This window comes from Pongo abelii, chromosome 12 (assembly GCF_028885655.2).
Source record: "Pongo abelii isolate AG06213 chromosome 12, NHGRI_mPonAbe1-v2.0_pri, whole genome shotgun sequence".
NCBI lineage: Eukaryota > Metazoa > Chordata > Mammalia > Primates > Hominidae > Pongo > Pongo abelii.
Window position 1 is genome coordinate 67,932,684 of NC_071997.2, and position 144,179 is coordinate 68,076,862.

The 144,179-nt window shown below is 43.6% G+C and overlaps 1 protein-coding gene, 1 long non-coding RNA gene and 1 pseudogene across 3 annotated transcripts; 2 read left to right on the forward strand and 1 right to left on the reverse strand.

Moving 5' to 3' along the window:
- Positions 1-7,017: 7,017 nt before the first annotated feature.
- On the reverse strand, positions 7,018-14,393 carry LGALSL (galectin like; the record flags this gene model as incomplete). The annotated part of the gene is given in 5 exon segments (NM_001133273.1): positions 7,018-10,180; positions 12,416-12,593; positions 13,240-13,328; positions 13,509-13,580; positions 14,333-14,393. Coding segments are annotated over 5 exon segments (519 nt in total). The 3' UTR covers positions 7,018-10,036.
- Positions 14,394-14,881: 488 nt separating this feature from the next.
- On the forward strand, positions 14,882-75,733 carry LOC129057688 (uncharacterized). Of its 2 annotated transcripts, XR_008522399.1 has the most exons (4): positions 14,882-15,218; positions 49,671-49,743; positions 72,315-72,413; positions 75,150-75,733. It is a non-coding gene; the product is annotated as an uncharacterized LOC129057688 (long non-coding RNA). The 2 variants fall into 2 exon arrangements; XR_008522398.1 differs by lacking the exon at positions 72,315-72,413.
- Positions 75,734-122,442: 46,709 nt separating this feature from the next.
- LOC100454862 (large ribosomal subunit protein uL23-like) lies at positions 122,443-122,912 on the forward strand (annotated as a pseudogene).
- Positions 122,913-144,179: the final 21,267 nt, after the last annotated feature.

A 144,179-nucleotide genomic window follows, 5' to 3' on the forward strand; every position in this document is an offset into this window, starting at 1 on the left:
GGAGGTGCCTAGCCTTTTTCCTTCTCACCTGTCTTGGTGTTTTCACTTTTTGCTGCCTTGAGTTCCTCTGGACTTGAGGCCGGGTGTTAAAGAAACTAACAAATGAAATGATAGAGAAATCCTACTTTTCTTAGGGGCAAATCTCCCCTATGGTGGAAAATGGCCCATGCAGGATGAATGCTTTAAAAAGCCCCCAGGAGAGCTTGTAGTGGCCAAATAGCTCTGCATACGGAAGGGAGCCAGGGGATATTTAGAAGCTGCCTAAAAGACGGTCCTGAGAGGGAATAGAAGCTAAGAGAAACTTGGAAGAGAAAAAAAAGTCTAACAGGGATTTTTATGCCCTAGTTTTTTGGGTGGTATGTGATAAAATGCACTTCTTCCCACAAAACAGTAAAATTCCTTGCTCCCTATCGCTTTCTGGAGTAGGTTTGCTTCTTGAGGATTCAGCAAAGCGCCACATCCTTCTTCTGGGTTGGCTTCAGGTGAACCCAAGGCTTGTTCATAGGAGACCAGCCACCTATGGTTTGGACATAAAAATGGAAATAAATGCTCCTGATCATCACTAGAATTCCAAAATAGACAGCTATACTCCTGATGCTCGATGATGGCATCGCTGTCACTGCTGACAGCTGCACAGAGGTTGTTAAAAGCAGGCCTGAGTAGGTACTGCTGCAGCTGCCAACACCACTGCCCAGCACCATGCCGAGCATTTACACACTGCTTGGGAAATGCAGGCTGGCTGCAAGACTGAATGAGGAAAGCTGCCCATCTGCCACTACCTTCCCCTTTCGTGCTCCAGGGAGCGGGGTTCATGAGGAAGCAGGGAGTTTATGGCCACGTCCTTGTTCTAGCACTCAAGTGTGGCTCCACTGAGCAGGGCCTGGGACCACAGAGTTGCCACTTCCTTCTCAACTTGCCTGTCTTCCTGCATCGAACCGCCTGAGCACTTCTTCCCTTAGGATGACTTCTTTACCAGGAGCACCTGTGTGTTGTATACGACTAGGCCTCCACTAGCCTTTAGAAAGCACCTAGCCTTTCCTGAACTTGAGGGCGAACACGACTTGGGTTTAAATAAGGAACTTCTGCAGCCCCTGGTATTCTCTGAGTGTCCAGACCAAACATAAGCCCAGCAGCTCCTGATGTTCCACACCCACACTTCCAGTGCAGTAGATGCTAGCCCCATGTGGCCACTTATAGTTAAACTGATTAAAATGACATACAATGGAAAATTCAGTTCCTTAGTCACTCTAATGCTCAATCAAATATGGCTAGTAGCCATTGTACTGGACAGTGGAGACTATAGTACATTTCCAACACCACAGAAAGTTTTAGTGGATAATGCTGTGTCTAGAGCCAGAGCTCATAGAATGAATTCTGCTATCAAGGAGCTGACTACCATGATTAAACAAGAAAACCATCCACTCAGGAGAAACAGTGGAAGCCTGTCTCACCCACGGGCTAGATACAAAAGTCAACAGATCTTTGTTTCCTTGGCTGAGGAAACATTTGACTTGTGGTTAGTGGCCATGCATAAGAAATACTGATGATATCTTTGTACGCTGGTGTAACACTGCAGGGAGCTAGAAGGCTTAACTATGAGAGACCCAGGAAGCAGAACCAACTGAAGGCACATTTGAATCACATCCCCATTCTTGGGCTCCTTTTTCTTTCAATGGGACGACAGGTGGAATTGTCCCTGTGGTATTTATTTATTTATTTATTTGAGACAGAGTCTTGCTCTGTCACCCAGGCTGGAGTACAGGAATACTATCAGCTCACTGCAGCCTCAAACTCCTGCGCTCAATCAATTCTCCTGTCTCAGCTTCCCAGGTAGCTGGGATCACAGGCATGTGCCACCATATCTAGATAATTTAATTTATTATTATTATTATTTTAAAGACAGGGTCCTGCTATGTTGCCCAGGCTGGTCTCCAATTCCTGGCCTCAAGTGATCCTCCTGCCTTGGCCTCCCAAAGTTCTGGGATTAAAGCGTGAGCCATGGCACCCATGTATAGTGTTTAAACAGTTTTTTGCTTTGTTCTATATTTTGGTGATAAATGCATGGAGCTGAAGTTTGAGTACATTCAATGCACGTATGATGTGATTCCTTGTAGATAGTCCACAAAGCAGGCCTTTCTTTGTTCCAGGCTTCGTTTAAGGAAGGGTCTGCTCTCTACCAGAGACCCATGTGTTTTGTAATTAAAGAACATAAATTTCCTCCCTGAAATCTTTTCTTGTGAGGCTAGAATTTCAACGACATCACTGAGCATTAAGAAACACAACCCTGGCCCCATAGATCAAACCCGAAGTTAGTATATACTGATGAGTTTTGTGCCTGTAAACATGCAAAGGGGATTTAGGTCCTTAGAAACATGGCTAAAGTCCTTTAGACCAGGGGTCCCCAACCCCCAGCCATGGACCGGTACTAGTTGGTGGCCTGATGGGAACCAGGCCACACAGTAGGAGGTGAATGGTGAACGAATGAGTGAAGCTTCATCTGTATTTACAGCTGCTCCCCACTGCTCGCATTACCACCTGAGATACCTCCAGTCAGATCAGCAGTGGCAATAGATTCTCATGGGAGCGTGTACCCTATTGTGAACTGCTCATGTGAGGGATCTAGGTTGTATACTCCATATGAGAATCTAATGCCTAGTGATCTTTCACTGTCTCCCGTCACCCCCAGATGGGACTGTCTGGTTGCAGGAAAACAAGTGCAGGGCTCCCACTGATTCTACATTATGTTGAGTTGTATAATTATTTCATAATATATTACAACGTAATAATAATAGAAATAAAGTGCACAATAAATGTGATGTGCTTGAATCATCCCAAAACAACCCCCCTTCTCCCTGTCTGTGGAAAAATTTCTTCCACAAAATCAGTCTCTGGTGCCAAAAAGGTTGGAGAACATTGCTTTAGACCCTCCCCACCTACCCCCATCACCCAAGACATGGCAAGCTCTGTCCTCCCCAACCTTCTGTAGCTTGCTATGTTCTGCCTACTCAGGCTGACTCTAATTATCTATTGACATTCATGTTTACATGTATTTTGTATGTACACATCTTGTCTTTCCAGCTAAATTATAAATTCTTTAAGAGTAAATGGTAGGTATCTTTTCCCTGTTTGGTACCCCACAGTGTCTAATATGTCTTCAGATACAGTGCTTCTTTCACATCTAGCTGCATTGGCACCAGTTATGAGTGATTCTCTCATAGGAGAGGGAAACGATGGCTACGAATTAACCAGACAGATATGTTTTTAAAGCACAACCTATATAAAAAGGCCAGTATTTGCCCTTTCAAGTTAGGGGGTTGAATTTTTTTTAAATTATGTACTTAATTCTGAAGGATTGAAGGGGACTCTCAAGTCAAGGATTTACATCATTTACAAAACCAAAAAGAAAGTTAGTTGCCTTAAAGCAAACCAACCTGTGAAGTGACCTCAGTGTTGACTTTAATCAGAGCCTTATGAGAGCAGATCTATTTCCAACCTCTTCTAATAAAAGACTGTGGTCTTGTGCTCCATAGTGTGTACGATTTTTTAAATCTGAGGATTTAAAAAATGTGTGATACATGGTTAATTAGAATCTTAGAGTAACAGACCACACTACTCCATGAAGATTCTCATTTAAATAAATGTTTTCAGCAGTTTCTCATCATTTGGGGCATCTCTTCCTTATTCACTTTTTATTATAACACTAAACATCATTTTTATGCTGAGCTAAAGGTCATTGTTATTGCATTAGGAGAAATCTGTGCTCTCTAATATTGGAACAGCTGCAATAATTTAGAGTAAAAAAATCCCTAAGTATATTTTACAAATGCTATTCTAAATATTGCCTAATACACTGCTAATTTTGGCTAGATTTTAAATAAAATGAAAATTCAGTGAAATTATATGTAAGGCACATTCTGGTGAATTAGAGCATAGTCTTAAGGATTAGCAGTTTTTACACTGTTTCTTTATAAAACTGTGGAAGATTATTATAGAAATTGGTGTCATGATTATTTTAAACTCTGGCTTTATTAGCTGTAAGAAATGCTTTACTCCTGCATGACCTGCTGTCACCTCTGGCTCTCCAAGCTCACCATAACAAGTGGCATTGCAGTCCTTATTTCCCACAGGAGGTCAGTTTAGGCTGGAGGTTTAAAGCATCAACCTGAGCACACATCACAAATCCAGGAGGCATGGGTGCCCCATTCCAACTCCTCGTTGTCACCAGAGACTCACCACTTTGCTTCCTCCTGTTCCCATCCCAACTGTTTAGGTAAGCTTTGATAATTTGCATCTGTCTTTTTAGAATTAATAATGGAATACTGACAGAAAGGGATGTGTTGGGGTTATTAGCAAACATTTGTTATTGTTCTGACTCATGAAAGCTTGGAAGGCCCCCAAAACCCCACATCATCCCCAAGGCCTGTGGTTGGCTTGCAGCTTCCCAGGGCCTATTATTTAGGGACTGCCTGTGTTGTCCTATCAAACAATGATGCCTCCTTACCCTGTGTTTGCTCATCCAGTCACCATCTTTCCCTGGGAGATGGAAGGGCGTATCAAAGCAAGAGAGTCAGTGGCTATTTCTTCCTCTGCCCTCTAGGTTGGGTATTGTTTCTGTACCTTAGATACACCCATTTTAATTAATTATGAAGTCTATGTTTTGCAAGGCAGGTCTCTGCCTTATGCAGAAGATTTTTTTTTTTTTTTTTTTTTTTAGTGAAAAATCATTGTGAAATTAACCTGGTGATTTGGAAGCAAGTGGCTCGAGGCAACCATGCAGCATTATGTACACACTCAGTTGCATTTTCCCGTGAAAGGAAGCCTTTAAATTCATTTCTATAGTGCCATGAAAGCTCACTTGGGCCACTGCTACTTGCCCTTTGCCTCTTTACAAGCTGTAAGCCACCATGTGGATTTGCATCAGAGAAAACCGAGTTCCACCTTGACAATTCTTCAGTGAATAACTAATTGAAATGCTTACCAAGAAGGAAGACAGGCCTCCCCCAGAACTTTAATCTTTCTAGGAGCAATCGCTATTTAAAATAGGTGTCAGAGTGTCACCTAGGTCCCAAACCAACCCAAAGAAGGAGGATTTTTACAAGACTCAGTTGAAAGGCAAACTTTCTTTTACTACAGTGTTTTATTTTTGAGGTAGAGGCAGAAGTGAGCAAATGAAATGATAGAGAAATCCTAGAGAAGAGAAAGTTAAGTCAGGGACAATGACACATAGTTGTAATGTTGTAATGATAGTTGCAGGATCTTGGCAGAGAAGGATGTGCCTGTGTTGAGATGCAGTTTTCACAGAATGATATCCATAGATTGGAATCTAGAGGCCTGTACAACCCAACAGTTAGGAGTTCCCAAAGGCAGGTTACTTAATCTAAGATTCAGGAGACCCAGGACCACCTATACCATATACCATCCAGGGTGCTTCTTGTTTTTTTTTTTATTTTTTATTTGAGACAGAGTCTTGCTCTGGAGTGGGCATGATCATGGCCCACTGCACCTCAACTTCCCTGGCTCCATCGATTTTCCCTGCTCAGCCTCTTGAGTAGCTGGGACTATAGGCATGTGTTGCCACACCTGGCTTTTTTTTTTAAATTGAGGTGGGGTCCCCCTAAGTTGCTCAGGCTGGTCTCAAATTCCTGGTCTCACATGATCCTCTGGCCTTGGCCTCCCAAAGTACTAGGATTACAGGCATGAGCCATCACACCTTGCCCCGGGTTGTTTTGAAAATACAAACCTCTGGGCCCTACTCCAGACCTGGTGAAACAGAAATCTCCTGGTGGCTGGAGGAAGGGGAGAACTATCTGCCTGTTAATCACACTGAAGTTTAAAACCACCAGAGACCTTTGTCTTTTATACTCCAAGTGACACAGCTCAATAAATACCTGTTGAATGAATGAAGGCCTTAAGTGTTCGTGGCACTCAAAGCTCCAATTATGGATGTATTTTTCAGGCCATCTAATCCAAAATGCTGTCTTAATGTAAGTAAAATGTCACGTCCCCTAAGGGGCACTCCTAGCCAGGCTAAGGAGCAAGGGAAGCTCTCCTATCTTTTGTCCAACAGCCTCAGCAAATTGTCCTTACCTTAACAGGCCTCATCTGTCAGTACTTAACTGCAAAAGCTGTGACAGAGGACGCAGCAAACCAGCCTCACAATGCTGCACCCTAAAAAAAATGGGATCAATAAAATTAAGGTATAAATAGGGCCCTAGATCTAGCATGTGAGTAAATCTGTCACCCAGCAATGACTGAAGTTGGGCAAACTTCTATAAGCCATACAGTTTTCTCTGTAGGCTGAAAAGCCAAAAGATTAAATTTCTTCCCTAATCATTCAAACCACAGGAAAGAGAAGGCAAGAGAAATGCAATCTTGTTTTTGTATCTACATTGTGCTAAGATTATATATGCTGATTAAAAACCCACTGCATCCTTCAACATCTGAATGGATTAACTGTAGTATATCTATACAATGGAATGCAATAAAAACTATTGATATACACATGAATGCCTCTCAAATGCATTATGCAAATTGAGAAGCCAGCTCTAAAAGATTACATGTTATACGATTGTTTTTATGACATTCAGAAAAATGCAAAACTATGGGAAGGGATCTGTGGATGCCTAATTAGGGTTAGGAATGGGGGACAAATTTATCTGCAAAGGAGTAGCACAAAGGAATTTTTTGAGTTGATGAAATGATCCCATATTCTGATTAAGATGGTAGTTACATGACTATATGTATATGTTAAAACTCAGAACTTTATACCAAAAGAGTGAATTTGCTGTATGCAAATTATATTTTAAAAGAACCCACTGCATTTACCATTCACAATGTAAGTTATTAGGTCTCTGAGGGCCCCGAGAGACTTTTCTTCTGTTTATCAGTGTGGGGAATGCAGGAAAAAGTTATCTTGAGGCACAAGTGTGAAAGTGAGGAATCACTGCTAGGCCGCATGGTCTATGCTAAGTACACTATACCTGACGCCAAATGTAGCATGTTATAAACTGGAAACTGTTTTGTAGAAAATTCCTTTATTATAGTGCAAATTACTTTCAGCAGTGACATAATGTAACAACACATTTAGCAACATTTTACACCACGCAGTAAATAAGAAAGTGTTTCTTTGAAAATACGTCATCGTAGGAACATTATTTCTACATTAATGCCAGAAAATGCCAAGGCCGTTTATCTCAAGGCAAACAGGGCTCCCTCCTTCCTTCTGGGTATTTTCTTTTTAACACAAATGAAATGACTTTCCATTTTAATAAATCCTCAATTCTAAAAGTGATCTCTCAGGGGGCTTTGAACTAAGGTCGGCAAGATTTGAAATGGGGCTTCAAAATTTTAAATAATAATTTAAAAATACTTCTGGAATAGCCCAAAAAGTAGAAGTCACTTCTATTAAGTTTTAAGTAGATATACACACTCACTCCAATTTTACTGTAGAAATGGATAGATTGTCTAAAGCGTGCTTTCTATTCCCCCAGAGCCTGATTGTTATTTATACTCCTTGGTTTTGGTTATTGCAGAACTAGGGCTCTGGTCAGAAATAACACCTTACATACCCAAATACTTTCCTGTGGAAGCTTTAAATTGCACTTTCCATTCTGAAATTCTCACCTTAGACCTCACAGGCCCAGGAGAGGGTGTGAATATTGTTTCCAGTTTACAGCTAAAGCCCCTTACTAATTTGGGCTATACCTGAATCAAATCATCACATCATTTAGATTAATCCCAATAGGCTTATCCAAGAGGTTCCCACTAACCTCACAGAGAAACAAACAGTTAACATTGTATTTTCACACTAAGCTGCCTAAGGGCTTGGCTGGCTTGGCTGCTAATGAGTTAGCTGATAGGTAGACAGAACAAGCGTGTCAATTCCAATCAGTTACACGCCCTGCTCCTCTAGTTTCTGCTGAATTATGCAGTGGGTGAGAATGGTTGGCCACTCAAAAGAGTCTTCCTATGGGGCTCTTCCACCATAAGTTGAATCAAAACTCCACAAATGTATTTCAAGGTGCCCTTTAAGTCTCTCTACAAACACTTCTCAAAATTTAGGGAGTTTTAAGTGACAAGCCATGAGAAGTTAATCACAGGCTTGAAAATACCTGGAACCACAGAACAGCCCCCACGGAACAGGCTGAATATGGTTAAATAAGTTGGCTGGTACATAAAGCTTTTCAATGTACAGCCAGTCTTGCTGGATACAGTATCTTCTTATATAATACAACGGAACTGTGCTAAACAGTTTCAAAGTTGAGAAGAATACAAATGTATCACCTATAAAAAATTCATAATTTTAGTTTATTTTAGACTTTGGTACTGAAACACTGTCTACATTCTCGACACCTGAAAAGGACATGGTCACTTCAGTGCCTCTGCATGTTGTGTAAAAAAAGAAAAAAAACTCAAAAAAGCAAAGCAGGACAAAGATGTGTCATTACAAGACACAGTATGCTGTACAAACAAAACCTAAATTATATATAAATACACCCCCACCCCAGGACCCTGTCTTCCCTCACTACCTGATCAAAGCAATGCCAAGGGTCCCTCCCTCCAGGGCCAATGTAGCTTTTAAATTCCAGAACCCAGGATTTTAGGCATCCCTTGCCTTGCAGTGACGTTTACAGTACTGCAACCTCCTGTTGCAGTCACCCTGTTTGATCAGTTCCATAAGTGCAGGGAAACGCCTACAGCTTAATTGGAAGCATTCACTCTACTGGCTGGATTCAAAGACCTGGAGTCCTGGGAGTTAACCTTTCAGATAAACTAACCGGATCATTTCCTAATCTGGATCCTATCTAATCCTACTATCTCCTCAGAGCCAACACAGTAGGAAGCATCTTCTACTCTGAAGCTTCCAAAGGCATTACTTAGGGATATTGGTGAGGGTCACATAAGAAAAGTTATACAATGAGCTAACAGCTTAAGTTGATATAAATTACTTCCAAGTAAGTCATTCAGGGCCATTTGCTTCTGCTTTACACTGCATTCCACAGTCATTTTCATATTATTCTTTTAAAAGTTTATACTATAGTCACTTTACAAATTGTCTAAGCAATCACCTCTTTGTGTTTTTGATTAATTTAATAACAACTTAATGAGCTATTATATAAATCAAGAGAGAAATAATTAGTCTTAAGGAAGCCAATACTGTGCTAATTCCCAGTAAGGAGAAAAAGCAATGTAAATAGAATTTTACATAACCAACAATAACTTGAAAAGCAGTTTTATCAAAATGGTTTTGCAAAGGTTTCCCAAAAGCACTTATAGCAATTTATATCAAGAGATCCTAAGTTTAGGGGTATGGAGAATCTCAATTCTTTAAAGCAGAAATTCACCTGTTTCATAATTGTAATATGTAATTTTCTCCCCTTGGACCTAAGATATTTATACATTCAAAAGTTTATAACTTGCTGTTCTTGAGACATTGTTCATTCTCTAATACATACATTGAGTATAAATAAATAACTACAAGAAAGCTTCAACAATCTGAATTAACATTATGCTGTGCAAAACAAAAACAAAAACAAAAAACACAAAAAAAAGTCAAACCTTGAACAACCTACATTCTATGTAAATACCCTGACTAAAATATTGGTTGTGCTACACAATTCCACTTTAATGCAGAAATGCATTGATTTCACTGTACCATTGTTGTTGGCTTTTTAATTGTCTTTAGCACTTCTGTTTCTAAGCATTGCTTTGCTTTGAAAAGATGAATAATTTGCTACCAAATCACAAATCATCACAAATCCATTTTAGTTTGGTCTGAATAAAATCCAGCATAAATGTATTATTTTATTCTGGGTATAATGGCTCGGTGTCTTTGTCCCAACAGCTTTCTTCTTAAGGGCAAACCATGGTTGAAGCTGTCATTTTGGGTTTAAATTGCACAAAAGAAGAGACAGTGAAACTTGCCATTTGTTTTTGTTTTCTTTTTAAGTCTCCAGATCTGGCTAGGACTCTTCTTTCAGACCAACAGTCAGATAGTTGTGGCACGTGATCCTATTTGAAATAGAGGTGGTTTAAATCAGCCAAGCTTGGTGATCTGGAGGTCTCCGTTTATCTTTATGGTGTCAATTGCAGATAACGTTTGAATGCGATGGTAAAAATCAAAAAGTTGGTGTCCATCCACAAACACTCGGAAACGTGGGTGCTCACAAAGAATTTCCACCTGGAAGAAACAAAATAATAATCCACAATTTCTATGAACGCTACTGGGGAAAACAAACAATACTTCATTTTAGAGAAAGAAAGGCAATATCTTCAGTGGTTCACAAACATCAGAATGCATGAGACCTGCAGAGGGCTTGTTAGAACAGATTGTTGGGCTCTCCCTCCAAAATTTCTGATTCAGTAGGTGTAAGAATCTTGTGTTTCTACCAAGTTCCAAGGTAATGCTGATATTGCTAGAATGGGGAACACACTTTGAGAACCATTGCTCTACACTATTCAATATAATACCTTTTAAAGATTTAAAATTGCATTGCTTTAACATATCTCCCTTCTCCCTATACTCCAGAAAGTGATGTAACGTAGCACAGACTTGTTTATACGGCACTTAATGCCTCCACTGTCATCCCCTGAACAATTCTATACCACCTTTCAAAGGGCCCCTCACAAGGCAGAACTGGTATCCATTAGCAGCAGGCCATAATAGTCTAGACACTCAAACATGGTAAGCACTAAGGCAGAGAGAAGGTTACACATAGTAATTACCACTGGACAAAGAACATGTAATTAACAAGGTTTTGTTGAGCCAAACAGAAATACTGGTTCCATAAGGTAAAAGCTTTTTCCTCAAGTAATTTACCATAAAGTTTAATTACTGGTAGTGTGCTATGATGGGTTTATTAAAAGCATTGGTATTCACCATGTAAGGAGGCTCCATATGTAATATTAATCACATTTAATTCATATTACTAACATTTTATCACCAAGGAGGGCCTATTTCACTTCAGTTTTGCTGTTGGGAGCATTATATTCCTCCTGGCAGTCAGAAGCTGTGGTTACTCACATTCATGAGCTATGCATTAAGGTTCATCACTAAGAAACTATCCTAGCCAAGAGGAGCCCAAGGGGACATCACCATTCTAGAGAAGGGGGTGAGGAGAGATAATGGGTCAAGGGTGCCTTCTAGAGACTATAACTAGAAGCGCAACTATCTCAATTCTACCACTGATGCAAAAATCATGGATTCTTATTTTCCCCTCAGAATGTAAGAAGGGAAGTGAAAGAATTACTTCTTCATGAGGCACTTGAACATTTCTAGATGAAGGGTAACCGGTTAAGTGTAGTTCTGTTTTATTGGGCTCATATGTAACATGGAGCTTTTAATTGAGTTGTCATTATTGTGATGTAATGTTAAGGTGTAATGACAATTCATCACTAGGTCTGACCCCTTTTTAACACCATTACTACTTGCATTTCCCTTTATCATTTTTTTTGACAGAGCCTTGCTCTGTCACCCAGGCTGGAGTGCAGTGATGCAACCATAGCTCACTGCAGCCTTGAATTCTTGGGCTCAAGCAATCCTCCCGTCTCAGCCTCCCAAGTAGCTAGGACTACAAGTGTGTGACACCATGGCAGGCTAATTTTTTTTTTTTTTTAAAGGCAGGGTTTTCGCTGTGTTTCTTAGGCTGGTCTTGAACTCCTTTGCTCAAGCAATCCTCTTGCCTCAGCCTCCCAAAGTGGTGGGATTACAGGCACAAGCCACTGTGCCACTACTTGCGTCTCTTATTTGGCATTGCCTTTCATAGAGGAAGGGGCTGCTAATGCTGCTTGATTGGATGAAAAGTTTGGATTGTGCTTCCTGCCCAGAAGATAGTGGGGAGCAAATCTTTATTCATCCAGCCCCAAGGGAAGGAATTTGTCAGCCACACAGCCTGTAACCATGAAATAGACTGAGGCTAATTAATCCAGAGGGGGAAACAAGGACACGAACATGGCCTCATTAGCAAAGGGAACAAGAGAAAATGAAATGATCATCATCATATTCTTTAAAATGTCATACAAATAAGAGAGCTACTTATTAGCTCTCAACCTTATTAATATTTATTAATATTTAATAAGTGGGTACTTATTAGTATTGATTAATCAATCAGATATTTGGGGGTAGGTATCTACTATCTGTTGGGTACTACATAGAAAAGTTACTTATTCTTAACAATTTGGACATGTAAATATGGGTCTACTTTAAATGTATGAGCTGAACAGAACTAAGTTACTATGGCAAGTGTTAATTTATATCAGCAAACAGAGCTCTTTTGATCTTTTTTTTCACCATTGGGTGATAAATTTCCTGGACATTCAGAAATTCTGGCTGCTTCAAGTGTTCTTGGCACACACTAGGTAAGTCGAACATTATCAGCCTGCCAGTGGCTGGAGCCGAGGCACTCAAGGTACTCACCCTGAATGGCTGGTCTGGAATGAATGGAAAGTAAGGGATTGCTGACTGTTCTTCACCCCTCTCCCCAGATATACAAGAATTTCTGAGTAGCTGCCGATCTGTGAACACAGCTTTGAGTTCGATTGCCACATCGGCAGGAGGGTCTTCCGAGTCCCCACAGGTCAAGCTGATTGCAAAGCTGAAAAGAAAATCATCCCCCTGATTTAGGGTTGGATATAAAAACATTTCAAAATGACCCAAGTGCTTATATTTCCTCTTCCTTCTCTGGGTTTGTCCGTTTTTAAGGGGCCACTACTCTTCAAGAGAGGTTAGATTATGGAGAAGTAAGTCAAACCAGTTTATTTTGTTACCTAAAGCAAGCTCTGGTGAAAACTTTGGTGGAGTTGAAAATGACTAAAATTAGAGATTTCAAATACCCCAAAGCGACCACACATCTATGTCTTAACCCACTCCGTAATTCTCAAAAAACAGCCACAGAAATTGACCAGGGGAAATAATGTTAAGTTGGGTTCTTATTCATCTTGATAGTTCTTGCTCCTGGCACCATGTTTCAAAACCATAAAAAAAAAAAAATCCTTTGGCCTCCCTAAGGGTGAAAGAGAAAATATGGGCCTATATTTATAATCTCTGATATAAATAGCTGTCTGGAGAAATGATGGCTGGGATTCATACACATTCTTTTCATGGGAACATGGTACTTTCTTGGCACTGGCAACTAGCAACACTGTCCACAAGGAGAGGAAGAGGAGTACTAAACCACAACAGGAGTGGGCAGGGTTCAGCCACAGCCTGATAGTTCTGTCCTGACAAAGACTCTGCCTTACCTCTCTGGGTTGAGGTCTACGATGCCCATCACTAACACCTTCTTGCCTGGTCTCATGCCACCTTTAATGTGCCCACAAAATGGAACTATCTGAAAAGGGTGGGAGAAGAAAAATGAATTTTACAGCCTGTCAGGGAAGAGCCAAGACCTCAGATCCTGAAGGCCTGACCCACTGGAAAATGCAATAAACAAACGAATAAAATTTTAAAAAGCAATGAGAAAGGAGGAAGGTACAGGCAGAGACCCAGAGCACAGAGCAAAATCATTTACCAGTCGTGGGAAGTACACGTCCGCTTGAACTGGAGAGCTCAAAGAGTTGTTTAAATGGCCATCATCTAGTTTCTAAAAATAGAAGTACACAGATTGGCTTTCCATGGGCTCTTTTTTGGGGGGCTGGACCCACACAGATGTGGTGGAATCCAGCAGCCTTCCACATGCACACAGTGTCTGCAGATGATGCCTCTTCACCGTCTCTTAGATAATCTCATAACCCTCGAACAAAACCCATCCTTTCCACCCAGTAGTTAAGCCTCTGAAGATCCGCAGACCCTTCAGATCCAGATCAAAATCAAGGTCGAGGTCCACCGAGGAGCCAGAGCCCCACGCCGGAGGAGGGCAGGCCCCTCTCCAACCGCAAAAGCTTCTGGAAGCGCGGCGGGCCAGCCTGTCCTCCGGGACGTGACTGAAGTGGAGCGGCCGTGCTCAACTTCTCTCGGGAGCCCCGGGCGCCGACCCATTTCCAAGGGGGAATCCCCGGGACGTCGGGGGCGGTGGCGGGGCGCGCGCCCCGGACACACTCACCCACGCGCACACCTGGCTGGCGGTTGCACGGCAGAGGGGGCTGTCGGGCGCCCCCACCTGCCATCCTCCCCAAACTCCCTCCCCAGCCCAGAGCCCCGCAGCCCGGGAGCCTCTCCAGTCCCCAACACCGGCCGCGCGCAGCCGGCGGCTGCTAACAGGTACCGGGCGCCTACCCACGCGCCGGGCGCCGGCCGGGCCTGCGGCTTCTCAGCACCCCAGCACTGCTGGAGCAGGCGGCGGCGGAGTGCGGGACGGCGGGGAGGGGCGCCTCGCGCGCGCCCTGCCACACTCACCACCACGGCATCGCTGTCGGCCACCGATCCCGCCATCTTCTTGCCCGGCGCGGCGGGGTACGCGGGACGCAGCGCGCAGGCGGGGATCCCGGGGCTGTCCTGCGCGGGGCGGGGGCGGGGGCGCGGGTCCGAGCTAGCGCGGGCGCGCGCACACACGAGGGGGCGCGCGCGCGCGCCCGGGGCCCGGCGCCGACCTGGGAGGCAGAGCCTGGGAGGAGGGGAGGGGAGGGAGGCAGCGCGGGCCGGGAGGGCGAAGGTGCTTGCCGCGGCCCGGAACGGTCCCGGACCCGGACCCGGACCGACGGTGCTGCTTGCTGCCGCTGCCGCTGCCCGACCAAGAAAGGTGGCGAGGGCCGTGCCGCGTCGGCCCTGGGAAGCATTTAAAGGCCTCCGGGGCCCGGCTCGGGAACCGGGAACAGGGCGGGGACCCGGCGGGGCTGCCGCGGCTTGCTCAGCGGGCCCTGCCCCTCGGCTATTGGACGGTGGCGGAGGCCGGGGCGGGAGGGACGGGCCTGTCCCGGTCCGGGAGGGCGGGGGCCCTGTCGGCGCTCACCGGCCAGAGGGTGGGCAGGGCCGGGGCTGGAGAAGTGAGGGCCCGAGCCGGTCAGGTGACAGGTGCTCGTGCCACCCGCGCCCCTCCCTCCAGCCTCCTTCCTCCTGCCACGTCCTGGGCGCTGGTGGGGCGATGGGAGGCGAGGTCGAGGGAAGATTGGGTGCTGGGGGTGGTATTCCAGAGTGGGAGACTCGGCAGGATTTCTTTCAGAGAATTCCAACAAAATCGGGGGAAGGATTCATTCTGCTCTCCAGGGCAGAAAGAGAATGGAAGGTCTGAAGGCTTGCAGAAATAAATGTGTGACCTGAAAGAACGAAGCAGAGAGGACTCAAGGTAGGGACCTTTCTATCCCAGGAGGCTAGATACAGAAAGGTCTCTCTTCCCTGTGGAAGGACAGGCAAGTCTGGGGGTCCCTGGACTCTCTCGGGCAGGAGTCTAAGCCTTACCAAATCAAAGTGGGCGCAGTCACTGTCCTCAGAGAGCCTCCATTGAGCCCTGTTTTTAACAAGTCACTTGCCCAGTCTGGGGTAGTCAGCTTCTCACTGAAAATCTCCTCATACCCTTTGTGGAGTACTTATCAGGGGATACACACCTCTTTTATTCAAGCCAGAAATTCGTTTATGGCATTTCCACACTAGGATGATTATGTAACTTCTCAGATAAAGCTGTATTAACATATCCTCTATTAGGTGACATCCTTGGCTGAAACATTCCATTGCATGAATCACCGGGGCGTTCTACGCTAATAAGCAGGGAGCACGTGTGACCTATGCAGTCCCAGAGGGCCCCTCAGAGGCTCCTTTTTTTGTTTTAAATTGAGACGGAGTCTCCCTCTGTGGCCCAGGCTGGAGTGCAGTGGCACGATCTCAGCTCACTGCAACCTTCGCCGCCCGGGGAGGCTTCTTTCTAGTCACTGCAATTGGCTGTGTGGCCTAGAACATCACTGTGGCTTTTGTGTCTTAGTTTTCCCTTTATGGACCAGAGCTAATGATGGTAATCTCAGTTGAGCAGGGAGAATTACCTGCACACGCCTGTAAGCCTCAGTCATATCCTCTGGAAGTGGTTCTTGAACTAGATAGAGGCTGAAACGCAGTACGCTTGTGGCTGCAGCACACTTTGTTTACCAGTCTTAGCTCAAAATCACACTTTATTACTTTAAAATATTAGGCACTTATAGGAAATGATTGACATTTGAAAGCATACTTTAGTATGTATCAATTTCTGAGAGTCTGGTATAGAGAAGAAGCATTAAAGTGCAGTAGTTCTTTGTCATTAACTGAGTGACACAATAAGGGTGACACAATATGTGATGGTGGTTAAAGAGCCGGTGTCTTGGGTTCAAATCCTGGCTCTACTATTCACTAGCTGTGTGATGTTGTAAAAATTACTAAACTTCTCTGTGCCTTAGTTTCTTCATCTGTGACTCAGAGATGACAATGATGATAATAATGCCTATCTCAGGTTATTGGGAAGATTACGTAAATACTTTCCTTAAAACAGTATTGGGGATATAGTAGGCACTTATTATACAAAAATACTGAGTGCCTGCTGTATACCAGGCACTGGGGATCCAGCAGGCGACTTTTTTGCTGAGCTTACATTCTAGTGGGCAAAGGAAGTCAATAAACAAAATATGTCGGGTGATAAAAGTGTTAGGAAAAAGTAATAAGGCCAGGTGCAGTGGCTCATGCCTATAATCCCAGTAATATGGGAGGCTGAGGCAAGGGGATCACTTGAGGCCAAGAGTTTGAGACCAGCCTGGGCAACATAGAGAGACTCTGTCTCTACAAAAATAAAAAAAAAAATTAGCTGGGTGTGGTGGTGTGCGCTTGTAGTCCCAGCTACTTGGGAGGCTGAGGTGGGAGGATCACTTGAAGCCAGGAGGTTAAGGCTGCAGTGAGCTGTGATCTCACCACTGTACTGCAGCCTGGGTGACAGAGTGAGAACCTGTCTCAATAATAATAAAAATAATTAAAAAGCCAGTAGAGAGAGAGATAGGAGGTAGGGTGATGCTATTTATACAGGATGGTCAGGGAAGCCACCTCTGGTAAAGTGACATTTGAGAAGACCCCTGAAGGAGGGGGGTGAGTCATGTGGACATCTGGAGGAAGAGTTTGCTGGCAGAGGGAACTGCAAGGGCAAAGTCCGCAAGTACTGGGGCTGGGGGCAGTGACTGAGGAGATGTGTAGCTAGAAATGGATAGCCCTTCTACACTGTGGTTGAGGACTGGCTTTTACATGGGGAAATAGGAAGACGTTAAAAGTTTCTGAGCAAAGGAGGGACATAGTTTGCCTTCTATTGTAGATTCATCCACATGCTGCTGTATGGAGTGGCCTTTAGAGAGAGGGTGGATGGTAGGAGGGAGGGTAAAAATGGGACCTAGGAGATTCTTATAGCATTCCAAACAAGATATGATGGTGGCCTTGACGTGGTGGAAGTGGTGAAGATGTGAGAAGCCCTGGGCCCTTGATAAGTCCCAGCTGTTATCATGCAGCTTTGAGAGTTCATATGGTCTTCTGAGCCTCAGTTTCCTCACTTGCAGAATTAAGGGGCTGAGCTCATTCATCATTCCCTCTTAGCTCTTAGAAAGTTCTGGTTCATGAAAAGCTGTGTAAATACTATCTAAATTGAAATGGGTTTGAGAGTAGGTGCTGCTGAATGAAAATAATCTTGGGTTGAATCTTTTGATAAGTGCTTTTGTAGGGCGAAGAATAACCCTTTGATTTGTTTTGTAAATGGAGTTTAAGATATTTGGATTGCTGGAGATGGGTTTCTTATATTTTAGGAATGTAAAGAATAGGAAGGTACTAAACGTGCTCAGAATATTTTATCATGGAAAATTGCCTTGTATTCCAAAAATGCTTGATTCCTTCTCAGTCTATAGAATGGTTTATTTTGAATATGAAGAGCAGAGAGAAAGCCTGAATGAGTTTTTTGTTGTAACTAAAAGTTGAGCAGGGTCAAACTGTCTCTTATGGGGAAAAGCCATTAGCAAACTAATGAATTATAGAGCTTAAAAAATTCTTTTTTGAGTTGTATAGCAAAGAATAGGCAAAATTTGCTCCATGCTTTGATTATAGGTATTTGTGTGTAAAAACATTAACCAAATTGGGACCCATTTATGAAATGCAGTAGTGAAATTTCAAGATGAACCGTGTTACTACTGGAAACTACTAAAAACGTTAAAGAAGTGGGGAAGGCAGTCAAACAGATTATTAGCTTTGAAAAAAAGTACAAACAGGTCTTTGAAGATGGGCTTTGCTAAATGATTTTTCCAGAGGAAAATAGTAGATTACTTCCTTTTTACCCTAACATTTTATATGTTTTGTTCAAATGTATGCCCATAGGATTTCTAATATTGAGAGGAGAATAAATATTGATGACAATTCAGCAACTATTTTATCAGTATTGCTACATGCCGTGGTACTATGGAGATAGGTGAAAAGGCATGAGTCTCATCCTCAGGAAACTTACCATCTACTCTGGGACATAATGGCAGGATGTATTAGTGGGTAAGATAATAAAGGCCTCAGACCCACAGCCTGAGCACTGATGCAGGGAGATTCACTCCCATTTGGAGGATTAAGGCCACTTTCTGAAGGAGGTGGCATATCCCTAAGCATATGCATAGCAGCAACTGCTGCAGAACTACAAAAGCAAGTCTTCGAAGACCACATTGCAGCTCTGTTTGTGGCCTGAATTCTAACCGCACTCTTCTGTCTGGTGTGGCAACCAGCTGAACTGAACCCCTGCTCCCAGAGGCTGCCTTTCGTCTGTGCCTTGGTCCAGAGAGGCATGTGCCTCCATCCCTTCCACCATGCGTGCCGTCTGAGGCCTCCTATGGGCCGTGATCCCAAGGCCCAACTTGAACTTACAGGCCACTCATTTTCTCTCGGTGTGTATATACACATTTTCTAAAGCAGGGTTTCTCCTCACACTAGTGACATTTTAGGCTAGGAAACCCTTTTTTGTGGGGGGCTGTCTGGTGTGTTAGAAGATGTTGAGCACTAGATGCGAATAGCACTTCCCCCTCCTAGTGTGACAACCAGAAATGTCTTCAGATATTGACAAATGCCCCTCTTGGAAGGGAGGGCACAAATTGTCCCCAGTTGAGGCTCAGGATACACTACCTCAAAATGTAACTGTAGGAGACTAGAATATGGCACCCCAAAATATACTTCTTTGGCATATTTTGAGCTGATTATTCTAAGAAACTGCAGCTGGAAAAGCTGTCCTTTTGCAAAAGAAATTTATATCTATCAAGGAAATCTAATACAGTATCTGCATCATGAAGAGGGCTGCTCCAGACAACTTTTATTATCTGGGTGACTTTATCTACATAACAAGACGACCTTTATTCACCATATGTTCGTGCTTTCACCCTCCCACATCTTACGTTGCCACCATCGCCTTGAAGCCCCAAGCCCTATTCCTTTCCGTAGCTCAGGATACTATATAAGCTCCAACCATCTGACCCTTTGGAGTCTCATAATTTGTGGGACTCCCATGTGTATGTATGTAATTAAAATGGTTTTCTCCTGTTAACCTGTCTTATGTCAAATTAATTCGTAGTCCAGCCAAGGAACCTACAAGGGTAGAGGGAAGCCAGTTTTCACCCTTTAAGAACCAATGATCTAGAAGGTTCCTTAAGATTCCTATTATCCATATTTATATATATGATATGAAATTTTTTCCAATCAAATCTAGATTTGATACATGCACATTAGAAACACCTTCCTTTTTATTTGGCAAGTCATTGCTTCCTGATTACCTAGGAGCACTTTGCAAGTGATTCCACAAAGAACCTCTAAACTGAAGGATGACCCATGAGGGACCCTGTGGGTGTAGCTGCCAGATCAAAATGTCTTTGTAATATTGAGAGATGTGTGTGCATTGTGCATTCTGTTCCATAATATTGCCATGTTTATTTTGATGTGGACACAATGTGCTCCCCACGCCTATACCTATAGTACAGCATCCCAAATGTTTATCTTGTTTACCCTGCAGCTTTGACTCCCTCCTCACCCCAGGTCTCAAAGGATGGTGGTAGCCCACTTTGAGGAATAAGACACTGCACAGTGTTACAGGTTCATTCAAGCTTTCAGTTCTGCATAATTGCTTTTTCAGGCCAGTCTGCTCATGATCAATATTCATGTAGGCAGCAAAATACACAAACTCAGCATCCTTTTGTTTACCTACTTAGGTAGGAGGGCAAACATTTATCAGCCTGTATTTCTGTATTTCACAATGTGATTATAGTTCTTAATTATTTTAGGAACTATGGTCATGGTTATCAAATAATTATTTTAGACACACACAAATGTGTGTTGTACCAAAGTAATTAGGGGACAGCCATAAAACTTGGCAGTCAATGCCGGTTCCAACATTTCACTTATTTTCGGTTTATTTATGAGGAGACTAGAATGAGCCTTCTGCTTGTGTTTTAATTACTTAGTGCAGAAAGGATTGATTTCAGAAAACCTCCAGCTTCAGAAGAGAATAATGAATGCATTCCCAGGAGGAGCTCAAGGCTTCAAAGGTATGCTCTGCTTCAAGCCCCAGGGAATGTCACCATGGACCCTTTACGTGTCTGAGAAGTCCTCCCTAGAACAGAAAGCCTGGCCGACGGGGAAGTGGAATGCGCGCTGTCCAGGGAAACAGAACCCTTGCTTCCAGCATTTGGAACTGACAGTGTGAATGAGATATTTTAAGACTCTTTCCAGTGGAGCTTTTTGTGTATAAAGAGTCAACCATGTGCTTCTGAGCCTTCTCTCCAGCCTCACCTTTGGCAATTCCAACAGGCGGGTCTGTGGTCAGCCAATCTTTTACCCATCAGGAATGTGACAGGCCTGAGTGGCAGTGCTCCAGGCCTAATTATGCTCTTCTCATTATGCTTGTCGTTTCTGTTTTCATTTGCTCATTTATAGTTCTCCTCTTTACTGCCTCTGTGATTTTATTTTCTTGTTGTCAAGTGTCATAAAGGGCTTCTTAGTTTTGTAGTTTCATGGAAACTTGCCTGGCTTGGCTGGGTGGAAGGAGACCAAGATTCGGATTTAGCAGTCATTTGGAAATCCTGACTAATGGGGAGGAAAGCCCAGGAGGCATGTTGCCAGGTGGTCATTTGATTTTTGGAGGAAGCATATTTGGATGACACAGATTTCTGGATATTTTCAAAGGTGAACTATACAGAGTATGGTTAACACAGCACAGCTTCTGAGCAAACCACCATCCAGAAGAGACCTGGGAATTTAAACTTGGCATCCAAATTTGATTACCCAAGGAGAATGAAAGCATACTTCATTTATTTATTCAAGAACAATTTATTGAGCTATTCTCTGTTTTAGTTGCCATTATGATAATTTTTAGTTTCTTTAAAAGAGCAAAAATGACCACACGCATTACTTGCACTTAAAATACTTGCCCTCCTCTTAGATACATATTTCCTAAGGATATCTCTGCTAGCCTCATATCATAGATTCCTCCCCTGCACACTGCCTCTTCCATGTGACAGTATTCAGAGTGGATCTAAGAGCTCCCTTGCCAACATGGCAACAGAGCCCAGAAAATCAAAATGAAATGCTTTCAATTCAGGGGCTCGTTGCATCCCACCTCCATTTAGGTGATATGATTTCCATCTAAATCCAGTTTATCTGGTACATGTTGATTTCAGGCCTGAATTGTTCAAATGATTATCCCACAGAGAAAGATTAAGAGTTGAAGAAAATGTTTTCAACTGAAGAAGAAATTCACATTGACAGTCTACATTGATTCAACTCATCACATTTCATTCATTCACATTATTGGCCTTTGTTGGTTCAGTGCTTCTCTGAAACCTGACAATTAGTTCAAACTGTATAAATTCAGGAGGCTTTGGGCTGGCACGACTTTTTAAAAGATTGCCGTGTGTGTGTGTGTGTGTGTGTGTGTGTGTGTATGTGTGCATGAAGGTGGGGTAAAGTGGAGAGAGGGAAAATTTCAGCTTTTTAAATTTTAATTTTAATTGTTATGTATTATTTGCACATTTTTATGGGGGTGCATATGATATTTTGTTACATGCATAGAATGTGTAATGATCAAGTCAAGATCTTTAGGGTATCCATCACCTCGAGTATTTATCATTTCTGTGTGTTGGGAACATCTCAAGTTCTCTTTTTTAGCTATTTTGAAATATAGAATACATTGTTGGTAACTATAGTCACCCAACTCTACTATTGAACATTAGAACTTATTCCTTCTATCTAACTGTATGTTTGTACCTGTTAACCAATCCTTCTTCATCCCCTGCCTCCCTCACACCCTTCTCAGCCTCTGGTAACAATCCTTCTACTTTCTACCTCCATGAGATCAACTCTTTCAGCTCCCACATATGAGTGAAAATATGTGATATTTGTCTTTCTGTGCCTGGCTTATTTCACTTAACATAATGATCTCCAGTTCCATTTATGTTGCTGGAAATGATATGATTCAACTGTTTTTTGTGGCCAAGTAGTATTTCATTGTGTTTATATACCACATTTTCTTTATCCATTCATCCATCGATGGACACTTAGGTTGCTTCATATCTTTGCTATTGTGAATAGTGCAGCAATAAGCATAGGAGTGCAGGTATCTCTTTGATATACTGATTTCCTTTCCTTTGGATAAATACCTAGAAGTGGGATTACTGGATTTTATGGTAGTTCTATTTGCTTTTTTTTTTTTTTTTTGAGAACTCTCCATACTGTTTTCCATAATGTCTGTACTAACTTACATTCCCACCAACAGTGTATAAGAGTTCCCTTTTCTCCAAAACCTTGCCAGCATTTGTCATTTTTTCTTTTTAATAATAGCTATTCTAACCGGGGTAAGATGATACCTACTTGTGGTTTTGATTTGCATTTTCCTGATGATGAGTGATGTTGAACATTTTTTCATATACCTGTTGGCCATTCATATGTCTTCTTTTGAGAAATGTCTATTCTTGTCCTTTGCCCACTTTTTAATGGGATTGGTATTTTTTGTTTGTTTATTTTGTTTTGTTTTTTTTTTGTTTTTGCTGAGGTTTCGGCTTTTCCTAAAAGCCAATCCTCATTTTAATTACCAGGAATAAACAAAAGTAACTTGGGGAGAGGACACAAAGCAGCTGTCTGGGCTTGGTTTTGATCCCATCAGTGTAATGCCAGGGAAAACTCCATCGTGAGGAAGAGAAGAACCTCATATCTTTTTTCTTTTTTTGAGATGACTCAGGCAGAGATACAAATATTAAATTTCTACCCTGTGGTGCTTTCTCACTTTCTCTGCTAACAGGTGTTCTCCTTGACAGTGAGGTGGAATCTTCCCACATGCAACTCTGATCCCAGGCAGTTCTACCCACCTAGTGCATCTATCACTTAATAATACAAAATGGCTTGTTTCCATAGTAATCCACTCTTCTCACCTGGACAGGTTGGCCCTTGTCATTCCTGGCCCTTCAGACACCTCCCCACTCCTTCCAGTAGATCTGGGCTTCCTCTGTCCTCTTGAGCAGGTTCTTCCTCCTATAGCCTGTCTTTTGTAGGCTAGATTTACTGAGTAGATCCTCATCCAGCCTGAAAGAGAAAAATTAAGATCCAATAAACACATACCATTTCTATATGATCCTTCTTTGGAAGCAGGAGTAGGTAAGTTCCTGTCTTTCAGGAGGCCACTGTGCCTCCTTTTCTCTTTTAGTTATTGTTGACTGACTGGTGCTATAGTGAGGACGGACAGAAAAATGAGTGTCATCTCATTTCAAGCCAAGGTGATATAGCTGACAATTATTCTGGAGAAGTTAAAACTAAGGGTCGGCACTAGATGATTTATATAGATTATCCAGTGCCAGGTGATATATTATAAATAGAAATGAGAAGGAATAGGCTTAAGAGAAAAGAGGATGGGCAGAATTGCTGACTATGAGCAGGACGTGTGTTTTTTCAGGTCTAACAACGATTTTAGTCCACAATATTGTTTATTCTCAATGTTCTAATAGAAGATCATAAAACAGCCACAGGCTCACCCCAAAGCCCTTAGTAATTATTACACAATGCTAAAATAGAGCATCGCCCAGGAATCAGAGAGTATCTACACCTTATAGTAAGTAAATTGTAATTCAGTTCTCTTCTCCAATATTGAGCTTGTGTTTGGTCAATGTGGTCTTTTTTTCTTTTTCTTTTGAGACGGAGTCTTGCTCTGTTACCCAGGCTGGAATGCAGTGTACAATCTTGGCTCACTGCAACCTCCATTTCCCTGGCTCAAGCGATTTTCCTGCCTCAGCCTCTGGGACTGGGCTGGGACTACAGGCATATGCCACCAGGCCCGGTTAATTTTTGTATTTTTTTTAGTAAAGATGGAGTTTCACCATGTTGACCAGACTGGTCTCGAACTCCTGACCTCAAGTGATCTGCCTGCCTTGGCCTCCCAAAGTGCTGGGATTATATGCATGAACCACTGCGCCCAGACAGCATGGTCTTTTAAAAACATAAATTGTGTAATGTCAACCCTCCTTAAAATCACTTGTTGGATTCTCTTGGTATGTAGAATGAAATCCTAATTCCTTTTCCATGACCTTCAAGGCCCTATAGGAGCTGGACCTGCCTCTCCAACTTTACCTGGGGGCCATGCTCTCTCCTGCTCCCCACTCTTGAGTGAAAACTGGCCTCCCTGGTGTTCTTCCAGCAGCCAAGCGTGCTCATGCTTTAGGGCCTTTGCATTTGCTGTTCCCCCTACCTGGAATGTGCTTCCCCAGACACTTGTCAGGTTCTTCATCCTTAAATCCTTAGCTCAGATGTCACCTCCTGGGAGAAGCCTTCCCTAATGCAGCCCTAACCGGGGCCTTTTACTGCATCCTCATCTGCACAGTATTTATCTCCATCTCCAGTTGTCTTGTTTATTACCTGGTGTGGCCTTTCCACCCCAGAAGGTAAGATCCCTGAGCACAGAATCTTGTCTTTTTCATGACTGTGAGAATTAGGCATGAAGATTTGTTGTGTGAATGAATGAGTGAATAGATGAGTTGATGAATAATGCATGGCCACAGATCTGCAGATGATATATAACCTCATAGCTGTTGAGGACTCCAGGGTCCCAAGGCTGGAGTTCACTTACTGACCTCCTGTTTCACGGTCTCAGAACAATTCCCCTTAGGTGTCCTTCCCACCATGGAGAAGGCTCAAGTCTAGACAGCATATGGATTTTATGTAAGTTCATGTTAAATATTAGCCAAAATTGTTGAACCTAAATTTAAAATGTCAGAAAATACCCTTGTAAGCAATAAAAAATGGAATTTGTAAGGTCAAGCACAGAAAAGATAATAGTGAAAAAAATCCTAAAGCACAAGCATAGTAATATAATATCTATATTAGTGGTATTATTGTTTCCTCATCTTGATTAGGTCAACTCTCAGGCTCTTTAGAGTAACCTAATATCCCTAATGCCGAACATTAACTCTGACATTTTCTGTAAGAGGGATGAGCAATGAAAGTGCTACCTTTTCCAGATTACTTACTTAATTTTACTTAACAAGCACTGTGTAGTGTTCACTATGTGCTAGGTACTTTTCTAAGTACTTGACAAATACCACCACAGATTGGGTTCTCTGGAAGCAGTAGCTGAAACAGAGTTCAGGGTGTGAGATGCTTGTTAGGGATTAACACCTTTGAAGGGAACGGAGAGAAAGCAGGAAGAAGTCGAACTGCAACATAGGCTCAGCAAAACCTCAGCCAATCTGGCAGAGTGTCCTGCATCAGGCCCCCACCTCACTCAGTCACCAAATGTGCCCCGCACCCCCGCCCCCAGCAAGGAAGAGCACAGCCTGAGGCAAGGCAGCTCTTCTGCAGCTGAGCCAAACTGGAGTTGCTGAGAGCTGGGGGAGGGTGTCTGCTGACCGACCATACTCCCTACAGTTGAGCAGTGAGTCCTTCCTTGAAGTGGAATGTGGGGATTGCATCTCTGTATCTGCTCAAATGTTAATTCATTTGACCCTTGTAATAACCCTATGAGGTAGGTCCTTTTATTACTCCCATTTTACAGATGAAAAAAACTGAGGTACAGAGAAATTAGGTAACTTCCCAAACTAAGTCAGATAGCAGAGCTGGGATTTAACCCAGGCAGTGTGGCTCTAGAATCAGAGCTCTTAACTACTCAGCTATGCTGTCTTATTACTTCGTAGAGAAGGTTAAGGGTAGCCTAATAATAATAATGATAGCAATATTGGCACTACACTTTGACGTAAAGTGCACTCACATCAGTGCTTCAGTTTTTTATTTAGTTCTTTGTAAGGTGGTGTGTGTGTTTGCCTGATATGGTGCATTTATTAAGAACGACATCAAAAGGTGATAATTTGGGGTTGTCTATGGCACTTAAATATTAAATCCTGCAAAAATCTAGGAATCAGAACTAGAGGCTGAGGTGCAATGACTAGGCTTGAATTCCAGGACCAGACAGTATGTGCTGGGGTTCTTATGATGACCTGGGAAGAGGAAAGGTCCTTTTTAGTGTTTAGGACAAGAGAGTGAGTAGGTGGAAGAAAGGTTGTAAAATGTAGGGTGGGGCTGGCCACCTCTGAGCTCTGCCAGGCAAGTGAAGTGTTAGTAGAGAAAAGAACCTAAGGGAAAATTAGGAAGCACCATGAGAAAGAGGGTGAAGAAGGGAGAGGAAGGAGTTCTGCAGGCGTGAGCAGTGTGGGCTCTGGGCGCTCTTCAGAAAGGTCTGTAAGACAGTACAACACTGTGCATGACCAAGATGGCGGGAGAGGGCTCAGTGTGGGTATATGGCTGTTCCTCAGAATGGCAATGTGTGGACTCAGACTGAAGTGGGGGGACAGAGGAAATCTAGAGGCAGTAGAACATTTCCCGTCACCTTTGTGGAATTATGGCTACACGTACTCTTTTTTTTTTTTTTTTTTTGAGACAGAGTCTTGCTCTGTTGCCCAGGCTGGAGTGCGGTGGCACGATCTCAGCTTACTGCAACCTCCATCTCCCAGGTTCAAGCGATTCTCCTGCCTCAGCCTCCCAAGTAGCTGGGATTACAGGCACGCTTCACCACGCCTGGCTAATTTTTTGTATTTTTAGTAGAGACGGGTTTCGCCATGTTGGTCAGGCTGGCCTCGAACTCCTGACTTCAGGTGATCCACCCGCCTTAGCCTCCCAAAGTGCTGGGACTACAGGCATGAGCCACCGTGCCTAGCCTAGCTACACATAATCTTTTAAAAATATTTATTTATTTATTTATTTATTTATTTTTATTTTATTTATTTATTTATTTTTTTGAGACAGGGTCTTGCTGTGTTCCCAGGCTGGAGTGCAGTAGTTTGATTTTGGCTCAATGCAGCCTTGACCTCCTGGGTTCAAGCGATCCTCCCATCTCAGCCTCCTGAGTAGCTGGGACTACATGCATGGGCCACCACGCCTAGTTAATTTTTAAATTTTCTTTATTTTTTGTAGAGATGAGGTCTCAGTATGTTGCCCAGGCTGGTCTTCAACTCCTGGACTCAAGCAATCCTCCTGCCTTGGCCTCTCAAAGTGCTAGGATTACAAGTGTAAGCCACTGCACCTGGGCTTTCAAAGATATTTTAAAATCATTTCCTACATTGTGAAATTATACTTCTTGTTCTAAAGACTGGGCTTAGGCAAGGAAGAAATCCAAGGATGGCAAATTTTATTTTGGATGATGCAGAATACACATTTCCCCCTAACTTACAATTCTATTTTTCTCTAGAAGAGTTCATGTAATAAAAGTTATTATCCTTAAGACTTTTAGCTCCAGTGGGATTAACTGGCTTCAAATTGTTTTTCTGGAGTTGGTGAAGTGTCCTCTCTGAGCCCAATAGAAGAATTCTGTTTTAATCCCTTGTTACTTTTATTTGTATATAAAACATAGTCCAAAAGGCTGGAAGAAAATCTTGGTAGTAAGCACTCTGCAAAAATAGGCAGCCGGGATAAAATTCAGCAATGTGACATATAAACTTCCCAACAGACCAAATGTGTCCTCTGAGCCAGGGGGATTAAAGGATTCTACTTGGGATCTGAATGAAGGTTATTCTTGTTACTGAGCTGATTATGTCACCATCGTTGACCCTTATGTTAACAGGTTCTTTCCCTTGTGACATATTCTATTCCATTCTCTTGTGGATATTTTAACATGATTTATTCATTTGCCCATTTTCATAACACATAAAGCCATTTTAGAAACTTGCCCTGTAGCCCACAGCATAACAATACTATAAATAATTCACAAAGGAAAGCAAGTACAGAGGTGTTTAAAAAGTAATGTACAGCAACTAGAAGAGAACTCATGAGGCCAACAACAGATCTTGCTGAGTAGATACCCAAGCTCATTTATTACACTAAGCCAAATTGAGAGAATATGAAGAGACAGTGTATCCAGAGCATAACATATTTCTAGTACCATCCTCTGGAAAATGAGCATGGTTTCAGGGGAACATAGCTTTTCCTGGAGTAAACAGTTTGTGTTTTGGGGAGGGAGTAAATAACTTATTTCTGAAATCTAGCATTTTATTGAATAATGTTTTCCCAAACCTGACAAACCTTATGAAGGCAGAGGCAGGAATAAGTGTGGAGGGTCATTGTCTAGCTGTGGGGATGGCAGCAATGGTGGAGGGAGAGGAGTCTTGGAGTCCTGCACATTCCCCACTGACCCCTTGGTGATTCTGAACTGCTTTCCTGTAGTCACTTCTCAGCTGGGCACAGTTGGTGGAATTCAGTGAAAATAAGCCATATTCCAGGGAGCACAAAAAAGGTGGAGCCTATGGTAGTTCTATTGCTAGCTTTTTGAGAAACCTCCAGACTGTTCTCCATAGTGGTTGCACTAATTTACATTCTCACCAACAGTGTATAAATTGCCTTTTCTCTGCATCCTCGTCAGCATTTGTTATTTTTTTGTCTTTTTGATAATAGCCATTCCAACTGGGGTTAGATGATATCTCATTGTGGTTTTGATTTACATTTCCCTGATCAAAATGTCACTCTATATTCCATAAATATCTACAATTATTACATGTCAATAAAAGATAAAAGGAAAAAAGGCTATTTCTGGACTTTGAAATGCTTATATTTAATCCTCAGACACTGCGTTTGGGAGCCACCTCTGCTTCCAAACACTTGTCTCTTCCAAGAGCTGGATTCAGTATCAAAAGCTGAGCTCTTTCATAGAATGCTATACTCAACAAAGAGTCAGGACACATTCTTATAAAAATCAAAGCATTTGACCACTAAGAGGTGAAATTGCTGGAACATGGGGTATACACATCTAATAGTTTTATACTGCTAGGTTTTTGTCCAGTGGGGCTGGACCAACTAAATTCATTTTCTGCTCCCATGCGTGATGCATTTCTGCTCACCTGTACCAACCTTACTACACATTCATTTTCCCTTTCTAAAAAACAAAGACAAAAACAATAGCCAGCTCGCTAAAATTCAACCTCTAAAATATATCCGGTCATAGATAGATCTAAAATGAATTTGATGGGCATCAGTATGAACCTTCACCCTCTGCTTCTACCCTGAAATGCAGGCCACACACATACTCTTCAGCCTGATGTTGTTCTAGAATTAACTGTGCACTTCTTTCATGAGATGACATTCAAGCCACACAAAGACAGCAAGGTCAATGAGGGCTAGAAGGGAAAGTAAGCATGGCTCATAAAACCAAGAGGTACTTAAGATTTAACAAGATTAACAAGTGCTGTTGAAAAGAGCTACCTGGCCGAGTCAGAGGCAGGGAGAAAGATGCCAGCTCAATTCTCCTGGCTTCACTAAAGTCTTGCATGAAATTGCAATAAAGCTCTTTGGAAAGTGATGATGTCTTTAATGATTATTTCTCCTGAACCTTTGCAGAAAGAATGAGTTGTTCGTTTTCACTGGCCCATTTATTTGCTGTTAACATTTCTTTTGTCTGCCTTGTTTGAGAAGGTTATGTCTGCAGCTTGCCCAGCTTCTTAAGTTCAAGTCATTTAGTACACAGTAAACTCACAGTGGACTCTTTTGCAACAATTCCCCCTGAAAAACTATAGTTTCAGTGGGATTCAGCAACAGCGAGCTAAGGGAGACAATCCTTCTACTTTTCAGGTAGTACGCAAATGCATGAATGAGTGAAACTCAATAAATTATAGACAAAACTTGTCATTCAGATGTCTCCCAATCTTTTTGCTCTGGGCAAAAGCAGTTTTTCCAGATCAGTGTATTCAGATTTTATGAGAATTGAGATTTTCAGAATACACTGTGCTTTATATTTTATATGCCGAAAGTTGGCTTTAAATGCTCAATAACTAGATGATCTCAGGAATGTTGAGTAATCCCTGTATAAGCAATTTGCTTAATGCTATATATAGAAGAAACTCTGGAAGCTATACTAGTTACGTATATGCATTTCAATACAGGTGGGTAAACAGAGCACAGGTGTTCATTTAGATGCCTGATCTTTTTGGATATGTCCATATGGAAGATACAAGTGCTCTGCCTGTCAGGGTAGGTAGCTTGGTGCTTTCATTCTGGTGATACTTCCAGCTGACTCCTTCATATTAATTCTCCCCTTCTTCCTTGCAAACGGGACCAATTTTGGGGTGGGTGGCAATTTGTCCCCTAAAAGGCTCTATTCTCTAAACTTCCTTGCTGTTCAGGGTAGTAATGTAATGTCATTCTGGCCAATGAGATTTACATCTCATTGGTCTAATTTATGGGGCTCTCAGAAAAGCCATTTTTTCCCTCATAAAAAGCTGGCATTTGCCTTTTCCTCTTTGTTCTTCCTCTTTCTTTCTTACTGGAACACAACAGACACAAGGAGGGCAAACAGAAAGGTAGGAGGGGTCTGATCCTTGGATGGCCAACCCTGGAGAGCCGACATTCAGACGTCTTATTCAAGGGAATAAACCACTTGTTTCAGCCACCATAGTCAGGTTTCTGTTTTGTGCAGCAGAAACCATGATACATGTAACCTAACTTAGAGCAGGATGCTTACCTAAGGAGCCCTTGTTCTAAACAAGAGTGGTTCAATTGCCCCAAGAAGTAACTGCACTTGGGGTTTGAAGGAGACCGATTTTCAAACATCCAGTTGGTTTAGTTAACCAAAAGAAAACAAAAAAGCTCTGAAATTCCTCTGTTAATCATTGAGTTGCTTTAATGGTAACTATGATCCAAAAGCAAGAAGATATTTGTCTGACGGTCTCAGATTTAGTGGAAGAAAGCTTGATGGAGTCTGTCTGTATACTTCTGGCCATATTTATTTCTTGTTTTGGAGACAGGGTCTTGCTCTGACACCCAGGCTGGAGTGCAGTGGTGCAAACACAGCTCACTGCAGCCTCAACCTCCCAGGCTCAAGAAATCCTCCCCTTCCATCTCAGCCTCCCAAGTAGCTGGGATTACAGGCACATACCACCACACCCGGCTAATTTTTAAATTTTTTTTGTAGAGACGACGTCTCGCTATGTTGCCCAGGCTGGCCTTGAACTCGTAGGCTCAAGTGTTCCTCCCACCTCGGCCTCCCAAAGTGGTGGGATTATAGGCATGAGCCATGGTGCCCAGTCCATATGTATTCCATAGGTTCTCTCTTCCTCTCCTCCCCCCAGCAATCTAATCTTGTAAGTTTCTTTAGTAAACAAATAAGAGCATCAAAAACAAAAATCAGTTTCTTACTCTGTTACACCAAATAATCAAGCTTACTTAGTGTGCATGCATCTGTGAATGTGCAGGTGAATATGTGGACACATTATTGATACCATTCTTTAGCATAGAGGGAGAACCTAGACTTTTTTTTCAGTTAAGGCTCTAGTCTAAATCATGTAAACATACATTTTAGTTGGTAAATAGAAATGGGCCTGTGAATTGAGAGGACAGGAATCCAGAGTGGTGGATTTCCGTTTGACTTTCACCAGAATGGTTTTTCCACCTCAACTGAGAGCAAACAGTAAGTATTGGTAGAACAGCAAATAGCTTCATCTGAGTAGGTTGTTTGGGACTCATGCACGTGACAAGACTGGAAAGGCAGATTGGGTATAGGGTACCTTGGGGCCAGGTTTAGGAGTTTGGAATTTATCTTATAGGCTACCCTTTCCTGGAAGCTTCCTTAGAACCTCAGGGCAATGAGATGTTTCACAAGAGAACGTTTCAGGGTCAGGTAAGTTTGAGAACTACACATGCTATATCCCTCCCTCTTGAAAATTCACACCATATAATTGCATAATAAAAGCTGAGGAGTTCTGTATTAAAAAAAACTGGTTAAACTTAATGCAGGACTCCTCCCTGGATTATACCTGTTAGCAGGTATACACTTCAGAAGGTGCTTTAGGGGGAGCCAGTGGAGGTCTGTGAAAAGAGTTATGTAAGCATATGTTTTTGAAATATTTATCTGAAAACAATGTACAATCTAGATTAAAATTTGGAAAGGAGGGTTTTTGAAAAAAAGAACTAGAGGCAAGGAACCATAGGTCAGGATCTCCTCAACCTGGCTTTATATCAGAATCACTTGGAGATTTAAAAAAATTCCCAGACTTCATTGTACTTTTAAAGGTTCTGATTCAGTAAGTGCGAGTTGGGCCTGGGAGTTTGTGTGTGTGCATGCGTGTGTGCGCGCGCGCGTGTGTGTACATATATGTGTGATTGCAAGGCAAAAGCTAATGTGGGGGTATTTATGAGTCCAAACTAATTTCTGAGGATTATGATAGTCCAGTTGAAAGTTAATGAGCCTGAAGTTGGATTGAGGCAGTGGGAATGACAAAGATGGGAAGGATGCAATAGACAAAGTGAAGCAAGAATCTATTAAATACATGCCTTGGCGAGTGACAGAATGTGAGGATAGAAAAGAACAGGGAGCAATTCAAAGAGGTTTTTGCCTGGGTTACTGGGGAGAATGATCATATCACTAAAGGATGTTGAAGGTTAGGCGGCAAGGCAGCATTGTGAGGGAAGTGGGCGCTTGGTCTTGGACATGTTTAGGTTGAAATGCAAACATATAAGAACACCTACCAAGTGGCTGAAAATACAGATTTTAAATACAGGAGAATGAAGGGGTCTAGATCCACAGAGAAATGGTAGTTATAGCTCTGGAGATCGCTGAACTTTCTGAGGGATGAGGTAGAAAGAGGGAAAAGCCAAGAATTGAGACATGGGGATGCCTGCATTCCGGCGGTCAGGATCTTGAGATTCAGTGGGGATGGTCAGAGGAACAGAACAGTCAAGAATTTTCCTCCTTTGTTATGACAATCAGGGGAGGGAAGCCTCCGGAAGGGTGCACTGATTTAGGGTCCAGTCCTTTCAGCCAGATCTTACAGCAGACAGCTATGTGCTGCAGGCTTTGGGTTTGGGTTTGACTCTGTGCTCTACTTCTTACTTCCACTGTGTTCTTGAGCAAGTTTGTTTAATTCTCAGAGCCTCAGTTTCCTCGTGTCTAAAATGAGGATTACACTGCCTCATGGAGTAGCCTTCTAACATATGTAAATTCTGTATGATGGTGTATAATATAGTATATACATGGTAGCGGTTATTATCTTAGTGAGGTGTCCTTTAACCCCCATTAAAAAATTAGCTGTACAGACAAAATAAGTGAAAAGAAAAAATAATCAACCATAATCCTATCATCTTAAAAAAATCAATTGTGTCCAGGTACAGTGGCTCACACTTGTAATCCCAACACTTCAGGAGGCTGAGGCTGGAGTTTGAGCCCAGGAGTTTGAGACCACTTGGGTAACATACGGAGACTCCATCTCTATTAAAAAAAAAAAAATTATCCAGGTGTGGTGAGAGGATTAGACAGCTATTTGGGAGGCTGAGGTAGGAGGATTGTTTGAGCCCAGGAGATTGAGGCTGCAGTGAGCTGAGATTGTGCCACAGCAACCCAGCTTGGGCAATAGAACAAGACCCTGTCTCAAAAAAAAAAAAAATTCTCTTTATTTTAAATGTTTGATTTTAGTTTTTGACCACATGTGTATGTCATTTTACACAGATATAGCATCACTACAATTTTGTAGTATGCTTTTCAGTTTAGCATCACATAATAAGAATGTTCTCTTATTGTTACTTAACTTTCTTATTTTATTTGCTCAGCAATTTTTCAGTAAGTGGATATTTGAGTTGCTACCGGTGTTGTTTTCTGTTTTATTTTAAATAATGATTAAATTAACTCAAACACTAATATAGCCCTTTAATTTTATTTACCTATTTTCTCCTAAGCCATTTAATTTTATTTATTTATCTATTTCTTCCCAAGCCATTTGACTTTTTAAAATTACTTTATTTTGGATGAACTATTCAGCAGCAGAATTATTGGATCAAAAGTATAGTGAATCATTTTCAAAATATATTGCTGAATGGCTTTTCAAAGGTTATACCAATTAACATAGTTTTCAAGGATTATACCTCTTGAAGTATGAATATACTTCAAGTATATGTACCAGATTTACCATCTCCTCACCAACTAGTAATGTCATTTTTTATGTTTTTGCCAGTATAATGGGAACTGACTGGCAATATACTAAGTTCATTGTTGCTTAATTTGTGTGTTGTTTTTTAAAATAACAGTTTAGGCTAAATATTGAATATTTGTTCTACTGATTGCATCTCAGAGTATTATTGATATTAGTACAAAGGTAAACTTGTTGATGAAACATTTGTTTACTTTGAAAAATGAAAGGCTTATGGGAGTTGCCCTTGGAGTGTTGAAAGAAAGTGGAAGAATTGGATAGGATATTCTGTCAGTTAAGATGTTAGTCTTGAACATGGTGAGGCATGTTCAATAAAGGGAGCGTTTACAAAGGTGTGGTCATGTTAAGGAAAACTAACAAGGGATGGTGCAGTACTCCAGGGTTGGCAACAATGGTATCACTTCTAGGCCTGAATAGGTCATAGGAGGATGCAAAGGTAATGGACTCAGACAGATAGTTGTATGAAAGGGCTGACAGACAGGAGCTGTGGCCTTTGAATGGGAGACAGTTAACGCATGATGACCTAGTAGACAGGGAAGGAAATGAGTATCCTGGTCTTGATGATTTCCACTCACCCTCTTGTGTCTTGGCATGGCATCCAATTAGTTGAGCCCAACTGCCAGAAGGCAGTTAATGCAATCCACAAAGGTCAGCCACCTGAAGCCCTAAGCGGAATGAAAAAGAAAGGTAAGTGGATCTGGAAAAAAACATGGAAAATATTCAGCGCAAATATTCTGGCCTTAAGATACTTTACAGTGGCTGATGATATGAGACTTTACAAATAGATGCAAGATTGTTAATCAGAGGTCTCACTTCATTCAGCTTTTGAATGTTATTGAGAACTATTGAATTTAAATAGTTTAACTTTCAAATAGAAACAAAACAGTATATAATGCCATTATTTGATCCCATTCAGGTATGTGGATAGTAGAATTTATTCTTTGCTTGAAGGAAGTGTTACTATGCCAGAATCTCAGAAGCAAATAAGAAAGTAGCATTTCAAATCTCAGAAGTCAGTAAGAAAGCAAAAGAAGAAGCAAATGGGAGCAGTCAAGGAATGTTAAGAAGGGACGAGATGGTTGGGCACGGTGGCTCACGCCTGTAATCCCAGCACTTTGGGAGGCTGAGGCAGGCGGATCATGAGGTCAGGAGATCGAGACCATCCTGGCTAACATGGTGAAACCCCGTCTCTACTAAATATACAAAAAAATTAGCCAGGCGTGGTGGCAGGCGCCTGTGGTCCCAGCTACTGGGGAGGCTGAGGCAGGAGAATGGTGTGAACCTGGGAGGCGGAGCTTGCAGTGAGCCGAGATCGCACCACTGCACTGCAGCCTGGGTTACAGAGCGAGACTCTGTCTCAAAAAAAAAAAAAGGGACAAGATTATGGTGGGTCTACCCCAGACTTTCCAATTCAGTAGGTTGAGGTGGGTCCTGGGAATACGTATTTGTACCAAGGACTCCAGATGATTCTGATGGAGCCAGTAGACTGTAATTTAGAACGATTGGACAACACAAGCTTCAGAAAGAGGCTTCAAAATCTACAGCCTCATAGATGTTAATGGGATCACTCCAAATGGAAATACTAAACTTAAAGATGATAAAACAGCTCACAGGGAACAGGAATTTTCTTGCCTTAAAAGCCAGTATTTGGACTGACAGTGACATTATATTATGCTAATAATAATGATAGTTCTAACATTAAGTACTTCCTACAGGGCAAGCTCTGTGCCAAGTATTCAACATTCATCATTTCACCAAATCCTCTCAACAGTCTTTGAGGTACTGTTAGTATCCACATTTTATAGATCAGGAAATGAAGGCTTCTGGAGATTAAGCAAAAACTAGGGACCCATGTTGTTCTCCAGATCCTATGATTTGTAGTCTGTCTGCCTTCTCTCTACCTTTCAGAGTTTTTAAAAATGTTTGTTTCATGTATAATATCCAGAATTTTTAGTTGTACTTAGCAGAATAAATAGAGAAAAGTAACTCTACTTCATCTTCTTGGAGGCAGAAGTATTTTAAAATATTTTTATAATAAAAAAGGTGGTCATGGCCGGGTGTGGTGGCTCACGCCTGTAATCCTGGCACTTTGGGAGGCCAAGGCAGGTGGATCATGAGGTCGGGAGATCAAGACCATCTTGGCCAACATGGTGAAACGCTGTCTCTACTAAAAATACAAAAATTAGCTGGGCATGGTGGCATGCACCTGTAGTCCCAGCTACTCAAGAGGCTGAGGCAGGAGAATCACTTGAACCCGGCAGGTGGAGGTTGCAGTGAGCTGAGATCATGCCACTGCACTCCAGCCTGACAACAGAGTGAAACTCCGTCTCAAAAAAAAAAAAAAAAAAGGTGGTCGTATTTCATCACTCTAGTTGAATTACTTTTCCCATCTCTCTATAACTCTCCAGTCTTTGGATATATATACAAATATTTGTATATAGTTATAATCACAGCTCACAGCATTTTGATGGTGTAGTTAATACCTTGGGCTTTGGAGACTAAGATGCCTGGGCCTGAATTCCAACTTCATGACTCACTAACTTTATGACCCTGATTAAACACTTCTATCCCCACCTGGCAGGAATGAGGTACCTCTCTCCCTCTTTGCTGGGATGGTATCAGAGGGGGCCTAGTGAATGGTAAGGACTTTCACCATCACTCAGAAGCAATGGGCCATCTCCACCACTGTATCTAATGGCCAAGTGAGGAGCTAGAATTCCCACCCTGCCCAGCAGCAATAAAGATACCCTCCATGCTCAACTATTTGTTAGCTAAGTGGGGAACCACGACTTCTACCCCAACCTAGGAAGAATAAGGTAGCATTCCTCTCTTTCACCTACCAGAACTGTATCAGAAAAAGTCAGTAGAACCAAGTTTAGATAAGATCCAGTCTCATAATATGAACATATCCAGGACCACTTATCATATCAAGAACCAGAAAGCTCTCAAACTGAATGAAAAAGGCAATTCATAGAAGCCAACAATGAGATGAGAGTGATGTTAGAATTATCTGACAAATTTTAAGCAGCCACAATAAAAGCAGCAATAGCAATCATGGACACACTTGAAACAAATGAAAAAATGGAAAACCTCAGCAAAGAAACAGAAAGTCACAGAAAAGAAACAGAATAAATAGAAGCATACAAAGAAGAACTAAATGAACTGAATAATACAGAATGAAAACAAGAAACTTAGTGAAAAGCAGAATGAGGGAGACAGCAGAATGGAGGAGACAGAAGAAATAATCAGTGAAGTAGAAGAAAGAATAACAGAAATTACTGTTTGAAAAACTGAGAGAAAAATAGGCTGAAAGAAAAAGAAACAGTCTCAGAGGCCTGAGGGGCTGAACAAGAGCTTTAACATTTGTGTCATCAGAACCCCAGAAGGAGATAAGACAAGGGCAGAGCTAAAAATGTACTTGAAAAAATAATGGCTGAAAACTTTCTAAATTTGGCAAGAGATATAATCCTACAGATTCAAGAAGCTGAGTGAACCCCAAACAGAATATATCTGAAGAAATTCACACCAACTCACAATTATAATGAAGCTTCTGAAATCTAAAGACAATGAAAAAATCTTGAAGGCTGAGAAAATGGACATTTTACCTAAAGGAGAAAGCAGTTAGAGTGACAGCAGATTTCTGGTCAGAAATCAGGGGAACCAGAAGGAAGTGGTACAACATTTTTCAAGTGCTGAAAGAAAAGAACCATCCACCCAGCATCTTGCAAAACTATCTTTCAGGAGTGAAATGAAAATCAAGATATTCTCAGATGAATGAAAATTAAGAGAATTTGTCACCAGCAAACCTACCATAAAAAAATGGCTGAAGAAAGTTTTTTAAATAGAGAGGAAACAACAAAAGAAGGAAACTTGTAATATCAGGAGGGAAGGAAGGAAAAACACTATAAGCAAACATATGGGTAAATATAATAGGCTTTCCTTCTCATCTTGAGTTTTCCAAATTACATTCTATGGTTGAAGCAAAAATAATAACACTGTATAATATGGTTCTAAAATGTATGAATATTTAAGATGATCATATGTAAATGTGGGAGGGTAAAGAAATCTAGACCAGGCATGGTGGCTCACACCTGTAATCCCAGCACTTCGGGAGGCCAAGGTGGGCAGATCATTTGAGGTCAGAAGTTTGAGATCGGCCTGGCCAACATGGTGAAACCCTGTCTTTACTAATAATACAAAAATTGGCCGAGTGTGGTGGCACATGCCTGTAATCCCAGCTACTTGGGAGGCTGAGGCACGAGAATCTCTTGAACGTGGGAAGCGGAGGTTGCAGTGAGCCAAGATTGTGCCATTGCACTCCAGCCTGGGTGACAAGAGCGAAACTCCATCTCAAAAAAAAAAAAAAAAAAAAAAAGAAAAAAGAAAAAAAAGAAATCTAGAGGAAGGTAAAGTTTTTATCCTTTATTTGAACTATTAAAATTATGATACTAGTAGACTGTAATAAGTTATATGTATATGATGTAACACTTAGAGCAACCACCATAAAAGCTATATAAAGAGATATACTAAAAATACTATAGATAAATTAAAATAGAATTCTAAAGAATAGTCAAGTAAGCCAAAAGAAGGGAGGGGAAAAAACAGAGAGATGAAAAACAGAGAGAAAAAATAAAATGGCAGACATAAACCCTAAAACATCCATAATTACATTAAATGTAAGTTTTCTAAATACACTAATTAAAAGGCAGAGATTGCCAGAGTGAATTAAAAACATGACCCAACTATATGCTGTCTAGAAGAAACTTACTTCAAATAAAATGATATAGGGTGAACCTAAAAGATGGAAAAAAACACATAAATATTAAATAAAGAAAAGAAGGATTAACTATATTAATATTAAATACAGTACTCTTCAGAGGAAAGAAAATTACCAGAGACAGGGAATATTGATAATAACAAAAGAGTCAATCCACCAAGAAGACATAGCATCCTAAATGTGTATGCAACAAACAACAGAGCTGGAAAATATGTGAAACGAAAACTGATAGAACTGAACAGAGAAATAGACAAATCCACAATTATAGTTGGAGACTTCAATATCTTTATTTCAATAATTGATACAACTACCAGAGAGTAAATCAGCAAGGATGTAAAAGAACTCAACAAGGCTGGGTGCGGTGGCTTACGCTGTAATCCCAGCACTTTGGGAGGCTGAGGTGGGTGGATCACGAGGTCAGGAGTTCGAGACCAGCTTGGCCAACATGGTGAAACTCTGTTTCCACTAAAAATACAAAAAATTAGCTGGGTGTGGTAGTGCATGCCTTTAGTCCCAGCAACTCAGGAGGCTGAGGCAGGAGGATCGCTTAAACCCAGGAGGCAGAGGTTGCAGTGAGCCAAGATCGTGCCATTGCACTTCAGCCTGGTGACAGAGTGAGACTCGGTCTCAAAAATAAAAAATAAAAAAAAAAAGAACTCAACAATACAATCAACTAACAGAATTTAGTCAACATTTGAAGAACACTTCACCCAAACACAGCTGAAAATTCATTCCTTTCAAGTGCATGTGGATCACATGCCAATATAGGTCATATCCTAGGCCATAAAACAAACCTCAACAAATTTAAAATAATTAAATCATACAGTGTGTTCTCTGAACACAATGGAATAAAATTAAAAATAAATAACAGAAAGGAAAACTTTCTGTTATTTTGGAAATAACATTTCTGTTAAACTTGGAGATGAAAGAACCCTTCTAAAGAATCCATGGGTCAAAGAGGAAGTCTCAAGGGGAAACAAGAATACATTGAACTACATGAAGATGAAAATACAACATGTCAAAATTTGTGGGACATAGCTAAAGAAGTGCTGAGAGGGAAATTTAATGCATACATTAGAAAGAGGAAAAGTCTCAAATACATAATATAAGCTCCCATGACCAAACTTAAAAAAAGAGGAGCAGAATAAACCCAAAACAAGACAAAGAAATGAACTAGTAAAGATAAGAGCAGAAATCAATAAAAACAAAAACAGAAAGGCAATAGAGAAAATCAATGAAACAAAAAGCTGTTTCTTTAAAGGAATCAATAAGATTGACAAGCCTCTATCAAGACTTACAAAGAAAAAAGAGAGAAGGCACATATTATCAATATCAGGAATAAAATGGCATATCTCTGAAGATCTCAGGGAAGACCCTGAAGGCATCAAAAGGATAATAAGGGAATACTATGAACAACTCTACATATATAAATTTGACAACTGAAGTGAAATGGACTGATACTTTGAAAAAAAAAAACTATAACTCACTCAATATGAAATAGATCATTTAAATAGCCCTATAACTTTAAGGACATTAAATTAGAAATATTTAAAACTCTCCCCAAAGAAATCTCCAGTCCCAGATGTTTTCATCACAGAATTCCACCAGATGTTTAAAGAAGAATTAATACAAATTCTGTACACTCTCTCCCAGAATATGCAAAAGGAGGAAATATATCTCCATTAATTTTACGAAGTTACTGTTACCTTATACCCAAACAAGACAAAACAGTGAAAAAAAATAAAACTACAGAACAATGTCTCCTGTGATAGATACAAAAATCCCTTAAAAACTGGCAAATAGAATTCAGCAACATAAAAATCATTACACATCATGACCAAATGGGGATTATTCCAGGGATGCAAGCCTGGTTCAATATCCAAAAATCAGTTTAATATTTCATATTAACAGACAGAAGTTAAAAATCACATGATTATATCAATTGCTGCAGAAACAGTATTTGAGAGTATTTAACATCTTTTAATGGTTAAGAAAACCCCAAAAATATAAATAAAGGGGAACTTTTTCAACATGATAAAGAACATCTACTGAAATAATTCTATTGCAATTATATTTAACGGTGAGAGACTGGATGCTTTCTTCCTAAGACTGGGAATAAGGTAAGGATGTCCACTCTCAATATTCTTATTCAACATAGTACTGGAAGTTCTATTCAATTAATAATGCAAGAAATAAAAGGTATATGGATCAGTAAAGGAGAAATAAAATTATTTCTATATGCAGATAATGTGATTGACTATGCAGAAAATTTCAAGGAATCTACAAAAAAAATCCTAGAAGTAATAAGTTCAACAAGGTCATAGGATGGAAGATGCAAAATAACATGCATTATATTTCTGTATACTAGAGATGAACACATGTACACTGAAATTAAAAATAAAATGCCATTTATAATTGCTCAACAAAAGGGAAATATTTAGGTATAAATCTAATATGACACATACAGGACTTTATGGTGAAAACTATACAACATTGATGAAAGACATCAAAGATCTAAATAAAGACATCAAAGGGCCGTATCATGTTCATGGATTGGAGGACAACATAGTGAAAATATCGGTTATCCCTAAACTGATGTACAGGGTTAACTCAATTTCTATTAGAATCACAGAAGAATTTTGTAGATATAGATAAAAGTATTCTAAATTTTACATGAGAAAGCAAAGGAAGTAGAATAGATTAAAAATTTTGAAAAAGGACGCCGGGCGCGGTGGCTCACACCTGTAATCCCAGCACTTTGGGAGTCTGAGGCGGGCGGATCACCAGGTCAGGAGATGGAGACCATCCTGGCTAACATGGTGAAACCCCGTCTCTACTAAAAAATACAAAAAATTAGCCGGGCGTGGTGGCACGCTCCTGTAGTCCCAGCTACTCAGGAGGCTGAGGCAGGAGAATGGCGTGAACCCGGGAGGCGGAGCTTGCAGTGAGCCGAGATCGGGCTACTGCACTCCAGCCTGAGCGACAGAGTGAGACTCTGTCTCAAAAAAAAAAAAATTTTTTTTGAAAAAGGAAAATTAAGTAGTAGAAATTGGTCTACTGGATTTCAAGATGTATTATATAATGATAATAATCAAGAGAACTCAAAAATAAACTTACACAAATATGCCCAACTGATTTTTGACAAGATGCAAAAGCAGTTCAGTGATGGTAAATAGATTTCAATAAATAGTGCTGTAGCAATTGGATATCTGTAAGAAAACAAAACAAAACAAAAACCTCAAACTAAGTTGTATGTATTATACAAAAATTAACTAAAAATTGGGTTATAGACCTAAATATAAAATTATGAAACTTTTAGAAAGAAACATAGGAAAAAATCTTCAGGACCTGGGGTTAAGCAGAGGGTTCTCAGTCTTGACAACAAAAGCTTATCCATAAAAGTAAAAATTAATAAATTGGATTTCATCAAAATTAAAAATTTTTGCTGGGCATGGTGGCTCACCCCTGTAATCCCAACACTTTGGGCGGCTGAGGCCAGCAGATCACTTGAGCTCAGGAGTTTGAGACCAGCCTGGGCAACATGGTAAAACTCTGTCTCTACATAAAGACAAAAAATTAGCTGGGCGTGGTGGTGCATGCTGGTAGTTCCAGATACTCTGGAGGCTGAGTGAACTAAGGTCCTGCCACTGTACTCCAGCCTGGGTGACAGAGTGAGGCCCTGTCTCAAAAAATATATATACAATAATAATAATATAAAAATTTTTATTCTGCAAAAGGCCCTGTTAAGAGGACAAAAAGACAAATTACGGAGTGGGAGAAAAAATATTTGCAAACCACATATCTGACAACGACTAGTATCTAGAATATATAAAGAACTCTTGAAACTCAATAGTAAAACCCCCAAAAATCCAATTATAAAATGAGTACAGGACATGAAGGGACATTTCACCAGAGAAGACATACAAATGGAAAATAAGACCTGAAAAGATGTTCAACACCATTAGCCATTAGAGAAATGCAAATTAAAAGTCACAATGGGATATTACTACACACCTATCAGAACAGCTAAAATTAAAAATAGTATCATCATCACCAAATGCTGTGAGGAGAAATGCAGCGAAACTGGATCCCACTGGTGGGAATGTCAGGTGATACAGTCATTCTGCAAAAATGTTTGGCAATTTCTGATAAAACGAAACATGCAACTGCCATACAACCCAGCAATTCTACTCCTGGGCATTTATTATCCCAGAGAAATCAAGACTTATGTTCCCACAAAAACCTGCACATGAATATTTGTAGCAGCTGTGTTTTATGTAAATGCAACTTCAAGTCTCAAGCCTCTTTTTAATCCAATTGAAACCTTCTATATAGAGATTCTGGAGCCATCACTTCCACCTTTGTGAACTGAAAGAGAAAAAAAATGTGAACATAAAATCAAGTACTTGATTTGAAGACTGATACTAAGGCCTCCAGGGAAAAGGGGAAAGTTACACACACTATATACACTATGTAAATAAGGAATTACAGTGCTGCTTTTGTAATCATTAATCTGAACCTAGGCGTTACTGGGCATAATTCAGATTCCTGCAAAAATAAAGTGTTTTAAAGTTTAGTGAATATTTATTGAACATCTACTATGTGCAAGCCATGAAATTTCCACATGAAATTAACCTCTGTACCTAACAGTTATCTACATTTTGCAGATGATAAAAATGAAGTTCAGAGAGGTTTAGATTCTACTCTGTGTCAGGCACTCTGGTGTTTATCATGATCAGATTTCATTCTCACAGTTGGCCCTGGTCAAGTTTCCTACCTCCTGGTTTCTCAAGTTACTGGTCATCGTTGAGAAGAGCATACAGGGGTACTCTGAGATTGGACCCCAAAATTAGGGCAATGAATCTCTGAAGAGCTCTACATTAAAATGTGCAAAGAAAGGAAATCTTGAAATATTAATCTTTGTGCTGTTCTTTTCTTCCCTTGCATTCTGGTTCCTTCCTTTAGTGAGCTTGTTTTAGTAGGAATACAAAGAGAAAAAAATATAAATATGGAGCTGTTTTAAAAACTTCCAAACCAGGTGTCTTAGTCTGTTTTGCGTTGCTATAAAAGAATACCTGGGCCGGGTGCAGTGGCTCACGCCTGTAATCCCAGCACTTTGGGAGGCCGAGGTGGGCAGATCATGAGGTCAGGAGATCGAGACCAACCTGGCTAACACAGTGAAACCTCGTCTCTACTAAAAATACAAAAAACTAGCCAGGTGTGGCGGCGGGCGCCTGTAGTCCCAGCTACTCGGGAGGCTGAGGCAGGAGAATGGCATGAACCCGGGAGGTGGAGGTTTCAGTGAGCTGAGATCGCACCACTGCACTCCAGCTTGGGAGACAGAGTGAGACTCCGTCTCAAAAAAAAAAAAAAAAAAAAGAATACCTGAGGGTGGGTAATTTATAAAGAAAAGTTTATTTGGCTCACAGTTCTGCAGGCTGTACAAGAAGCATGGCATCAGCGTCTGCTTCTGGTGAGGACCTCAGGAAGCTTCCATTCATGGCAGAAGGCAAAGAGGAACTGGCATGTTGCATGGTGAGAGAAGGAGCAATAGGGAGAGTGGAGGGCAATGCCAGGCTCTTTTAAGCAATCAGATATTGTAGGAACTCATAGAGCAAGAACTCCCTCATTACTACGAAGAGGGTACCAAGCCATTCGGAAGGGATTTGCCCCCAGGACCCAAACCTCCCTCTATGCCCCACCTCCAACATTGGGGATCAATATCACATAAGATTTGGAGGGGACAAATATCCAAACTATATCACCAGGTTCTTGCAAATCAGAAGACAGGGCTTTAAGGGCCATGGGGCACAGAGTTTATGCCATGCAAAGAAAGGAAAGTAATGAGAGAGGGATGCCATCTTGCCTGCCCTCTGTATTCCAGGGAGCATACTCAGGAGTTTCCTGTACTGGAGGGGAGGGAGCTAGGGGGAGCTTCCTATGAGGAGACCCCATCATCTGGCACCAGCTGAGTGAGAACACCATTTGCTGCCAGGCATAGGAGCCATGTGGCAGTCCTTCTCTGTCCATCAGCAACAGAAGACACCGTCCCATGCCCAGTGACTACTGAGCTCCAGTCATACCACACTGTACAGACTGCTCAACCCCCAGCAAGAGCCTAGGGCACTTGTAATCCCCTCCACAGCAAAGGGGTCCTTGGCTCCCAGAGGGGCAGGGATAGCGAAGGGAAGAGCCAGCAGAGGAACTTGGATGGGGCTGGACGGGGGAAACCCTTCCTGGTTACAGGGGCAGGAGGTTCCTCACAGTGGGCAGAGTGCATCTCTGTAGATGATGATTAACTGACCTGAAGCAGCCTGAGGCCCTGGAAGATGAAGATGAGGGGAAATGAGTTATTTTCTCTCACTGGGCTCCAGGATTCCAAAGCTCTCTCAATTGAGTAGGCAGGTTTGTGCCCTGTCCAACCAAGCTCAGGGGGGACTAGTAAGGGGAGAATGTCTGTCACCTGGAGAAGCCAGTTACAAAATGGCAAGTGACTAGCATGATTCCTGGGCAGCAGCCTTGCACGGCAAAATCTGTGGGTTTGCATTCCTGAGGAGTCCCAAGGAGCCTGTAGAGAAGATCCAAGGAAAGGCTAGCTTCCTGGAGTCTATCGTGCAAGGACTGTGTCTTTTGGGCACCAAAAGGAAGGTTGACCTCTGAGTGTGGGGAAGTGAGGGACATCTGGCTGACAAGAGAACTTGATTGTGTCCATTTTCTCACCTTGCTCTGATCTGAAAGCAACAATTTTTTTCATGTTATTTTTCTAGAGTTAAGTTAAAACAGCAGTTGCACAGGTGAGGAAGGGAGTGTGTGTGTGTGTGTGTGTGTGTGTGTGTGTAACCAGTGCTGAAGTATTAATTCACATGTATATTTCTAAAACTAGTAGAGGCACAGTGGGGCCTCCCTAGCACCAAGATCTGAGAAAATAACTCCAGTCTAGGAATGAGAACACATGCTCCCACTTTCAGCTAAACCCGAACTTCTTTGCCTATAAAATGGAGAGCTTGGATCGAATGATTGAAAAACATTATAATCCTAGGATGTGTAGTTTTCCTTAGATCCTCACAAGTGTTTAAGTCAAACCATTCCTAATACTAGGTTTCTCTTCGTTAAGGTCAGCTGGCTATATATGTGTGTGCAGTGTGTATCTGTTGCACCCATAGTATATATGACGTACATGTAGTGTACTTTTCAGTGTGTGAATGTGTTGTGTGTATGCTATGTGTCTGCATGGCGTGTCATACACTATTTGTTCTTGCTGTTCCAAGCAACCCCTCATATTGCCCAATCAATGCTAGATTTCTGGATCCTTCAGAAATCCTCTCTCTCATACCCAGGCAAATAAGCAAGAACACATGTGTGAAGACTTTTGCACTCTAGTGACTCTTGAGCTGCAGCCAAACAGCTGGAATTACATGCTTTGTAGAGAACCAGGGACGTGGCATGGCAATGGGAAATTCAGCATGTATTTGAAAGCCAGATTCCTTTTTCCAGAACCTGAAAGAGCAAGAGAGGTAGAGGCTAGCCTGTCTGTTGCTGGCAGCCAGGGGTGTGTGCGTGCGTGTGTGCGTGCGTGTGTGCGCGTGTCTAGAGGGTAACATTCATTAAAATCTCTGTTGTCTCTAACATGCCCCCATTCACATGCACATTTGCATTTCAGACTCCAATTTTCAAGCCAGCATTTCTTTCCTCTGCATCTCTTCCTCTGATTCTGTTGCTCTTCATTCATCTCCTAGCCCCTTTGCTTTCTCATTTTCCTTGGAATGGTGAGTCAAGCTCCTTCTGGGCAGTAGTTTAGGGTTCTTAATCCACTGCATGGACGAGGCCCCCAGATTAAAGCAGGGGAGATTAGAATGCTGTGCAGTTGCTGGAATGCTGGGCCTCAAAGTCTTTTGACTACTTTCACCTTCCTGGTTATGGGAGGAGGGCTTCCCCTTGATTCTGGGGAAATACAGAGATGCCAGTGTCCAGCTTGCCATTCCACATCTGTTCCAGTCAAACTAAGTTCTGTCCAAGTCCAAACTAAGTAGTTTAAAGTGATTATAATTTATTTGTTCATGAATCTGCAATTTGGTCAGGGCTAAAAGGGATAGCTCATCTCTGCTTCCAAGTAGAACTTACTGGGGTGGCTTAAAGGCTGGGGTGGCTCGAAGGTGACTCAACAGCTGGTGCTGGAGTCACCTGAAGTTCATTCACTCACACATCTGGTGTTTGATGCTGGCTGTTGGCTGGGACCTTTACGGGGACTGTCAGCTGGAGCACCTGCATGTGGCTTTTCTATGTTCTGGACTGGTGTTCTCACAGCAGGGTGTCAGGGTTCCAAGAGTGTTTCAAGAGACAAAATGAAAGTGCATATTATTTTTATGACTTGGTCTCAGAAGGCATTAGTGTCACTTCTGCTATATTCTATTGGCCAAGGCAGTTACAAAGTTCTGTCCAAGTCTAAGAGGGGGTAACACAGACTCACCACTCAATGGGAGGAGGGTTCGATGTCACATAGGAGGAACAGCATGTATAGTGTGTGTCTCTGTGTGTGTGTAGTGTGCAATGCACTATCTTGTACTAATGTAGTATACATGTATGGAGTATGGTGAACACACACTACATTGAAAATTCAGTCTGCCACATCTCTCCATATTCACCGTTCCTTTCTGTACCTCTTATAGTCCTGCTGGTTTAAATTTATTGACAGAGATGGGATTCGCAGTAAGGACTGTCATCCCATGGGTGACAAAGCTTACACTTAGCTTGAATCACCCGGTAGGCAGGATGGCCCCAAGCTTCCTACCTGGTATAGACACCTAGACACCCTGTGTAATCCCCTCCTCTTGAATGTCAGGGGCCTGTGAGTATGATGGAATTTTACTGGAGTGATTAGGTTACATGATCTGGCACAGGTGGGGGAATTTTGCTGATGTAATTAATGTCTCTCCTGTTACTTTGGGTCAAACAAAAGGGAGATTACCCTGGGCAGGCTTGACATAATCAGGCAAGTCCTTTAAAGGAGGGTTCAGGCCTTCCCCAAAGAGAAGATTCTCCTGCTGGCTTTGAGGGTGTGAGCTGCTGTGTAGTTCAAGAGGGCCCCACAGCCAAGATGTGAGGGCAGCCTCAAGTTGCTGAGAGCAACCCCGGGCCAACAGCCAGCAAGAAATTAAGGAGCACCATCCTACAACTGTAAGGAAATAAATTCTGTCAACAACCTGAATGGACTTGGAGAACTCCAGGTGAGAATACACTTGGCTGATGTCTAGATTTCAACTGTGTGAAACCCTGAGCAGAGAACCTAGCTACTCCTTGTCTAGGTTCCTGACCCCCAGAAACTATGAGATAATGAATGTGTGTGTTTTGAGCTACCAAGTTTGTGGTAATGTGTTACACAGCAAAAGAAAACTACCATAAGTCAAAACCATGAGCTCCATTGGCAAGCAAGCTTTATTGGATGGGTAATTGGAGAAACACATGGCAGATCCAGTAGCAAGACTACACACATGCTGAAGGACCCAGCTCAAATGTCACCCCACTGCCATCTTCATGGATTCCCTTCTGCTAGAAGTAATCTCTTGCATCTGAAATCCTATAGCTTTGTTTGTCCCTGTTTTGTGATACTTCTCATGTTCTACTTATATTTATTGGCGTTCATGTCTTGTCTGATTGTAAGGTCCTCCCAGTGGAAACAGTGTCCCATCTATTTTTGTGGTGCCAAGGTACTTTGCATAATTCTTTGCATATCAACAAAGATGTATTGATAATTTATTAAATGTTCTTTTTCAACGACAGGACTTCAACTTTTATTTATTGAGGAAGTTTGAGAGCACATTTTGCTATGATGATAATCAAGAGATGGTCATCACTATTGTTTTAAAGGTGTTAGTTGAAAATATCAAAACCAGCCAAATATTCTGTCCTCATTTGCAGTCAGTGAGAATGTTTCTGTCATTTGAGATTCTGAAATTAAGCCTACGAATGTTCATCCAATAGATTCTGGTTCCCAGGCACTGAAACTCTCTGCCAAGGGAGAATCACAGATCTGTCTGAGTAATCTTTATTTTTATCCTGAAAATGGAGGAAAGAATTTCCTACACCAATAGGGACAAGCTGCTATTTAGCTATTACCTCTAGAATTAGGGACACTGTGCTAATGGGAGGTAGGAATAAAATTTCTTCTTGGAGCACTAAATACAAGTCTATTTAGAGAAACGAGTAGCCTTTAGCTCCTCTTTTGAATTCCATTTTGAGACATTGAACATAGAGGAGCAGGAAGGTCAGAGAACAGAAAATACCCATGCTTTTAGGATGGCAAATCTTTTGTATCAAAAGAATCCTGGTTGCTTTGGGCCTAGGAGGCAAGCCCTTGGGAGGCTCTTTCAGAGGCCCCTGGCATCCTGCCTTAGGGAACCCCATGTGGAGTTGTGCCTGAGGAACTGCACCCCACAGGAAACTGTTTTTGGCAAGTTTGAGTATTAATAACAAGAAGCATTACCATTAACAATCATCCTTGTAGCTCTTCTAAAACTATAACTGTAGTGCCACGAAGGATTCTTTTTGACCAATTATAAGTCATGTCCGTGTTTATGTGCTTTAGGAGAGTGCCAGCTGATTACTCTGGGCTCAAGAACACCTTTTGAGGACTTACGGATCTGGGCCTCATAAAAACAGTGAGTAGAAACACTGCATTTATATATCTCCTAGGAATTTGCAAAGAGTTTCATATACATTGTCTCACTGTACCTGGGGGTAGGCAAAAGCCATCCTCTTCTAACTTAGGCTAATGTGGGTAGTGAAGTTCACGGTCCATGATTGTTAAGGCCTCAAATGGCATCTACTTTGTTAGGAAATTTAGAGTGTGTGTCCTCTTCTGGTTGCCAGATCTCACAAGGCTCCAGACATCTGGAGCCGACAGATCAGGTCACTACTAGTTAGCATCAAGATGGTGTTAAAGCCCTGAGTCAAAATTAATCACAGCAGGTATTCTCTAGTTCACCCTATGGTTATCCCCAGGGTCATTAATGAAACTGGATATGACAGGTCCAGATTTTACATTTCATGTAGAGAACCAGTAAGCATTTATGAAATCTACCAGGAATTATTTCCCAATAATCCTGGCATGGAATCTGTGGTCTATTTGTTGTTTAGATTCTACACAGTCCTTGGAATTCACTGGGTAGTTATCCTTATAAATAGCTTGCAAGCACAATGTCTTAGGGAAAAAACCTGCAGTGCGATGTACATTTGAAAGTAGGTGGCACAGAAGGAAGCTGGGAAGAGAGCTGGTGTATACCACTCTCTCCTCCGTTGTAATTGGAGGTGGGGGTGTGTGGAACGAAGAGGAGGGAGAATATTTGGGATCTAAGGAATGAGAAGGTTAGGATAAATGGGCTAAGTTCATCCACTTCTTGCCTTTGCTTCACTGGGAGAGGTTTTTAAAAACTCAGATTTCGACCCAGTTCTAATGGATCACAGTGTCTAGGGTTGGGGCCCAGAGATCTGCCTTTCAAGCGTCCAAGTGATTTTGGTGCATCTGAGGGATCATTGCTTTGGGCCCCTAGAGACCCAAGGCACCCATGTCTCAGGGAATCCCACACTGAATTGTGCCTGAGGACCTGAGGACCTGCACGCTGGAGGAATCTGTTTTTAGCAAGCTTGATTATTAATAATGAAGCTTGAAAACCACTGGTATAACTAATGACAGAGTGCAAGCAACAGTGTAGAGATCCCTGGACTAAGAGTTAGGGTCCTGTGTTCAAGTTCTGCCACAAGCTTCCTGCGTGACTTTGTACAAGTCGCTTTGCCTCTCTGGCTCTTAGTTTCGTCATCTGTAAAATTGGGGCAGGGTGAACAAAGTAAGTGCAAACATTCCATCCTGCACCCACACTCTGGTTGGAAGACTATCTCTGACACAAATGCCTGGAGCCACACAGGGACCCTGTGGCGATCCCTGTGCAGATGCTGGGAGGATGGGCGAGGGGACCCGGAGAAATGCATGAGGGAGAGTGTCAGGTGAGTGGCCTCACCATCAAGGTGGCTCTTGATTTTGTGGGGCCTGAAGTTCATGTAATTTGCGGGGCCCTCTAATAAAAATAATGCAAAACTACCATCAAAAATTAAATGTAAGGCTGGGCACAGTGACTTATGTCTGTAATGCCGGCACTTTGGGAGGTTGAGGTGGGCAGATCACTTGAGGCCAGGAGTTCAAGACCAGCCTGGACAACATGGTGAAACCTCTTCTCTACTAAAAATACAAAAATTAGCCGGGTTTCCTGGCATGCACCTGTAGTCCCAGCTGCTTGGGAGGCTGAGGCATGAGAATCTCTTGAACCTGGGAGGTGGAGGTTGCAGTGAGCTGAGATCGCACCACTACACTCCAGCCTGGGTGACAGAGCAAGACTCTGTCTCCCCCACCCCCAAAAATTTAAATATAAAACTGGATGTTGTTTAGAATAATGCAAGAAATAACAATAAACTACATACTTGATGAAAAGCGTCATAAATACAGAATCCAGAAAAATAACAGTATTCTAATGAATTTGTTGCCCAAAACACCTTGATAATCCTTTTTCCGTATAGTTTTGGGCAGCATGCACTTTTTCTCTTCATGTGACAACAATTTTGTAATTATCATTTTCTTGGGAGAGAATAGAATGATAACTCAGTCTTTGCTCTAATGTGTCTGAAATTTGTTTTTCTAAGCTATTGATAGTTATTAAGAGTTCTTTCAGCTTCAGAACTCATTATTGGTAATATCCTATACATTTTAAGGATTGTCATCAAATCTAGGAAAACCTTAATCAAGCTTCTTTTGTATCTGAGTTGTAAGAGTTGGAAGAATTTTTCCATATACTAGCTTTCGGCTTTGTCCATTTTAATCCTTGTTTTTTCTCCATTACCTGCATAGTTCTAGTGTTGGCTGCCACAGGCCACATTCATACACAACACCAGTGTGCCTCCATGTCAGGACACTGGTGAGTTGGCAGAGTGGGTTGTCAGAGCCATTTCTATAGCAGGATGGCTAGCCATTACCGACTTGTACATGGAAGTGACGCAAACACCCCCCTAACCCAACACCAGATGTATCCCTGACTCCACTCCTCCTTAACCAGATCCCTGAGATGCCCACGATCACTCCAGGACTGCCTGACCTGAGGGGAAGCATGATGGAAGGGGAAGGAAAGTGGAAAGAAGGGGTAGTCTTTAACCTATTGCTGTAACATGAATATATTTTATATATCAATTTTCATATAATTTGTATTGCAGGAGGAATGAATAGTGTGTGTAATATATATATAGTGTGTGTATTTTATATATATATAGTGTGTATTTTATATATATAAATAGAACATTATATATATATATAAATATAATATATATATTATATATATATAGCATTATATATATATATATAATGCTATGGATTGAATTGTGTCCCCCCGCCCTAGCCTCCCAGTGTGGTGGTATTTGGAGATGGGACCTTTGGGAGGTAATCAGTGTTAGATGAGGTCAAGAGTGCGGTGCTCTCACAGTGGCGTTAGTAGCTTTATCAGAAAAGGATGAGAGATGCTCTCTCTCCACTATGTGAGGACACAGTGATAAGGTGGCCATCTGCAAGCCAGGAAAAGAGGCCTTACCAGAAACTGAATCTGCCCGACCTTTCGTCTTGGACTTCTCAGCCTCCAGAACTGTGAGAAATAAGTCTGTTGTTTGACCCACTCAGTCTATGGTACTTTTTTATGGCAGCCCAAGCAGACTAAGACATTATATACACTATTAATAGATCTGTACTGTCATGTGAACCCATTGCTAGGGCCCTTCCAGGGCCATAGAGGAGCCAGCGCAAGGAGGACCCAGGATCTTAAGCTTCTTTGGCGTCACAGTAACCTGCCTGTTTCTGATGCTGGGACAGAGACTGGGGTTGACTATGGGGATCACAGGGCTGAGATCCTTTCCCTGAGGCTGCTGTGTGGTTTGAGACACTTGGGCAGACACCTCTAGGGTGAAGTACTGTGACCATGGCAGCGGCCTGGGGTGTGGGGTTAACTTGTATTTCTTCCCTCTCCTCTCATCCCTCATTTAGAATTCAGGAAGGTTCATACCTGTCCAGGTAACTGAGCTGAAATCTCATTAGTTATTCTCGCCATCCCCAACCCTCATGGCCCCCTATGAAAGGGTGAGGTTTTAACCCTTCAGAGGAAGGGGAAGGGAAATCCTAAAACAAATGTCATGAAAAGAGGCTGAGAAACGGCAACACTTCCTTGGTACCTGCTTAAAGAGAGCACAAGGCAAAGCTGGACTGTCAGCAGAGGGTCCCGCAGGGAGTATGCCTGGCTAGGTTGTGTTAGGAGCAGAGGCAGCAGGAAGCTCCAGCAAAGACATGAGAGGGAAACCTGCTGGGGCTTGGGAGTGGGAGATTGGGTAGTGAAGGGTCCTGAATGGGTGATTGACTTCAAGAGACCAGGAGATAACTGGAGACCTTTCAGAATCCCCAAACATGTGAATACTCAAGAACATGCAGACTCAAGGTCAGTGGAAAACAATAAAGCCCCCTTGTTGATATAGCAGCTGCAGTTGGCCAGGTTCACTTACCAGCTAAGTGACATTCTGGAGCACCAAGTTTCCAGAGGGAAATACTTACAAGTCAGCCTCCTTCAAAAGGACATCCATGTCATGAGCATTCTGAGTCATGAAGGACTAGTTCATGATGGTTAAATTAGCAAATACTATGAGCCTACTTAAAAAAAAAAAAACAGTTTTGGTGACCACCAGAAGCTGGAAGAGGGGGTGTGGCCCTGCCCACACCTTGACTTCAGACTTCTGGCCGTCAGAACTGTGAGAGAACACATTTGTGTTGTTTAAAGTCACCAGAGTTGTGGTAATTTATTACAGCAGACCTAGGAAACCCACACAGACACCTAATAATGGCACAACACTTGGCTTCCCAGGAACAATACAGCCAGGTTACTTCCCATGTTATGGAGTCATAATAACACCAACCCTGAGGACTGATATAGCCAACTTTCAAATATAATCATATTAAGAGGATGGGAGACGGGAAGCAAGAAGAACATATGTACGCATTAAGAGAAGTAAATCCTTCCCCCTAAGGGAAGTGGATGGAAAAAAAATTAAAAATAAAATACAATCCCCAGTTTTGCAATTGCAACAGAATCATGCAACATGTCCTCTGTATTCATTTCCTATCACGGTGTTACAAAGACCACATAGGTAGTGGCTTACCACTCGCCCAAGCTGGAGTGCAGTAGCGCGAACATGGCTCACTGCAGCCTCGACCTCCTGGGCTCAAGCAATCCTCCCACATCAGGCTCCTTAGTAGCTGGGACTACAGTAACATGCCACCATGCCTGGCTAATTTTTGTATTTTCTGTATATACAGGGTTTCACCATGTTTCTCAGGCTGGTCTCCTGGACTCAGCAATCCCCCTGCCTCAGCCTCCCAAAGTGCTGGGATTACAGGCATAAGCCACTGCGCCCGGCTCCAACACACATTCCTTATCTCACATTTTCTGTGGGTCAAGAGTCAGTGCACAGTTTAGCTAAATCCTTTGCTCAGGATATTTTAAGGCAGCAATCAAGGTGGTGGCTGGGCTGTGTTCTGTTGACTTGCTTGGGGAAGAATCTGCTTCCAAGCTTGTTCAGGTTGTCGGCAGAATTCACCTCCTTGTGGTTGTATGACTTGGGTCCCGGTTTCTTGCTGACTAGGCCAAAGGCCACCCTCAACTCTTAAAGGACAGCTGTAGTTCTTGGCCACATGGCTCTTGCACAGGCTCTCTCTCAACATGACAGCTTACTGCATGGCAGTAAGGGAGATTCTTTCTCTCTAGTTTACAGAGCCTTATATAAAGTAGCATAATCACGCTCCCATCACTTGTGACATGTAACACCACTTAATCAAGGAAGTGACATCCCATCACCTTTGCCATATTTTATTTGTTAGAAACAAGTCACAGGCTCTGCCTGTAATCAAAGGGACCGGATGCTATAAGGGTGTGTTTTGTTGGCAGTCACTGTAGAATGTGTCTGCCACATTCTACTGTGTGACTTCTTCCTTTTCATTGTTGTGCAATATTCCTCTGCACGTGACTAAACCACAGTTTATCTATTCTACTACTGATAGACATTTGGGGTGTTTTTAGTGTTTAGTTATTAAGAATAATGCTATTGTAAGTGGTCTTGTACATGTCTCTAAATGAATATATGCATTCACGTCTCTGGAGTATATAATTAGGCATGCCAAGTTTTTTTTTCTTTCTGTAATTTAATTCATTCAATACTTATTTACAATAAACTCTCCTTGCTGCAATTTAAAAAGTCACAACTGGGGATGGTGCTGGAGGGTAAAAGAAGGGTTGACTTTTGATGCAACAATTGTGATTTACATCCTCCTACCCCACTCCCTGCTGCTAAGGTGGTGCTGATTGGATCTCTATTCTGTGAAAGCTTTGCTGATGATTTCTCTCCCTTCCACCTTTTCTTCCGGCAACCAATCAAACATAAACTAGTGCCTGCCCCCCCTAAACTTAAGAGAGTGCATCATGGTTGCTAGCCTGTTTTTAGGGGATATAGGTTTCCAGCTCTCAGGGACAGCCTTTTCTGTGTTTTTCTCAGTGCCTGGCTTTAGTCTGCACATGTCTGAGAGTCTTGGCCACCAGAGGACCCCTACGGATGCACAGTGAGACCTCGAAAGTGCTGGAGCCTAAATCTGTAACTTCAGAAGGACTGCCAGAGTCAGGTTCCAGCCCCAGAGGATGCTTTTCCCTTCAGTGCAAGGGAAATGAAAAGATTCAGTCATATTTAGAAGGGAAAGGCAGGTGATGAAGGAAACTAATCCACAAAAAGATAAACCCTCCAGCCTTTCTTTGGAGTCTGAGGTATCTTCCTTCCTCTGACCAGAAACTGAGAAGGTCTCACAAGGAGTTCTTAAATACAGGTGAACCCCATTTTAAGGCCAGCCAGAGCTAAAAATCATGTAGTATGTGATATGAACTCAAAATGATTGAATTATTCTACACAGCTGCTTTTGCATGGAAGTGTTTGTTGTTGGCATGACTGCACATCTAATCACCCAGCTAGAAATTTCAAGTCCTCTTCAATTAATGTTGCCTCATCTCTCACACCCAATCAAAATAATTATAAATTCTGTCTGTGCAATCTCATAATCATGTATTAAACTATCTCTTCTTCTTTGCCTCCGTGACTGTGCCCTCAAGTCTTGCATCATTGCTTCCTGGATTCATAATAATGGTCATCACTTATTAATATTCATTGTATGTCAGGAGCTCTGGTAGGCACTTTATATATATTATACCATTTAATTTAAGAACATTCCTGAGAGGTAGATGCTCTTGTTTCCAATCTATCTATGAGGACAGAGAGGCTGAGGGAGTTTAGACTTTGCCAAGTTACACAGCTTATAGATGGCAGAAGTGGGATGCCAACCTGGATAAGTTGATGCCAAAGTCTGTGACACTCCTATGTGGCACTCTAATGGTGGCCAGTTGATCCTGCCCTAGACAATTACAGAGGTGTGCTGTGTTCTACTGATGAGATTAGGTGAAGAACTAGAAGTGATTTCAACAGGAAACTGATCCTGCTGCTCTTCAACTATTACCAGAAAGAAAGGCCCAAGAACAACTATTCTAAAAACACAGTAGTCATTTTGGCGGAAGTCTTTGGAATTTAATTAACATGTATCCAACAATACTATGCAACAGGTTGACTCTCAGTTCCTTGTGGGTACATTTTTCACATAATTTATTCTGGCATGACCATTCCTTCATTCAGCTACTATTTACAGAGCACCTATAGTATTCCAGGCACTCTTCTGGGTGCCAGTGATATTGCTGTGAAAAGATGACAAAGTCCCTGTCTTCATGAAGCCTACGTTCTAGAAGGAGAAATAGAAAACAGATAACCAGGCAAAGAGATGAATGACTGTGTATATGCAATGAGTGCTATGTAGGGCATGTATACGCTGTTATCATAAAGAACAGCAGGGGTGGGGGATACTTAACCTGAGACATGAAGATTGAGAAAGAGACAGCGATGCTATGTGCAGCAGGAGGGAACTTTCAGGCAAACAAATCGTGTGTTCAAAGCCTCTGAGCAGTAAAAAGGCTTGGGTTGTTCCAGGTGCTGAAAGAAGTTGAGTGTGATAACAGCGTGGTGACTGATGGGGAGAGGAATGTGAGATGACATTGACAAGGAAGACTGAAGCAAGATGCTATAGGGAAAGACTTCGGATTTTATTCTAAGTGCAATAGGAAGGCACTAAAGGGTTCAAGACAGAAGAATGGCAAGATAGGTTTTGTGTTTTTAAAAATTTGCTCTTGATTCTGTATGGAGAGGGAATGTATGGGATGGAAGTGGGGAGATCAGTTATAAGGCTTTCACATCCCCTTTACACTTGTAGTGGTTCAAGTGTAATGGGTCTTAAAATTTATATGTTGAAGTTCTAACCCCCAGTACCTCAGAATGTGACTGTATTTGGAGATATAGGGCCTTTAAAAAGGTAAGTGAGGATAACAGGGTTGGCCCTAATGCAGTATGACTGGTCTCCCTATAAGAAGAGAATATTAGGATACAGAGAGATGCACAGAGATGAAGAGATATAGGTGGGCCTGAGATATACTTCTGAGGAAGAAGTGACAGATGAATTAAACATAAAGAGTAGGGAAGAAGATGAAATCAAGGGTGACCCCCAGATATCTCTGGCTTATGCTGCTGGGTGGATGGTAGTATCAGTTACTGAAAAGAGGAGGCTGGGGAGGAGCATATTTGGGAAGAGAAATCAAAAGCTCTTGACCTGTTAAACTGGGGATGCCCATTAGGCATGTGAGATATGGAGTAGGCAGATGGTGGAAACGAGGTTGAACATCGGGGAAATGTAAGGGCTGGAGATAGAAAGTTGACAGCTGTGCCATGTCATGGTATTGGAAGCCAAGTGAGTGAATGAGCTTATTGAGGAGAAGGGACAGAGAAAAGAGCTGAGCATCTTGGAGAAACCCATGTTGAAATCTCTGGCAGAGGAGGAAGAGTCAGGCAAGGAGACTGAGAAGGTGTGACCAGTGAGGTAGGAGAAAACCAGGAGTCTATGGTGTCAGTCAAAAGAGAAGCAGACTTAAAGAACAGGGAAATGGTCAGCTGTGCCAAATGCTGCTGAACAGTTGAGTGGGGTGAGGATAGGAGAATATCCCATGGATTCGCCAAGGTAGAGGCCGTGCTATTCTTGACAAGAGCACCAGGGTGGTGGTTGCTGAGGCTAAAATGAAGTGAATTAGGAATGAATGAGAAGTAACTAAGTGGAGACAAAATGTGTAAGGATCTCTTACTAGACATTTGATTTTGGAGAGGAGCAGAGGAGTGAGGAAACAGCTGGAGAGGTTGAGGAGCCAGGATGACAGAGAGTAAGGAATAGATTGTGTTGCAAGAGAGGGAGGAGAGACCTGAAGGAGTGAAGATCTCCTTCGGGGGAAAGGGGTGAGATCCTTGGAAAGGATCCCTTGGAAAGACTGGGCTTTGCCTGGAGAGGGGACACCTTCTGTGCTATATTAGCATGAATGAAGGAGATGCTGGTGGGCTTAGGCTTCATCTGATGCCTTCCATTTTCTCAAGGAAACAGGAGGCCATGTCATCAGCTGAGAGGGGGAGACAGAAGGGAGTTGTTGAGAAAAGAGAAGAAGGCACAAAACAGCCAGTTCATAAAGTGGCATGTTGGTCCAGGTCCTTTAAGAAGCAAATGTCAAGATGGGAATAAACATGCAAAGATTTTATTAGTGGAACCACCTGTGTGAACAAGTGAGGAGGGAGTCAGAAGAGGCTGGTACAGCTGTCCAACAGTGATGCAAGTCTGACCCTGAGTGAAGGAGAAAAGAAAGGAAGGTTGGATGGAAGCATCCTAGATTGCCATGAAATCTGGGGAAGGTTTGGCAGGATTAATGCAGAGCCAAAGTTCACTGTCAGAGGAGTGCCCTGTTTCCCCTGAATGAGCTTGACGTGTTATCCCTGTTGAGCTCAGCCACTGGCTGCAAGCAGCCTGTGGGAAGGTGGCCTTAGAGTCAACACAGTGATGGCTTTCACAGTACAGTGGCTGGGGACTTTGGTTAATTACACATACACTGCAAGATACATTCTCACGGCCACCACAATGGGGAAAGTGAGCTTACTTAGAATAGACATAGTCATGCTACCAGGCAGTGTTGGGCACCCATTTGAAGTTTGCAATTATAATTTTAAAGTGAAAGCCATCTTTCCTTGGAAACTGTGATGCTCAAATTTAAACACTTTGTGAATGCATGATTGAGATTTCAGACTGAATTCCCAGTCTGAACGAATTTCAGGCCAACATCAATGTGGTCAATATTCTATGGAGTGAAGATTTGAGACCTTGACTTCTCATACGTTTATTTTCTGGATTGGACCCAGAAATATTCTCTAAGTTTGTTCCTTCTATAGTGCTGCCCCAGTCCACCTTTGGACAGAGACAGAATCCTTTTGTTCATATGGGAGTCATGGTCAAGTCCTTAATTCTCATAACCTGTGCCTCTCAGCACATGTAGCTTCTGAAAAGTCAATTTTTATAAATAGTATTTTTCTGATACCAAAAGTAATATATGTAAAAAATATGAAAACTACACTGTTGGCGACCTGCCCACATTCCTTAACCCACCTGGAAGTCATCTGCAGTTGTGGATGGTTCTGTTATATATGGATGGCTTCCTTTCTCAAGCACCTTTGTCCCCTTCTTGAGGACATTCTCTGGCTATAGGAGCTTTCTTGGCTTGCACATAGGGTGGTTGAAAGTGCCGGGAGTGCTGGGGAGTTAACATTTCCAGAAGTGATCCTTAACAATGGAGGATGAGAGTGGCTGGATAAATATCTTGACCAGCTATCTTGACCCTTGATGGGACCATTCTGAGATGTGTTTCATAGAGTGTCTCAGAGTTTCCTTCGAGGGATTTAGCTCCAATTGCCAACAGTGGTAACCCATTCATCAGCACATCCCATATTGACCTTTTCTTTCTTCTACTTCTTCACCCCACTTCTAGTGCCTCCTGCAATTATCTCCCAAGCAGCTGCACACAAATTCTCCTTTCAGGAGTGAGAAGAACCCAAAAGTAGCATAAGCACAAAGCAGTCAAATTATACCACCTAGAAATAGACAGTTAACAGTTTATATTCTTTCATTCTTTCTATTCTTTATCTTTCTCTCTCTCTCTCTCTCTCTGTGTGTGTGTGTGTGTGTGTGTGTGTATGTATACATTCTCCATGTTTAAATCCTTCTTTTTTCCCTGTTTAATGCTGTAGATCCTATTTTGTTACTGATTTTTAAAGCTGTAATATTACAGACAATTATCAGGTCATAAAAATTATGATATAGAAAATAATTGTTAATGACTATCTAGTATTTCTTTGTATGTGTGTAAGATTGATTTTGAAGATTACTGATCTGCCTTTAATCAGTAATAGAAAGTTACTCTACTCTAGCTGAGTTCTTTCCAAATAATGTGTCTTCCAACCATGTGTGACCCAACTTTTAGCAAACAATTATGGAGGATTGCCTGACGGACATGCAGTCTACCCTTAGATAGCATAGATCTTATTTCCCAGTCTAAATCAGGTGAGTCTGCTACTGGGTTGATGTATTTGGCCTCTCTCCCTTTGCCACCTCTTAGTCCTAAGTTGAAGTTTGGAATATCACCTCCAGGAACCCTATGGAATAGCTGTGGAGAGCTTAGCATTGTATAGATTGCTGAGAATCTATGAGACTTTGCTTGTGTGAGAATTTGGAGGAAAAATTCACTCAAGCCCCAGAACAAGGAAAAAGAAAGCTCTCACTGAGGAATTGGCTTTCTTTTGTCTTTTGTTCATTGTCAGTTTTGTAACTTTTACAAAACTTTTTGCTTTGTTTCATAAGAAGCTCAGAGCCTAATTCATATTCTATTTTTGGTAATTATATAAGATCAGTGTAAATCACTGGATACTAACTTTCCTTCTATATTAATCTTTTTACTACCCCTTCTTAATTTTTTCCTTAAACTTGGTTCCTCTTCAAATAAAAAAAAAAATCTTACATTTGGTAGTGTGTTAATCTGTTCTCATGCTGCTTATAAAGACATACCCGAGACTGGGTAATTTATAAAGGAAAGAGGTTTGATTGACTCACAGTTCCACATGGCTGGGGAAGCCTCATAATCATGGTGGAAGGCAAATGAGGAGCAATGGCACGTCTTACATGGCAGCAGGCAAGAGAGCTTGTGCAGGGGAACTCTCATTTATAAAACCACCAGATCTCATGAGACATATTCATGACCACGAGAAGAGTATGGGGGAAACAGCCTCCATGATTCAATTGTCTCCACCTGGCCCCACCCTTGACATGTGGGGATTATTACAACTCAAGGTGAGATTTGAGTGGGGATACAGCCAAACCATATCAGGTAGATTTTTAAAGTCACCTCAAAAAATATAATGATATGCAGTATGATTATGGCTTCCTCTTCCCCACCATTCCTTTTCCCCCTCCTGTGGGATGTCAGGGACTTCTGCTTGTTTTGTGGGGAGGAGGACAAGGGTTGTCCTGGACTATTGACACAAGCAGTTTGGATGGGACTTAGCAGTCTCAGGACCCAGTGGGCCTCCCTCTGCAATGTGACTACCAGTGGTGCTCAGCCAGCTATTGATGGGCAGATTTATCCCATAGAGATGCGAACAGCATCTGCTCAGACGTCACATCTGCTGTGAGAAAGATCAGAAATGGGCTGCATATGTGGGCATCATTTTTGCATAGTTCTCTGGTACTCAACACCCAGAGAGCTGGCAGCCTCTCACGCAGACCCCTCCTCCCTATGGCCAGGCCTCCATCTGCACCATCCCCACCCCCATGGTGGAGGAGAAGGAGTGACCCCTGTGGCAGGGAGAAGGTGAAAGTCACCTGCCCATCCCTCTCCCGCTGTTCTCTTCTGAGTCCTCTTTATTTCCCTAGGCCTTTGCCTGTTGGTTCTCAAAAGCATCATTTGGAAGTAAGAGGTAAACCCAACTGAATATTAACTATCGTTTTTTATACAAATTTATGGGGCACGTGTGAAACTTTGTTACATGTATTTAATGTGTAGTGATCAAGTCAGAGAATTTATTGCGTCCATCATCTGAGTACAATACATTTTTGTCAACTATAGTCACCCTATTCTGTTATCTTGCATTTAATTTATTCCTTCTGTCTTATTACATATTTGTACCCTTTAACCCACTTTTCTTCATGGCCAAATAGTATTTCATTGTGTATATATGACACATTTTCTTTATCCATTCATCTGTTGATGGACACTTAGGTTGATTCCATATCATTGCTATTGTGAATAGTGCTGCAGTAAACGTGGGAGTGCAGGTATTCCTTTGATATATTGATTTCTTTTCCTTTGGGTAGATACCCAGTAATGGGATTGCTGGATTGAATGGTAGGTCTATTTTTAGTTTTTTGAGAAGTCTCCATACTGTTTCTTATAGTGGCTGTACTAGTTTACATTGCCACCATAGTGTATAAGAGTTCTCTTTTCTCTGCATCCTTGCCAAGATCTGTTATTTGCTGTCTTTTTAATGATAGCCATTCTGACTATGGTAAGATGATATCTCATTGTGGTTTTGATTTGCATTTTTCTGATGATTAGTGATAGTGAGCATTTTTTTCATATACCTATTGGTCATTCGTATGTCTCCTTTTGAGAAATGTCTATTCACGTTCTTTGCCTACTTTTTAATGGGATTGTTTTTTCTTTTTCCTCTTGAGTTGTTTTAGTTCCTTGCATATTCTAGATATTAGTTCCCTGTCAGATGAATGGCTTGCAAATATTTTCTCTCATCTACAGATTGTCTCTTCAGTATGTTAATTATTTCTTTTGCTGTGCAGAAGCCTTTTAGTTTAATTAAGTCCCATTTGTCTATTTTTGTTTTTGTTTTTGTTGCCTGTGTTCTCTTTATATTTCTGCTAAGAGAATCATAATTCTCCTAGGCAATGTATAGGCCTCTGACTCCCCTGACTGTACAGGGGAGAAGTGATAGAGGAAGAAAAGCACAATAACTGATCTAGGTTTGTATGGGTGAAATATACACATATATGTGTACTTAAAGTATATATAGAGAGACTATTTAGATGTTTGAATTTCTCTTATAGCTGTCTATATGTGTATATGTGTGTTTGTAGCTCCCAGATCTGATCATATCATGCCCAGCCTTAAAAGCCTTCCATAGTTCCTTCTTGCTTACGATAGGATAAAGTCCAAACTTTCCTTGGCATGGCCTCCATGCCCTCTGTCCTCTCCACCCTTCAGCACCAAGCTTCCCTCCAATCAGCCATCTCCCTACCCCCACCCTGAGGCTCCCATCATGGGCACCACTCCCTGGCCCTCCCATGAACCCTGCCCTTTCCCAGCTCTCAGCTCTACAGAGGCTGCTCACTCTGACTGCACGCCTCCCCCACTTCCTCTCCATAGTTGCCTGCCTTGGAAAGTTCTATTCATTCATCTCAAATGAACGTTTACTGTCCCTTCTGAGCTAAGCTATGCCTTCTTGAAATGGCAGTGCCTAGCACAGTGCAACCAACCAAAAAACACCAAGCAAATTCTCAAGGACTCAAGGCTGAGCCAGGAGTGCCCTCCTTCCTGGCTGCCCGCAGAGCTCCTGGCTCACCATCCCTCCACAAGAGCTCAGCCCAGGTGTGTGCTGTTCATGGCATGCCTGCCTCTCCCATGACAGCCCTCAAGGCACCACTCATGTCTTTCTCCTCCAGAAGGGCATTTTCAGCACCCTGTGCAGGGCCTGACACATGGTTGCTACCCAGTGTATGTTTGAATGAATTATAGATCGCTAGCATGGGACAGATACGCTGGAAGCAGAGAAACTGAAAGCAAAATGTTGGAGGTATTGCCCAAGAAGCAATAATCAGGACCAGTGACAAAGCCTCCCCAACACATGAGGACTAGTTCACTGAGGAAAATGGAATTTTTTTTGCAGTGACTTGAACATCACCACAGCTCTTGAGGAAGGCCATGGTTGTTTGTTTTTGGGTCCTCCCCCGTTGCTGTGGATGATGTGTGGTTATGATGATGCAGCTAAGACAGTGGCAGCAGGCATGAAGGCCAGCCTGAGGGAAACCTCCAGAATGCCCTGCCTCCCAAACCTGAGCAGAGACCACCTGCTTCCCCTCTACACATCTGTTGCAGCAGGAAATCCAAAGCCATGTTTCTGATTTGCCACTCCTGTTAGCCATTAGACTCTTGGCTGGTTTCTGGTCTTCCTGATTGCCAGATCTGGCTTCGGGCCTGGTGACCCTGCATATATCCCTTTAAGATTGCAACAGGGTCAACGGCTATTGTCATTGGTTACTCTCTTTATTGTCATATTTCCAAGGACTTCCTATTCCTTCTTCACTTGTATGAAATTTCTAACATCCATCAGTACAAAACCCAGGAGGGCAGGTATTTTGGCCTGTTTTATCTACTGGCATAGCCCAATGGCTGTGACGAACAATAGCAGGTACAGTGGATGCCTTTGACGCAGGGCAGGCAAGCTCCAAAGTGGAGCTTAGCCCACTGGGTTCTTGGCTTTGCCCAGGAAAGAATTCAAGGGCAAGCTGGAGGTAGAAGAAAGCAGCTTTATTATTATGATTATTATTATCATTATTTTATTATTGTTATTATTTGAGATGGAGTCTCTCTCTGTTGCCCAGGCTGGAGTGCAGTGGTGCAATCTCGGCTCACTGCAACCTCCGCCTCCTGGGTTCAAGAGGTGTTACAGTTCCATGACTGCTCCTGTAGAGCAGGGCTACTGTGTAGGGAGAGAGTAGCAGGTCAGGGCCATTCTGCAGTCATATTTACAGGCACTTTAATTGCATGCAGATAAAGGAACAGTTTACGCAGCAATTTCTAGGGAAGGGGTAGTAACTTTTGGGTCATTGGGTCATTGCCATGGAAAAGGGTGGTAACGCCCACATGTTGCCATGGCAACGGTGAATTGACACGGCCCACTGGTGGGCGTGTCTGATTGAAGGCGGCTTTCTCTGGGGCCCTGTTTTAGCTAGTCCTCAATCTGGTCCCGTGTCCAAGTGTCCAAGCCATGCCTCTGGAGTTGAGTGCCACCTCCTACCTCACCTTGTTGAATAGAAAATGAATGAGTGAAAGTATGAATGAATGGACACCTGTTAAAAGAGCCATCTATTACAACTAAATGAATGAAGGGCATAGACGTTCCTTTGGTTGTTTTTCCAACTGGAAATCTCTCCCTGTGTTCTGTGATGGTCTAAGTCTGGCCCTGCTCAAGTGAGGGACTTCCTCGATGGGCTGGTCTCATTCTTGTGCTCTCCAGGACAGCAGGGCAGGGGGAGAGGGAAATGGGAGGGGCTGAGGGACAACGTGGCTCTTCTGGGAGCCTCTTTACCCTGTGAAATTTCCTCTGGCAGCTTTCCCCCTTGGCCTGCAGCCTGTGCCGGCCCCTGCCCCCAACTCATTGGCTTTGGTTACGGGGACAGGCCCAGAGTCAAGAACAATAAAGGGAGGAGGGGCCTGCTTCACAGGGTCAGGGGTCAGGGAGGGGGTTTGAAGGGTGAGGAGATTGGCTCTGTGTAGCATCCGGTTTTAAACAACTCTGTTTAGAAATAGAAGAGAAGCCCTCCGGAAAATGGAAGGGCTCTGGCAGGCCTCCCGGCTGGCCAAGGAACAGCAAGTTCCTGCCAATATGTGACGGAAGTGGGGGATTTGTGGGGAGGGAGGAGGGAAGAGGGCACTGGAGGGAGTAGACACAACCTAGCAACATTTTCCCTGCTAAAAACCTTGCTCAGAAGTAAACATGGAGGGTTCTTATTCTTCCTGGCTGTGTGCACTCGGGCCAGGCTACTTCCTGTGGGCTCAATTATTCCCAGGGGTGTGTGTGTTTGTTGTTAAAGAAGGAGAATTATAAGCTATTCTTGGTCACTGCCTGAGAATTCTTTGGAATAATGAGATAGAAAAATCATCTCTACCGTTCATGTTTCTGAGGAAGAACAAGCCTTCTAGACTCTCTCTTAGGACGGGGCTGGGAAACTCACTTTTTCTCCTGCTAAGCTCCTTCTCAGTCCATTAGAGCCAGAGAGCCAATAGGGGCCTCTTTGTGCTTTGTAGGCTAGAGGGTGTAAAGGACGTAGATGTGCAGGAAATCTGCTCTGGCTGATCAGGCAGGTGAACTCGGGGAGGGAGAGCTCTCAGGGAGGACCAAATAAAACAGTGGAGATGGCTGCTCGGCTTCAGCTCACCCCTGCTGGAGCATTCTTAGTGATCACAAAACCCGCACTACTGCCTCACTGATACCATAATGTGAAACCATGCCTTTTACTTTACAAATTTCAGGCACTGGCCTTTGGAGATAACAAGGTTGTGAAGTGTCCCACTTCGGGAAGGAATGCTAACAATTGAGTTACCGCCTTGTTGCCACTGACCAGAGCATCAGGTGGTCCATTACTCAAGATAACCGTGGCAACCAGATATGCTGACCCTCATTCCCTACCCTCAGGTGCTTTGCCCAGCCCACCCTGTATACCTCACGCCCCATGTTAATTCCTGTGCTTTGCCTGATAAAAAAGCAGGGCTCTTTTGGGGCAGTAAGTCAGGGAATTCTCTCTCTGTCTCTGTCTCTCTCTCTCTCTCTCTCTCTCTCTCACTGCCTCTTTTATGTCCAGGCATAAGCTCCAGTGAAGCCTTGTTTGGAAAAACTCTTTTGGCCTTGTGTGAATTTCTATTGCATTGAGAGCCCAAGAATCATGGTTGGTAATGCGAGGGGCCTTATGGAGGGGGGTAAGTCATTACACATTTTCCAAATGAGACCGAAGTGGATACACAGACTAACAATAACTGCAATGACTCATTCTCCTTTCCAGAACCTCAACTCACAGCTGTCCCCAGTGGCTTTGTGGCATTTCACAACTGTTTTGACTTTAGAACCTCTCTCACTTCGGCCCCCTCTCCAGAGCCAAAGGAACCCCCACATCTCAGGAAGTAGGTTATGAATCTGGGATACCTTGGAAGCCCAGATGTAAAATCCGTATTAGGGAGGAGGAAATGGGGAAGATGAATGTTTTTTAAAGCCACCTTCTACACAAGCCTCTCCAAGAAGGGTGGATCGTCTTTGCTGCTATAGGAACTCTTATGCGTTGCTGGTGGAGGGTCCAAAGAGATAATGTTAAAGTATTGATTTGAGCTGAAAGAGTGAATTATGCTAATAATTAGATTATTAATCCTTTTACAAATCTAACACTATCCAATTATTTTAACAAAGATGAAAGAGAAACTAATGAGTGTTCCATAATATCAGTGTTGGACAACATAGCTTTAGAGCTTTATGGTCACAGAAATGGAAAAAAAATTGAATTTGTATACATTTTAAGAGAAATGATAAGGCGATTAATAAAAGACTTTGATCATAAATGTATATTATATCAGGATAAAGTTCTTTAGGGAAAGAGGAGTGGAAATACAAACTCAAGGAGAAAAAAGGAATAATGTAAAATTTCTGACTGTTAAAGAAGAGCTTGTTCATGATTTTTTTTTTAAAAATGGAACATATTAAATTGCTAAAACATTCCAGTTCTATTTTGATACATTTAAATAGTGGCTTATAGTTATTCCAAAATGTTTAACTGTTAAAATGTCACAAGATTTCAAATTTACAGTAAAATGTAACATTTTTCAGCTATTTAAACTCAAAATGAAATTTAAAATACCAACACAAAAATTTTAAGGCATCCCTTCAGAGTAGAGGAAGAAAAAAAAACTGTCAAGGTGGATACATAATGTTTCAACATTATTTTAGGGGACATGCAATGCAAGCAAAATACTTGAAGACTCCTGAGCTGGACAGCATTTGTGTTCTTTTCAACTCTTTGGATTTTGTGGATGGGGTCTAAGAGGTTACTCTGGTGACTGGGCACTGCAAAGAGCAGGACACCTATCTCCGAATGTAAAGGTTCACTTACAACCAAGTCTCCAAACAAAACAAAGTAGAAACAAGCCAACAAATAAAACCCACCATCTCCTTCTCTTACACACACACACACACACACACACACAGAGCAGACCCCCCGAGCCCCCCAGTAGTTGTTCCAGTATAGGCCATTCATGAACCTGTGGAAACATGAGCTTCGTTAGCAACATGGGATGGTCTGATCCCTGGGAAATCTCTGGAGCTGGGAGTGACCTCAAAGAGGATCATTAAAGATCAAAAACCCCACTTGAAGTTGTTTGTTCTGCTGCAGTGTAAATCCTCTTGGCTGAGCAGCCCTTGACAGAGTCTGCTGCCTGCACAGAAGTCTTAGACGGGTGTTTGGTTTGTTTTCTGTGGAAATCAAGGCAAGGGTCTGAGTTCCACATCTGGGTGCAGACCCAGGACAGTGTACACGGGATGGCAAAGTGACTCAAACTGAAGGAACCCAGTGGAAGCAGAAACTAGGAGCCAGAGGTGAGAACATGAACCTCCCCATCCCTGAATGGAGAATATGGAGACATTCTGGGGACAGTGGCCTTTCCAGGCACGTAGAGGGTTCATGAGCTTGCATTTTGTCATGCATGAGGAGCCCAGCTTGCTTATATTCAGCCCTGCGTGAATTCCTCGTGCTGTTGTCCTACTCCAGGTGTCAGGAATAGCTCAGCCCTTCCCAGAGGCAGCAAGAGGGCAAGAAGAACAGAGGAGACTGAGCTTGCAGGTCTCTAAATGACCTCAAGTCATCACAGCCACTGGTGCTGAAGGAAATGGGAAAATAGTCTCGTGACCCAGCAAGTGCTTCCCATGCAGGTGAGCACTGACAGCGGGAGACAGGGGTGTGTCATCCTGGCAAGAAAGCAGAGGGGAGAGGAGAGGACTCCTCATGCTGTGGGAGCTGGAATCCTGGCTTGGCCGCTCTGAGTCAGCCTTCAATGGCCAGAGCCAGACCTCTCCTTCCTAGCAGGGCCCTGCCCAGATCAGGTGGCCAGGAGGGGCTGTTGCTCAGCCCTAGTACTGGGACCAACCCCAGGAAGTGGTAGCAGGACCCAGGTGGCCTTGGACCATTTCAAAGACTGGCATCAGATGTTTATCAGCTAGTATTTGTACAAGGCCCGGGCTGAGGATGCATAAGAGACTGTGAAAAATGTCAGGGAAGCGAAAACAGCTTTCTGTAAATAGGGCTCAGACCCTGGGCAGGGTGCTATGTCTCCCCTTGGGGCCTTGGTGAAGGAAAACACAAACATTAATCCAGAGTGAGAGAAAGAAACAGATACCACCTTGTAGGAAGATGGAGGACTGACTCCAGGAAACTCCAAGAGATGGGATGCGAAGAGAGGCAGGGTCTGTGTTTTACTTTTTCTTTGAATGTTCTGCAGTCTGTCATCTCTGGAGGCCTCAGAACCTGGTGTCACATTACAGGGTGAATGCCAGGGACAAGCTAAAGAGAGGTAAGAACCCACAGCAGTGTTAATGGCCACTGTGGGAGAATTCTGGAGATCTTACGCTATAAGGGACAGGGAAGCATTCATACATTTAATAAACATTAAATCTCTGATAAAAACCCATAAAACCAATCATTTTCAACTTGTATTTTAATGTAACTCACATGACCTTTACCTACATGACCCACTCCTATGCACATTGCCAGATTTTGACACAACTGTCACATTTGTTTGCAGTTCCCAGCTCCCAAACCCTAACTTCACCTCTTCCTCTCTAGCTTAGGAGGAAAGAAAGAATGCATGTAAGTAAGAGTATTGTTATTATAGGGTGACCTTGAATTGCTCTAATTCATTAAAACAGTGAATTCTTCGCAAAATTGAGGGATGAAGTGAGGCTGCATCCCTTTTATGTGTTCTGTGAGTTTGGCTCTAGCCTCATCTCCCCTCTGGCAAGAATGGCTTTCTCTCTTTCCCAGGGTCATTTGCCTGTGATGAGCCCAAGAAGTCCAGGTTACCAGGATGCTTATGAGAAAGCCAAGGGTCAGTCCTTGTCTCCTGGGCTACTGGAACCACCTCAGATGCATGCCTGGAGGCTGTGGGGCTCCTCAGCCCCTGCCATGCCCAGGGGGTCCCAGACCGCTGCCAGAGGCAGAGGGACTGGGGCCTGGACAGCCAGTAAAGGCCTTCCACACACTGTAGCTACAGTTGAAATTCCACAGCCCCATTTGAGCCCCAGAGCTTGTCCTGGTCACTGCCACCCCCTCTACACTCCTGATGCTGGGACTTCCTTTGCTGCTGATCGTGGAGTTTGTAGCTAGCTCCGGTCACAGCTAGCAGCCATGGTATATATCCTACTGACAATTGTCCTTTCAGCACAAGACATGACAATCCCTGCCTTCTTTCAATGCTATGCTCAGCTAAGGAGCTGCCATTCAAATGGAATGGCAGAACCACTTACCCAGGGCATGATCTGCCTATGAGAGCATGTGGAGACTGATCTCATGCCTAACCCTCACAGACTGAGGACCACAGTCTCCTTCTTCCCCTACCTTCCACACCCCAAGCCCACACCCAGTTCCTAACCCAGAATGGGTGACGTGTCTTTCAAGGAGATAAGCTCCTCTGAGTTACCTTAGAAACAAAGTCCTTGGAAGCCACCTTGCAGACAAGGGGTTGTGACTTAGTTTTTGAGAACTGCTGAACTTGAAGGTGGGCCCTCAGCAGAAATGTCTTCTCTGTCTCAAACCATGCCCATTTCTGAAACTACCCCCTATCTCTTTCACAGGGGACCCTGCTGCACCGGTAGCCATTCTGCCACATCAGCTGTGAATATCAGCTGTGGGTTGTGTTAGGGTTCTATTAGCTGCTGCAACAGATCGAACCCCAATTTCAATGACTTAACACATTGGAAGTCTATTTATCACTCAAATAAGATTCCAATGTCAGATTCCTAGTCAGTGAGGGTCTTTTGCCATGTGGTGATTGAGGGGTACAGGCTGTTTCCCTTGTGTGGTTCTTTCATCCTATGGCCTAAAAGTTCTCCGCTTCCAACTGGCAGATATGGAGAAGTCACAGCTCCTTCTCCTCCTCCTCTTCCTCCTCTTCCTCCTCCTCCTCTTCCTCCTCCTCCTTCTCCTCCTCCTCCTTCTCCTCCTCCTCTTCCTCCTCTTCCTCCTCTTCCTCCTCCTCCTCCTCTTCCTCCTCCTCCCCCTCTTCCTCCTCCTCCCCCTCTTCCTCCTCCTCCCCCTCTTCCTCCTCCTCCCCCTCTTCCTCCTCCTCCTCTTCCTCCTCCTCCTCTTCCTCCTCCTCCCCCTCTTCCTCCTCCTCCTCCTCCTCCTCTTCCTCCTCCTCCTCTTCCTCCTCCTCCTCCTCTTCCTCCTCCTCCTCCTCTTCCTCCTCCTCCTCTTCCTCCTCCTCCTTCTCCTCCTCCTCTTACTCCTCCTCCTCTTACTCCTCCTCCTCCTCTTACTCCTCCTCCTTCTCCTCCTCCTCTTCATCCTCCTCCTCCTCTTCCTCCTCCTCCTCTTCCTCCTCTTCCTCCTCCTCCTCCACTTCCTCCTCCTCCTCTTCCTCCTCCTCCTCCTCTTCCTCCTCCTCCTCCTCCTCCCCCTCTTCCTCCTCCTCCTCTTCCTCCTCTTCCTCCTCCTCCTCCTCTTCCTCCTCTTCCTCCTCCTCCTCCTCTTCCTCCTCCTCCTCTTCCTCCTCCTCCTCTTCCTCCTCCTCCTCCTCCTCCTCTTCCTCCTCCTCTTGCTCCTCCTCTTCTTTCTTCTTCAACTATTATAAAATATACATAGCACAAAATGTCCCATTTTAACCATTTTAAGTGTACGGTTCAGTGGCATTAAGTACACTGACACTGTTTTGCAACTATCACCACCATCTATCTCCAGAACTCTTTCATCTTTCCAAACTGAAACTCAGTACTCATTAAACAACATGAAATCCCCATTTCCCTCCTTCCCTCAGCTCCTGGAAACCACCACTTTACTCTCTGTTTCTATGAATTTGACTGTCCTAGGTACCTCATATAAGTGGAATTATATAATATTTATCCTTTTGTGACTGGCTTGTTTCATTTAGTGTAATGTCTTCAAGGTTTATCCATGTTGTAGAAGGTGTCAGAATTTCCTTCCATTGCAGTATACACCACACTTTGTTTAGTTATTCATCCATGATGGACACCCGAGTTGCTTCTATCTTTTGGCAAGTCACACCCTCTTCTTAACCATCTTGACCTGCAAGTGACACCTGTCTCTTCTGATCACATTCCACAGGAGAAGGTATGACATAGCCCCACCTACATGCAATGGGAGCCAGGAAGTGCAATCCCTGGCTGGGCTGCCACGTCTCAGAAACCATTAAGCCTATGGAAGGTGAGGCACAATTTGTTGGTGGACAACTAGCTGTTCCTACCACCCCTTCGCCTTTGCACTTCCTGCAACAGCTACTCACAGTGGCCCAGGAAAAAAAGTCTTTCTTTTTCTAGTCTCAGTTCCCAACAAGACAAATATTTTCAGACCTAAATAGTTTCAATAAATAGTTATAGGTCTGTAATCCCAGCACTTTGGGAGGCCGAGGCGGGTGGATCACCTGAGGTTAGGAGTTCGAGACCAGCCTGGCCAAAATGGCGAAACCCCTTCTCTACTAAAAATAAAAAATTAAAAAAAAAAAATTAGCCAGGCATGTTGGTGCATGCCTGTAATCCCAGCTACTCGGGAGGCTGAGGCAGGAGAATCGCTTGAACCCAGGAAGTGGAGGTTGTGGTGAGCTGAGATTGTGCCATTGCATTCCAGCCTGGGCGACAGAGTGAGACTCCATCTCAAGAAAGATAAGAAAGATAAGAAAGAAAGAAAGAAAGAAGGAAAGAAGGAAAGAAGGAAAGAAGGAAAGAAGGAAAGAAGGAAAGAAGGAAAGAAAGAAAGGAAGGAAGGAAGGAAGGAAGGAAGGAAGGAAGGAAGGAAGGGGAAGGAAGGAAGGAAGGAAAGGAAGGAAGGAAGGAAGGAAGATGTATAGCTAACATTTTTGTAGATGTTCGCAATTTCCAATGTCCTTTTCATATTGAATGGTGGTACAACTTCTGATTCTGTCTCTGTCACTTTCTCACTGGATGATATTTGTAGAGAACATAGCTCTACAGTGAATTCAATAAAGAGTAATTATTAATCTCCACAGGAACATGAGGTATGTAGTATTTCCCCATTTGTATAGATGAGGATATTGTACCTCAGAGAGATTAAGCAATTTACTCTAAGTTACCTAGCTCAAAATTGTGAACCCCACCTCTCTGTCTCCACCTCTTTTGTGAGGAACCATCATCATAGGTTTAAAAAGTAACCTTGATGTCCCTCAAAAAAACCTTTGAGCGCCCAAACCTAACTCTGCCTTTGGTGAATGACCTTTTGCACCAGAGCTGGTGGACACAAGCTGTGACCCATTAGACAGTTTGGTAAGGGAGGGAGAAGAGGTCCTGTCACTTAGGAGCCTGTCTTTTGTACTTGACCCCAGGGAGCTGCCCAGGACCCCCTTGAAGAATATCTTCTGTTGCAGCCACTTCCTAACAACATTCACGCACCCCCTTCCATGTTCTAGGGCCCAGGGATATACAGGAATATGAAGTAATCACTCCTTTCCAAAGACTGTATCATCCAACCAGTGAGAGAGACATATGAGCAAATAGCTCTCGTGATGAGTGATATACAGACACATTCAAAGTGCTATGGGAATTTGCATGAGAGGCAATTAATTTTGCCTGACATGTGGCAAGCTACAGCAAGAAGGTGACAACTGAGCTGGGTGTAGATGGTGAGGAGAGGATTGAGGGAGGGCTACTTCAGGTAGAAGAAACAACAAAGTCTCTATGGTGTCAAAGTGCATGGGGTGTTTGAGGATGAAGAGGAGGTACAGTGAGGGCAAAGCATGGATGGAGACGGGGTGGGGAAGAGACTGAAGAAGAGGAGGGGTGGGTGGGGCAAGGGTGAAGGGCCAGGATTCTGCAGATGAGGCAAGGAGATTAACTGGGGGCTAATTGGATTAGAGCCATCTTTTACAAAGCTTCCTCTGGCTGGGGCGAACAATGGGAAGCAAACTAATTCGCCCATTTTATTCTAGCCCCTTCATTCTCAGAGGGCAGGACCACCCTAGCCATCCTGAGGCCACTCCTGATGCCACATAACCGGCTTACTCTAGGCAAAGGCCTGAAGAGAGACCACCTGAGGACATTTGTTCTCCCACAATAACACTCTCCTTTAGTCTGGAGATTATGAAGGACTCCTGATAGATTTTCTCTCCTCTTTTTGGCTCATAGACTAGGCCAAGCCCCCGAGTTGGGTATCTGGAAGGCAGGGTCTCTATTTCACACTTGCCAAGACAGAATTGAAGTGTGGGGATGCCAGGACCACTGTGGTGTCTCCCCGATCCTATGGACTGAGTGTGCGGGAAGAGGCATGGGGAGACAGGGAAAGAAGGCAGGGGAAGTGATAGCAGAGTGGCGTCAGAACCCAGTCCAACCCCTCATGACAGGAAATCACTGGCACCCCGCTCACCTGCTGGCTTCCCACTTCCCATTGCCCTGACAGCAGAATGGACACCCGGACAGGTTTTTCTAAGTAATTTACAAATAGACCCGGAAAACAAAGGAATTCTCTGCATGTAATAAGAAATCAAAACCTGAAGAGAACAGTTGCCCTGCCCAAGAAGCCAAAGGTAGCAGTTCCCCTTCTCTCATGCTGTGGGCCAGACACACTCCATCTGGGGAAGCCCTTGGGAGTTCTGGTCCTCCCCGTGTGGACATGAGCAGGCCTGAGTTTAAAGCCCAGCCCTCATCTCTGTGTGACTTTGGGTGACATTAATCTCTCTAAGCTGTAGCTCCATTATCTGAAAAATGCCACGCAGGCTGTTATGATTAAATAACAGCACTTAAAAGTGGACCTCCTATCCTTGACCCTAGGGACCATGGGGATGTACAGTATTGCAGTGTGCATGCTTCCAAGGGCAGGGACCCTGGGCCTTGTGTGCCGCATTCACCAGGCATTGCCTGCCCTGAGCTCAGGGATGTGAAAAGGAGCTTATCTCAAACCACTGAAAGTTCTTTCTTCTTACTTTTCCTCCAGGTCTCTGGATTTGATGGCAAATGGCAGCAGAAATGTGGAAAAGATCAAAGTGATGTCAAGGTTGATCTCTGAGTTTGGCAGGGCTGAACTCAAACATCATTTGCCATGGACCCAGTGTCTTCAGTAGCTGAGTGGGGTGTCGTTCCCCTATGATATGTGCACTTAATTGCTGGCCAGTTTTTGTTTTTTGTTTTTGAGAGAGTCTCGCTGTGTCACCTAGGCTGGAGTGCAGTGGCACGATCTCGGCTCACTGCAACCTCCGCCTCCCGGGTTCAAGTGATTTTCCTGCCTCAGCCTCCCGAGTAGCTGAGATTACAGGCATGTGCCAGCAGGCCCGGCTAATTTTTTTTGTGTTTTTAGTAGAGACGGGGTTTCACCATGTTGGCCAGGCTGGTCTCGAGCTCCTGGCCTCAAGTGATCCATCTGCCTCCACCTCCCAAAGTGCTGGGATTACAGGTGTGAGCCACCGTACCTGGCCCCAAAGTTTTAGAAACTGGATCATTTTAAATGTTGGAGGGGAGTTCATTGTTTAGGATGGCTGTGTGGCAAATCTTTTTTTAAAGTAAAGTAATTCTGTAGTATAAGTCACTTCCTGATCTCTACATTTAAGGTTTGCTGTCCTGGATGTGTTCATCTATGAATGTAGGTGTGCTGAGATACACAGTGCAAGGCTGAAGTCAGAGTACACCACTGATGAACCCCTGGGAACTGGTAACCCAGCCAGGGAACGAACATCTTTTATGAATCAGTTTATCCACCAAACACTTGCAGAGAGCCTATCCCATGCCACCCCTGAGGGCACAGTGATGGAGAAGATATGCTTCCTGCCTCCAAGAACCCCATAGTCTAGTGGCAGAGACAAGCAGGTACATAGCTGCCTATAGTACAGCATCGCAGGTGCCATAACATTGTGTAAACTGGGAATAATTCTATTCTCTGGATATAGAACATCTAACCAAGATATTGAGTCTCTGGCTTCCCCTTCCCCACACTGGCCCTCACTGGGATCCATGTCTAATATTATGAAAGTCACACAATATCATTATAAACTAATCATAAATGGCACTGTCAGTTTGCTACAAAAACTTATTCAGAAAACATTCAGATTCTCCCATCAACATATGCCGCTATGTTGGCAAAAGCTCTGATTTAAAATACTTATTTCGTTTTCCTCTCCGATTTTGTTCTAGTCTTCAAAATGATTTCATACAACAAAGCACTGAGTTCCTTAGTTCCTCTGACCCCTGCCAGATCTGAAGCTGTGATGTTCAAAATCAGGGCAGAGTCCATCTTATGATTGAGGTTCATAAGAGTCTAAGCCACTGATCAACATACTGTGGCAGAGTAAGCTTTCTGGGTTCCAGAATTTATTGTGAGTGGGCTGAGGGAGTTGAGAAATGGCATGGGAGGCCTAAAGATAAAATAACTTTTGAATGAAAATTATAGGAAAGTGGATTTGAGATCAAAACAAGGGAAGGTTGACCATAGTTGGAATCATTTAAGATTGGTGGGGGTAGTGGGCTTCCGGTTCTTAACCCAGGCCAGGCAGAGGTGTGACAACAGTCAGGGGTTTCTAAACAGGGTGGGAGGCTGGATTAGATGAGCCTTCAACCCTTTGTGTTGAACTAAAATCCTAACCCTGTTTTCAACTCCTAGACTCCCCTTCATCATTGCTAAGTTGGAAAGAGGGAGCAATTGAGATTCCCTGCTGGCCATGGCTGGGGTGCCCCAGACCACAGCACTGAGCCTCAAAGGCAAGTGAGCATAGTGTTGGGAGCTGGGCTTCTGGATCCATCAACTCCGTCTGATGACTCGGAAGTTCCTTCAGTTCCCAACATTGGAGTCCAGCAAGGCTGGTTTGTCTTGTTTTAATTATTATTTAGATGACTGTTTGGCTCATACCTGAGCAAGGTTCGAATCAAGTCAGACCTGTTAATTGAATCAAAGTTATATAATCACATTTGGGCACTTAAATGTAAACCAATTATGTTGGAGCCCAAGTATCTTGTACTCAGGAGGGAGTTCTAATAAGTGCTGGGAATGTATGCTAATGCACAAAGCCTAACCCCCAGAGTGGAGGGTGGAGCACTCCAGGGCACTCCTGTTTCGGTGATGTTGTTTTAATAGCTAGTGCTCTGGGTGCAGTCTGGGAAGATGCTGGAAACATCTCAAGCAAGTATGACATCCATTTTACCCAAGCCCATGGAACCTATTACGTTTGGAACATGTCTGTCTGTGGCATTTGGCTTGGCTTATAAATGCACTATCAGAATCTGTAGGAGGCCTTCACAAGAAGATGTCTCTTGGCTTTTCTGGTTATCAGCATTCCCTCCACCTCTCTCTTAACAAACATATGCCGTAAGGCCTGATCAGGCATTTAGTTTTTTCACTTGGACCTTTTCCTAGTTCCTAGTCTCAACCCCAGCGCCTCCTAATCTTGTACTTCTTCAAATACTGGCCCTCCTCTACTATGAGAGAGAGAGGAAAGTAGGGAGGAGAAGGAGGAAAAGTTATTGAGTTGATATGAGGGTAGTCAACCTAAAGCAACAATCGGGAGTAAGGCACTGGACTTGAGTTTGAAGTGTTTGTCACTAAACTCTCTCAAACTCTTCCAGGCTAACTAGCCTCAGAGGGCTTCTAGCCCATAGTCTTCCTGTATTTTCTGCCCTCCTCACTTGGAGTGGGAGGGAACCAGATGTCCAGTCTTTGTCCAGTGTTAAGAACTGGCCTGGCAGGCTTTGTTGAGACCATCCAGCCTTGGAAGCCTCACAACCAGATGCCATCACAGGCACTTTCTGCTCTTAGCCCTTGTCTGTGTCTCCTACATGAACTCATCAGACTGCCTCTGAAGAGGGACATTCTAGGGAGAGTTTCATCTTTATCACCATCCTGGATAGGGAACCCTTCCAGACTCATAGTTGCTAAAGTCAGGGAGGGGCTGCTCACTGGAGGTGGAGTCCTTTGGCCAGGTTTCACTGTAAACACATGGCTAAAATGTGTCACACATGGACAGGCATGCTAGTGTGCCCTGGATATATGCTAGTGTGCCCCGTATAGCTTCTGGCTAAAGGACACTGACCTCAGCAAGGCCAAATGAGGCATCAGGATGAACTCTTCAAATAGACTTCATTAGACCCACAGAAGACTGACCTTTGCCTGACTTTGGATTACCCCTTTCTTGCCAGGAATTATGTTCAATGACTATATCTGGAACTAGAGGTCTTGATAGCCACACTTTGCTTGGTGTGGCTTCTCAGTCTTTTGAGGACATGGCTATCAAGGGCTCATGTTTATTCCAGGTCAGCCCTTTACCCCTTTCCTCCAGGGGCATCTATGGCAACAAAAGACCATGGCATCTGGCAGGGCTGGCAGGACTATTTAGTTTAGGCAGGAATGTGGGTGTTAGCATGTCAGAGTACATCTGAGAAAACATTCCAAACCAACCTTTCCACACTGGGAACTCAACCCCTAGGAATCACCAAAGATAAGGGCAACAGTCTTGTCTCTCAGAGGGAAGTTCAGGGTAAAGGCCACTCCCGCTGTGGACCAGAGCTCAGGGAAGAAGAAAGCTCAGGCTGGCTCTGCCTGTCCACTTGATGAACTTCCACAAATGCCACTCTGGGGACTGAGACATATGAAGTGGGGAAGAAAATACCAGCCCTGTTCTGGAGCTCTGGGATGGTGGCTGTACACCCCTAAAGATGCCAGCAGATCTGAATTGTGGCCTATGTGTGTTTGGGAATTGAGAAATAAGGAGATAGAGGGACAGCAGGCAGGAAAAACTACAATTAGATGCAACTTGCACAGATTTGGGAGTATGCAGATCTGAATTGTGGCCTCCATGTGTTTGGCTGAAGGATAATGATCTCAGGCCCAGACTTTTTTTTTTTTGTATCACTCGCTCAGAGGGCTCCGACCAGGAGCTTCTTTCAGATGACACAGATCCCGAGGAGCCACTTGCCTTCTACCCATGACACTTCTAAGAGTGACTCTTGCCATGTGACCATAGAGGTAAGTGAAGCTTTTCTCCAATGACATCATTAAGAAGTCTAAACTTCCCCAAAGGGAGAGGCTGTGACTAGGAACACAAATGTCTCAGTGTATCACACTCGTGCTCTCAGATCTGTGGGCAGAAAAAGAAATCATAGAATGGTGCATATCCTAAAAATAAAAAGAAAATTGCTTTTCAAGTTATGAAATCTGGCCCTTCTCATGGTGAGTTTAAAGTACATGTTACTGCTTCAGTTTCTAAAACAGGAGGTGGCCAGATTCAGAGTTTAAAATGTCTAAGTGGTTATTTGAAAACAGATATTTAGAGGCAACTGAGAGAAGAATACTGGGGCCATGGGTCTGCAGTCACTTTCCCAGCAGTGCTCTGAGGCCTTGGGTTTCATAAAAGGTAATCATAGTTACTCCCTTTAAAGAAAGCTGAGTCTAATTGTAGCTTTTCCTGCCTTGCTGTCCCTCTATCTTCTTATTTCCCAATTCTATCTATCTTTCAAAACCCAGCTCAAATCCCACCTCCTTCCATAAGTCTTCCATTGTTTAATATAGTTGGAATTTACCTCTCCCTCCTCTAACTCCCATGGCATTTTATTTACACCTCTCTGATGGCCACTTTCTACATTCTATAAGGTAAGTTATATACTTGTTTTATATCAATAAATTTCAAAATATTGAAATCTTACAGAGTATGTTCTCTAACCACAATGAAATTAGATCATATATTAAACTACCTAGATAATCCTACATATTTAGAAATTAAATAACATTTATAAATAACCATGGATCAAAGGAGACATTTTAGGGGAATTAGAAAATATTCAGATTGAGGGATGATGAAAATTCAATATTATATTTCAAAATTTGTGGGGTACAGGTAGAGCAGTGCTTAGAGGGAAATTAATAGCTTTAATGTGTTAGTATTAGAAAAAGAAGGAAGGTTTAAAATTAGTTATCCAAATTTCCATTTTTAAATGTAGAACAAAAAGAAAAGTAAACCCAAAGAAAGAAGGAAATAATAAGTATAAAAGCAGAAGTCAGTATATTGGAAAACAAACTGCAGGGATTTTTAACTCAGTCAAAAATGGGTTCTTTGAAAAGGTTCATAAAATTGGTAAGCCTCTAACAAGACTGATCAATTAAAAAAGAGAGAAAATACACCTTCCTAATATAGGGATGAAAGAGAGGCTATCATTACCGATCTTACAGATTATAATGATAATTCAGAAATGCTATGAACAACTTAATGGCAATGAAGTTGATAATTTATGTGAAATGAACACATTCTTGAAAAACACGACTTATCAAAATCAACACAGGAAGAAATAGATAATCCAAATAACCCCTATTTCATAAAGAAGTTGAATTAGCTATAAAAAATATTCCACAAAGAAAACTCCAAGGCTCTATGATTTCGCTTGTAAATTCTATCAAAAATTTAAGGGAAAAAATACAAATCTTGCATAAACTCTTTCAAAAAGAGAGAAGAAGGGAAACTTTCATTTTTTAAAGTCAGCATAACTTTCATACTAAGACCTGACAAAGACATTTGAAGAAATGAAAATTACAGACAAATATACTTGTGAACATAGACACAAGAATCCTTAACAAAATATTAGCAAATAGAATTCAGAAATACATAAAAATGATAATACATCATGACCAAGTAAGGTTTACCTCAGGAATGTAAAGTGGGTTTAACATTTGAAAATCTGTCAGTGTAATTCACAATATTAATGGAATAAAGGAGAAAAACTGTATAATAATCTCAGTAGAAACAAAAAAGCATATGATAAAATTTGACATCTATTTACGGTTAAAAACTCTTAAAACTTAGGAATAGAAGGGGATTTCCTCAATTTAATAAAGTACTTCTGCTGGGCGTGGTGGCTCAGGCCTGTAATCCCAGCACTTTGGGAGGCTGAGGCAGGCGGATCACCTGAGGCCAGGAATTTGAGACCAGCCTGGCCAACATGGTGAGACCCTGTCTCTACTAAAAATACAAAAATTAGCTGGGCATGGTGGCGCGTGCCTGTAATCCCAGCTACTCAGGAGGCTGGGGAAGGAGAATCGCTTGAACCCAGGAGGCGGGGGTTGCAAAGAGTCGAGATCGCGCCACTGCACTTCAGCCTGGGCAACAGAGTGAGACTCCATCTCAAAATAAATAAATAAATAAATAAATAAAGTACATCTATGAAAAAACCTACAGCTGACATATAAAATGGTGAAATATTGAATATTTTTCTCCTAAAATCAGAATAAAAGGAAGGGTTGTTCACGTCTAGCACTTCCATTCAAACTTGTAACTAGAGGTCTTAGCCAGAGCAATAAAACAAAAGAAAAAAGAATTAAAGAGTGGAAATAAAGTAATACATTGTCTTTATTTGAAGATGACAAGATTGTATAGATAATCCTAATGATAGAGGGCTAATATACAAAAATAAATTATATTTCTATATAATAGAAACAAATAATTGGAAAATAAGATTCAAAAACAGTAATTAATAAAATATGTATAATACTTTTGCATTAAAAACTACAAAAGATTTTTGTTTTGTTTTGATTAGAGATGGGGCCTCGCCTTGTCACCCAGGCTGGAGTGCAGTGGCACAGTCATAGCTCGCTACAGCCTCGAATTCCTGGACTCAAGTGATCCTCACACTTCAGCCTTCTGAGTAGCTGGGGCTACAGCCATGCACTACCATGTCTAGGGAATTTTAAAAAAAATTTTATAGAGATGATGTCATGCTATGTTGCTCAGGCTGGTCTTGAACTCCTGGGTTCCAGTGATTCTCCCATCTCAGCCTGCTTAAATGCTGGGATTACAAGTATAAGCCATTGCACTCACCCCAACAAAAGATTTCTGAAAGAAATTTAAGAAGACCGGCAAAATGGAAAGATACATGCCATGGATTGAAAGATTCAATACTGTTATATGTCAAGTTTACTTAAAGTGACCTAAAGATTCAATGTCATTTCAACTACAATCCTAACAGATTTTTGTAGAAATTGACAGGTTGATCTTACAATTTAAATGGAAATACAAGGGGCTTAGAATAGCCAAAACAATCCAGTTGGGGGAAAACCTCAAAGCTCACACTAAGTGAGCTTTCTAAGTATCTGATGCTGATACTTATGGAGCTACTATGATCATGGTAGGGGGTTATTTAGGTCAGGGTAGACAAACGGATCAATTGAACAGAACAAAGAGTCCAGAAATGGACCCATACATATATGGTTTATTGATTTTTGACAGAGGCATCAAGGATTTCCTATAGGGAAAGAAAATTATTTTTGACAAATGATTCTGGAATAATTGGATAAATTAAACAAGATAAAATGAACTTCAATCACTATTCGTACCACATAAAGATGTAATTCATGGTGGAACAAAGACCTATGTGTAAAAGCTAAAATTCTAAATTTTCAAGAGAAAACATAAAAAATATCTTCCTGAAGTAAGGCAAAATTTTCTTAGGTAGAAAATTTTTATAAAATAAATAGTCATGAGAGAAAAAAAGAGAAATTAGATTTCATCAAAATTAAAATCTGCTCATTAAAAGAAACCATTAAGAAAATAAGTAGGCAAGTTACAGAGTAGGAAAAATATTCACAGTGCATGTAAGTGACAAATGACTTGTATGCAGAATATATTAAAAACTCACAATAACAAAAAGACAAACAGCCAAATTTTTAAGAGATAGGCAAGAGATTTGAGGAGACAATTCATGGAAGAAGACATATGAACAGCAAATAAGCACATGAAAATGTGCTCAATATTATTAGTCATCAGGAAAATACATATTGAAATCACAGTGTGATATCCTTTTAATCCTACTCAAGTGGCAACATTGAAAGCCCCAAATGTTGGTGAGGATGTCAAAGAACCGAATCTCTCTTACATTGCTGGTTGTGAAAATGGTACAACCAACTCAGAAAACCATTTGATGAATTCTTATGCAGTTAAGCAAAGACCTACCCTATGACCCAATAATTTCACTTGTGGAGTATTTACCTACGAGAAATGAAAATATGTATCCAAAAAGAATTGTGTAAATATGTTCATAGAAGCTTTATTCATAATAGCCCCCAAACTGGAAATAAGGTAAATGCCTATCAACAGGATGGATAAAAAATTGTGGCATTATATATTCATACCATAAAATATTACTTAGCAACCTTTCTTTCCACATATATACACATTTATGTTTATTTTATTCATAAATCTCTATATATGGAAAACCGTGAGTTCACATTGATGTCTACAATTCCAATCCAACCACCACGAGTTTCATTTACTCTCTTTCCTGTTTGTAACTCCCTTTCCTGACAGTGGCATCCACTACCCTTAATGTATTTACTTTGTAAACCAAAAGGTGTCTGAGGCAGGTCTCAGTCAATTTTAGAGGTTTATTTTGCCAAGGTTAAGTACATGCCCTGAAAAAAGAAACATAAATCCACACGAACAACCTGTGATCCTGCCTTTTTCCAAATGTAATTTTGAGGGCTTCAAATACTTAAAAGGGAAAAGCGGTTGGTGGGGCAAGAGAGAGGGTATGGTCACATTACTGAGTCTATATGTTACAGGAGAAAAGGAGCAGGTAGGGGAAAAGTCAATTCTGTATTCATCTTGCTCTCAGTAAAGCTGCACTTTACATAAGGTAAGGTGAAGATAAAGCAGCTACCTGTGGAGATATTTAACCTTTTATCTGTAGCTGTCTGCTTAGGAACAAAAGGAAAGGCGGTTTCTTGCATGACTCAGCTTTCAGCCTAAGTTTTTCCTTTTGGCAGAGTGAATTGGGGTCTGGAGATTTCCTTTCACAGATTAGTTGATCCATCCTTGTGTGTAATTGATCTTCTGTCTCTACTACTATCCTCTTTCCCATCTGGATGTCCTCCCTCTGACACTGGGCGTGGGGCTGTCCTTCCATGCGGACACCCTCCTTACCCCACTGGGGTTTGGAGACACTGTTCCTAGCCACTGAGAGCCCCTCACTGTGGACAACTACCTCACCCCACTCACTAATGGCCTCAGGGCCAAATGGATCAGAAAGGAAAGAGAAGGCATCAGAAAAAGAACAAAAGGAAGGGATGAATTTAACTTTGTTATTATTATTATTTTATACTTTAAGTTTATTCTTTTTCTTCTAAACCATGTTGCGGGAGGGACCTCAACTTTTTTTTGAGATGGAGTCTTGCTCTGTTGCCCAGGCTGGAGTGCAGTGGCGTGATCTTGGCTTACTGCCACCTCTACCTCCCAGGCTCAAGCAATTCTGCTACTTCAGCCTCTGGAGTAGCTGGGACTACAGGTATGTATGCACCACCACGCCTGGCTCATTTTTTTGTATTTTTAGTAGAGACGGGGTTTTGTATTTTTAGTAGAGACAGGGTTTCACCATGTTGGTCAGGCTGGCCTTGAACTCCTAACCTCAGGTGATCCACCCTCCTTGGCCTCCTAAAGTGCTGGGATTACAGGCGTGAGCCACCACACTTGGCCAGGGCCTCAACTTTTACAACCAAGTGGGGGAATGAAAACAAAGAATTGTCTTAGACAAAAAGGCAATTCTCTCTCTAAAAGAAATTCTCTCATTCTCCTGAAGGCATTTATTCAAGCAGCTGCAATTTTAAAAATAACAATTTTTTTTTCTTCTTTTCACTGCCAGTAATCTCAACCATGTCTTTCTTTGTGCCAAATGACAGGCACAGGCATTATCTGCTGTAGCTCCTCTGGACTAGGTTGTACTCATTTTACCAGTGAGAAGTTTTGAGTCTTAAAAGGATGCATGGAGTAGCTGAGACTTGAGATACCTTTTTTATTTGCCTCTAAAACTTTCCCACAGTCGGGCATGGTGGCTCACGCCTGGAATCCCAGCACTTTGGGAGGCCGAGGAGGGTGGATCATCTGAGGTCGGGAGTGCAAGACCAGCCTGGCCAACATGGTGAAACCCCGTCTCTACTAAAATAATAATTAAAAAAAATTAGCCAGGCATGGTGGCGGGCACCTGTAATCCCAGCTATTTGGGAGGCTGAGGTGAGAGAATTGCTTGAACCCAGGAGTCTGAGGTTGCAATGAGCCGAGATCGTGCCATTGCACTCCAGCCTGGGGGACAAGAGTGAAACTCCATCTCAAAAAAACAAAACAAAACAAAACAAAAAAACAAAACAACTTTCCCACCATACTTAATGTCTTTCCCATACTCATACTCTTATACTAAGAGACCAACATACAAAACTAATTCTAACATGGTTGAGAAGATTCATTCAGCTAGACTGGGGAACCCAGATGAGATTCAGGAGAGAGAAGTTCTAGTGCAGACTTCCTGGAGAAAGAAAAATCTGGTCAGTCTCCATCCTACCCGGCCCTGGAGGCAGGGGAGAGAATTTACACAGACCTGAGGTGTGTAAGGCTCTTTTTGTAAAATAACAGGTTTCCAGACACAGTTTCCCCCCAATTCCTCTAGATTAGCATTAGAGTTAATTAACTTATTTCAATTTATTAGAGATGTGATAGTTAATTTTAAAAATCTAGTGAATTATTAGCCTCCCATCAGGCCTGGGGGAAGTGGGAGGTAATAGAAGTGAGTATGGAAAAGTTTCAATATCAAGGTTATTTAATGGGAGACATAAAATGCATAAAAGCCTGTTTATTAAATTTTCTTTAACTTTTCAATGTTAGAGACATATTTTGTTATAGTGGTTACTATTGTAGCATCTGCTAAGATCAAATCTTGGCTGCCGGGAACAGTGGTTCATGCCTGAAATCCTAGCACTTTGGGAGGCCAAGGTGGGCAGATCACTTGAGGCCAGGAGTTCAAGACCAGCCTGACTAACATGGCGAAACCCCGTCTCTACTAAAAATATAACAACAACAACAAAAAGTAGCCAGGCATGGTGGTGTACACCTGTAATTCCAGCTACTCTGGAGGCTGAGGCAGGAGAATCGCTCGAACCTGGGAGTCGGAAGTTGCAGTGAACCGAGATTGCGCCACTGCGCTCCAGCCTGGGCAACAGAGCAAGACCCTGTTTCAAAAGAATAAAAATAAAAATAGAATAAATCTCAGAGGTACCTTGAACCTTACTTTTTTTGACAATTTCCTGTAAGTCTATAATTATTTCAAAATAAAAAGTAAAAAATAAAAAATGTAAAACAACAAAGTTTGAGAACACCATAACAAGTGTTTATCAAAGAATGCTGGTGCTTGAACCTGGTAAGATATTGTTAAGATAAACTCTATTAAAAATTTAGAAACCGCTTAAATATGGGTTTGAAAGTGTCTACATCCCAAGCAATACTTGTACATCTATAAAATATTATCATTTTCCTGAAACATAATCTTTTTATTGCTCAAATTTAATCTTACTTTTAAATGCCTTTTTTTCTCAAAAAAGTTCTACATTTGTAAGCTAAAACCTGAAAATTTTATCTTTTTTTTTCTTGTTAAAAAACAAAATATGAGCCATAAGACTGGACGGGGGCGGGAGCTCTGGATGCAGGTTGTTTGTGACTTCTGAGGCAGAGGCTCCACACAGCATCCACTGCATTGCCCTCCAAAGTGGCCCCTGCAGCGAGTCTGCTGGGGAATCACTGTCGTCTGGTGTCAGTGGACCTGAGGTTCCTGGGCATGGTGTGGGGTAGGAGGGGGAAGTGTCAGGAGATGAGAGATGAGAACGGGCCCTGTATTTGTGGCCAAGGGGTTGGCCTTCACACTCCAAGAAAAAGAAAGTCACTAAGGCTTTCAGTAGGGAAAAATAAGATCAAATCTCTGTGTTTAGGAAGGTACAGTGTGTCATCTAATCTAAGGTACCTAATTGTAAGACCCACCATTATTATACGTAGCTTCTAAGAAAGAAAAAGCAATCAAGGTGAGGCGGGTGGGAGGGAGTGTAGGAGGACACCAAAGAGCTACACTCTCAATGGAAGGGTGAACAAGGAATGAACCCGCCTGGCTGCCAGGCCAGCAAGGAAACCTGAATCCCTCATAGCTGGCACTAGGCAGAGGTAAGAAAATAATCTACTCTTAGAATGTGGACCACGGGCTGGTCCTCATGCTGGTCTGAGGTCTGAATTCACACCTTCAAGGTAGACCAAGAAATGTCAAGCTGAAAAGGTAAGTGGGTCTCAGGTTGTGACGGCGGAAGCAAATGCAACAGCAGTTATCAGAAATGGGAAATTTTGCCTTGAACTGAATTGAGGAAATGCAGTCATGTGTAGCAACCAGGAGAAAGCAACAGGAAGCAGGGCCTCCTCCTGTCCACATACTGATGGCACCACAGCTATACCCTGTGTGAGATATGACTGCTGGCTGGACCTCTCCATTTCTCCAGCACCACACTGCATAGAAGGTCCCTTTCCCCAGGTCTGCCCCTCTGCCTAGGAGTTCTTTGGGCACCCAAAGCGGAAACCTGGGGGTTGTTCTTGATGCTTCCTTCTCCCTCATTCAGGGCAGGTCCCCTAGATTGCCAGCTCCTCAGTCAGCCAGGGCTTCTCAGGGCAAGCACCAGCCACTGTTTGTAGGCCCAGGAATCCGAACTTGTTCATATCCCAAAATGGCCAGACCTCAGAGTCTGACTGCAGGCCAAACAGTGTGAATGAGAATAGGACTTGATTGACTGATGCCAAGGGCACTGTGGTGCACATTCTTTCTTGCTGGGGCTTGTGCTCCCCTACCACCTCTAAGGGGGGCAGATAATTCTGCAAAGGATATCTGGGGGCTCTAAAGTCAGCACCAAGTAGAGGAAGGTGGTCAGTAATTAACAAAGAGGAAATGCATGGCACATCCAGAGGTCTGGCCTTCTATTTATCCTCTCATTTAATCTTTAAGTAGCCCTAGCATGTAGACAGCATTATCACCACCATTGTATAGCTGAGGAAAGTGGTGCTTAGAGAGAGTGAGTCACTTGCCCATTGCCCAAGATCACACAGGTAGAAGCTGGGATTTGCACCCGGGCCATCGGTCTCCTAAGCAGCATCCTTTACTACCATACTCAACTGCTGAGGCTTACAAAAGGAGAAGGGGGCTTCAAACACCGTAGGGAATTCAGTAAGATTAGGTCTTCCATGACCACCATAGGAACTGTTTGTAAAGGGAGGGGCATGGTGGTCAGAGACCAGATTACAGTGGGCTAAGGAATGATTGGGTATCAGGAAGTAGAGACACCACTGTAGGCCTCTTTCATGAAATATGGCAATTAAAAGGGGTTGGTGGCTGGATTTGATTTTACTTTTTTAGGCTAGGAGGGACTTGGACAGGCTTATTGGTTGAAGAGCAGGAGCCAGGGCAGAGATAACCAGGCCTAGGGGTCTCTAAGAGAGCAGGCAACAGGATCAGAGTAGAGTCCTGGTTGAGATGAGGAACACATCCTCTTAGTCCCAATGGAAGAACCCAAGATCGTTTGGAGATACTGGTAAGTTTATAGGAACAGGCAGTGGAAGGGGTTATACCCCATGGCCCCTGTTTTCTTGGTGCAGTGGGTAATGAGGCCGTTAGCAGAGACTGGGGGAGATGGGGACTTGAGGACAAAGGGCACTTTGGTATGGCCACTGTGGAAAGTGAGAAAGAAGGGGACAAGGAAAGGGGTCATTGAGTGGTACCTGGACCCCGCATTCCCCAGGAATGTATTTCCATCTAGTTTCACAAAGCAGCCGCTGCCCCCAGCATGCCCGTCTACTCCTGGCCTATCTCGTCCTGAGAGACACAGTCCCCTTTGCATCAGTGGAAGTAGCTTAGGGACATGCTTGGCTTGTGTCATGGGATTAATGGAAAGCAGGGCTTTTTTCCCCTTTCTCCTGGAGGGGTGATGAGAAAATAATATATCCTCTAGATTCAGAAGGTCTGGGCTTGAATCCTCATTCCACTATGTACCAACTGTGTGACTTTGTGGAAGTGACTTAACCTCTGTGCTTCAGCTTCCTCATCTATACAACAGAGGTAATAATAGTGCCTGTCTTGTAAGTTGTTTAACCGTGAGGGTCAAATGAGTTTATGTATATGCAGCATTTTAGAACACTGCCAGACACATAAGTGCGTAAAAATGTTAGCTATTATTGTGGATCTTATCTGATATCATCCTAATTGGCTTTGTAAGAGGCAGAGAAAAGTCTGGCTAAATCTATCGTGGACCAATAATTCATGGGAAGGTGCTACAGTCACTTTTTTTTTTTTTAACCAGCCAGTGTAGATTTTTATTAAGCAAGAGGACTGTCAATTATCTGCCAGAAATAAAGAAAGCCTTAAACTCACTTCTAAGGACTGATTCTGTTGCCTTGGTAACCCTTAAGATTCTCATAGCTGCTCTTCAAGGCGCCAGGAAATTAGTTCTCAGACACATAAGAGCAATTGACACTTCTCCTGGTTCCTTCAGCCAGGGCTTGCCTGGAAATCTTACTGTCTTGCAAGTATCCTTGTATTTCCAGGATTCTTCCAGGGACAACTGACAGAAAACCAACAAAAATTGCTTCAGCAAAATTCATTTTAACACACACAGCCGAACAGTCAAAGTCAGGCACACATACCTTTTCACACACACACCTGAACAGTCAAAGGGTGGATTTGGTGGGTTTTCAGGCATAGCTTGATCCAGCAGCTCGTGTGCTGTCATCAGCCCTCACTCTCCGCAGCCTTGGCTCCTTTGTTTTCCCTGTGACTTTTCTTCAGGCAGGATCTTTTTACGGGGTGACCTCCATAGCCACATGCTAACTGTCTCCCCATTTCTTTCTGCTACAGAAAGATCTTTTCCTGGCCATTCTAACAAACATTCTAGGATTAACTGAATTTTACTGATTTGGGCCACAAGTCCATCTTTGAACCAGGTGCTATGCGTAGGGAGTCCAAATGCACTAATTGGCCAGGGCAGGGTTAGGTTCCCATCCTGTAGGGAAAGAAACTAACAAGTGTGCTCCATACATGTGACTGTCCCCAAGAACACCCTCTTCATGGTCAGTGCACCCGGCAGTCCTCCCTAGCACTAAAAGTGGGCTTCCCCAGTGGAAACGATAGATCTGCAGATAAAGCTCTCCCTCATGAGCCATCGTCACCCGAGCCTCATCCCCATGAACCCTGAGAGGGAACACAAATTTCTTATCCCCTTGCTGCTAGATATAAAGATATGGGGTCTCCCACAATTATCTCTCCCACTGGAACACAAGCATATATGAAACAGACACTGTCAGTGTCCCAGCAATATTCCCCGGGCCTGACCACTGTGTGAACACCAGTCAGGCGTCCAACTGCACAACGGCTTTCTCTGGCAGCTGGAGCCTGCACTGTCTGAGTGCCCAATGGGCAGAAGTTTCAGAGAATTAACAATTAACACTCCCCAGTCCCCGGAGCAGCCATCCACCAGTGATTGGTGGCGGTTGGTGTAGAAGCAGCTCTCAGGTGAGCTAACTCTGGGGTTACTGTCTTGTATTGACTCCCAGAGTTCTGCGGTGGGATTAAGCCCCAGTTCCCCTCGGTGGTAACTGGCTCAAGAATGTCCCTTTCACTGACAGCTTTCTCTTCCCCACTTCTATAGTGGTGTTGCCTGGGATCAGCTCCCAAAGAAACTTCACTCAAATTTCTATCTCAGGGTCACAACTCCTCTAGGTATAATTAGCCCCATTTTAAAGATGAGAAAATTGAGATTTTGTGAGGTTAAGTGACTTTCCTAACAATTGCAATTCTCCTTCTTTCTGGGGGAACCCAAGCTAAGACAGAGTCTACCTCCTCACGTGTGTGTGCGTGTGCCCACGCATGTGCTCACCTTTCTTAAAAATATTTTTTGTTTTGTATGTCCAACACCTTTCTTTCCCACTGGGAAAATGCCTCCTTCTTTTGGGCTGCCACTCTTCTCTAAGAATCATGAGGTCCACATGGAAGCTGTCCCTTACACCATTCTACCATCCTGGCCTCAGTGATTGGTATAGGAGATGAGTAGATGACCCAAGAAGGGACAATCAGAGTCTTTCCCAAGAATTTTGAATTGTAACTAAGAGGAAAAGGGCAGAGCCTCTTGGAACTCATTTGCCAGGCAGTAACTCACTAACTATAACAGTGATGCTTGTGATTCTAGACTCCTTATTGAGTTTGGCAGATCTCCTCTGATGATGGGATGGACACAGGGCAGCTGAGGATTCTCTTGTCTGTGTAAGCCACTGCCCTGTGAGTGGACTCATCATCCACAGGTCACATTGCCAGAGGCCAGAGATCACTGTGCTGGTTACGCACCACTGCCATGCTTATCCCAGGGCACGGCCCATGCCAGGCCCCAGGTAGACACTTCATGTCTGGAATGCATAAATGTGGATGATGACATGTTTGAGATGAACAAGCACCTCAAGTACTTGAGAAGCATCATCACTTTGGGGGAACTTTTCCCTGCAGACCTGGGGTGTAAGAGTAGCCAGACCAGTGCCCTCAAGACTGGACTTTTCTCCTGGTTCTCATGCCAGAGAAAACTAATTGTTGGGTGTGAATGAATTGCCTTGGGGGTTGTGACTGTGTACAGCCATCTTAGAAAGCAAAGCGGTCATATGAATAAAAAGTCATAAGGATGGATTCTCACTCTGGAAAGTTCATTGAAATAAAAAATACATACACATAAAGGAGTTCATCCCAATGACATAAATGCAAAGTGAACTTTTTTGGGGAAGAAATTCCCTGACGTGATGTGTAAGAATAGACTCTGGGCTTTCCTAAGCTCCTAAGTGTTGGAAAAATTGCCTACATGAGAAAAAGAAAAAATGTGCTTGGACGCTAGAGAGGAGATGGCAGAGAATGGGGTAGGGCTGGAGTGATCAGGGCAAGCCAGGCATCCTGTGTTAGTATCTTTTCCGTGACACCCCAAATTTTCACTTTGGAAAGAAACTTTCCAACTGAAATATAACATACAATAAGCTGCACAAATCAGGGATGAACCGTGTGATGCATTTTCACAAGTAAACACACCCAATAACCACCCCCCAGATCAAGATATAGGACATTATTGGAACCCCAGAAGCTGCCCTGATGTCCCCTCCCAGTCATCTCCCCCAAGAGGTAACCACTATTCTTTTTTTTTTTTTTTTTTAAGACACAGTCTCACACCGTCACCCAGCCTGGAGTACAGTGGCACGATCTCGGCTCACTGCAACCTCCGCCTCCCAGGTTCAAGCGATTCTCCTCCCTCAGCCTCCCGAGTAGCTGAGATTACAGGCGCCTGCCACCATGCCCAGCTAATTTTTTGTATTTTCAGTAGAGATGGGGTTTCACCATGTTGCCCAGGCTGGTCTCAAACTCCTGACCTCGTGATTCGCCTGCCTCAGCCTCCCAAAGTGCTGGGGTTACAGACGTGAGCCACTACACCCGGCCCGTAACCACTATTCTAACATACATCACCATAGATTAGTTTTTCCTGTTTTGGAACTTTATATAAACAGATCACAGAATATGTATTGTTTTGTGTCTAATGTCTTTCACCCAACATTTTTACTGGGAGCTGCATGTATGTTTTGTGTATGGCGGTAGTTTGTTCTTTTTTATTGCTGTATAATATTCCATCAAATGACTACTATATTTATGTATTCAGGCCTTTAAGTTACCTCTTTACTGGTTTAATGTGGATAGACAAGAAGTACCTTATGAGCACAGAGTGCGAAGGAAGAGAGAAGCCTTGAATGGGGAGAATGGGGAGTTTTGGGGAAACTTTATCAAACTCTTTAAAGAGAAAGGTTGTTTATGCTCTGTGGCAGGCATGCTGCTAGGTGTTTGACCCTCTTTACTTAATCCTTATGACAACTCCTCTAGGTATAGTTAGCCCCATTTTCAAGATGAGGAAATTGAGATTTTGTGAGAGTAAATGACTTTCCTAACAATTGCAATAGATATGTAGAAATATGGAGAATTATAATTAGATGTCAAAAAGTTGAACATATTTGTAGATAAGTTTGATAAGTATGGGTACGAAGATACATATAGAAAACACTTTTTTAAAGTTCTATTAAGGATTCATGAAATTTTAGAGGCTTAAAAATTTCTTTACCACTGGCCAGGCAGAGTGGCTCATACTTATAAACCTAGCACTTTGGGAGGCTGAGACAAAAGGATCCCTTGAGCAGAGGAGTTTGAGACCAGCCTGAGCAACAAAGCAAGACCTCTCTCTATGAAGAAGAAGAAGAAGAAAACTTTACTTTTACATTGATTTTTCAATTAAAAAATGATTTGAAAAACACTTTGACTCCTTCATCGCACCTCCCAAACCTTCACGTTCCAACCTTTTGACTCAGCTTTGGCCTCCTTCACCTCTCTCCTTTTCTCTTTCCCAGCCTTCAGATCAGATTAGATGGCCTATCTAGTTTCTCCTGTGATCTTATAGTCTCCAAGAAGACACACACCCTGTTTTTTGAGGTGAGGCCTTTTGTTGGGGTGTCAGCTCTTTGCTGAGGAAGCTCTCCTCTGGTTTGATAATTTTCTGTTTTATGCTTATAAAAACTACAGGAGCATTTATGAGTATACATAAATATAAACATCACCACTTGGTTGTCGTGGAGATGGGCCTCTCCCCACTTCCACCCTGTGAGTCTGGTTTGTACAGCTTGGCGGTGCAGGAGTCTTCAGAAAGCCCAGCCTCGCATAGAATTAGGCCCTCGGCATGTTGAAGCTGAAGACAGAGCTTCTGAGGTGGGGGCAGTTGGCTGTGTTGCTATCCAGATTGACTTTACCCACTGTGTCATTATAGATATGGATTCAGTTGCTGTAATTAAGGACCAAAATAATAGAGGTATAAGCCAAGCAGATTTTGATTTTTCTCTCCCCTAAGCAGTCAAAAACTGATAAAAGGGGTTTCATCATGTTGGGGACCCAGATCCTCCTGTTTTTTTGATTTGCTAAATTTTAAGAATTGCTTTCATCTGCTTTGTCCAAAATGACTCACCACCATATGCATCTCCCAGCTTTGAGAGATGGAGAAAAAGGGTATAGAGAGCATGCTCCTCCCTTTAATATCCTACCAGTATTGCACCCATCAGCTTGGCATTGGACATGGGGCTGCATTGCAGGAACATGACCACAGAGAGTAGTAGTTAAGCATGTGGACTCCAAGGCTAGACCACCTGGGTTGGAATCCTGATTCTATCACTTACTAGCCAGTTAACCTTGAACAAATTATTCATCTACTCTGTGCCTTAGTTTTATTATCTATAAAATAAGGATGATGATGATAATAATAGTGCTCTTTTCTCAGTTTTATTATGAGGCTTACATGAGCTATTATGTGGAAAGTGCTAAGAATAGTGTTTTTGTGCAATAAATAGGTGCTTAAGATAAACATTAATATAATTACTATTGAAGCTTTGCTGTACTATGAGGTGGTGGTGCTGATGGTGGCGGTGGTGGCATGGGGAGGTGGTGGTCATAGTGACAGTGGTGGTGGGAGTGGTGGTATTGGTGGTGCCATGTTTGTGCTGGTGATGCTGGTGGTGGAGGTAGTAGTACGGTGGTGATGGTGGTGGTGGTGGTAGTGGAATGGTGGTGATGGTGATGGTGGTGGTGGAGTGTGACTACTATAAAAATTCATGAAGATCAGATCGGAGCATACTGAGAAATCCTATATCATTGATGTACAACCGTGCACTCCAGAGTTAGCTCATGTGGGGCACCCAGGACATCCTGGAGATGCCTCTCCGCCATAAGTCCCACCTTGACTACAGCAAGTCCCAGCACAGAGTTAAGCCAGAGCTGATGCTGTCAACTCCCAAGCAATATGACCTCAAGCTGGGCCAAATAAAATCAATTCTGGGTCATGGAAGATACCACTCATCCATTTTTGAGTGAGAGGCCAAAGACCCGTAGACCAGGACAATAGTCACATGTCTCCACCCAAGTCACAAACACAGATGAACAGGACCTGGGATTCTGCCAAACTCCAGGGACTACCTGCCATCCTGGGAGGAACGTTCTCTGTGTCAGAAATGGAAAGGAGAGACAGTTGGAACAAAGCACTTTAATCCTGTATCATAGTAACAAGCAAATCAGTCTGAAAAGCCTCCTGCCTCCAGAAATTCAGATGGATGAAGTATTACAATTCAGTTGACCTTGCATAATTGTCTCATTTTATACTGTATTTCTGTGTCCCTTGTATCCCCAGGCCCTCATGGGCACCCTCCTTCAAATGCTGACTCAGATTTGTGTCAGGGCTCCAGGGTACCCTGGCAGAGCCTATCACGTGCTGGCTCACGTCCCTGGGCCCGCATTTTGCTGTGCTGGAACCAGCTGTGTCCCGGTGTAGTCTGGCAGCCCCTTGCCTCAGCTGCTTCTTCATCTGTCACTTTCTATCCCAGGACTTCCTACCTCCACCAACTGTGAAACCAGGGAGAGCTCACTCAGCCTTGCTGGAACAGGCACACACCCAGAAGTCTGAGAGAGTTAACCCCCCGGGGCAACTGCTGACCAATGGGGTATGGGAGAGGGTGGATGAATTCTCCCCTCTCCTGAGTCTCAGGTGGACAATGCTAAGGTGCATTCTACATGGCTCCTCAGAAGCTCCCAGTGGGATTCAGCTGCCACGGTGGTGACCAGCTCCATCAAGTGCCCTCAGATTGGCTTCTCTCTTTTCTCCTTTCGTTATCCAAGTTCATCTGGCTCTTTGAATTCAGTTCCCAAAATAAACTCATTGCATTAAAGTCTTTGTCTCAGGCTTTGCTTTTTGGAGGAACCCTAGGTAGGACAGGTATGCAGGAGGGTCCTGGGAAGAAGATGGGGTACAATGTGACATAAGGTCCTCCTGCTCCCCCAACTCTGCTTTCTGCAGCATGCTGGCCTGAGAAGGTCTCTGAGTGGGGTGCCAGCAAAGAAGAATAGAGCGATTGCTCCCTAATTCATGGCTATTAACAATCTCAGTTCTGAGGAGTCTCAAATTTATACAATTAGCCCACACCTACCCTGAGCTCCAGGCTCATATATCCAAGTTCAGTTGGTTGAAGTAGGGCTCACATCTCCACCTGGATGTCTAATAGGCAGCTCACAATGACATGGCCAAGACAGACTCTCACGCCCCCTGCCTTTTCTCCCTGTCTCCAGTGCTGTGCCTCCCTCAGTCTTCCCATTCCTAGTCAATAATAGCACCATTGTTTGCCCATTTGCTCAAGCCAAAAACCTAGGGGTCATCCTTGAGTCTTCTCTTCTCTTGCCCCTCCACATCCAATCTGTCAGCAACACTTTTGGATTCTGCTTTCTGAATATCACATTTCATTGATTCTAAGACACACTTTTCCCCTCATATGATAAAGTCTATGAATTCAGAACCCATCTGACAACTGATGGTGTGCCATTGTTTAATTAATGGTGTTTTCCTTCTTAGTGAAATTTGACCACCTGGCCATCTCCTCCATGAGCGTTCTGGTCCAAGCCAGCATCTCTTCCCTGCACTATGGCAGAGGCATTCTCACTAATCCCCCAGCTTCTACTTCTGTTCCACTTTAGTCAACTCAGCACGCAGCAGCCAGAGCTCCTTTCAAATTAGAAATCACTTCACCCTGCTCTCTTGTTCAAAAAGTTTCAATAACTTCCCACCATACTCAGAATAAATTTCAATCTCTTTCCTGCAGCATATGAGGCCTAACATGATCTGGCTCCTCATCTCCTACTACTGTCGCCCCCCCCCACTCCTTACTTGCCAGGCTCCAGCCACATTCCAGAATTTCTTCCTAATTTTCAGAATGGGTCAAGCACACTCCAGCCACAGGGCCTTTGTGTGGTTGCTTCTTCTGACTAGAAGTCCCTTCTTTGGCTCACCTCCTTCTTTTGATTCATGTCTTCGTTCAAATATCCCCAGAGAGAGGCCTTCCCTGGCCACCCTCATTAAAACAATAATCACTTTACCATCATTTATTTTCTTTATAGCACTTATCTGAAATCATGTATGTTTTTTTCTGTTGCTGTTTTTTGTTTTTGAGATGGAGTCTTGCACTGAGTGCAGTAGCACAATCTCAGCCCACTGCAACCTCTGCCTGCTGGGTTCAAGTGATTCTCCTGCCTCAGCCTCCTGAGTAGCTGGGATTACAGGTGCCTGCCACCACGCATGGCTAATTGTTTATATTTTTAGTAGAGACAGGGTTTCACCAAATCGTGTGATTTTTGTTGTTGTTCAGTTGCTTGTCTTTTATCTCCCTCACTACAGTGAAGATTCCATGAGAGCAGCAAACTTGTTTCTCTCCCCCAGCACCTGACATATATTAAGTGCTCAACATATACTTGTTCAATAAATGAAAGAATAAATGGAAGTTCAAAGGGTGAGAAGCTTGGATAATATCATCCCCAGAGGCAGCTACACTCCTGTTTGTCCACTCTTTCTGCAGGAAGAAGGAGCTATTGTATCAACAGCCCAACTGTACCAACTGCTGGGTGGGGGAACAGAAGAGACGTGGGTTGTTTTAGTTTAGCTCCAAGGTCAGGCTTTATTACTTCTTTATTTATTCATACCCCACCTCATTCCACAAAGGATTAAAAGTGGCATACAGGAAATATACAGTGCATGAAGTGAAATATAAATACAGAATAAAATTAGGACAAAGAAAATGACCAATGAGAATAGATTGTCCAGACTACAAGGTCTTATATACCAGAGATGTTTGGGTAGCAAATGTATTTCTGAGTTTATTGGTCAAAAAGTAGAAGCTATAAAACTTCCTATGAAACTAGATGAGGACTCAGCAAGGAAAGTGAGACTGGCTGTGGATGGTGGAGAATGTAAGTGAGTCACTGTGGATCTCTTTGGAGAGCTGGGTTGGTGGACCCAGTCTTACATTTCCTCTTGGTCCAGTATTTTGGGTATAGAGAAGAACAAAGAGCTGGCATAGAAAACTCACTTTGAAAATCCAATTATGTGATATCCACACTTCCTGTTTCATCCAACTCTCCCAGCTGAGCCTCAGCAAACTCAGGTGATGGACCTGCATTGAGAAGCGCAACCTTGTCTCCCCTCCCTCACCTTCTTGCTATGAGAGATATGTCACCCACATTCCACTTTCTAGGTGAATGATAAGTTGGAGACACTCCAGACAGTTTTGTTTAGTCCTTTGTATTTACATGTCTGACCTAGACTTCAGCTGAAGCAGAAATTCCCATCTCAGCCTTCAGTTGGTTCATTGTTTTAGAATGTGGCAGACAGTCGGAGTCCAATTCATTTTGGGAACTTTGTTAATTACAGAAGGGCTATTGTTCCAGGAGTGGTGTTACTCATCAAAGTGAGCCAAAGTGGCATATCTGGACAGGTCTACTTGGCAGCCAATCGTCAGGCAGCTGTGGCTGCACCGTGTTTACTGGTTTATGACTTACCTTTTTGGCCTCTCCTTCAACATGGATGCTGCACCGAAGGATGGACAAGAAAGGGAATCCCAGCCACTTGAAAAGCTAAACAATTTTTTTCATTAATATGAGTTACAGCAGTTTAAACTCTATGTTAGCAGCTAAACCTATTTCACAGAGATCCCAACATGTAAGTAAAACAAATGGAAAACAAATAGAAGTTTTTGTTTTACACACGACCCCTCTGCTTTGGAACTTGGTGATGGACTCCCACCATGATCCCAAGGCACTTTGAACACAGCTTAAAATCAAAGGCAATAGGCCGGGTGCAGTGGCTCACATATGTAATCCTGGCACTTTGGGAGGCCAAGGCAAGCTGAACACTTGAGGAGTTTGATACCAGCCTGACCAACACGGTGAAACCCGTCCTACCACAAATATAAAACAGCTGGGCACGGTTGGCGCATGCCTGTAATTCCAGCTACTCGGAGGCTGAGGCAGGAGAATCACTTGAACCCGGAAGGCAGAGGTTTCAGTAAGCTGAGATTGTGCCACTGCACTCCAGCCTGGGTGACAGGGTGAGATTCTGTCTCAAAAAAAAAAAAAAAAAAAAAAAAATCATAGGCAATGGAAACAACCCAAGGTCTAGTGACAGGAAAACAGATTAACTGTTCAGCCATACAGTAGAATGTAAAAAGAATAAACTTAGCTATAAAAAATAATTTTTACAACATGGATGAATCTCAAAAACATATTCAGTGAAAGAAGCCAGCCAAAAAGAGTAAATAATGTATGATTTCATTTGTACGAAGTTCTAAAACCTGCAAAACCAATTCATTGTCATAGAAATCAGAACAGTGGTTGCCCATGGGGATGGGTTTAACTGGAGAACTTCCTGGGTTAGTGGAAATAGTCTGTGTCTTGACTGGGATGGTGGTTACCCAGCTGTATATATCCGTTAAAACTCATACCTTTGTAATCCATGCATGTTACCTGATGTAAAGTTTACTTTCAAAATTAAAAAACTAGAATGAATAATTATTGATTTCAGAAGTAAATCACAATGTGCTGTTTAATTAAAAGAAGGTTTGAAACATCTGTTTTGCAAATACTTGTATAAATAGGTATGAATATCAAAGCAAGTAAGATTTTTTTAAAAAATCACCTATCTTTTAGGCCTCATCACCCCAAGTGTGAAATGAGATCAAACTTGCAATCCCCACATCAAGGGGGATTGCTGGACCTCAGTCTCTTATCTCCCAATCACTTCGGCCTACTCTGAAGTGTCTTCCAATAATTTCTGAAAGTTCTTTAAAAGATATCACTACGTGCCCATAAACCATTCTGTGACCATCAGCTACTCTTTCCAGCTACTTTTGGCTGCTCCCCTTACCTTCCAAACCATCAGAGGGAGGAGGGATACTGCACCCCAGAGCCACTGAAGATGCCTTCTGCAAACTCTCCAAGTTGCCTCTTTCCAGAGGTACTCAGTAGGAGGCAGAGGCAGGGAGCGAGAGCTTTCCTACCACCCTTAGATCCAGGCAAGTGGGTCTGTCCCACACACAACCCCTCTGCTTTGGAACGCCCTTCTCAAAATTTGAGGTGTTTCCTGGGACTTGTGTCCAGGACTTGCTCCCAGGAAGAAGGCTTCGTGTGTGGATTGCTCTCATTAGCTTGTGCAGTATTGTTCTCAGGGATCACGAGAGCTTGGGCCATGGGAAAGGTGAGAACATGCTGATCTGGAGTAATTCTCACTTATGGCAAGGACAAGTTCAGGCCTTTGGGGCACCCACGGCCCACCGCAGACTTGGGCTGGAGCTGTGCACGTGTCAGCCACACCCTGATGCTCACTCATGGGTGTTCCTACTGCAGTGCCACTTCCAGCGCACAGCACGGCAGGGCAGTGGGGATGACGGTTTGCTTGGCGGTGGGCATCTTGTATCCTATGTGCACCCCACCATCACTGGCACACAGGGCAGTCACCCCACCCTCCCACAGGCCCCAGGCCACATGTTAGACCCTCCCCAGGGGTGGCCTTGTCTACTTCCTGGGGGGACTTAGAGGTTGTTGCTCCTCAATGCCAACTGGCCTTTACCATCAATGATGTCTTGGTGTCTCAGGTCGGTCTTAAGCCTTTTGGGACAAGGGACTGACTTTACATGAAGGGGTTAGATCTTCTGGCTCTGTCCCTACTGTGCACCCCCCTCCTCCCACTTCTCCTCCCTGCTGGTGGCAGTGTTTGCAAAGCTGGGGTGGGTAAACATTGAAAGACATCACGTTGTCGGAATACAATGATTACTGGATTCATGAGTTTAGGAGAAGACAAGATGGGAAGAGAATGTTTTTGCTATACAGTTCCTATCAGTAAATTTAAAGTGAGCAGAGAACAAATTACGGTTCACATTTTCCTGCATATTCTAAGTAAGAATCTCGTTTGTGGTCATCATCAATGAAGCCCAGAACAACCTTCCAGAGTGATTGGCAGCCAGGTGGCAGGATATATGATACAGTCATGAGTTATGATATCACCAGTATTAAATAAACTGTATGAGAACTGCAGAGGTAAGAATTTCTACTTTGTTAAATTACAAATGGGCCAGATGCAGTGGCTCACATCTGTAATCCCAGCACTTTGGGAGGTTGAAGTGGGCAGATCACCTGAGGTCAGGAGTTCAAGACCAGCCTGGCCAACATGATGAGACCCTGTCTCTACTGAAAATACAAAAATTAGCTAGGTGTGATGGCACATGTAATCCCAGCTACTTGAGGGACTGAGGCAGGAGAATGGTTTGAACCCGGGAGGCGGTTGCAGTGAGCTGAGATTGTGCCTCTGCACTCCAGCCTGGGCGACAGAGTGAGACTCCCTCTCAAAAAAAAAAAAAAAAATTACATGTGGTTTCCAAAGAGCCATAGAACTGTGAGTCATAACACCATCACTACCTTTTTGGTACATTACAAAGAATCTTCAGGTGCACTGATTAAACAACAAACACATACAGACATATCTCTTTTCTATCCTTTATTCTGAATTTTTATTTGTAAATGGTTCTATCCAACATAGACCCATGCATTTTGCAGTATATTTGGTTAATGTACGAATGGTTAATATAGACAGGGACCCTATAGAAATATCACCTGGGACTCCACATGTCCTAGGAGCAACACTGGCATCTTCTCCTACCCAATTCCCTTGGATCCAGAAACAGCTGCCCACAGTCTAGTCCCTAAGTCTCTCATAAACCATTTCCATCAACTCCTGCAAGTGCTTTTCAGCACACACACACAAAAAAACAAAAACCCATTCTGGTGGCCATTTTCCCGAAACAGAGAAGTATTCTTCCCCAAAGGTGAATGGAAGTATCCATCTCCAGCAGCTAAAGAACTCCTGGTATCTTTACATAATGGTCATTTTCCAGGTTCTTAGCCTCACCACATGCCCACCCGGCCTCCTTTCCTGTCATTCTAATTCAAATCTGTTAAGATCCAACCTCAGCCTAGACATCCTGTGTGTGATGTTTATATACCGACAAGCTGTGAAGTCAGAAACTCTTGTTTCAAAAACTGAACACAATCTTGTAAAATATGCAACCTCAGGCAAACTACTTAACTGAAGCTTCCATTTCCTTTTATGTGCTATAAGGCCAATTCCCTATCTTCTCTTCAGCAACAGCAATTTAAATTGCTCCTCTGCAGGTGATGTTTGCCTATTTGGATCATGAAAAGCACACTCTTCCCAAAGGTGGTTTACATTTCCTGGGCCCCTCTGGGTCAGATCCTGGACCAAGGGCTGGGCTGCAGGAGCAGAGATGCAGCTACAAGGGCTGGGGAAGAACTAACTCAGACTGATCTTTTTGGCTCAAGCCTCTGGAGACAGAAGCAGAAAAATCACTGCCAATATAGAAGGCTCAAAACAAAACTCATGAAACATTCAAACAACTGCTAGTGAAGGCCCCATGAACAGAAAACACTTGTGGGGAGACAGACTTTTACACCAATTTAAAGGTCCTCCCGCTGGGGATCCAGGTATTTGATATTCTCTCTGTGACAGGACAGAAGACAGAATAATCATATCTATTGTAATAGCTGTCATTAGTTCAGCACTTGAAGATTTTCAAAGCACTCAGCAGCACTTAGTCCTACAAGTGCGTGAGTCAAGCAGATATTGTATTATCTTCGTCTCTAAGGACAACTCAAGCCTGGGGTCAAAATGCCACTCTTTCTGCTCTAACCCTCTGCCCAGCATAAAGTTCCTGTTGCATTCATCAGTGAGGAGGTAGCGCCCTTTCCTCAGTTATGCACAAGTTCAAGTGAATGAGTAGATAAAACACCCCTGAAGCTATGTGCAGGAAAGAAGAAGCCCTGTAGGATGTGACTAAAGAAATAAATTGTGCTTTGACTTCTTCAGAAGAAAGATGCTCCCTTTTACCAAGAAGGTATTGAAAACAAAGTTATGCAGGAGCAAAACCAGCCCACTTCTTCATGGGCCTGGCTTCTGACTGGGTCACAGAAAAGTCAGTGAATCTGTGCTTTGGAAGTCACCCTAGAGCTTCTTCACTCTAGTCCCCCATGCCATGGAGGATGTCCCTGATATGTGATGGTCTAGCCACTGCTGGCCACTCCCAGACAAGGGTCTCTCACGCCCTCACAAAGCAGCCATGTGAAGGAGGGCCAGCCTAAGACCAGGGGCCCCTCTTTATACCTCCAACATGTAGTCTTAACTTTTGTCTTCCATATCAGTACAGAGAAAGTAAATTCCCTTTCCATGTGACAGATCTATCAGGTGACTGCTACATCCTCCTAAGTTGTTTCTGTTTCAGTCCAAACAACTTCAGTTCCTTCCACCAAGCCATATAGGACATGACCTCTACACCCCTTAGCATCCCAATTGTGTTCCTCTGGACATGTTTTGGTTGGTGTTCATCTGGCGGACACTGTTCATTGGCTAACTCAGCAGACATTTGCAATTCTTTTGCTTTGGCTACTCCCAATGTAAAGCATGAAAAACCAAAATGCTGCCTTTCCCAGGATCTTCCCCATAACTAGGGTGGCCATGTGACCCAGTTCTAGCCAATCATACATAAACAGAGACCTAGTGAAGGGCTTATAAGGAAGTTTTTGCCTTTTTAATTGTAGTGATAGATGCTACTAGCATAGTCCCTTCACCTTTTCTTGCCCCCTTGAAAGGGGATCTGATGCCTGGAGCTGGGGTAGCCATCTTATCACCATGAGGGAGAGGCCAAAAATATCTCAGAGACTCAGGCAATGAAATTGTTGAAATGAGAATTGCCACCACCAACTGCCTTCTTCCAGACTTTCATTGTGATGAGATCAAACCTGCATTTAAGACATTGTAAATTAAGTATCCTGTTATTTACAGCTGAGATCAATTAAATCTGATACAGCTTAAAATGTTGCATTTAGAACTGAGCATGATTGTCCAGATTTGGCAGGACTATTGTGATATGTGTTTGAGCTATTGTTTACCTTGTGCCACCCTAAGACCAACATTTTGGCAGCTTCACATGGTTGACTTCCATCCTTATAAGTAACAACAATAGTTCAAAAATTACCATTTATTGGGGTCTTATTATTTGCCACATATTATTCATTTATTTAACAAATATTTATTAATGCCAAATTCTCTGCTGAGAATACAGTAGTAGTAAATAAAATAGACACATTTCTGCCCTCACAGTCTCATGTGATTATTTTTAATCTGAATAATATTTCAAGCTATATAATATCATTGCCATTTTTATGTTATTCGGATATTGAGTATGTATCCACATAAAGCCTCTAACTTCTTTACACTTAAACTTCTGTGGAAATAGATGTCTCAATTCTGAATTTAACTGTAGGTACAGGGTTTCATTTAATTCATTAAATGATTTAAAAACTTTGTGAAACAATCTCAAATGTACAGAATATTTGTAAGAGCAGCATTGTTTTACCCTGAAACAAATGAGCACGTTTGCCACATAATGCCCCATGACCCCTGAATACTTTATTGTGTATTTCCTACAAATAAGAATATTTTTTGACATAACCACAAACCACCATTGAAATCTATTCATTAAGATGGATATATCACTACTGATATGGTTTGACTCTGTGTGCCCACCCAAATCTCATCTGAATTGTAATCCCTACATGTCAAGGGAGGGACCTGGTGGGAGGTGATTGGATTATGGGGGCAGTTTCCCACATATTGTTCTCATGATAGTGAGGGAGTTCTCATGAGATCAGACGGTGTAAAAGTGTCGCACTTCCCGCCTCTCCCTCCCCTGTTCCCTGCTCTGCCATTGTGAAGATATGCTTGCTTACCCTTCGCCTTCCACCATGATCGTAAGTTTCCTGAGGCCTCCCAGTCATGCTTCCTGTTAAGCCTGCAGAACTGTTCGTCAACTAAACCTCTTTTCTTCATAAATTACCCAGTATCAGGTAGTTCTTTATAGCAGTGTAAGAACAGACTAATACAACTACCATTCTAATTCTTAGACAAATTCAAATTGTGCAATAGTCCCAAATATGTTAAAGTAAAAGGATTGAGGCCAGGATCACACATCACACTTAACAGGCAAGTCTCCTTAGTCTCCTTCAGTTAGTCTGAAACAGTTGTTCCAAGATTTCCTTGATTTTCAGAACCTTGATGGTTTCGGAAATCGCAAGCCACTCATTTTGTAGAATTTGTAGTCTCACCTTTCCACACAAATAGTCACATCACAACACTCCTCCTGTGCTCTTGGCATTGATTTTACCAGGTGCCACATGATTTCTATTTGTCCCATAACTGGTGATGTTTACTTTGGTCACTTGATTATGGTGGTGTGTGCCAGTTTCTCCACTGTAAATTATTATTTTCCCTTTTGTAATTAAGTATTTTGTGGGGAAATACTTTGAGATTATGTAAATGCCATGTTTTTCATTGAACATTCAATTTATTCATATTCATTTTTTATCAGTATGGGCTCAAAGATTCCTGTCGTAGTAAATAGACTAGAATCCATTATTATCACTATTTTGATGCTCAAATTGTCCTAAACACAACCAGTGGGAGCTTCCTAAAGCTGGCTGCTGTGTCCTTTTGACATGTTCCTGTCATTCTTTGAGTACTACCTGGCTCACAGCCACAAAGTATTCCAAGCTCATGTGTCTCCGCTCCAGCCCTAGAATTGGCAATTTTTCCAAGACGCCTGATTCCTCTTAGTGGAATGTGATATTTGCAAACCATGGTCTGGGTATGTCTGAGCCGTGCCTCCTATCCTACTAAGCTGTGCTCAGACCCCCAGTATGATACTGGAACAGTCTGAGCCCTGGCTATGAGCTTGGCAGAGTCCACAGATCAGGGTACACCTGAAGGTGGGCAGGTCTGGCCCCTCCTGTGCTACAGGTGAAGCCTGGGGATGTGGGGTGGGCCCCATCCATAGAACCAAACTGGCTTTAAATTCTCTACCCAGCCCCCAGCCCTCAGAAGGACCCACAGGAGGTCTGCTCAGCCAAGGGCTTCAGAGTTAAGCTCAAGGAGCTCCAACAACACAAGGCAAACTCTTAATTGCTGCTTCCTGCAAACAACTGAGGAGGGAAGTTGCAAAGAGAAAACCCGGGGGTAAAGGAGCAGGGAGAATCTGTCTGAGATACGCAGTGACAGCCTCCACCATATCAGACTGAAGCCAATGCAGACCATTTGCCCCAGGAGGCACTTTCTGCAAACTTTGCTTAAGCTCCCCTCTGTGCTGAGGAATGCCCCCAGCTGAGATGCTTAGTTCCAGTTCACAGCCTGGCAGAAGACGATGCAATGCTACAAGCGAAGAGAAATGTTTCATAGAAGAGCAAGGGAGCATTGGAGCCAGGCCTGATGATGAGCTCCACCTGCCATTTCCCGAGGCTGTAGCAGGGACAGGGTGGGGCTAGAGGGGATCTTTTCAGGTTAGTCCTTGCTCACCTCCTGTGACTCTGTCTCCTCAGGAGCAAGCTTCATGAGAGATGGTCTTGCTGGACACTGTAGGAGGAAAAGAAGGAAGACAGGAAGATCAGGAAGGAAGACCAGGCTGAAGGGATGGGCAAACCAGCCTTGACAGCTCTGCCCAGTATTACTGGGGTGGCTGTCCATCCGAGAATAAGAACTCAAAAAGCACATGGATGTTATTTCTCAATGGCAGTGACAGTTTGTGGTTCTCTGATCCTATCAGACTGTCCTCAGACAGAGGAGGATATGAAAGGGGAAAAATACTGCCTTGTAAGAATGGGCAAAGATAAAAGTACTTCTAGGCGGAAGGTGAGAGAAGCAAGGTTGGCAGGGCAGACGCTAGCCTATAGTGAGCCTTGCATACCTTAGGAAAAGGTGCCCATTCTGGGTACAGAGACCAACGAGCAAGGGGTGCTTCTGTGCAAACTTTAAACGGATGCAGTCCCATACCAGAATACACAGCGCGGCAAGTGAGCTCTAGCTGAATTTCAGCCTCCACTCATCCCCTCAGCAGGGCATATTTGTGCAGGGTACAACCAACACCACTGTCCATGGTAGCCTTGACGGTTGACTGTATTTTTACTGAGGGAATATAAATTTGTTGCTTTTCCCAAGGGGAAAAAAATATACCCTAGGAACTCTATATTACCTGCTGAAGATTTTCTCAGCCTACTTTGAGGCCTGAGCTTGGCTGTGGGGGGAAGTATTAGTGGAAGTTCTGACAGTGGGAGGGGGAATTGTATGCTTCCCATACAAGGACTGTCCCGTACTGACAGGAGGAAGCACATTCCTGGTTCATGATGGGTGAACACCCATGAACAGAGAATGGACGCCAGCAAAGACCATGCCTGGCATCGCACAGGGAGGGAGAATTGCCACAGCTTTGGGAATGAGGAAGAAGGCAGGAGACGGCATCCCTGCAGGGCCAAGGAAGAGACTCCCTCTTCCCAGAGGGAGAACAGCTGTTTCCCTGGGACGAGGCTGTGGAGGGAGGCACCTGCATTCCCCAGGCAGCAGGTCACTCTTTCTGTGCAGGTGTGGAGAGAGAGTGGAGATGACTCGAGCAGGGGAGTGGCTCATTGCTGTTAGGCAGGTCTCAAGGCCCTGGGGTGCTTCACTTTCCTTCTTGCAGTCCCACCGCTTTTCCTGCGACCTGAGCTTGTGCTTGGCTCTGTCAGGCTGCCAGCCAGTTCTTACTCAACCAGGAAAATCCATGAACCCCAGAGTCTGGCTGTACAACACCTGCCTAACCAGCAGGCCTGGACTGAGGTCAATGCACAGAAGAGAAAATACAGGTGTAGGTGTGTGTGTGTGTGTGTGTGTGTCCAAACACGTATATGTATAGGGAGTGAATGGAATGTCCATGGTAAAAGAGACCTATGTTCTGTGGGTATTCTCCTGAAATCATGCTTACTTTAGCTCTGGGGGGCACAGCTTTTGGGTGAGGTAACCCTGTGGAAATCACGACCTACTCTCACCTGAGTCTGCTGTGGTTTAAAGGAGCAGGAGTAACTGAAGGAAGAAAGGGCTCATATTCAGTGGCTGCCCTTGGTATGGGGTGAGGGCTCTTCAGGGGGACTAGAGGGGTCAGACTGTCAGTGAGGGGGCTGCAAGGCTGTAGCCTCAGGTCTAGCTCCATTGAGGGACAGAAGGCCCAAGAGGACCTGCTCCTCATCGCTGAGCCTGTTCCTTCCCCCAAATGTCCTCCCTCCCCTTTTACCTACCCTTTAGGAACCAGCGCATTCCCCCTCCTTTGTTCCTCCTTCCTCACTAATTCTAGCCTCTCCTGTGCTTGTGATGCAGGAATGAGCAAGGGCTGAGGGCTGCAGTCCTGTCTCTGGGAGTGAGGACCACTGCTCACCCTTTCATGCTGACTGCCATCCAAGGCACTGAGCGTAGTAGGCTTTCCCCTGGGGGCAGTGAGAGCCAGCTGTTTCCCTGCCCTGTGGAATCGCTTCCTCTTCCTTCAGGGGTTCTTTGATCCAGTGAAGGCCCCCAGAGTCTCAGGCTGGAATGGTGCCTAGTCAGTTCAAGTCAATTCAGTCTCTTTGAAGATGTCCGTGGAACTTCACAGCCACACTACATTAAGTCTGCTTCCAGGAGCTGACCCTGAAGCTGTGCTCCCACAGAAATCGCAAGGGAATGTGGAGAGTGGAACAGAAAAGGAAAGCAAGGGGGCTACTACCTCAGGTGAAGTCGGCAGCAGCCCGGCCCCTGAGGAGCTCTGGAGTAGAAATGACACCTTAGAGTTTCTTCCACCTTGAGGCAAGGGAGCTGAGTGTCATATGGCTGTCAATCATTGGCTGCAGGTGGCCTTGGGGGTTTATACATTCCCAGCCTGCCTGCTCCTGAGGGGTGAAAGTGGCTCTGTTAACCTGAGGACAGGACTCTTAGGGAGCCACAGGAGCAGGTTGTTCCCAGCAAAGCTCCCACAGCTGGCGGGGGCGGGCTGTGGGGAAGGATTTGAGTGGATCTGGCCGGGGCACTGACAGAGTGTGTGGAGGTGAAGGACAGCTAGAGCCTCTCCCTTGGAAATTAGCCGGCGTGGGCTGGGGCTGGCAGCAGATGACAAAGGGCTCTGAAACTGTGGCAGGGAGGATCTGTCAGAGTGGGGAGATTGGGTACAGTTTTGAGATCATTATGGGCATCCCCTATAAGACTTCTCAATATCAAGCTTTAAGTGGAACCAACAGATTTGCATGGCAAACTTCAAGGTGCTGTTTTCCAGAATCATCACATTTCTCCTTCCCACTCTGTTCCTTCGCCTTCCTCTTACCACCAGGCTTTTTCATTCTACGGAATTCCTATGTCACTTGCTGTTTGGACCGCTCTCTGGCTGCTCACAGTGCCTTGATGTCCTCACAGGGTTAGTTCCTCATGGTTGTTACGTGCGCAGCTGTGGAGATGAACTTGGATTTGATGCTCAGCTCAACCACTTACTGTGTATCTTGAGCAAGTTACTTAACTTTAGTAAGCCTCACTTTGCTCTGTGAAATATCACAATAGGAGGACCTACTTCACATGTAGTGTGAGAATTAAAATAGATAATTCACGTTAAGTGCATAGCAAGGTATCCAGCACGGTTTGCGCTCAATAAATGTCAGCTGTTGTTTCCAAATAATTGTCGTTATTCTTGTGTGCAGACAAGGTTTCCACACATATCTAGGTTCTGTCTGAGGGCAGGCACCAGATACAGTACCATATGCACTTAAGTACGTGTTCATATGTGCATGGGGTTTACACATAGAAAAATCTGGGCAAGGAGAGAAGCCCATAGGTTCAGGACCCCTCAATCAGCAAAGCCTAGGATATCCACATGCCTCATGCTGGAGCTACCGCCCTGATATCAGAGCACAACATACACAGAGACAAGTGCCCCCTGGTGCCATCCTGCCTTTTTACTGTGCCAGCACCAAGAGCCTGATGAAGGAGGCTCCCCTGCCTGAGGGAGAATGTTCTCCAGGAGGAAATACAAGGCTATGCAGGAGAAGGCAGCGGAAAGGAGGCTGGAGATCAGGCCATCAGGGAGGGCAGGGAGCAAGGCTCCCACGTGTTCTGCTTTGCCTGGGACAGCTGTGAGCTGAGTCCCAGGCTAGTCAGAGAACAAGCAGGTTCGATTCTGCGTTTCCAGGCCAGGCCACGCTGACTCGGACGTTACTCAGTCCTGGGCGGGGTCACTCTAGCTCTCTCTGAGTCTGCCTTATTAGAGCCTTAGCAGTCCCCAGACTGGCTTCCCGGTTTAAAGCCCATGCTTGTCACTCTTTCCACTGCCACAGAGAATGGGGCTGAGTGTGCACGGCGCTGGCTACCTGCTCCATGGGCTGCTGCCTCTGCCAAAGGGAAGATAAGGCTTCCCTTCATCCACAGCTGCTGCCAGTGAGGCACACACAGGTAGGGGTGGCGCCCAGCCTCAGAGAGTGCTTTCAGAGTGCCAGGGAGAAGGAGGAGGCAACACCGCGTGCATCTTGCTGCAAATAAACAGGATCCACCCTGGAGAAAGGGATGAAACAGGGGGTTGTGTGAGTAGTCCAAGGGGGGCAGGAAGTGGGCGTGTTGGTAGCAGTCAGCCAAGCTCTCTGAGGGCATTCTGGCCATTTTGCATAAGCATCACAAAACCTAGAAAACGTATGGTCAGTCAACCAGGAAAAGCCAAGAAAAAATGAGACACAGCTGCTTGTCAGATGTTACACACGTGCTCAGTGTGAGAAGCCCTGCCAGTGACACATACACTCATATATGCACACACACACTCAGGCACACACACTTGCATGTGGCATCAATGTCCATGTTGGAAGATGAAGGATGGCCACTAATAATACTCCCCTTTACCTTCCAAGTTTTCAGAAAACCAAATAATTTGTAGTCTTGTTCTACATGCACAGGCTGGTCTAACCTAGACAACCCCATTCCAGGTCTTTGTGGCAGAATGATGTTAGAACTCACCCTCTCAAGGCCTTCTAGGAACAGCAGGAAGTTAAAACTGTGGGGAAGACAGTGGGAGGTAGATGAGTCAAAACTTTTGTGGTCATAGACAACTTTAAGAATCTGATTAAAATTGAGGGGTTCTCTCTCTTTAGAGAAATGTGCATAAAGTGTATTTGTACAATACTGACATGTGACTCCAGGGGTTCATGGATCTCCCTCCCCAAGAGCTATGTATGAGTCCCTGGTTAAAACACCCTATTGTGAAGAATTCCAAATAGGAACTGAGCTAAACAAAGGCAAAGCACCAATGATGCTGGCATCTCCAGCCACCACCCCCAGAGTCCCCATCTAAGGGATGTCATCCTGAGACTCAGAGTGACAGATGACAATGTCAAACCAGTGACACATCTCAAAGAGAAACCATCCATAACGCTTTCTCAGAACCACCCATTAGGTTCCAGACCTTCCAATGTTCAGGGTACCACATTCCTAGGCCAGTGGGAGAGCAGGTGTGGAATGGCTGGATGAAACACCTTGAGGCGACAGTCCCCCCACCATCACAAATAGGAAACCAGCCTATTGTGGGGAGTTTCCCTGCCCTGTTGGAGGAGGCAGCAGCAGAACAATAGGAGTGTGGGGAAGAATCCCACATGGAGTGCCCTGTATGGGAAACTTGGAGACAAGCTCAGAATGAACTGTGATGCAGAGTGCACACTGACATGCCACTGCAGGTGCAGTCTAAGAAGGTGAACTCAAGGGCACGGGGACTGGGGCAACTGTCTACTTCACCTTGCTTCATGTTCATCCATTCACTGAGCTATCATTTATTGAGCTCCTGTGATGTACTAGACACTGGAGAAACAGACGCAATGACATGGCCCCAGTCCTCAAAGAACTCACAGTCTATCAGGGGAAACACAGCCCTACACTGCACATGATGAGGTGGTGCCATCTGATGAGCGCAAGCCCAAACTTCTCTCTGAAGCTGAAATTATACTGCTGGAAATCGGCATGTGTCGAAGAAACACCTGGGAGGTTTTGTTAAACTATCAATGACCAGACCATGCCCCAGACGAAGTAAATCAGAGTTTCTGGGTAAGGTCTCAGTCATCAACATTTTTTAAAGCCCTCCAGGTGATTCCAACATGTAGCACAATTGAGAACCTCTGGCCAGAGCTTCACATTCCCCTCTTGTGTGTACTCTTATTCCAGTGTCTCCTGAATGGAAGCATTCATGATTGAGGAGTTTAGGACCTTAGGGAACAGCCAGGATGGGGTTGGACTCATGAGTAAATTGACTTAAGCAAAAAGAGCTTTCAAACATTGTTTTATGTTCATGTAACTCAGTGACCAGCCCACTACTGACATCTTCAATTTCTCCAGGCTTGATTGACGCCATGAACACAGAGAGGGATCACAATTTGTCTTGCTTACATCTAAGGCCCAGAATCAACTCTTCTGGATTGAATGACGGTTAATGATCTCTTTCCTTCAGGGGGAACTTTCTTTCCACCCCTACCTGAAAGGGTATAACCTGGTCCCATAGTCCCAGCAGAACAGTCATCATAATTTAGGGAGCATTTCCCAGCATTCCAGGAAATATGTAGGATGTGGACTTTTGTTGGTGTTGAGGTGCAGAGGGCAGTGATTCAAAATATCACAGAACCAGTAGGAAAAGGCAGTTCAGTAGGAATTAGCTCACGGAAAATGACACACAGCTGCCTGTCAGGATATTGTACACTTAGAACTCCAGGTGCCACACACACACACACACACACACACACAGATTTTATCAGCAGGCAGCATCATCCAGAACAAAGGCAGCAAGAATAAATTCCTTTAATTCCCAAATGCTCAGAAATGCCTTGGTTTGGATGGATTAAATTTGGAGATTCATGAGACATTGAACTGAGAGAAGCCACACAGACAGAGTTATATGAGCCAGTCTTGTGCTGGAGAGGTCTGGGTTGGTGAGTGATATTTGGGAGTCAACAGCATAAAGAGGGTGTTTCAATCCCCAGACAAGGATGAGGTGCCTCAGGTAGAAGAGACTAAGGAGGGCAGAGGCTGGAACCAAATCCTGGGCTGCCTGGGCTATTAAAAGCTGGGTGGAGGAGACTGGGCAGACATGGTGGTGAAGGAGAAGGGACACCTGGAGAGGGGCTGGCCCAGGAGGCAAGCAGGGGTCCAGGAGGAGGGAATGGGCAGGGGTAAAAGACTAGGACAAAAACATGACCACTGGATTTGGCAACAGGGCAGTCACTCAGGCTTGAACAGGGCTATTTCAGTGGTGTGGTGAAGGCAGAGGCTACGGCAGTGAACAGGGGACTCATTCTAGAAATGTTGAGTGTGGTGGGAGCAGAGGAGTGCAGCTGCAGCTGGGGGACATGTGAAAAGGGGGATTTTTAGTGTGTATTTTTATGCAGATGGGAATAATTCTGAGGCCAGGGAGAGGGAACAAGCCAGTAGAAAGGAGAAAAAGGGGGTATCCCAAGGAGTTAAGTCCCTGGGAAGATGGGGAATCTTTCCAGAGGAGGGAGGATCTGGCTTTGATGAAACAGGTATTTAGTTACAGTTCACGTGCTGAAGGACAGAAGTAAAGGTTATTCTACTTAGCTGGGAGGGAGAATACTTCTTGTTCTTTTCCCCCAGGTGGTTTGTGCTTGGGGGGTGCTGGAGAAGTCTCCAATAGCAAGATTCCTGGCAGTGGAACACAGGCAATTTATACTCCCCTGCCCTGAGCTAATCAGAATTTCAAAAGGCATATTTAGACGTACTGTATCATATCTGAAACAGTTATGGGTGAAGTGTGGGTGGTTTACCACTATCTAGGTCACATGTATTAAAATATAGAAGTCTGAGCTCTCTTTAATCCATAAGATGAAAGTAAATATTACCAGACAGCAACAAGAGTACAAAGGAACGTTCTGTCAGTGTGGCCTCAAAAACAGAGTTTTAGAAAAAGTACAGCAAGAGTCCCAAACAGCATGAAGAAAACCAAAATAACACTCCTCTACTCTGTTTCTGTCTAACTCATGAAGTAGTGATCTAGTCTTTACCCCACGAACAGAAGGAAGAGCCAGTCACCCTCAAGAAAGCGAGTGACTATGACTTGTGAAAATTTCTTACAAAGAGTGTTGCATGGACGTAGTTACTGGATTATATTTCTGGAAATGAACTACTCGTGGAGAAATCAGTCTTGCAGAGAAAAATTTATTCAGATTTTTATAACCTTGTATTTCTTCTCAAAAACTGCGGAGGAGATATCCAATGAAACAGGAAAAAATATGCAGAGAAGGACATTGCTTTAGTTGATTCTTGAGTGCCCATAAGTGAAGTAGGGGCTAATATGCATTGATCAAATGAAAGAGGGGAGAGACTTCCATGAGCATGAGGAAAATGAGGAAAGAATTCGGCGTCTTGCCCTTCTGGAAAGCGCTTGGCATCTTGCCTTTCTAGTACCCTCAGTACCGAGTCCAACCTGCACCACACCTTTCCTCCATGTGAATTTCCTTCAACATCTACACATTTGATCACAGGCTGTCTTTCCAGAGCTCTTGAGACATTTCCTGTTCTCTGAACTTTGGCTCCCACCCTTTCCCTCTCCTCCTTAAATTCTCTCCCTTAGTCCCCATGACAATCATCACTTTCCTGAACACATTAATTAATGCTACTTGAACCGAACAGAAAAATGTATCCACTCTAGGCTAGGTAAGCAATGACATGCTGCTCTAGGGTGGGACCACGAGCTCTGTTTGGTTTGTCTTTGCCCGATCATTTCCTCATCCTCCTAAATTCAAAGCAGACAGATGGCCCAGAAAGTGCAATTGGCAAGTGGTCTGCTTCCCTTGGTCATTATCTCCAGGATGTGCTGTGGCACTGGGAAGTTCACACACCATGAGAGCTTTCAGTGACATTTCCAGGGCCCTGTGGAGGGTGGGAATAAGTGAAGAAGTCTGGGAAGCGCCCTTGGCTGAGGCCAGAAGGAGCTGGGAGCTTGCCTGCAAGCCCGAGAAGGTGACTCACTGGGAAACAACCTTATAGATGAGTGATGAGTAGGGATGTGGCCAGGAGCGGCGTGAGGAAAAGACGCCTTTGACACATTCTAAAGCTAAGGTGGCAGGGTGGTTCAGCATCTCTCCCCAGCTTGCCTTGTGCTCTCTCCCAGTCCAGCTTCTGCTCCCGCTCCAGCTCCGGGCCCTGTGGGACCAGCCCTCTGAAGGGAACTCCTCCCTCCCACTCTCCCGCTGATCTCAACCATAACCAACAGAGTGAAGGAAATCAACTGCTATCTTGTTGTACGTGGTGACCACAAAAACAAAGCGTTGTGCTTGTGGTTTGGAATGTCATCTCAGTTGTGAGGATGCGTGTAATCCTGAGTATGCAGAAGTTTGCTTGCGGTTGAAGGTGGGACAGATTACAGAGTTCGTCATGTGTTTCTAGGAAACACTGATACCCTTTCCTTGGGGATTATTATTAGACCAAAGATGTCACAGGGGGAAAACCTCAACCACACTGACGGCCTCAGATCCATGCCCTGTTAGCTTGGCTCTGGGGTATCCAACTGCACCCACACTGGACACTATGCCAGTGTACAAGATTGGGGGGCTGCCTCTGCCTGTGCACACTGTGGTACCCAAGTATGACCACACTGCTCAGTGCTCAGTACCAGCTAATCTCTTCCAGAAAGAGGTGGATGGGTCCAATCTAACTTATAAAACCTATTTCAATACTATTTTTAAAGAAGTTCCATTACCAAGAAACTACTAAAAGTTATTACCTATTTGCAGGGTGGTGGACATAAAGCTGGGAGAAAGGGTTCTCAATATTTACTTTTGTAATATTTGTTTATTAAGATTTTAATTTTAATTTTTTGGGTACTGAGTGTTTATATTTATGAGGTACATTAGATGTTTTGATACAGATGTGCAATGCATAATACTCAAACATCATGTAAAATGGGGTATCCATCCCCTCAAGAATTTATCCTTTGTGTTACAAACAATCCAGTTAAACTCTTTCACTTATTTTAAGATGTACAATTAAATTATTATTGACTATCATCACCCTGTTGTGCTATCAAATAGTAGGTCTCATTCATTTTTTCTATTTTTTTTGTACCTGATCACTATCTCCACCTTTTCCTTATTATTACCAGTGAGTTTTGTACATTCAGATGATTTCTTATTAGTCATTAATGTCATTTTCTTTCTGACTGAAGTACTCTCTTTAGCATTTCTCTTTTTGTTTTTTGTTTCGTTTTGTTTTGTTTGAGACGGAGTCTTGCTCTGTCACCCAGGCCGGAGTGCAGTGGCGCGATCTCGGCTCACTGCAAGCTCCACCTCCCAGGTTCACGCCATTCTCCTGCCTCAGCCTCCCAAGTAGCTGGGACTACAGGCGCCCACCACCACGCTCGGCTAATTTTTTGTATTTTTAGTAGAGACGGGGTTTCACTGTGGTCTTGATCTCCTGACCTGTGATTCGCCCACCTCGGCCTCCCAAAGTGCTGGGATTACAGGCGTGAGCCACCGCGCCCGGCCTCTCTTTAGCATTTCTTATAGGACAGGTCTGGTGTTGATGGAATCCCCTAGCTTTTTTCTGTCTGGGAAAGTCTTTATTTCTCCTTTATATTTGAAGGATATTTTCACTGGATATACTATTCTAGGGTAAAAGTTCTTTCCCTTCAGCACTTTAAATACGTCATGCCACTCTCTCCTCAGCAAGGTTTCCACTGAAAAGTCTGATGTCAGATGTATTGCAGCTCCATTTTATGTTATTTGTTTATGTTTTTTTCTTGAGCTTTTAGGATTCTTTCTTTATGCTTGACCTTTGGGAGTTCAATTATTAAAAATGTCTTGAGGTAGTCTTCTTTGGATTAAATCTGCTTGATGTTCTATAACCTTCTTGTACTTAGATATTGGTATCTTTCTCTAGGTTTGGGAATTTCTCTGTTATTATCCCTTTGAATAAATTTTCTACCCCCATCTCTTTCTCTACCTCTTCTTTGAGGCCATAACTCTTACATTTGCCCCCTTTGAGGCTATTTACCAGATCCAATAGGTGTGCTTTATTATTTTTTATTTTTTTTCTTTTGTCTCCTCTGTGTGTTTTCAAATAGCCTGTCTTCAAGCTCACCAATTCTTTCTTCTACTTGATCAATTCTGCTATTAAAAGACTCTGATGTAGTCTTCAGTATGCCAATTGCATTTTTCAGCTGCAGAACTTCTACTTGATTCTTTTTGATTACTTCAATTTCTTTGTGAAATGTATCTGATAGAATTCTGAATTCCTTCTCTGTGTTATCTTGAATTTTTTTGAGTTTTCTCAACACAGCTCTTTTGAATTCTCTGTCTGAAAGGTCACACATCTTTGTTTCTCCAGGATTGGTCTCTGGTGCCTTATTTAGTTCCTTTGGTGAGGTCTTGTTTTCCTAAATGGTGTTGATGCTTTTAGATATTCTTTGGTGTCTGGGCATTGAAGAGTTAGGTATTTATTGTAGTCTTCACTGTCCCGTAAGGGCTTGTTTGTACCCATCCTTCTCAGGAGGGCTTTCCAGATATTTGAAAGGACTTGGTTGTTGTCATCTAAGCTGTATCTGCTTTAGGGGGCACCCCAAGCCCAGTAGTGCTGTGGTTCTTACAGACCCTTAGAGGTACTGCCTTGATAGTCTTGAACAAGATTTGGAAGAATTCTCTGGATTACCAGAAAGAGACTCTTATTCTTTTCCCTTACTTTCTACCAAACAAACAGAGTCTCTCTCTTTCTGTCCTGAGCCACCTGGAGCTGGAGGTGGAGTGACACAATCACCCCTGTGGCCACCACCACTTATTGCACTGAGTCAGACCTGAAGCCAACACACTACTGATCTCACCCAAGGCCTATTGTAACTACTTCCTGGTTATGGCCTATGTTTGCTAAAGGCCCTGGGACTCTACAATCAGCAGGTAGAAAAGCCAGCCAGGCCTGTGTCCTTCCCTTCAGGGTGGTGAGTTCCAGTGCCCAGGTATATTCAGAGGTGCTGTCCAGAAGCCAGGGACTAGAGTCAAAAACCTTAGGCATCTACCTGGTGTTCTATTGTACTGTGGCTGAGCTGGCACTCCAACCCCCAAAACACAGTCCTTCTCACTCTTCCTTCCCCTTTCCAAGGCAGAAGAGCCTCACCCTATGCCCATTACAGGCACATGGGGAGTACTGCCAGACTACCACCAATGTCTCCTTAAGGCCCAAGTGTTCTTCAGTCAGCTTATGGTGAATGCTGCCTGGCTTGGGACTCATCCTTCAAGGCAGGGGCTCCTCTCAGGACCAGGGCAGGTCCAGAAATGCCATCCAAGAGCCAAGTTCTAGCATCGGAGACCCCAAGAGCCTGCTTGGTGCTCTATCCACCTGTGGCAGTGTTGATATCTAAGGTGCAAGGCAAAGTCCCCTATACTTTTCTCTCTGCTTTTTTCAAGTGGAAGGAGTCTCACCCCATAGCCACCACAGCTGGGAATGTGCTGAGTCTCACCTGAAGCCAACAAGTCTGAGTCTTACCCAAGGCCTTCCCTGTAGTACCTGGGTATCGCTGCTGGCTTCTCAGGGCCCAAGGGCTCTTCAGTTAGCAGGTAATGAATCCTGCTAGAACTGGGTCCTTTGCTTTAAGGCAGTAGATTCCTTTCTGGCTCAGGGTGTGTCTAGAAATGTCATCCAGGAGCTAGGATCTGAAAAGGGGGCCTCATAACTCTGACTGGTGCCCTATCCTGCTGTGACTGAGCTTGGTATGCCAAGATGCAAGACAAAGTTCTCTCCACTCTTTCCTTTCCTCTCCTTAAGCAGAGGGAAGGGGTCTCCTTTGGAGCTGCGAACTGTGCAGCCTGTGCTTAGGGGAAGGGTGACACAGACACTTCCTTAGCTGCCCCAGCTGGTGTCTCAATAGGTTGCATGCTCCCCCAGTCTGATGTCTCTGGTGGCTGCTGAATGTGGGTTCAGCACTAGGACTCACCTAGGAATTGAAGTCCTTGTGGCCTAGACTGCCTTTCAAGTTTACGTAGGACCCCAGAGCACTTTAGTCCGCAGCGGCAAGGCTTGAGATAACTCAAGTTCAGACCACTAGGATTGGCAATTCCCTTCTGGCTAGGGCTGATTTAAATGCTCCTCCCATGGGTAGGTGTCAGGAAAGTTTGGTCCAGTTTTGTTTTCTGTTGTAATAAGGCAGCACTGAGTTCAGTGCCTGACAAATGCTGCAACCTCCCTCTCCCCAGCTCACAGAGACACTCTCCACACCAAGCCACTGCTGCCAGGTGATGGTGGAGGGGTGGCATCAGCGATCAAGACTGTTTTCCCTACCTCTTCAGTGCCTGTTTCAACAATGTGAAATTAAAACCAAGTACTGTGAGTGCTCGCAGTTTTTTTGTGTAGATAGTTGCAAAACTGGTTTCCTTGCAGGGAGGAAAATCAGTGGAACCTTCTATTCTGCCATCCTGCTCTGCTCTAAGTCCCTCGATGTTTACCTTTTTATATTATCTTGGATTTTAAACCATGTGAGCCTATCTATATCTATATTTAACTTTTAAAACTGTATTATCTCAGAAATTTTCTTCTAGCCAAGAAATTCTAAAAAAAGTTTAAGTTGCTTGATGAACAGTACAGTATTCATAGTCATAGGTTCTGTGTCAGAAATGTTCTATGTGCCTTTGGCCTTTGACTCAAGGTAACCTCTCCCCGAAGGCCAGGGACTCTCATTTGTCAGGCAGGAACAGGAGGATAATGTTGTCCCCAGTCTTCAGTAATCTCACAGCCTCTGAGGAAGGTATGAAATGGGTGAAATGGTTCCCTGCATCCCCATTCCTGAGGAGGACTCCAGAGAGGCAGAAGAAAGGAGAAATAAGCAAGAATCACCAGTACCTTTGAGGCAGACACACCCATTTCCCACTGGAGACCGTCTGCTGGGGATTATTTACCACTAAAGACCTGCAGAACCATGTTGGAGCTCAAGGAAAAAAGCAACCTATGCACTCCCATATGCTTCTTTTTCTGAGACATGGGGTCTCACTCTGTTGCCCAACCTGGAGTGTAGTGATGCGATCTCAGCTCACTGCAACCTCTACCTCCTGGGCTCAGCCTCTTGAGTCGCTGAGACTACAGGTGTACACCACCATGCCCAGCTAATTTTTTTATTTTTATTTTTTGTAAAGATGGGGTTTCACCATATTGCCCAGGCTGGTCTTGAGCTCCTGGGCTCATGCAATCCACCTGCTTTGGCCTCCCAAAGTGCTGGGATTAGAGGCATGCACCACCATGCCTAGCTCTGTATCCATTTTTTTTAGCGATTAATTTTTTCCAGAACATTAAAGTTGCTGAAAAATACTGAAAAATTGAAAAGTAGGTATACTATAACTCACGGAATTATTTTAGGCTTAAATATTTGTTTGATTTATATCAGAATTGAATTTATTATAATTTCAGTTGGGCTTAAGTTTATGAAAAATTATTTAAGATTGTCATATGTCAAGAGAAATCATCAAACATGGCCATTCTCTCAACTGAAGTAGAGATAAGCAAAGAAGTAGATTTGGAAAACATGATGAATGAGTTTGCTTCCACTAAAGCCAAGGGACACATTTTTCTTTTTGCCTCAGGCTCCAATATGGCTCAGCCCAGCCCTGGTCTTTATTTTAAATTTTGATATTTTGTTCATCAGATTTTTTTGCATTAATTTTGATTTTTTAAAAATATGGCATTAAAATATTATTTATCTCAATTACTGAGTTTTTGGTGTTCCGTTCATTTTGCACTGGTTTGCCACAGTGAACCACAGCCAATCCTTGCCCAGTGGATTGCTTCCTGGATCTCTGTTGTCAAACTTGTATCCTCATTCAAATCCTCCCCAGCAGTCCCCTTAATGCCCATAACTGAGGAGCTGTTTCCCTCAGAGAACTTGTCTCTGCATTACATCCTCATCATTCAAAGCTCTAATCCCTGGAACCCACTTCAGTAATTCTGCTTTGCACCTGTAAAGCTATTCAGAGAATCACCAGCAGTTGTCCTTCAGCCTTGGCTAGAGGGAGTATACAAATGTAATTCTCTTAATCTCTTGCAAGGCCTTTAATCATTCTTAATGCACTCTGTCTGATTGGGCCTGCTAATGGAGACATGCCCTGACAAGGGGGATCATGGGAAGAGAGAGTGACACTGAGAGTGACACTGATAATGCACAAACAACTTAGACCCAACTCCCCCAAGCCCCTTCTAGTCTGCCCCCATTCCCCCTGCAGAGGCCACTCTAACAGAAAGGGCACTAGAGTGGCTCCTTTCCATTTCCCCAGTTGACATCCTCCCCCGCCAACCAGATGTTTTACAGCTGGAAAGGGGCATGGGCAGTTGTTTCCTTTGTAAAGAGTTGTAGTATGAATATAATTTTCCACACGCTGACTCATGTGACTGTCACTCCATCCCTGGACTCCAGCACACAGTTCCAACTCCTTTGCTGACTTGGGGGTTGGGATGGAAAAGCTACTTTGATCCTGTAATTTAAGTTACTCCATGCCTTAGTTATTCACTCCTGCAGGCAGGGAATGGACTCTGAGTGCTCTCACAGTCCCTTCCAACCACAGAACTCTGCTGGGCTAGTATGAGAATCATCTGGACAGAGCTGCAGTGTGACACACTGCTTCTGGGTGTGCAGAATCAAAGGAAAATGCTTATGGGCACTCCAGTTCACCTAACCACCTCTGTCATTTTAGTGTCATTCAACTTTATTAGGGCTATTTCTCTGAGCATTTCTTTCCATTAAATGTTTCTGCTTATTTTGCTCAGTCTGTCCATTTCTTTAGCCTTTCTGTCACATTTTCCATCTTGACTAGGTTCCACTTACATGAAGGCAGAGAAGCCTCATTCCTCCTGGTCCCTGCCACCATGGCCCAGTATGTGGAGTGTGACAGGTGAGAGTGTAGGCTCTGCAGCCAGGTGGACCTGGTTGAATCTTAGTCCCACTATTTGCTAGCTGGATGGGTAGCTGGGCAGATTACCTAAGCAGTCTGTTGGCCCCAGATTCCTCTTGTGTAAAATGGGATGTTGATATGTGGCTCAGAATATTGTGAGAATTACAGATCAGGTGCAGAGCTTGGTGTTAAGCATTGAGTAAAGAGTCAAAAAATATTAGCTGTGGAATGCATAAATGAACTTTTGCATGATAAAAAAAAATCACCATACCACCATACAAGAAATACATGAGTGCATTCTTGTTCATGAATTCTAATAGTACAGAAGTATATGGAGGAAAAAATGAAAGAATCCTTTCATTGACTGCCCCTTTTCATCTTCCTCACTTCCTCAACGTTAATAATAGTTCTTTATTTCTCTCTCTTATTTTGAAGAGAAAAGGTAATTATCTAATATGTGAATGTATTCTTACTGTAAATATCTAAGTGATCGGAAGCATACCACTCCCCAAACTGGAGAACATTCCTTTCAGCACCCCTTTCACTCTTAGTGCTGCCTCTGGAGGTAAGCACTCCAGAGAATCTAGGTAGAGACTTCTCATCTCTATTCTATTCATTTACACACACACACACACACACACACACACACACATGCACACACACACATAATGTACACACACATATTTATACATCTTTTAAAAATATACCTTTAGCTTTTTCACAAGATGGCGCCAAAAGCGGAGAAGGAAGCTCCTGCCCCTCCTAAAGCAGCCAAAGCGAATGCTTTAAAGGCCAAGAAGGCAGTGTTGAAGGGTGTCCACAGCCACAAAAAAAAAACAAGATCCACACGTCACCCACCTTCCGGAGGCCCAAGACACTGAGACTCCAGAGGCAGCCCAAATATCCTCGGAAGAGCGCCCCCAGGAGAAACAAGCTTGACCATTATGCTATCATCAAGTTTCCGCTGACCACTGAGTCTGCCATGAAGAAGATAGAAGACGACAACACTCTTGTGTCCATTGTGGATGTTAAAGCCACCATCAAGCACCAGATCAAACAGGCTGTGAAGAAGCTCTATGACATTGATGTGGCCAAAGTCAACACCCTGATTCAGCCTGACGGAAAGAAGGCAAATGTTCGACTGGCTCCTAATTATAATGCTTGAGATGTTGCCAACAAAATTGGGATCATCTAAACTGAGTCCAGCTGGCTAATTCCAAATATATGTATAAATTTTCACCATAAAAAAAATATATATATATACCTTTAAAAACATCTTTTAATATTGCAGAATTAAACTGTATTTGCTATTCTGGAACTGCTTTTTCTCACTTAGCCATACAATTCAGACATCTTTCCATGCCAGTACACATATATTCATCACAATTTTTAAATGGCAACATAATATTTTATAAGATATGTACAATAGTTCCCCCAGATCCACGGTTTCACTTTCCAGAGCTTTCGTTACCCATGGTCAACTGTGGTCTGTTTACCCATGGTCAACTGCAGTTAAATGGAAAATTCCAGAAAAAACTCATAAGTTTTAAATTGTGCATCCTACTGAGTAGTGTCATCAAATTGTGTGCCATTCCACTCTGTCCAGACTGTTATGTGGATCATCCTTTCGTCCAGCATATTCATGCTGTCTACACCATCTGCCCATTAGTCACTTAGTAGCCATCTCTGTTATTGGATCAAAAAAAACCATCGCATGTATAGAGTTCAGGACTATCCTCAGTTTCAGGCATCCACTGGGGGAGCTTGGAACAAATCCCCCATGGATAAAGGGGTACACTCTAATTACTCCTACTGGTAGACATTTAGATTTTTCTCAGTTTTTCATTATTATATAAATAAATACCTTTAAGCTCTATAGGTTGAGGACCAAGCCATTCATGTTGGCAGCTGCCCCCATGCAGCCTGGAGGCAATCCCTCTCCTATACTGTAGAGAAGCCCTTTCTGGGTCTGAGCAAGGACTCTTGTGAGATTAGAGGTCACATAGATCCTTGCACCAGCGTGTCTAAAGCCATGCTCATGGCTGTCATCAACGTCTAGTTCTTCGAAGGCCAGATGGAAGGGCTGGGACCCAGGCAATCTAAATCATTCACAGTCAGACAATAGAAAAAGGCAAGGTGTCTCCAGGAGATTGGCTTGCAGTTTACCTTGAAAGACTGCCCAAGAAATTGGAAGTGATATTTACAACTGTACTTCTCAGGTATTTGAAGACTGGAAATATGAACAAATGTAGATTTTAGGCATGAGTCATTGTCCAATGCACACATTTGAAAAAACACACAAAAAACCATGACTTGACTAAAATGCTGAATGACAGCAGGTGGTAGAGTTGTTGGACAATGCGTCTGCACATTGTAGGCCCTCCATGAAAATCTCCTGAATGAATGAATGCATTTGTCTGAGGTAGAGCCAACTACAGCTTAGCTCCACCTTGATTTTCCTTACAAGTTTACTTCATCACTCTACCAGAATCAGAGAAGTGATAAGGAAATGTCTCACATCCATTCTAGCCTGAGACTCTTCCTCTTCCAGAAAGCATGCCTGGGTCAGTATCACTAAAGGACACTGTCATTCCATATGTTCCCAAGTTGGAATGAGTAGCCTCAATTGTGCTAATTTGAATATGGCTTCAATATCGCTTTGAGAATGTTTCTATATTCGTGTACCATCAAGCTTGTAGATGTCACTGAGACAAGGGTTGTCTTACATCATTAAGTATGTACAGATTCACATTATATGTTCAGTCCTACACTGTGTCTGTGACAGACACATATGGAGTCTGCCCAATAGAAACTCATCATCCTGTTAAGAAGAAACTTCGTTCACATCTGAAATTACTAGTGAGTTAGGTAATGTACAATATATACTGTATCAATCAGGGTTCCAGTCAGGCAAACAGGAATCATGGCAGATGTTTTAAATAGAGTGTTTCATACAGGAAATTAGTTACAAAAGTGTTAAAAGGGCTGAAAGAACAAAAATGTAAGGTAACCAGAGAATAATAATGACAGGAAAATGGTGGTTGGGGAAGGTGGTGTTAGAGTCCAAGTGTACATGCTGTTGCGTTGTTTGAGGTGCTGTTACAACTGCTGACAGTGCTGGAACCACTGAAGAGGGACCACCCAGGCTAGAGCTGTGACCACTGAGCAGAGGCTGCTTTGGCTGAAGCTGGGGTCATCAAGGGGTTTCAGAAATTTTCAGAGGTGCCCCAAAGCAGGGATGGGGAGAGAGACCAGTGGCTTCTCTTCCTTTTCCATTTCTCTGCCAGGGCCTCTTACTGGAAGCCAGCTGGCAAGGGAACCTGGGAAATGTAGTTTTCAGCCTTACAGCCCAGAGTCAGAGGCATGAGTGTGGGGCTGACAGACAACAGGCTAATAAACAACCCAGATTTTAAATGTTGTGATACAGGTGATCAAACAAGACAATGTATAATAAGGGAGTGAGCTTAAAATACAGTTGGTATAAATGAAGCTGTAGAAGAGAGACTACAAGGTGCAGTGGAGACAGCAAGAAGCTTCCACAACTCTATCAGTGGGAATGTTCTGGATATGAGTGAGGAAACCAACCTCAAACATGCTACAGCTGCAAAAGAGGACTTTATTGGGTTGCATGATTGTGGAATACAGGGTATTCACTGGCTTCAGGGATGGCGGGATCCAGGTCTTGAATGATGTTGCTAGGTTCTGTCTCCTCAGTTTATTGGCTTTGCATGTCTCGACTTCATGCTTCAGACAGACGAGATGGTTATCCACAGACTCCCATCTTCCCAGCAGTTTGACCTCACTAGGAAAAGTCGTTTCATTACATCTGGCAGGTCCCATCCCTGACCCAATCTCAATTGCCAAGAGGAATGCCACTGTGCCTTACTCCACCAAATGGAATAGAGCAGGAAAAATCCCTCAGCAGGAACAGTGGGCAGCTGTTAACATGCAAAGGAAGATGGGCAAATGAGCTGAGCAAGAAAAAGCTATGGCCACCGTGGTCCTCCATATGCACCACAATAGGACATAGGCTGTGCCCTCGAGAAACTGCTATTTTGTCTGAAACCTGAAGAAGATTTAGGATCAATCTTTTTATTCTGTTTTAAATGGGGTCTCCCTCTGTCACCCAGGCTGAAGTGCAATGGCATGATCTTGGCTTACTGCAACCTTTGCCTCCCGAGTTCAAGCAAATCTCCTGCCTCAGCCTTCTGAGTAGCTAGGACTACAGGTGCCCACCACCACACCTGGCTAATTTTTTTATTTTTTATTTTTTTAAGTAGAGGTGGGGGTTTCACCATGTTGGCCAGGCTGGTCTCAAACTCCTGACCTCAAATGATCCACCCACCTCGGCCTCCCAAAGTGCTGGGATTACAGGCATGAGCCACCATGCCCAGCTGGATCATTTTTAAACCACAAATAAGCCAGTGTAAATTGATTTCCTCTGAGCTGTAATGCTTATGAAACATGAAGAGTCTTGGTGCAGGGCATCTCCCCATAGTACCTGGGGTGTTCTGAGCACACAGGGCACTCTGCATACATAAGGTGGTGCCAACAGCTGCTGGACACAGGAGAGGCAGCCCAGGCTACTGCAGTCACATGGTAATGTCATGTGCCATAAATACATAAGAAAGCCAGAGGATGCTCCCAGGAAGTTCCAGGGTATCAGCCAGAGTCCCAGAAGGAAGATGGCATTCCCAAAGGGTTTAGCTGAAGGGATTTTAATGAGGATGATTTATAGAGAGGTGGGCAGAGTTCACAGAACCACAAAAGATGGTGAGGTACCCAGGAACCTCACCATCCTGGGACTGTGTATTCATAGGTTTGTCACCAAATTTTTGCTAAAACTCAAGGTGCATATTATTGGGGTGCTGTTTGGCATAGAAAACATTTGTCCAGGAAATTTTCTAATATCATGTCAAGTTAAATATAATTCATTGCAAATAAGAGGTACAAGGCATAGTATAATAGCAAGCTAGCACCAAACAAAATTGGTGGACTTGCTAAAATATGGGAGAACAGCGTAGGCCAGAATAACAAAGTGATTAAGAGTTCAGGCTCTGGTGCTGGAGTCCCTGGGTTCAAATCCTTACTAGCTATGGGATCATAAGTGAACTTACTCATGTGTAAAATAGAGGTAATATTACTTATCCCATAAATTGTTACGAGGATTAAAGGATTAAATGTAATATTTGTAAGATGCTTAGAACTTTACTGGCACATAAATACTAGCATTATCTACAAAATTATACTACTCTTCCTCTGTTCACTCAATAAATATATAGTCAGGAGCCACATAATAATGTTTCAGTGAATGAGGAACCACATATACAATGGTGATTTCATAAGATTATAGTATCATATTTTCATGTATCTTTTCTATGTTTAGATGTGCTTAGATACACAAATACTACTATGTTACAATTGCCCACAGTATTCAGTACAGTAACGTACTGTAGGTGTTTGTAGCCTAGGAACCATAGGCTAGACCAGATAGTCTAGGTGTGTAGCAGGCTACACCATTTAGGTTTGTGTAAGTATACTCTGATGCTCTCATGACAAAACTGCCTAACAATGCATTCTTCAGTAGGTATCCCCGTTGTTAAGTCACACATGACTGTGTATTAAATATTTACTATAGGCATCATGCTAGGCTCTGGGGAAAGTGGTAAGAAAAAAAAGACCACCTTTCCTGATGGACTGAGAAGAAAACATTAACTAATAATCACACACAGAAATAAAATCAAAACTGTGAGTGGTGGTGCTTGGAGCCGTAAGAGCTGGTAATGACTACACAGGGGTAGGCCTTCTTGAGGAAGTGACATTTACCTATGACCTAGATGAGTTTACTAGGGAAAGTTCATTAGGTAAAGATGGGAGGGGGAAAAATACCAGGCAGAGGAAACACTATGTCCTCTGTGGCAGAAAGGATCATGGCAGGCATATTAGTCAGGACCCAGCCAGGAAAGCAAAACCCACTCTAGGTGATTTGATAGAGGGAATTTCATACGGGGCATCAGAGGAGTTGAAAGAGCTCCCAGGGGAACCCTGAGAGTAGCAACTCCAGGAAGTTGGGACTACTGTATTTGTCTGCTAGGGCTGCAGTAACAAAGTGCCACAGACTGGGTGGCTTCATGCAGAAAGTTATTGTCTCAGAGTTCTGAAGGCTGGAAGTCCAAAATCAAGGTGTCAGAAGGGGTAGTTCCTTTTGAGGCCTGTGAGGAAAGGATCTGTTCCAGGCCTCTTTCCTTGACTTGTAGATGACCATTTTCACCTATGTCTCTTCACATCGTCTTCCCTCTGTGTGTGTCTATCTCTGTCCAAAATTCCCCTTTTTATAAGGACAGCATTCATATTGGATTAGAGTCCACCCTAATGACCTAGATTTAATTCGGCTGCCTCTATAAAGACCACAACCCTAAATAAGGTCACACTCTAAAGTACTGGGGGTTAGAACTTCGACAAATGAACTTGCAGGGGAGACACTATTCAACCCATAGCACCACCCTGGAAGCTGGAGAACAAGGAAAGAAACAGTTTCTGGAGCCTAAGACAAGATAAGGCTGGAACAAAGAGGGCCTGCCAAGGTGGGTAGCAGGGATCACACAGAGATGGCTGTGTAGTGGGAACTGCAGCCACAGAAGAGACTCCTGAGGAAGAGAAGCAGGAGGAGAAATACTCTGGCTTCTCCCTTCCTTTCACTTCCAATATCTTTTGCCCTCCCTCACTCCCCATTGGCTGAACTTTACTGGAAGGCAGTTGGCTCTGGAGCCTGGAACAGCCCCCAGTGACACAGAGCAGATCGGGGGACCAGGGGACGGGAAGGGTGGACATGGCTCTGACAGCAACAATGTAACACCCATGCAACGAGTCTGCGAGGCCGAATGGAGGCCAACTGGCTGCAGTGGAGACAGCAAGAGAGTCTGGCACAAGGTGCACCTGGAGAAGGAAGTAGAGGCCATATATATATATATATATTTCTGTGGCATGCTAAGAGCCATAGAGGTATCAAAAGGTTTTTAATAGAGCTGGGGGAGAGGGGGTGACCTGATCAGAGATGTGTTTTGAAAAGACCTATCTGGCTATGAAGTGGAGAGTGGGTTGAGGATAGTGGGGCAGATCAGTTAGAAGGCTACGCCTAAGAGAAAGCCTGTTTTACATAAAGAGGGACCTCCTGCTTCCCCTCTCTTTCCCTTGAGTTTTCATACCCTCCACCTGGACTAGACATGTGTATCTGCCAGTCAAAGCCACCCCTCCCCTGGTACAGAGTTCCGCTCTAAGCTCTCATTGCCCAGTGTCCTTTTTCTAGATCCTCTCCTGGTTCACTTCCTTTCTGTCTGGGCAGTCCTTCCCATGCTGCAACACTGATTCTTCTTTTGTCACCCACCTGCTGCAAGGGGGGCCCTTGTTACCCATCTCACCCACCACTCTGGCTTAATGGTGCTGACCGAGTCCATGGCTTTGGTGGCCACCCATACGTTGCTGCTGCTTCTCAGATCTGTATTTCCAGACATGATTTCTCTCGTGAGAAAAATAAGCCTGCCAGATATCTCCACTGGAATGTCCAAAGGAATTGGAATCATGAGCTCAGCATGTCTAAAACTGAACACATTATCTTCCCCTCGCACGCGGACCCTTGTAACCTGCCCTTCATCCTGTGTTCCCTATCCTCCTCATGTCCAACCCCCACTCCTGTTTGAATATTTCACCAAAAACAGGAGTGGGGGTGGGATGTAAGGAGGATGGGGGAAAGGATATCATCCTAAACTCTTCCCTCTTACTCCCCCACATCCCATTGCTTTCCAAGTCCTGTTGGCTCTGTCCTAGATATCTGTCAAAATCCACTTTTCCTGCTACTTCCCTAGCCCAGGTCCTCATTTTTATGTGGGTTCATGCAGTGGTCTCCTAGCTGGCTTCCTGCCTCAAGCCTTGCCCTGGCTAGTTCACTTTTCCTACAATCAAAGTGACATCTACCAATGTAAATAGATCATGTCCTTTCTTTGCTTAAAATCCCTTCAGTGATTTCTTATCGTCCTCAAGTCAAGTCTGATTACTATCTCTGCACAGTGCCCAGCCCACAATAAATGCTTGGTGATTAAATGAATAAATGATAAACCAATACAGAAAAATTGGTAAGTGTGGAAATGAAGAAAAGATGCCATTTTTTTCCCCCTGGAAGTCTTTTCGACTGTCCAAGACTCAATCTGGATCTATCCTTGGGTGTTTGTGTTGTACTTCTCACACTGTACTAAACCCATCTACTTACCTGTCTATTTCCTACTGGGATGTTCCTTGGTTGCTACTATATTTTCTAGCACAGTGCCTGGAAGAAAGTAAATGCTCAAAAAATATTTGATGAATGAATGAATGATAAGGAGAGCTCTGGGCTGGGGCTGACTATGAAATGCTTACTAGGAGCAGAGTGTGTTTGTCCTGGTTCCAAAGCACTGGGGGAACCAGGATGGGTAGAGAGGCTGAAGGCAAGCCCTTTAGGGGAAGGACAGTGGTGATGAAGGCTGAAAGATCAACAGCAATACATTTTTCTCAGGAGACTTCTTTGGGGCAGTGTTTTCTAAGCTGGGTTCCATGGACCACTGGTCTTGCGAGATGCTCTATCGGGTTCTATGTCAAATCAGCATGTAGGAACATGTAGCCCATACCCTTTGTGTACATCAGCATCTCAAAGAGTCTGAGAAGTCCTTCAGTTGAAAAACTAACATTTTAACCCTTTTAACTCAGTATTTCCTGAACTTATTCCGTAAGTTTGAATATACAAAAATAAAGTCTTTTGCTTAATACTCAGCAACACCCCCTTCCACAAGATATACTGGAAAAAATAGTGTTTGGTGGTCATGAGTATTTTAGGAAAAGGGCAGGAGAAGCTTGAATTTCCCCCAGTGTGCCTCGGGTGAGCACTGTGGTTATAGCCACTTGAAGAGAACAGTCAGAGGAAGGCTGCTCTGGGCCATCAAGTGCAGACTGTATGGGGCAGGTGAAGGCTGGGAACAGAGACACCCCTGAATGGGTTGTAGATTCAGGGGGAAAGGTGATGGATGGCCTGGACAAAGATTGTGGTGGAAACAAAATCAATGGGCACACCATTTTCCCTTCTTGGAAGAACTTCTGAAAGGAGAAGCCCTATTCACCCCGACTGCCTGGCTTAGGCCACACCCCTAGAAATGCAGCTACAACCAGGGCAAACCGTCAACAGCATCTTCTCAGCACCCATGCAATCCCAAGTAGGCATCTGAGGACATGCAAAAGAGAAGCATGTGTTCTTTTGTGGTCGAAGTCTGTTTTCTCTCTTGGAGCAGGTATGCTCCTGATGGTGCTGCAAGTAGCAGGGGCTGAGGCTGCAAGCTAGGCTAAAAACAGCCCCACCCCCTCTAGCCACAATCAGCTATGGGATAAAAGCCCCTAAAGACCAAGACTGTACTCATGTCTGACTCATCTCTGCTTCCAGCTCTCAGCTAAACCTGCCCAGAGGAGAGCATGGCAGACAGGAGGGTGCTTGCTCAGAAGCCTCTAGGTTAGAGGTAAACAGGACTAAGGTTAATAAAGAAATTCATAATGAGGGTATAGCAACTGCACCCCCACCCCATCACCAGACGATGACCTGGTCTGAGAGAGGAAACATGCAGGTGGGTCACATAACTCCATGTAAAGCAGGTAGCGCACCATGCCTGCATTTAAGGGCTCAGCAGGTGTTACTTATTACTATTATTTTCTCCTATACAAGTAACTGAAAAAAATTTACTTCATTTAAGATCTTTAGCAAATACTTGTGGTGTTAACTCTTTCAGGGACATTTCTTTTTTAAAAATTTATTTTTTAATATAAATGGGACAGGGTCTAGCTATGTTGCCTAGGCTGGTCTCGAACTCCTGGGCTCAAGTGGTCCTCCACCCTCAGCCTCCCAAAGTGCTGGGATTATAGGCATGAGCCACCGCATCTGGCCTGAGGGACACTGCTAACGCAGTACCTGGTGCTTTTCTGGCCCCTAAGCCCATGGGCTTAGGAAAAAATTCAGTCCGTGCCAAAGAGGACCCCAAACCCCACCATAGTTTCACAGACAGTGTTCAGTATGGCCTGTACCTCAGGGTAATCACTTCATTTTGCTCTTTTCTTTCCAATGCTCTCAAGGTGGAAGGAACTGGGAGGACCTGTCTGACCACTAACAACCCACCCAAGGAGGCCCTGCTGCTCCCGGAGGATGCTCCTACCGGAGTTCTCCTAGTTTCTCGCAAGGAGCCCTGGAAAAACAATCCCACCCTGGGTCTACCATAGTCTCTGGGACTTTTAAACCAATGTCCAGCTAGAAAAAACATCTCAGGCAGTTTGAGGATAGAAGAGGAAATAATATTAAGAGCCTGCCATATGTTGAATGTTTACTATGTCTCAGTAGAATATAAATGCTTTAGGTTCTTACAGAAGCCCTCCAAGGTGGGTACTCTTATTATCCCCTTTTTACTAATGAAGAAACTGAGACTTAAGGAGGTTAAATACCTAGTAAGTAGATAGAGTAGGGATCTGACCTAAGCTGTCCAACTCCAGGGCTCATGCTCTTAACACTGTTTATCCTGCTTTCCCAGGAAACTACAGAGGCCCTTTGGTGCTCCCCAGCTCTCCTTGTTTTCCTGTTTCTAAGCATCTGAGTGCATCCTGATAGCTGTGGACAGCAGAGATTTGGAACAGGAGATTGAAGACGCCTCATCTACTCCCATGCTTGGCACATAGTAGGCACTCAACACATGCTAGACTCTCCCCACCTCCTGTTGCTTCTTGGCACCAGGCTTCACTCTGGACAAGAGTTAACATCTCATCCTTTACCCGTGTCTTCTTTGACTGAACATCTGGCTATTAGTGGGAGATGCGTCAAAAAAGTACTCACTCATCCTTTCATCCAACAATACTGACAGAGCACCTGCCCTGTGCCAGGCTCAGCCAGAGGCTGGAGATAAAGACATGAATGGGACCCCTGGTGAGGGGTGAGAGACAAGCAAAGGGCTCATTTCCATAGAGGATGATGGGGATTCACACCTGGGTTGGGCAAGGCACACAATGGAGCAGGGTGATATGGTTGGCTTTGTGTCCCCACCCAAATCTCATCTTGAATTGTAGTTCCCATAATCCCCATGTGTCATAGGAGGGACCTAGTGGGAGGTAATTGAATCATGGAAATGGCTTCCACCATGCTGTTCTTGTGATAGTGAGTGAGTTCTCATGAGATCTGATGGTTTTATAAGGGGCTTTTCCCCTCTTCACATTGTACTTCTCTCTCCTGCCACCACGTGAAGAAGGCCATGTTTGCTTCCCCTTCTGCCATGACTGTAAGTTTCCTGAGGCCTCCCCAGCCATGTGAAACTGTAAGTCAATTAAATCTCTTTTTTAAATAAATTACCTATTCTTGGATATGTTCTTATAGCAGCATGAGAACGAACTAATACACAGGGTGACATGAGAAGGCTTCCTGGGAGACAATGCCTGAGCTGATCTCTGATGAGAAAGTAAGAGGAGAACATTCCAGGTACAGGGAACAACATGTGCAAGCACACAAGGCTGAAGTAAACAAACAGGAAGCTGTGAAAAAGGACAGTGATGAATGATTAGCCCAACAGGGTAATTTTGACCCCCAGGGGACATTTGGCAACAACTGGAGACTTTTTGTTTGCTTTTCACAATTGTGTGTGTGTGCACGTATGCATGTGTGTTTGCAAGTGTCCGCTACTGGCATCTAATAGGTAGAGGTCAGGGATGCTGCTAAACATCCTATGGTACACAAGATAGCCCCCCACAACAAAGAATTATATCTGGCCCAAGATGTTGAGAAACACTGGACTAGAACAACAAACATAAAAACATATTATAGTACTTTGACAATTAAAACTTCATACTACTAGCACATGAATAGATAGAGAGACCAATAGAACAGTTTAAGAATATAAATATATACAGGAATTTAGCATATGATAAAGGGAGCATTCCAAATCCAGTGAGAAGTCAATAAGTGTTGTTGAGATTCCTGGGTAGCCATCTTGAAAAACATTAAGCTGGAGCTATACCTCACACCATATATCAGAATAAATTCCACATGGATTAAACATTTAAAAGTAAACAATAAAACCACACAAGTACCAAGAGAAAATGTGGGAGAAATCTTTTATAATCTTAGAGTGGGAAAGTCTTTCCTAATCCTGACTCACAAATCAGGAACTATAAAATAGGAAATTGATTAAGTCAACTAATAAAAGTTGAAAAAAACTTTTTAAGCTCTTGCATGTGAAACAAACAAAAATCAAACCTGTATATAAGCAAAGTCGAAAACAAATGCAAATCTGTAAAGGATACACACAACTCAGCAGAAAAAGGGCTAATTTCTTTAAATTATAAAGATACATAAACCTCTAAAGAAAAGACCAATAAAAATGTGAGCAAAGCATGTGAAGAAGTGGCTTATAGAACAACAATGAAAATAAATACAAATGGCTGTTAAATATATGAAAAGATGTTCAACCTCTTCATGATAGAAAAATGCAAATTAAAAGTACTGACATGCCTTGTTTTTCTTTTTTCATCTCTCACATTTGCAAAAACCCAAATTTGAAAATGCGCAGACATTTCCATATATTGCTGGTGGGTATGTCAACTAGTACAGCCCCTAGGAGGGCGATTTAGCAATATTTACCAAAATAGCAAATGCATATATCATCTAACCCAGCAATCTCACTTCTTAGAGCTTACTCCACAGATACATATATTTGCATGCATATGAAGTGCCATATATACAAGATGATAAATTGCAGCAAACGATTAGAAACAATTTAAATGCTCATTAATAAGGAACTGGTTAAATAAATTAGAGGTTGGCAAACAACCATCAGGGCCCAAATCTGGCCTTCTTCCTGTCACTGTAGGACTTTCAAGGGAAAAATAGTTTTAACATGTTTAAATGGTTGAAAAAAATCAAAAGAGAGTTATATTTTGTGACACATGAACATTATATAAAATTCTAAAATCAGAGTCCATAAGTAAAGTTTTATTGGAACACAGCCATGCTCCTTTGTTACACATGGTCTCCGGCTTTTGCACCTTAACAGAGAACTGAGCAGTTTCCCAAGAGACTCGCTGTCCCACAAATCCTAAAATATTTACTATTTGGCCCTTTATAGAAAATTTTGCTGGATTGGAGTATATCCGTGCAGTTGAATACACAGCTACAGAAAAAAATTTTAAAAACTCTGTATGTATTGCTACAGAAAGGTTTCCAGGCTATATTACTAAATTTTAAACAAGCAGACAAGAAAAGTGTAAATTGCATGTTATCATTTGGATTAAAAGGTGGGATATATTTGTATTTTATTATAATATGCATAAAACTTATCTGGAAGGAAATACAAGAAATTAGTAAGCAGTGACAATCTCTGGGGGAATGAGATTGGTGAACATTAAACAGAGGAAGAACAAAAACGTGTGTGTATGAAGTATATTAATAATTATTTTTAAAACTATACAGTGGGTAGGATTTACATGCAATGAAATATTATTTAACCTTAGAAGAGAAGGAAATTCTGACATGAGTGAACCTTGAGGATATCATGCTTAGTAATGTCAATCACAAAAGGACAAATATTTTATGATTCCACTTACATGAGGCACCTAGAGTAGTGAAATAATAAAGACAGAAAGTAAAATGGTAGTTGTCAGGGGTTGGGGAGAAAAAGGAATGGAAAGTTAGTGGGTACAGAGCTTCAGTCAGGGAAAAAGTTCTGGAGATGGATGGTGGTGACAGTTGTACAACAGTGTGAATGTACTTAATGCCACAGAACTGTATACTTAAAAATGGTTAAAATGGCCAATTTTATGTTATTTATATTTTATCACAATATTAAAAATATCTAGGCCAGGAAAAGAATAAAAATACACAGTCATAAATAGGAGCACAGATTCATATCGCTAAAAAGTTGTTCGGCCTGGCTTTGGGGGTGATGAGGCTGGAGGTGTCTGCATGGCCTGACGAGAAAGCACCTGTATTCTGGCCTAAGGAGTTTGCATTTTGCATGTCCTGAGGACAATAAGGAGGAACAGGATCCATTTTGTTAAAAAACAAAATTCTGGAAACAAGAAAAGAATGGACAGAAGAGGCTTGGGTGGGCAGGGAAAGAAGAGGGAGATCTAAACTCTGATTTTTTTTTTATCTTCTCCAAATTCCTATCTAAGGAGCCTGGGGAGTCACACCCTACAAACCATACAGTCTCATCAGAGGGTTTTTTGTTTGTTTCTGTTTTCGTTTTTTTGAGACAGAGTCTTGCTCTGTTGCCCAGTCTGGAGTGCAGTTCTGTGATCTCGGCTCACCGCAACCTCCACCTCCCAGGTTCCAGCGATTTTGTGCCTCAGCCTCCCAAGTAACTGGGATTACAGGTGTGTGCCACACCTGGCTAATTTTTGTATTTTTAGTAGAGACAGGGTTTCACCATGTTGGCCATGCTGGTCTGGAACCCCTGACCTCAAGTGATCCACCCGCCTCAGCCTCCCAAAGTGCTGAGATTACAGGCGTGAGCCACCGTGCACTGCGAGAAGGGTTTTTATTTAACCCCCCTATATAAGGTGGTCTGCTTTCCAACCTGGCTCTGGCATAACATCACATAACAAATAAGGAAGGAAATATAAATATTTAAAGCCCAAATATATTTTCTTGCCATATCTTGAAATTGCATGGCAAGGTTGTCTCTTGTGGGAAAAATCTATGGAGAATCTATAGAGATTCTATGGAGAATCCCCTTCCCCTCCCCTGCTTTTTCCTCTTTCTTTCCAATCCCAGGAGATATTCAACTAAGAGCCAGGTACCCTTTTAAGTGGGATAAGAAACATTTTACAACTTGCTGTCTCTGAAGTCTGCTGAGAGCTTCTTCTGAACAATAAAACTTGGTCACCACAATCCTTTATCTTAACATAAACATTTCCTTTCTATTGGTCCCAGGTCTTTAGATAAACTCAACCAATTGCCAACCAGAAAACTTTAAAATCTACCTATAAGCTGGAAGCCCCCACCTCTCCCCCACCTTCAAGTTGTCCCACCTTTCTGGAGCAAACCTATGTATTTCTTAACTGTATCTGATTGAAGTCTCATGTCTCCCTAAAATGTATAAAACCAAGCTGTGCCCTGACCACCTTGGGCACATGTTCTCACGCCCTCCTGAGGGCTGTGTCACGGGCCATGGTCACTCATATTTGGCTCAGAATAAATCTTTGCAAATATTTTACAGAGTTTGGCTCTTTTTGTCAACAATCAGTATCAGAGGGTACCTCTTGGAAGAGAACCTGGGTGCTGGGGAACAGGAGTGGGAAGGAGACCTATTTTTTACTATAAATCCTTTTGTTGGATTTCTACATGTACGTTCATTTCCTATAAAAATAATTGTGTTTATTTTTAAAAGAAAAGCTCTTCAAGCAAATATGAGGGAAGAGAAGTACTTTCCCAAAGTGTGGTGGAAGGGAAGGGGGGAGAGTTTGTGCTGGGGTGGGGGTGACGGGCCTGAACTTCATCCAAGCCTCTGAGGACCCAAGGAGCAGAACCTTGTGGGGATGTGAGCTAGAAGGTGAAGCCCACCGGTTCCTAGGTGACCTCTCTCTGACTTCATGGGCCATGGAACAGGCTGTCTCTGTGGTAATCTCAACAATGCTCAAGGCAGTCAGTGTCTGGCAGCTTTGGACTTAAGAGTATCCGGTAGGTGCAAAACATCAGCCAGGCACTCGGTGCCCAAAGCCTTTGATTACACCCCAGCTGGACATCTAGAGCCTGGACGTCAGCTTGGGGAAAACCACTTCTTATGCAGAAAGTAAAGCCCAGCAAAACCCACCATGTATTCCTAACAGGAATACACCTAACAGGGCCTTTCCTCCCCCTCTGCCCAGCCCAGCCAACTCCTTCCCTCTTCTTTGCCCTACAGAGAACCTCTGCACAGCCAAGCTAGGATATTGGGTTTCTGGACTCTTGCTAGGACTTCTTTGAGTCATCCATTTTCTTTTTATTTATATATACTGTGCTTGCCTCAACTATATTGCACCATATAGTCTCGGGTCTCTGGGAAAAAGAGGATCTCACAACAGAAACATTTTTCCAGAGAAACCCTGAGAGGGGGCTGGCCTCTTTGAGGGCTTAAATATCTTTGTGATGTCACAGAGGCGTGCCAATTTCTGTCTTAGTCCATTCGGACTGCTCTAACAAAAATAGCACAGACGGGGTGGCTTAAACAGCAGGCACTCATTTCTCACAGTTCTGGAGGCTGGAAGTCCAAGATCAAAGTGCCAGCATCAGGCCTTGGGAGGGCCTGCCTCCTGCTTCATAGATGGCCATCGTCTCCCTATGTCTTCACACGGTGGAAGGGGCGAGGAAGCCTTCCCCACACACCTGCCCTTCACTCTGCGGAGCCCAGCTTCCTACTGCAGTAAACTCTCATATGGCCAAGAAGGTAAAGGTCTGCTCAGGGCATTCACCTCCTTTCAGTGGTTCTCCACATTCAGCCCAGATAGACTCAGCCAACAGGAAACCCATTAACCAAAAGCTGTGTCTTTAAGCATGTGTTCTGTTTGGCCTCTTACACATCAAAGGGAACATAACAGTGAAAATTATAATAAGCAACAATGATCATCATCATTTCCAAGCGACAACATCAGTGCCAGCAGTTCCAATGAGACCCTGGGGTGTCAGTCACTGTATCTGCAAACAGAAAATGCAACTCACCTGCCTCTCCAGGCATCAAGAGTGCTCATAACGCTTAGAAAATTGTAAATAGCTTATAACTGCCAGTTGCTGCTATTGTTCATAAGTGCTTTGGGGTCACAGCAATAGGGAGCTCTCGAAATAATGTGAAGGTGTGCTCTTGGCAATGAAATGAAACAGGCATTTCAGGGCAACCTCAGCTCAGATCCCTGGAGAAAAAAAGAATCTACAGCTTACCTCCAGAGGGGCACTGAGGATCATGTTTCACCCTGAGAGGGGGCTGGCCCTGGAAGGAAATGACCTGAGGTCGGGGTGAGCCTCCATTCTGCCCGAGAGGGCAGGGAAGATGCTTGGCTGCTCTCACAAAGGAGCTTCTAGGATCTGCCTCTTTTTTTCCTCACCTCCTCCTAAGGGAAAAAGTTGTTTTCCTTCCTGCGCCTCAGGGCAGAGCAGAAGTTGAAATGGACTACTTGTTCCTAATATTATTTACAGTTCAGCAAAGGATTTAGGGTCTCCAGCCTCAGGTCTAGAAACTCCTTCTACAGCCACACCCTGAAAAGGACTAGGTTAGCAGCAAAGCTGGGGCTCCTGAGATAGTATGCGATCTTCTGGTGGCGCTTTAAGCTTGCGGTATAAACTAAGGTGGTCTCAGGTCTCTGGGAAAGAGAGGATCTCACAACAGAAACATTTTTCCAGAAAAGGGTGCAGCTTTGGAGTTGCCTTAATAACATGGGATCTAGCGCCACCTAGTGCCTGCTGCGGAGCTTGACGTGGGTCTTGCTCTGATGAGGTGGTTTTGTTTTTTTGGAAATTGGCTTTAACCAAGAGAGAGACCGAAATGGAGAAACACGTTTTCTGCACACAGGGCTGTCCTCATGCCCACGATGAGGGACTGAGAGTTTGGTGGGAGAAGCTGAAAAGCTACAATCTTAATGTGTCCCGGACGGGGGTGTTGGGTGAGGGGATGGAGGAGTCTTTCTCTTGGAAGGAAGCTGGGGTGACTCACAAGTAATATTTAGAGTCTTAGTCCCAGAAGATTGGCTTGGATTTGTCTGCATGAATATTTTTGCTAACACTAGAAAAAAGATACTGGTGCTATTTTATGACTTCTATGCTTTTCAAACTAGTTTCTCAGAGCTCTCCCAGAGCCAGCATAGGGGCTGCTTACAAAAAGCCCTTGGAAGCCGCTTCATTGTGGAATCCACTCCTGCTCCTCGCTACTGTCTACAGGGCGAGCAGCCCTCCTTTCTTGTCCTGCCACTGTCTGGCTGCTCCTAACCCTCTACTAATTAAAGCCACCATTTGCTATTTGTTTAACGTGATTCATTTAAACCTCAGAACAGCCAAGGCAGTGGATATCGGTAATCTCAACTGATATTTAGGGAGGTTACAGGACTTACTCAAGATCTTTCAGCTCATAAGCAGAAGTGGGATTTGAACCCAGAGTTATTGAGCTCCAAAAATTTGTTCATTTCACTACAGTACTCCATCTGCACTGCTAGGGGTAGCGGCTATTGCAGAGGATACTACAATGTCCAGGAGGTTCTTGAGGAGACAAAGAACCTCTGAACTAGAGGACTTCTAGCTTGGAGGACACCTCCTGCTCTGGGCTGGTCCCTCTGACTCCAAGGCCTGGCTCGATGCTTGGTGTAAACACCTCCCTCCTCACAGCATCTGCCCTCCCTCAACACAGACACTTCCTCAGCCTACACTTCTCCACCCTTGGAAACCACCCCAGAGGAATAATGAGAGCAAAGAGCAGGGAGTTGGCAACTGTGCAGAATGCCAGGAGAATCGTGGATTTGTCTGACTCCTGGGCTTTGGCCTCATCTGGTGGAAAACTGTGAAAATTCCCTACTGGCTCCTCCCTTCCCTTCCCTCCAGGCCCCTCCACCATTCTCCACCAAATAGACACGCCTCCAGAAGAAGGTTAAGTAAGGCCACTCTCTGGATGCCTCTGAAACAAAATGGTTTGCTTAAATGTACAGATTCAGAAATAAAGTTTAAATGGGGCAGCAGGCTGCAGTGGGACCCACACCCTGACCTCCATAAATGGATAAATGTTCAGGCTGCTGAAAGACCATGGAGGTGGTTTGGGGGTATCCGAGGAGCACAGAATTAAGAGACTGGGACTTAAGTCCCCACTCTGTCACTCCCCAGCTCAGTAATTTTGGGCAAAGTCACTTAACCACTGTGAGCATCAGTTTCTTCACTCAGAGAATGAGGACAATGATTCTCTTACCTGTAAGCTAACAGATGAACGAGCGCTTGGTAAAGCCCTGTAAGGGTGTGAGGTACCGTACAATGAAGGAACTATGGGCATGCAGGATTTAGCTGAGAGCGCCTTTACTCACTTCGTCCTTTCCCTACCTCTCCCTCTTCCCCAAAAAGGAGTCTGCCTCTTTCTATAAAAGGGGTCTTAATACAGACTCACACACACACACAGAGTCTTCAGTTCTTGTGGGCTTTTCATTTTTTTTTTTTCAAAGTTAAATCATCTCGGAAAACAGCTTTTCCAATAAAGACCCAGTGGCCAGGACTGCTGGATGCACTTTCTTTAAACGCAGAAGCAGGAAGGTCCAGGACGGCATCCATCCTGTGCAAGGGGAAGGTCCTAAAAGGCTATTTCCTCTGCTACCAACTAAGAAAGATGGACGTTTGTAGCTGGGCACGGAGGCTAATCATCCGTAATAGTCTGGCAATGCTAATGCATTCAGGGGAGAGCAATTAATGCCTGATGGGGAACATCAGGAGGATGGAGCTTGAGTCTGGCAGCCTCTGGCAAAACCAGTTTGAAAACCTCAGGCTCCATTTCTAGCTAGGGTGTCTCCACCTGGCTTGGCAAACTCTGTGCCTCTCCAAGAGGGAAGAAATAGGTTCCTAAGTGAGGCTTGGGAGGAACAAAGGCCTCATTAGGATCAATCACTTATTCCAAGTACACATTCCCAAGAATCTCTATTGATGATCTCAGATACAAATGAAGTAGTAATTAAGGATGTAATGCAAATGATCTTCAGCTTGGTAACTCTCTGTAATTGAAATTTACTAAATTAAGTCTGAGATTTTTGAAACTAGGCCTTTAAAAAAAATTCCCCGATTATAATTACCCCCTCTCCTCCCTCCTACCCACTCTTCAGTAATGTAATTAGTTTAAAATAAGATCCGTGGTAGGGCTGATGATGCGCTGCCTACTGAAATGCTGGCCTCCTATCAGCAATCCCCAGGGAGTGAAGAGAACAGGGGCTCGCATCAGTCAGAAAGGCCACTGTCGTGTTGCCAAATATAGGACAAGGAAACTGGACACAGAGCTTGTGATACTGACTGTGCTGGGCGGGAGAGATTTCTCAGCTCTCCCTTCTGTTTCTTTCCCCTCTGCCCACAGACCTGGGATAAGCTATGGACCATTCAGAGAAAGAAGGGAATGGACTGGAGTAGGAGAGGAATTGGAATGTTTAGGGAGTGCTGAGAAGGCCCCTGACAGGAGAGACAGAGGGCTTGGGCAGATCAGAAACCTGGCTGTTTTCTCAGAGGCCAGAGTGCTAAATCTCCATCAGTAATAGCCCTGGGACTCCTCCAAATCCTGTCCTCTGCCACCTGATAGGACCATCCCTGCCCTTAGCTCATTTCTCCTGATCTGCCCCAGCAGAGGGCAATGCCCGCTAAGCTCAGCCTGCCCAGAGCCCAAGAGGAGCTACGTGTGGCCAGAGAAGGGGCCCCAGCAGGCACTCCAGCCTCCCCGTTCTTTTTCCCAGTTTGGTTTTTGTCCCAAAGTGGGACAAAGAAAGAGGACTGAACATTGTCCTGGGTATGTTTGATCTTCTAGAAGAGCATATTGGCCTATTTCATTTAATTCAGATGAAAAGACCAGCTTGTCTTTGAGATCACACTCTAATTTCATCAGAGCTGTCATGTGAGAACAGAAGAGAAGCTACCCACAGCCTTCCTCCTTCCCTTCCCCACTCCTCCCCTCACTCACCCCCACCCTCCCGGCCCACGGCTTCCTGAAACTGTTAGATCAACACAGAAACACCTGAAGCCCATTGACCCTCACAAGGCAAAAGCCAAAGGCTGCCAGGGCCATCTTAAGATGCCGCATGAGAACAGCAGCTCCCTGGCAGGCAGCACAGACCTGAAAGAAAATGCGTTCTCCCACTGGCCCCCAGGCTTTCGAAACTGCGTGTGTGCACACGCCTGCTTTCTGTCATCCATTCACATCACCACTGTTAGAAACTTCCATAAATGCTCAACTGAAGCGCTTCTGTCAGAGACAAGCAGCAGAGTTGTTTCTGGAGAGCACAGCAGGTGTATGTTCCATTCGCAAATCAGATGGAAAAGACAGACAATAGCAATATTGTCTCTAGATAAGCCCTTGCTTAAAAGTTGCCCTGAGCTAATGTGGGCACGTTGACTGTTGGATCTTGGTGCCCAGTGTGGGGCCTGGCACGTGGTAGGTGCTTGGTAAATATTAGCTGAGTGAATAAATGAATGACTCACTCTTCTTCAAAAACTTTCAGGAGCTTCTCAATGGTATGGAAAAATGACATGATTCTAAAATCTGGTATTGGGGATCCTGCAGTCAGATGCCTGCCTGCCTTACCCGCCTGGTCCCATGTTGCCAGGCTGGAGTGCAGTGGCCCAATCTCGGCTCACTGCAACCTCTGCCTCCCGGGTTCAAGCGATTCCCCTGCCTCAGCCTCCTGAGTAGCTGGGACTACAGGCACATGCCACCACACTTGGCTAATTTTTTGTGTTTTAGTAGAGACGGGGTTTCACCATGTTAGCCAGGATGGTCTCGATCTCCTGACCTTGTGATCTGCCCACCTTGGCTTCCCAAAGAGCTGGGAGTACAGGCGTGAGCCACCACACCTGGCCAAGACTCTGCCTAGTTTCTAACAAGTTCCCAGATGATGCTGATGGTGCTGGCCCAGGACCACATCTTGCCCATATCACTCATCCCCCTCACCCTGCATCCCACCAGCTGGTCAAGGTCCTGCTCAGATGCTACCTTTTTTGTCAACAAAACTGGGCACACTAGCAAAAAATGCACCCCTCCCCCACTCACCTCACTGCTACACCCCTCTGTGCCTGCCAAGACACTTTGTATCTGAGCTATTTGGCTGTGTCTCCCTGACTTCAGGGGCCTAAAGTTCTCATGCCTTTCCCCGTACCCCACAGAATCTCATTTAGTGCAGCCAGGGACACGCTGCCAGCTGGGGCAGATTCCATTCCATTCACTGGGACCTTAAAGAACTTCAGACTCCTTGATGCAGCACTCAGCCCTGGGGGTCCAAAGATGCATGACGCCCAGAGACTGCCCTTGAGATTAACATCTATATTCCGGGTTATATTCACAGCTCACTGAGCACACTCTGCTGTCCTTCCAGCTGCTGGCCCTGGGGCATGACTGACCTGAGCAGACCACGGGATGTCCTCCCTGATCTAAACCAGTGGGAGGTTCCTCTCACTAATACACAGCTCCAAGTTCTCGGCTTGCCTTGCTGTCTTTGAGACTCAGAAGGGAGGTGTTACTTTCGGTGGTAAGCCACAATATGTAACTCAGAGAGCATGTAAGAGGCAGGTGAAAGATGTTTTGCAGCCTGTTTAAATGTCAGTGACTAAGACCCAGGGGTGCTGTGAGAACATTCTCACTTCTCAGTTGTGGGCACCTAAAAGGTTACTGTCCACCCAGTTCTCCTGCCACGTGGACTTACGGCATCATGGCCTCACATCCTCATGGGACCAATG